The sequence below is a fragment of the Azolla caroliniana genome, unplaced genomic scaffold, assembly GCF_043228905.1.
Source record: "Azolla caroliniana isolate FFs.n. ecotype wild unplaced genomic scaffold, voAzoCaro1.0.p SCAF_7, whole genome shotgun sequence".
Taxonomy (NCBI): domain Eukaryota; kingdom Viridiplantae; phylum Streptophyta; class Polypodiopsida; order Salviniales; family Salviniaceae; genus Azolla; species Azolla caroliniana.
Window position 1 is genome coordinate 5,248,487 of NW_028230442.1, and position 144,179 is coordinate 5,392,665.

The 144,179-nt window shown below is 42.1% G+C and overlaps 7 protein-coding genes and 1 non-coding gene across 21 annotated transcripts; 4 read left to right on the top strand and 4 right to left on the bottom strand.

The window, feature by feature from the left end:
* The first annotated feature begins 7,989 nt into the window (after positions 1–7,989).
* Positions 7,990–14,628, top strand: PDE312 (Nucleic acid-binding, OB-fold-like protein). Of its 2 annotated transcripts, XM_087322394.1 has the most exons (13): positions 7,994–8,903; positions 9,840–9,899; positions 9,975–10,004; positions 10,100–10,173; positions 10,365–10,446; positions 10,648–10,721; positions 10,811–10,880; positions 10,959–11,054; positions 11,383–11,565; positions 11,680–11,730; positions 12,564–12,715; positions 13,868–14,258; positions 14,362–14,628. In XM_087322394.1, exons 1-13 carry the CDS (start codon positions 8,031–8,033, stop codon positions 14,389–14,391), a joined length of 2,166 nt encoding a protein of 721 aa, XP_087178520.1. In that variant the 5' UTR covers positions 7,994–8,030; the 3' UTR covers positions 14,392–14,628. The 2 variants fall into 2 exon arrangements, with proteins under 2 accessions (XP_087178519.1, XP_087178520.1); XM_087322393.1 differs by having other exon boundaries at positions 7,990–8,903; positions 10,811–11,054; positions 14,362–14,440.
* A 2,914-nt stretch (positions 14,629–17,542) lies between these two features.
* Positions 17,543–61,915, bottom strand: LOC147861663 (uncharacterized). 12 transcript variants are annotated; one of them, XM_087322449.1, is made up of 27 exons: positions 61,537–61,915; positions 59,770–60,261; positions 59,350–59,688; positions 58,783–59,109; positions 58,378–58,695; positions 50,763–51,095; positions 46,703–47,053; positions 45,367–45,702; positions 44,593–44,949; positions 43,416–43,730; positions 42,183–42,527; positions 41,193–41,522; positions 39,738–40,067; positions 39,263–39,643; positions 39,066–39,167; positions 38,844–38,954; positions 35,695–36,012; positions 34,319–34,627; positions 33,257–33,535; positions 32,888–33,012; positions 21,848–22,068; positions 21,414–21,653; positions 20,361–20,587; positions 19,367–19,602; positions 18,967–19,105; positions 18,721–18,869; positions 17,543–18,012 (listed from the first exon to the last, which is right to left on the bottom strand). In XM_087322449.1, exons 1-27 carry the CDS (start codon positions 61,643–61,645, stop codon positions 17,761–17,763), a joined length of 7,371 nt encoding a protein of 2,456 aa, XP_087178575.1. In that variant the 5' UTR covers positions 61,646–61,915; the 3' UTR covers positions 17,543–17,760. The 12 variants fall into 12 exon arrangements, with proteins under 12 accessions (XP_087178575.1, XP_087178574.1, XP_087178578.1 ...); XM_087322448.1 differs by having other exon boundaries at positions 38,844–39,167; XM_087322452.1 differs by lacking the exon at positions 50,763–51,095 and having other exon boundaries at positions 38,844–39,167.
* LOC147861664 (uncharacterized) lies at positions 25,052–26,956 on the bottom strand. The gene is made up of 2 exons (XM_087322977.1): positions 26,218–26,956; positions 25,052–26,138 (listed from the first exon to the last, which is right to left on the bottom strand). Exons 1-2 carry the CDS (start codon positions 26,721–26,723, stop codon positions 26,114–26,116), a joined length of 531 nt encoding a protein of 176 aa, XP_087179103.1. The 5' UTR covers positions 26,724–26,956; the 3' UTR covers positions 25,052–26,113.
* A 2,408-nt stretch (positions 61,916–64,323) lies between the features above and the next one.
* Positions 64,324–67,196, top strand: LOC147861665 (pentatricopeptide repeat-containing protein At3g09040, mitochondrial-like). The gene has a single exon (XM_087322420.1). It carries the CDS (start codon positions 64,527–64,529, stop codon positions 67,080–67,082), a length of 2,556 nt encoding a protein of 851 aa, XP_087178546.1. The 5' UTR covers positions 64,324–64,526; the 3' UTR covers positions 67,083–67,196.
* Positions 67,197–69,884: 2,688 nt separating this feature from the next.
* Positions 69,885–73,080, top strand: LOC147861666 (universal stress protein PHOS32-like). Of its 2 annotated transcripts, none has more exons than XM_087322031.1 (4): positions 69,885–70,140; positions 70,229–70,299; positions 70,909–71,027; positions 72,979–73,080. In XM_087322031.1, exons 1-4 carry the CDS (start codon positions 69,969–69,971, stop codon positions 73,046–73,048), a joined length of 432 nt encoding a protein of 143 aa, XP_087178157.1. In that variant the 5' UTR covers positions 69,885–69,968; the 3' UTR covers positions 73,049–73,080. The 2 variants fall into 2 exon arrangements, with proteins under 2 accessions (XP_087178157.1, XP_087178156.1); XM_087322030.1 differs by having other exon boundaries at positions 69,888–70,140; positions 70,229–70,338.
* A 1,271-nt stretch (positions 73,081–74,351) lies between these two features.
* On the bottom strand, positions 74,352–74,423 carry TRNAQ-UUG (transfer RNA glutamine (anticodon UUG)). The gene has a single exon. It is a non-coding gene; the product is annotated as a tRNA-Gln (tRNA).
* Positions 74,424–74,502: 79 nt separating this feature from the next.
* Positions 74,503–83,043, top strand: LPXA (bacterial transferase hexapeptide repeat-containing protein). Its single transcript, XM_087322854.1, has 9 exons — positions 74,503–74,670; positions 75,202–75,326; positions 80,171–80,279; positions 80,552–80,644; positions 80,761–80,877; positions 80,970–81,053; positions 81,636–81,740; positions 82,229–82,315; positions 82,619–83,043. Exons 1-9 carry the CDS (start codon positions 74,548–74,550, stop codon positions 82,736–82,738), a joined length of 963 nt encoding a protein of 320 aa, XP_087178980.1. The 5' UTR covers positions 74,503–74,547; the 3' UTR covers positions 82,739–83,043.
* Positions 83,044–87,203: 4,160 nt separating this feature from the next.
* On the bottom strand, positions 87,204–94,469 carry LOC147861669 (CDPK-related kinase 1-like). Its single transcript, XM_087322998.1, has 11 exons — positions 93,275–94,469; positions 91,991–92,121; positions 91,822–91,863; positions 91,617–91,725; positions 91,430–91,508; positions 90,151–90,447; positions 89,758–89,864; positions 89,491–89,598; positions 89,140–89,202; positions 88,363–88,530; positions 87,204–87,834 (listed from the first exon to the last, which is right to left on the bottom strand). The coding sequence occupies exons 1-11, from the start codon at positions 93,857–93,859 to the stop codon at positions 87,685–87,687; spliced, it is 1,839 nt and encodes a 612-aa protein (XP_087179124.1). The 5' UTR covers positions 93,860–94,469; the 3' UTR covers positions 87,204–87,684.
* Positions 94,470–144,179: the final 49,710 nt, after the last annotated feature.

A 144,179-nucleotide genomic window follows, 5' to 3' on the forward strand; every position in this document is an offset into this window, starting at 1 on the left:
GAAAACAGAGGTACAAAGAAAAATCCAACAATCTTTGTGGGTTATCAATCTATAACTAAATTTGTTTTTTTAAATATTATACTTAATTTAACGACGCAAAAATGTGTACTTGTCACAAGAAAACTTTAAATGTCATAAATAAATAAAGGATATAAATGTTAGCTTAAAATTTGAAAATTCACATAAGGAGTTTTGTTTTGTCTAAAAAAATATCCTCCATTGGTATTAAAGAAGTCAATATACAAAACAATCCACTATTACAATGAATATTGCAACATATTTAAGTAGAAAACTCTTGAACAATCATGAAGCTTCAACATATTTAAGTATATCAGTTGAAAGACTTTGGTGGTTATGAACTCTTGAGCAATTTTTCCCAAATTGAGCTTCTCTTCAATATCCACAACACCTTGTCTGTCACATTCTTTTGCAACTATGGCACTAGAATGAGGATCTTTTCCATTAGTTTCTACATTTAGTTTTGATCCTACTGCTTCAAGACTACCTATTGCTTCAAGACTATGTCACTGAAATGAGTGTCTTTTACAGTAGTTAACGTTGATGCGACAACTTCAAGACTTCTCTCAGGTTTTATGAATTTCTTGGAAATTCACATAAGTGGCGGGAACCCCAAGTTCCTTATGCGCAACGCTCGGCCACAACCGAGATTCTTTTCATACACAGAAAACGGGAAATAGAACACGGCACAAAGAGGGGAAAGATACACAGGAGGTTTACATGGAAAACCCCAAACTAGGGGAAAAACCACGGCAGCCCACGGGCTGCAAACTGTCACTATGTAAGAATGTACAAAACAGTGAGTTCACGGAGGCAACGACCTCGTGCTCACGAACTTCGCCACAGGCGGCGGTTACAACAGAGGCAACGACCTCGTCTCTCTCTCTCTCTCTGTACAGTTACGCACTCTCTCTTCTTCTTGCACCAACAAGAAAAAAATGACAACAACCACTAAAGTTTGCCCTAAGTCATATTTATCTAATATGACTTTTTGGCTATTTACAAATGTAGCCTCGATGGGCTCTTAGAAACATATTTATGAATATGTCTCTTCCTCCGATTCGCACCGGGTCTGCGTCATCCGGCTCTCCGTAGCCGGGTACTCCTCATCCGGTTCACACCGGGCCTGCACCATCCGGCTCTCCGTAGCCGGGTACTCCTCATCCGGTTCATACCGGGCCTGCACCATTTGGCTCTCTGTAGCCGAGTACTCCTCATTCGGTTCATACCGGGCCTGCACCATCCGGCTCTCCGTAGCCGGGTCCTCCTCATACGGTTTCGGCCTCGGCCGAGTTTGTTCATCCGGCACTGTTCTTCTCCCTTCCCATCCGGAGGGACCTGTCTCCCAACAATAAGGAGTTCCTTTTCTCTATGGCCCAAACTCCGAGAAATTTGATTTGGAGACCAAAGATAAAGTTGAACAATGGAGACTCGCAGAACAATGAAGATTGGGTAGCATTTTTTTCTTTAGCAAAATATTGTGATGCAATTTCTTTTTTAGCTAAAGTCGAAGAGTTTGGTGCATGTCCATAAGTACTTTGAAATGTTTATGTTAGTAACAAATGTTTTAGACGTATTAGTTTTCAATTCCTTAATATTGTTCCAATGGTTACTAAGTAGCTATAGTACATAACTTGTATAAAGTTGCTTCTTGATGACATTATTGTACAAATCTCATGATCATGTTGTTTCTCATGGAAATCATGTTTATTCTTGAAAAAGTATGAGTGATCCCTTATTGTAAAATGTCAACATTAAAGCGAGCCACAAATTTCTTAAAAAGACTTTATGTTTCTTTGTTCATTGTAAACACATATAATTGCAAATGTTTTAGGCGTTGACTTTATTTTAGAAAATAGAATGAAGTATTTAAGATGTTATGAATCATGTTTGCATTTTATTTATATATATGCACTTTTTGTTTGGGAGGTAGTTAATCTATATTCATACATAAAATATGTATGCTACTTCACCATACTTAACTTATGTGACAATCACATAACACGTAACTAGCGACAATGGTGACATAAGCATCGACACACTAGAGTAAATGATAGACTCGATAATGAATATTTGCCTTCAATGCCATTATATTTTGTTTTATATAGAGACGGGAAAGGAAGCTGGCTTCTTACCTCCATTGCGTTACATTAACTTCTCATTCTACTTAATTCTTCATGGCTCATGAATGAACTTGAAATTTAACATTGATGGTTGGATTCTTAAAAAGAAGTCTAATTACTATATTTCTATAAATGATTATTTACTACTATTTACTCTTCAATACATAATATAATTATGCAAATTTACATTATCTAATTCTCATTGTGGCATTTAATTATCTTCCATTGGACAACCAACACATTAATCCCACATTCATGAACTCAATCATTTAGATCCATCACTATCAAGGAGCCTCGTTTCTATTCGACCTCAGTTGCATAAATGTGAACAACAAGTGAATCTAGGGCTTGGACGGCCCTGAACTCGTTTTGGGAATCCTAGACGGTCAATGTCGTCCACTATTTATATCTAAAGAAAATGAAAATGAAAAAGTAGAGAAAATGAAAAAAAAATGAAAAGAGGAGAGAGAAAATGAAAAGGGGGGGGGAGAGAGAAGCAAAAACCGAAAACCACGCAGAAGAGGGGGTGGGAGAGAGAAAGAGAAAGAGATTTCAACATACAAAAAAGAAAAGAAAACAATTGAGAGAGAGGGGGAGGGATAGAGACAATGAGATTTCCACACAGAGAATTTGAATTTCCCCCAAAAAGTTCTCTCTGTTCTTTTTTTTTTTTGTTTTTTGAGTTTCTTTTTGTGTTTTCTACTTTTCATTTTTTCATTTTTAGTTTTCTTTTTATTTGTAATTGGACGGCCCTGATCGTCTTGGATTCCCGAAATGAGTTAGGGTTGTCTAAGCCCTAGATTCACCCATAGTTCACATTTATGAACCTGAGGTCGAATAGTGACTAGTTGTATAGTAGTATTACTATGAAGCATACATATAACTACACAATAATGGGGACAATAGTTTATGGTAGCTATTGTTGTGAAGTATACAAGTAATCACTCATAATGGAGTCTTCTAGGTTGCAGATGGGTCATTGAATATTGATAAATTAGTGGTGATAGCCAATCGATAATTGGCAATATGAAGTTGACATTAATGGTGACAAATATAGATGTAATACTTGAACTTCACAAGGCGATTTAAATGGTAAGGAACATCACCCAGTGGGTAAGCAACAAGTTGTTATTGACTATTTGTAATCCCTCCTTTTGCTCCATATTAAGTTACTCTGATAAGAAAAAAAAACTACAAGAAAACCGTAGTGGGGATGGGGAAGGGTGATGACTTTGTGTGGTCGTGTTGACAATGGGGTTGCCATAGGTTGCAGGGGACATGGTTGGTTTGCTAGATGTATAGGTGTTGGTGTGCGGATAAGGGGTGAGAAGACAATTGTACTAAAGGACACGTGGAGGAGATGGGAGACACAAGCCTTCTTTGCTTCATGCAGCTCATAGCTCTAGTTGAGCCTCTGAGGCAAAGTGGTCCCAATCAACAACTCAATACTAAAGGACGCGTGGAGGAGATGGGAGACACAAGCCTTGTTTGCTTCGTGCAGATCATAGCTCTAGTTGAAGAGCCTCAGAGGCAAACTGCACCCAATCAACAAGTCAATCTCCATATACTACAAAAACAAGGATGATGCATGTTTGGGGGATATGGCTTACTTCATAGGGAACAACCTTGCTTCCAAGTGGAACACAATCCCTATTGTAACCGTCGGACGTAATGTGTAAAATATGAAAAGTGTATTAGAAGCATTAAGGAAAGAGATGTAACAGTTCATGCGAGAAGTGTGACCGGCTGAACGCCTGTGTATATAAAGGGCAGAAATCCTTTGTAAGAGGTAGCATGTAATTTTTGAGCGTGAGGTTTTTTCTAATAGAATCTTATCTTCTTTGTTTGTGCAACCCGTGTTGTCTTGGGTAATCTTTGTGCTATTTGTAAGTGCGTCTCTGTAAGCATAGGGTAAGAGTTAGCGTAGTAGCGCACTCAGGTTCTCAGTCGTAGCCGTGAACCTTCACCCATAGATACGCATTATTACGCAACTAACAGCTTATGGCTCGCGCCTTGTGTGGCGTCATACCTTGCCACACAATCACCTTGAGGTCTATCTCGATGGACTAAAGATAGACAATGTTCCATATCGGTAACAATCCCTTCGTGGACATGTGGCCTAATTCACCTCATTTGCCTGTGGTATGCCTTCGCACAAGCTAATTAGAGGGATCAGAGTACTAAGGAGGCCTTTATTTTAAAGTCCATATGCAGATAAGATGAGAAACCAAAATGGGTTCCATGGGAATGATAAGAGCAAAGTGGGAGAAAGAGCGAGGGCAAGGGTGAAGAAGAATTTGTTGTGAAGGTAAGCGTGAGGAAGGAGGAATTGAGAGATTGTGGGAGTGAGGGTCATGTGGCCATACACACAAGGGTGGAGCTTGAACATAATAATTGTAGAAAAAATCCACTATAAAGTGATTATTGTGAGCATGGGAACCTTGTTTATATGCAAGAGGCATTAAAGATGTCTATGTGGGAAAGGGAACATAATTAGAGACATTGCATGACTAAATACCCTAACTCTAAGGGTAACATTAACTAATTAATTGTTTTATTTGAAAGGTATAGAAATAGGTACAACACGAACATGTGACAACCCTTACAATGCTTGCTATTCGAAGATCGACAATTGTATCCCCTGTTTGGGCATGTTGTTGGGGCTAGAGATATGTGATTTTGCCAATGGGATCAGGAGTGATGAGTTGGGTATAAGGTCCTCAAAGTATGACTTAAGTTGAAAGTTGTTTATCAATTGGGGCTTTGTGTGGTTATCCATTTAGTTGCACTAGAATGTCTTGTTGTTCTTCATGTTGACGACCAAATAAGGACCGGTTTACTGTATTCAAAATAATTCTATCATCAAACAAAATTGTGAATGGATGACAAGTACTAGATGGTTGGTGACAAAGTGAACCCGACAATGTTCTTGATGCCAATCAACATACACATTATGACATTGTTGGCAGAATTCACAATGCAACATGCCCTTGATTCCATCTTTGTTGTCATAGTCTCAGGCCACTGTGTGCATTCTCAATTGTAACATAATTTATCAATAAAATTCTTGAACATCAAGAGTCGCTGCTCAATTAGACACCTAGTACATAAAATGATTCAATTGATGATCCATAGGTCATACATACACATTTTTTACCTCCAAGAATGATAATATATATATATATATATATATATATATATATATATACATATCTATATATTTGATTGTCTACAAACTTTGTAATTGAATTCAATATCACCTATGTCGAATGTAAATATGGGACCACAAGCCCAAGTACAAAAGGAAGCATTTTCGTGCTACATCTCTTGGTCATCCCCCCTTAAGTTTCCATGCCTCATCTCTCATTTTACATATGGTATAATTTTTTCTTTTTTCTTTTTTTCCAAAAACATAACTCCTTGCATTAGTTATAAAACTTTACACTTGTGAATGTTATATACAAACCATTGAAGGGACTCGATAATTCCATCTTATGTGGAGGCCCGTTGATTCAAGAGCAGGAGAGGACGACCATTGTTGGATGATGACCATAACTTCACTCCAGATCTCATGCAATAATATCACCTGATGCACAAATTGATTGGAGAAGACTCGTTGTCTTTCTCCTCTATCAAATCTGCCTGTGATGCCATCATATTGGCTCTTTAGCGTGGCCATAACTTCACTCCATATCTCATGCAATAATATCACCTGATGCACAGTTTGATTGGAGAAGACTCGTTGTCTTTCTCCTTTATCAAACTTGCCCGTGATGCCATCATATTGGCTCTTTAGCGTGGCTACAACTTCACTCCATATCTCATGCAATAATATCATCCAATGCACAATTTGATTGGAGAAGACCCGCTTACAATGTTCTTTCCATATAGTCCATAGTGTTATTGGGTTGAGTAATTCCCTCATGACTTGATCTTTGGCATTGATGTGGGTTGAGCAAACATTGTTGGTGGTGGAAAATGAGATCTCTTGTGCCTTTATCACCAATGTCATCTCCTTAGATCTCATGTGCCTTTATCACTAATGTCATCCCCTCCACCTGATGTTCATAACTGTCAATCAGGGCTTGTCAAGATAACCAACATACATTCCCCCACTTGATTGTGCCTTGCACCTTGCACAGTTGCAATATTTGATCAACCCCCTCCATATTTGATGAATCCCTAGGAAGTCTCATCGAGTGTGTCAGATTGATTCTATTTCATCGAGTCACCCTATACAATTAGGAGTGTGAAGGATCATGCGTTGCCACGCTCCGCCTGGTAGTGAACTATGTATTAATAGCCATTGAAACATGGTAAATTGCCTAGAGTGGTGTGATTTCCATGATTGCTGCCAAAACTTGTAAATAGTCATAGGGGGAACATGAGATGTTTGTCATATATTTTTAATAGTCGGTTCTCTATCGGTTTGAGCACTTAGGATGTGGTGACCCAACCTGGTCGTGAATTGGAAGAAGGGGATGGCTTTACTTCCTTGCCCCACATATGGATCGTGACATATCCATTGTAAATGGTCCTAGTTGACCTTACGTAACCATGTGTTTTCATGAACACATAAACGACATTTTGGTTGTACTTTGACTGGGTCGGGATCTACAAGCCACTTACTACTTCTATACGCTAGCACTCAAATCACCATGCTCATTGTTGTTTTTGGATTGACTGCAACTCATGGCCTTGGATCTTATATGGTGTTTTCATACCTCTTGGAATCATGGAACCACCCTCCTCATTCCCTATCCACTTCTCCATTGCCTTCCTTGGATTATTAGCTTCCCCAAGTAATAGAGTGTTCACAATGTCAAATCTCATAGCCCATCTGCCCCTAATTCCATGTAATATATTGGCTTGATCCTATATTTGGAGCTATGTAATGGACACAAATATATTGGTTGGGTACTAGATATGCTCAATGCTCAAATAATTGTGGATTTTATTACCCTAATGCGATGACATATGAGCATAAGAGAACATGGAATGCTTGACCCTTATATTCTAAAAACATGCAACCAACACATGGCATCTCGAGAATCCAGAACAAACTTAAGTATGGGTATGGTTGCAATCCACAATGGCCATCCATTGGCTTCCTTTTTTTCCATTAAGGACTCCAATAACATTGTTGACGTTTGATTGTTGCCAAAGTTGCAAACCACCAAATGAAACATGGCATGGAGAAATCGAAATGGGTAAACATATATGGGGAGATCTAGACATGACATATGTTCGAGGGGAGGGTAGTGTTTGTGAGTGGGAAGTCTAGAGTGGAGCTATAACTATGGGGAGCGTTCCTAGGGCATGTTTTGCAGGTTGCCACTGTGGGCAGGGGGGGGGGAGGCGTCACAAGTGTCGATTGTTGCGAATCGTGCTCCTTTCCAGGGCAGAACTGAATGGTCCTTTTTTTTTTCTTCGAATGGATGACTCCGACGGAGAAGATTTGCCTGCCAAATGCTGCGAGCGAGCTTCGAGATTTCCCAGCAGACATAAGAGTCGAGACTCTCTCGAGGTTTCCGTCTCTCGCGCAACTCATTTTTAATGGGGATATATATATATATATATATATATATATATATATATCGCAACAAGGTTCTCTCAAACGGGCGAGATGGACAACGGATTGGATGGACGGGCAACGGACGAGAACTTTGAATGTACTCCCATTCATACATACATACTTGTTCCCCCCCTCCCCTTCTTCTTCTCTTCTTCTCTTCTTCTCTTCTTCTTCTTCTTCCTTGGGTTGAGTTAGGGCTACTTTTGTAAATTTCTCCAAATTGAAGCAAGGTAGAGCAGAGGTTTATCTCCCCCTCTGTTTCTCTGTTTCTCTGTCTCTGTCTCTGTCTCTGTTTCTGTCTCTTCTTTCTTGCTATGGAGTTCACTCTTCTTCACTCTTCTTGCTCTCTCCTTCATCATCACCATCACCATCACCATCACATCCCCCCTCTCCCTCCTCCTCCTCCTTCTTTGATCCCATTTCCTTTTCCTTTTCCTCTCCATCGTTCCTGTTCTTCATCTATGAGAGTATCCTTTGCTAGACAGAGTGCCCCCATCCCAAGAAGAGACATATCCGAGCTCACCGAATATGATGATGACGACGACGACGACGGCGAAGATGATCAGAAGGGAGAGAAAGTTGAAGATGAAGGCAAAGAAGGAAAGAGGTCTAGGTCAAGACGAAAGCAACGGCATTTCTCTACTGAAGCCGAAGCTAAAAGGCACCATTGGATCTCTCGAATGTGGGCACCATGGGAAGAAGCTCTCTCTCCTGAAGCTCAATTTGCAGTAGATGCACTTAATCTCAATCAAGGAGATGAACCCATTGTTCCCATGGACATGATGAATAGGTTAGAAGTGAATGAACCGATAATTCCTGATAATGATGATTATCTATCTGAAACGAATCAAGAAACAAGTGGAAAAAGGGATGGAAATAATGAAACAGGTGGTTTTGAAAAACGCCCTGAGGCCAGGGGGGGAGCCAGCATGGCTTTCTCTTTTATACCTCCTAGAGATTGGCCTCCCACTGGCTGGAAAGTGGATGCAGATGAACTCGCATTTATTCGAGGAATTCATTCCATTGTTGACAAAGATACTAGAACGTTTGATTCTTTGAATGTCTCAGGAGCAATTGATTTCTCAGAAGAGAATCGTGGCCAATTTTCTAGGTGGGATATGTTTGTAAAACAATATCTTGAGTGGGTCAATGCCAACAAATCTAAGCTCGATCAAGAAGCTGAGGAGGTAAGTGAAACTTTCCTTTCCCTTTTTATATTTAAAAATTTCATTAATCGTATTAATCTTCTTTAGAATATCCTCTGTGGAATGTATATCTCTGGATGCTATTTGTCCTTAGTGACACGTTGATAATATTGATGTCCAATAATCTGGCCTGTGATTCATATGTGGCTTTTTAGCAGTTTCTCCATGTTTTCTCCATGTTTTCTCCACACTTTTAAAACTCAAGATATGTTGGAATAAAAACCTTGAAATATTGGGATATATCTACTTATAAAATAAACTCAACAAAATTAGATGAAGGTTTATATAACCTTCTGGTAGAATTGATAAGATTTATGTATCATTGTTTTGCTTTTCAATCATCATAACACACTGGGTAGAACACAGCTGCCCCTCTCTTTGGAATATGATGTATGGAGTTTACGTTTACTCAAATTTTTGATATGCTATTGTGGTCAAGAATCTTTCAATGTTGCAATTCTGTTGGTATCCAAAGCTATCTTTGATGAGAAGCTCCATGCTTTCTTCTCATATGTTTTTTAATGCCTTAGGATGAATGATTAAGGCTTATTCTTGTTTTATCACTGATTATCTTACAATCACCAGTCTTTATTTGCTCTATGGATGTAATTTGTCTAGTCCATGTTGTTGTATGCTATTTCAGCATGTAGCTTTAATGAGATTCTTCATGCTTTTGTCTCACATTGTGAGTAGGTGCCTGAAATGTAGCCCAATGTTAAAAAGCAATGTGAGTTTGATCTAATATGATCTTGGAATATTCGAAATTTTAATGTCTACGTTTACATTTAAAACGATGAGGACCCTTCATACTTGCTTTGCATGTGGTTGTGCTTTCAAGATAAATGTAAAACAAGTTAGTTTTCCGGACATGTGCTGATAAAAATATTGGCAATTTTAAGGAGTTATTTGGCCTTATAGGTGGGTGATGAATACTATCCTGGAAGAAGAAGAATGGGGGAAGAGTATGTTGAAGGGATGGTAAGTTACACAACATTAACTTTGCACATCATGTGTTATCAGGTGTACTAACCTTCGTGACTTTTTCTGATGCAGTATGAGCTTCCGTTTATATATCCGGGACAAGTAATTCTCGTTATATGTTCCATATGTTTGCATTACTAAATTTTGGACTTTCATATTTCAAGAGGTTCATATTTTTCAATATGCTATGCTTACAGCATTATGTAGGAGAAGTTACAATGGTTCATTTATATGAAGGTGCATTTGTCAACTTTGGTGCAGTTCATGATGGGTGACTTCTTTGTCCTATATATTGGCCTTCTGATTAGTTTCTTTTGTGAAATCTTATAAAATTTTAGTTTGCATAAGGTGAGTTTGGAAACTAAATACTCTAGCTTGTTGAAGGTAGACAGTATGGATAAGATATAGTGTTGCATGATGTTGTGTCACACAATTATAAGCTTTTTTTGTATCTGATTGCAGCTGGGTGCCTATAAAGCGCAACGATTGGTTTTGGATCCGAGATCACATTAAAGTTGGCATGCGAGTTCATGTTGAAGTTATTGTAAGATTCTTATATTCTGCTCAACTTACCTCGTTCAAGTTTTAAACAGGTTGCAAATGAATCTTTATTTTTTCCATTAGGACTTTACTCTTCAAAACATATCCCTGTAAAACAATTAAGAAGTGTAGCATTGTTCGATTTCACCTGTTGAGTTTGTTCACTCTGTGATTAATAAGCAATCATAATATGTGTTTTATGTAGGCGAAAAGAGATCCTTATCGTTTCCGCTTTCCTGTACAATTGCGTTTTGTCAACCCAAATATTGATCACTTGATGTGAGATCCTATTCTCAAAGTGGCATGATCTTACAAGTTTAATGCATAACTCACTAGTTTAATTTTTTATCTGTGTCTTAAATATATAGATTCAATAGATTCAAGCATCCACCTATATTTGTTAGAGATAATGAAGAGGAGAACATGGATCTGATAACGGTAACAAACTCCTTTTCATTAACACCTGCTATATGCTTTCTTCTAGAAGGATGTTTTCAATGTTTGCTGATTTTGCAGCGAGAGGTCGGCAGGCCATTCTGGCCAAGAAGGAGACCAGAACCAGTAAATGGTAAAGAGGTGGTACCAAAGCGCAATCATCCGTTTTCTTTCAAAGTATGTATTCACTCTCTTTGCTGAAATGAGGGATATTCTAGATAGAAATCAGTTTTGGGTGCTGATGATCTGAATAGAAAACCCACAACATCTAATTTAGGCTATTTCTAAGAAAGATGAAACGATGATCTATGTTGCTTGAGATGGAGTACTCATGATGAAGCATGTGATTGCCGTATCCCTCAATCATTGAGTACTCATTAGGTTAATTCACAATCCATCATATAACCATGCAAATATTATGATCTATTCAACTAAATGTGTATGCATTGTTGGTTGTCCTATGGTTTTTGTGATGTGTAAAAGCAATTATTTGCATGCATCTCAGGTTTGGCAACTGCATATAGCTGAGCAGATGGTCTTAGATGATGAAGAGAACCGTGCAGCCGGGATAATAACACCCCCAGAAGAGCTCAATGAGGTGAATGAAGCTGAACGGGACTATATAGATGCTGACACGTTTTGGACGGAGGAAGTACTGGGGGACAAAACATTTGACTCGCTCATTCTGGTACAAAATCCCTAAAATATTCTTAATTTACACAATTGTATATAGAAATGATCTTTTTTTCTTACATATATACATACACATATTTTTCTTTGGTTCATGTTGTCATGTTAACAGACACAACAGGAATCAGAGCTGGACCTAGTTGAAGCTCGCAAAGAAAGGGAGGTATAAAACCAGACTTCTTTTGCTTAGTATTTGATACAAAGTTTTAACTTCTAAAAAGCTTGATTGTGTCTATGAAGCATTATTCTTCATCATGAAGGTCCGATGCACCCAGTAGGATAACTCTTACTGTCGGCAAATGCACATGATTGATCAAACTGGATTGGCTGTTATTCTGGAAATTTAAAAAGTGGTTTCATAAAGTATTTTCTTTGATTACTGTTATCGAGTTAAAATTTGATAATGACCATTATCAAATAAATATATGATAAATTATTGGAAATTTGACATTTAAATATATGTTATTCGATAATTTGATAAATTACTGGAACTTCGGCACTTAAATATATGTTATGGATGGCGTAAATTCCCTAACGTAGGCTACATATACATTAGCATCTTGGCTCGATTATCTTTATAGAAATTTCAATATTCATTAATATATGTTATTGATTGCCTAATTTCCTTCACGTAGGCTACATATATGTTAGCATCTTGGCTTGATTATCTGTATAGAAATTTCAATATTCATTGATAAAGTAGGTCAAGAGGTCTACATCTTTTATGGGCATGGTCTATATCTCAAGCATCGATTTCATATTCTGATCTCTTTTGCTCTCAAACGTTTTGATTTTACAAAAATATAAAAGATGGGGAGATGGTCCTATCTCAAGCATTGAGTTCGTATTCTAATCTCCTTCAATCTCAAACGTTTTGATCATACAAAAATTTAAAAGATGGGAAGAGCATTAAAGATTGTTTACTGACAATTGTACAACATTATGGTAGGTCTCTATTTTGTTGAGATTGATTTGTTATTGTTTGTTGCTGCAAAGGCTATAAATAAGGCAAGGAAAGAAGCAGAGTTAAAAGGAGAGTCATTCGAACAACCCAAATCTAGAAGAATTGCATACATTGAGCAGTTGGATGTTATGAACTGGCAGCGATATCTTGATGAACATGAAGCTGTCCAACGTGATAAAGTGAAGTAGGTTCAAGATTTTTTATATGCTTTTTATTGGGTCAATCTGAAATGCTATTCATCATCTTTGTTGTAGCATAATGTTTTGAACCACAATGAGATTGGTCGAAATGCAATGGTTAAGTTCTTTTAAACAATTAACATCCATAAAGTAAATGCACAGAATTGAGGTAAGTGACCACCATTCTGCCAATTTGACGTCTCAGTCTCCTCTTTGAGCATGGGCCATTGTTAGAGCCCTGGAAACAAGTTTTACAAACGGCTTTAATGGTGGAAATATTATTTCACTTGAAATTATATTAGTTTTAGATGCATTACCCATTACATGGATATGGATTAGTTTTAGATGCAGTACACATTATTCCCACTTCACTTAAATCTAAGAGATATCTGTTGTTATCGAATCCCCTCTACTCGTGAGGATATAGATGCCATTGAAATATCAGAATTCCTTAGATTATGGTTGCAAGGGGTTTTCTCTAAGATTTATTCTTGTAAGGGTTTTCTTGGTTAGAGCCATGGAAACATTTTGTGAACTGCTTGAATGGTGGGAATGTTATTTACATGGAATTGTATTAGTTTAGGTGCACTATCCATTACATGGATATGGATTGCTTTAGATGCAGTATATATTACTCCCACTTGAGAGATATCTGTTGTTATTGCACTCCCCTCCATTCAAGGGGATATAGATGCCATCCAAATTTCAAAATTCCTTAGATTTGTGTTTCCAAGGGTTTTTCACTAACAGAGATGACATGTACGGTGTAGCTCAGATGGTAGGTTGTCTGTCAGAGACCATGCATTCAACCCTACATTCCGGAGTGGCATCTAGTAAATTAGTGCATATATTGAGATTTGAACCCGAGCACGTTAGTAAAAACTTGACTTACCACTAAGGTATAGCCCCAATATGAGGGAAATAAAGAGATGACACTCATGAGTTTGATCTTGGAGGCTTTCATTCCTGAAGGTTAAACTAGGTCTAGGTTATTTACAATATTATACCCTGATGATAATTCATCCTTAGGATTTACAACCGTCTTACAGAGTATCTGGATTTACTTATTGTGTTTAATAGTGGTAGGTGCGGCTGTGTTCCTTTTTAATCAAATCTAATACAATTTTCGTAACCCATGAATTGATGTTCATCGTCAGTCGCCTAGAATTCGGAATGCCGTTGGAAGAGCCTGGTAAATATGCAGATGATAGTTTCTTTGGGGAGAACAAGTATAATCCTAGAGAGAAGAGATGGAGGCATGATTATGTTGGAGATACTTCAAAATCCAAAGATGATTCTAAACGAGGGAAGGTACCTAATGTTGAAGAGGATGATAAGATTGAGGATGATGATGGAAACCGTACCAACTCTGTAGGAAGAAAACCGTTGAAGATGGAGGAGGCCTCTGCAACAAGTGATCTCAAAGATATGGATGCATTTCCGATTGAGTCAAACAAAAATGGGGAGGTGAACGGCAACGGTGATAAGATGGTCAATGGAACTGAATCTTCAAAGATAATGGATATGAATGGATTATTTAATCCTACGGTAAATCTCTCATGCAGAAAGTAGGAAAAGCACAATTGAGCTTCCTGTATTATATATTTTTTAATATAAATATTTTGCATTTGATTTTTGGAAATGTATGCAGGAGGAAGAGCAAGCAGATGATGTAGAATGAGAAGCTACAAAATGGAGAGCCTTATTTTCACTCAACACAATGTGGATTTGTAAGTTAACACCATTAGTTTGTTGTATATGGAACACCAAAGTCAAATTTAGTTTTCCATCCACATGCATATTTGTATATTTAAAAAAATCCTTTAATATGTCAATTCTCTGAGGCAGGAAATGGCCTCAACCCAAATATCACAAAAATGAGCTACTTTTGAATCTAAAAAAATCAAATGTGATGTGTCATCTTGATGTAAACATTACCTTGCTGATGCTTGGATGATAGAAAAAAGAAGATTAAGCTATGTTGATCCTTTGTCCAAGCTGTGTTCAAGCTTTTTGTTATATGGGAGATTTGTTCCTATATCCTCGGTAGTGATATTTTTCCTCATCTGATCGAATCTATTGGAATTGTACAAGACAAAGGAATCAATCAAGAAAGATTTAGTGTCACAAGTACATCTCACGTATTGCATATACATATGCATGTCAAGTGTACATGTAGGAAGATTGGCAGATTCGTCTATTGTCAGTTTGATGAGAGGGGAGTCTACAGGGAAACATGTTAAATTGATTTCAGGTCCGCAAAATGGAGAAATAGTAAAATGGCTGTAAGGTAACCAAATTGTATAAAAGTCTGTGCCATGCACGGTTTGGGAGCCAAGCCCCAGCATTAATGATACAGCTTAGGTAATAATGCAACTCATTTTTAGATAATAACACTGTTTGGTAGACATGAGTAGTGTTATTACCTAAAACAGATATGAATGATAGAAATAAAGTATTTGCTCATGTAAGGAGTTGATGGGAACAACTGATGAAGTGAATGTGAAGAATTGCCATCATGGCCTTTTGAACATAGGAGGCTTATGTTACACAAAATTAAGAAGATTGAAATCTATAGTAAATATTTGTATTAGAACTATGCGCATACATATCAGAATAGGAAACGCCCAATCTGTGCACCCATATCAGAATAGTGACTCCAATTGTGCTACCCACAACCTCTGACAAACCATTGGGGGACCACAGTTTTTCTACTATTGTGTCATAGAGTGCATAGATTCTGCATTGCTTATCTAGGACAAGGGGCTTTTAGCTGTTGCATTAGCGGAGAGCATAGGACACAACATCGAAGGCATTTCAAAAATCTACGAAGCAACAATGAATCCTCTTATTATGGGCTTTGCCCTCCTTGATAAGGGCTTAGAGGTTCAATATGTGATCCAAAGTTGACTCTAGGATCAACTCATATAGTTTGGCCCAGTAATGACCAATCATGATTATTCTATAGTTGCTTGACACCATGGGCTCTCCACTCTTGAGCACGGGGAAAACCTTCACACATAACTCTATTAAACATGTGTGCTAGCAATGATGTCAATGGCATAGATAAAGTGCTCACCTACGAATTCATCATGATCGAGGGCCTTCCCACATTGTAACTGATAATGGCATTTCTTACATTTTGCGGAATAAAAAAAAGTGTATTCAGGTGGGCGTGAGCCATAGGGATGGGGGAATGGGGCTTCCAGGAATATATCCTATTGTACTTTGAATATTCATAAGACACCTGAGCTGATGTCAATTGTGTGGTAGGTTGCTTCGTTAAAAAATTTCTATGCTCTTTTGCAGTTATTGTCCTAGGGATAAGCGATACACATGCTCTTCAAATTTAGGTAAATGCAATGTCTTATTCTTCCTCATGATGCATTGCAAGGTTTCTCTTGCTTGTTTGTGTGTATAGAAACCCCGAGTTACTTTACTTTGCAAACATCTCCTTTATCATGGCATTCTTCAACATACCAACTATTTTGTATGGCTACCAATTTTGGGTGCATTGCCCGTTGTGTGGGCAAAGGCATTTGTGGCTGCTTTATGCAATGGCTTTGACAATCCTTGTGTAACTTCATCTAGGGGTATGAAAGGATCCAACCAACATGCCATTATATACTCCACAATTATCTCTTGAGTAAATTGGTATTTAGCCTGCCCACTTACCTTCTTAATATATGCATTCCTTTTCTTGTCCTTTTTCTAAATTGAATGTATTTATTCACTAGTCCTTTTTCTAAATAAACTTTGATACCTATTAATTCAACCTTATTTGAGGATATTTCATATGTTAGATATACGGATATATTTTAAGGGGTCAAAATGCCCTATAAGACCAAACAAGAGATTGCATCTTGAAATGTCGTCTCATCTTTGAAAACAACAAACCAAAACAAATCGACCCGAAGCATTAATTCAACCTTATTTGAGGATATTTCATCCTTTATATACACGAATATATTTTAAGGGGTCAAAATGCCCTATAAGACCAAACAAGAGATTGCATCTTGAAGTGTCGTCTCATCTTTGAAAACAACAAACCAAAACAAATTGACCTGAAGCATTATTGGTTCTCATATATCCATTACCTTGCATTGTAGGGTAACCCTTAGTTAAAGGAGCAATGATATCTTCTCTTTCTTATTTCATAAAAAATACTATAGTGGCAAACATGTTATTTAAATTCCACTCAACGATACAATTGGAAGTTTCTTTTTGCTAGAGGTGCATATGCATATATTCCACCCTCAATCTCTAACTAATATGAAGAGTTTGCAACAGCCTTACCACATTATGTAATGCCTATGATAGATGTATGCCCCAAGTAAGAGGCCACATGATGAATCCATCCTCCCAACATGTGTAAAAAGCATGGCTTATAGAGGACATCTTCCTACCATGAGATGTGGGGTGGATTATGTTCCTTCGTTATCCAATTTGATAACATTTGTTGAAATCAATCTATTCTTTAATACTTTGGTTTCATTTCAAATGGGGACAACCAATATAATGGGCTTCTACTAATCAAACATAAGCTGAACAAGAATTTCAAAATACTCTCAGCCCTAGATTCAATGAAATTTATGATAAGTTTTGGATGTAATGGATGTGGTTGGAACAGAAGAAATCCATTGAAGTCTTAGCAAGGATGAAGAGACAAAAAATACAACACTCTTGATGTTGGTATCAGACACAATTGAAGTAGAGAAAATCAGTTAGTACTTTATATGCTTGAACTGTTATATAGATCTTTAAAACCCAGAAGACTTAGCCAAGATAAAGAGAGAGAAAACATACTCTCTCCATATTCTTGTGAGATATGGTTAAAATTAAGAAAATCAATTAGTACATAAAGCTTGAACTATATTACTTCTTTGGTTGTTTTGACAACCAAAATGTGTCATATTCAGAAGGAAAGTAATATAAATTGAATTTTTATGAATCATCGATCAAGAAGATGTTTTTCCTAGCTGTATTCCCAACTATGCTTCCTTTATTTTCGTTTGTCATATTCAGAAGGAAAGTAATATAAATTGAATTTTTATGAATCATCAATCAAGAAGATGTTTTTCCTAGCTGTATTCCCAACTATGCTTCCTTTATTTTCGTTTGAGTATTGATACTCCCCTGAATTGTGTCTGTCAAGTGTCACCGCTTCGTCAAACAAAGAATCCTCTTGCAATACTACAGGTGCTTCAAATATATTTTCCATATGAAAGTCTGCATTTTGGGGTGCCAAAGTGTCATCAAAATCTTCCTTTACATCATCTTTTGACCACATTGGATTGAATACCTGCATGAAATGAGTGTAAGAAACATGTGTGAAATTGTTTTGGATACCATGCTAATTTTCCAAGTCATCATCTAATGAATCACATTAATCACATTTCAAGTCATCTCTGAGGAATACAATGTGGTTTGGTTTGGCAACAACAGAGTTGAAGGCCTTGAGCTTGTGATAGTCACCAGGCTCAATTATGATTTTGAGACAATGACCCTGAACCTGTGATGGTTCATCATACAAGTTTTGCATAGGTTATAGATTGTGTCATGGTCATGGCTTATGGATTGTGGATGATGTATTTTATTAATAAGGTTTGGATAAATATTTACACATCCTGCCTCAAACAATATCGATGAATAATCATATCTTATGAATTGCGCATGTTATCCTCTCAATTGTTGATATATAGTAAGTGGAACTAATATATCTAGTAGCTTACTTCGTGATATTTAGACTAAACCGGGAACATATTCTAACCAAATCTACCTAATCCTAGTTAGTCATATGATCAGTTCTATTTAGATTCTATCATGCAAACTGTCATTGAAAGTATTCTAGAAATGTTAGGGACTATTGCACTCTTCAAGCAACAATAATACAAGTGATAATGAACTCTAAAACAACAATAGTTTAAAGTGATTTGTGGTGGGTTTTAGTTAAGATTTTACTTGTTGCCAAGTAGCTAATTAATAAAGTTTCATATGTAGGAGTACTTACTCTAGTCTTTTTCAACATGTCGTCCTCAGATAATGTTCCATCATCATAATCATATGATAGACTTCTTCTATATCGAATAATCAAAATTGTCACATATAGCATGAAAACTAATGGACATGTTAAACCTGATGCAATCTTTGCCCTTACATCTACAAGGCAAAATAAACTTCAAATAGTTGCATATACTTGAGCAAGAAGCATCCTTTATGTTAAAGAATAATTCAGGTTTTAGTTGAATATACACACCTGGAGGAATATACTCGAAATTGATTAAGATACGTTCAACATCTTGGAGAGGATTAGTATTGTTTGAAGTGCAATCTTCCATACATCCGAAATTCCCCAAATCATTTACGATAATTGTGAGCAATACAGTTCTTAGGCCCTATGTGAAAACATCCATTACAAGGAAATGTAAATGACATGCTTATTACAGCAACAAACTCTCTATTTACATTTGAAACGTCAGAAGAGTGGAGAAAGGAATTGTTTGTGAAACTATTTTGTTTGTCTCGGTACCTAAGCAACTAGACATTCAATGGGTCCTATTTCTTCCATAGTAACATGTTTTTGATACAATAAATACTATCCTACATGCTTGAATCCAAATAAATGCTTAAAAAGAGATTACTATTGACTAACAAACCTTTGGGTTTGTTATAATAACATGAAGTGACTTCAGAGCATCATTGCATGATTGAATAGTATCTTGGAACTCAATCTTATGACCAGTTATAATTCTCTTGTTCTCTCTTAGCTTAGTTTCACTTGGATTAATCCATTCATTTGAATCTTCACTCAGAGAAGTTGGACGTAGAGAGATTTTCAAACTTTGGGAGCTGACTTCAATTGATATTTTCAACTGTAATTCTTTTGTAGTTCCTGCAAAACAGGGGTGTACATTTGATGGTGTACATGTTTGAATAATGTTAAGGATAAAATTAGGGAAGCCAACATATAAACAGTGAAATACTAAATAAATGTAAAAAATAAAAGGGTGAACTTAAATCATGGAAAAGCACGCATTACAAATATAAAAGATACTACTATTATTAGGAACTTCCATAATGAGGTCCAAACTAACAAGTATAATTACAATGAAATGAACCAAAATCATAAGATCCTTCGGCTACAAACATTTAAAGATTGTGAATATGATAATGAAATATTCCTGTGTATATAATGCTGAAAACCTAATACACGTGGACAAGAATTGCCAGCAGTGCATAGCCCCCACAAAACAATGAGGAACTTTTTACACGGTAGATTTCTAAGCATCACCATCTGAGATTGTGGAGGGTATATTGTTAGCTCTACAAGTTTCAAGCATACGTAGGAAATGTGAAAAATATGTGAAATTGAATGTGGCCAATTTGAACACATGTAGCAAGGAAAGAGGTGTGAACCTTAAGCATACTACAAATAGTGATAAAGAGATCATTAACAAGTTAAACTATTTTAAAATTAAATTTGGAATTAAAGAATTAATAATGATGGTTATACATGGTGCATTAATAATAAACTAATGTGGTTAAGCTAAGAGCTCATATATTACCCTGATGTGAATATGCATCTATTAATATTGCACTTAACAGCATACGGAATCCATATTTGGAAATAACACATGAATAAAAGCATACCTCGAACATCTCTTTCATCAGGATCACCCACAGCTATACTAGTTATAGGAATTTCATTATGTGTCTTCCAATAGGTTGCATTAAAGAAGAGAATATTGGATGATATGTTAATGAATGGTGGATTGTTCTTAGCTTGTAGCAGGACTAAGATACTTGCTTTTGAACCTTCCTGCTTTGTATTGAACATTTGCATGCTAATGTTGTCATTTCCATTGAAAAGTGGTTCCCTAGAAATAGCATAATGTAAAAGGTTATTTATGCCAAGAACAGAAGGTTCAAATTTTAATGTAACCTTCACTGTAGTATGTCCTGGTCTTCACATGAAAAAAAGTAGTATTAAAATATACTCTAATCATCTAAAAATCTGTCTAAACTGTTGATGTTTCTGCAATACCAATTAATGATGGTGATCACAAACGTATCTGCCATAATATTTGGAAAGATGGTTCTAAAATACCGAATGAGTTAGAAAGTTAGTTCTAAAATACCGCAGATGGTGTCTCTACAGTGTTGGAAAATACACATGGACGTCCAGAAAATTTGGACAAGGATATTTGCTCATAATGGCATTCCCTTTCAAAATTTCATCAAAATCTCATAGGATGGCAATTTCTGTGAGAAAATGGTTGCCAGTCATTACATATAATGTCTTGAGAGGTGGTTACTATTTACTTCAGAGAGGAAGTCTCAACTATCGTCCAATCTACCACATAGAAAGATCCTGAGGATGTAGTATTGTACATTGAATCTCCTCCAACAATCGAATGTTTGTGTTGGTCATTGCCCAACATTTAAATATTACTCAAAGGAACAAGTTTTTGAATGTTAGATCTTGACAGGACCATGCGAGATAATCGCATGCTTCAGAATGATAAGACTCCCATTTTCAGTCTATCAGTGAACTATAAATAAGGTTACTATCAGACCTTATGTGTAAGTGATTTCAGAAAAAATAAAATATCAATATGTATACCCATAAAACATCATGGAGGATTACAAAAACTGAAACACAAAAAAGTCTCATATCGAATCTGATTTAAAGTAAAATCTTACCCTATATAACGCAATGCTTGAACAGCAGCGCTAACAAGGGTAAAAGATCCTGTGAATACGAGTGATGACTTTGAAGAGTTTGACATAGACTCTTCTTGATTATCAAATGAAAGAACTTGGACACCTTGCCATAGTTGTGGTAAATCTGGAGCAAAGTAGATGTGTCCATGTTTGGCCTGGACCTCAATTTCAAGGGTCTCATCGATATTGGGGCTTATAATTTCCAAGCCTTTGATGCCCCTGCAATCCATATCCATATACATTAATTGTAATTATTTGAAAATGATGCTGCCAATGTAATTATTTTGAAAATACACAATCAGCCATAAAAATAACTCTAGCCCCTGAAAAATGATTGAGCAAATGAAATGATATTCCAATAAGACAATCATCCTACAAGAATAAAACTATTATAATAACCATGAATTGCCTACCTCTGGCTTGGAATCGACTGATCCTCCAATCCTATTAACACTTGAGGATTAGATACAAACTGTGGAACATATGCAAACACAGTAATGCTAACATCTCCATAGGCTATTTGATTCTTGAAGTCCATAATAGTATATATGAGGTTATCAATTCCCGTGAAGTTTACTTGGGGAGTATAAACCAAAGAGCTTCCAACCACTTCGGCTTTTCCATAAAATGGGCCCTGTTTCACAGAATTATGGGGTCAAGCACAATGCATCACAAATACTAGAACGAATTAGGGCATTACCAGATACTTTATTTTCTTGAATATGAATATAGCCTGAGTTCATATTATCCCATCAAACTGCTATCAGTGAGAGGTTGAAAAATGGACGAATCTTTTGGTGGGATGTTCAAGTTCACTGATCCAAACTATTCAGTTTGGAAGTCTAAAATGAGGGACATGCTAGTGTGTAAAGATCTGTGGTTGCCGGTGCAATATGGCAAGGACAGACCTGACAAGATAGATGCCCTCACTTGGGAATCCATGCATCTAAATGTAGCCGCATACATACTTCAATGATGAGACCGAAGTAGATGTATTGTGGAAGAAGATAGGAGGTATGTTTGAGACAAACAACACTTTGAATAGAGTTTCCGTCTTTAGGAAGATAGTGAGGTTGAGATATCAGGATGGCTCAAGCATGGCTGAGCACCTAAATGCCTTTCAAGGGTTGATTAATAAAACCATCTCTCTAGAAATACCTCTAGCTGATGAGGTATTAGTCTTGCTGTTGCTAGGCTCTCTTCCAGACAACTGGGAGACACTTGTGGTGACTTTAGGTAACTCAACACCTCAAGGCAAACAACTGACCCTAGACATGTTGAAGCCGAGTTTGCTGAATGAAGAAGCTCGATGAAAGGACAAAGAGTCCAACTTTGACCATAAGGACTTAATCATAGAAAGTGACTCTAGTAGAGGAAGGGGCAAGTAGAAAGGTCCCCAAAACAGGGACAAGTCCAGATCTAGGTCGACGTCCAAAGGAAGGCTCTTCCAGAAGAACCAGGGCACTTCCAGAAGAACTACCGACACTATAGAAAGGACAAAGGGGGAGCTAAGGGTGTTGAGCCGAAAAAGATTTTGGACAACAAGAACACCTTAGACATTGCTGTGAGTGAGGAGGACATGTTGTTCGTTAGTGAACAGAATTGTGTAAACCTTGCATATGGTGAGTCCACTTGGGCAGTTGACTCAGGTGCATCATTCCATCTGACTCCCAAGAGAGAATGTTGCTCATCCTACATAGCTGGAGACTACGGATATGTGAAGATGGGAAATAAGCATGCTTGCAAAATCGTTGGAATTGGTAATGTGTGTTTGCTGACATCTACAGGTTGCAGAATGTATGCCATGTTCCGGATATCAGACTGAATCTGATATCAGCCAGATGGCTAGACGATGAAGGATATAATGGTAGTTTTTAGAGGGGCATGTGAAAATTCTGCAAAGGTAATCTGATAGTGGCTCATGCCCAAAAGCAAAATACACTTACGTGATGCATGCACAACTGTGCCGGAATGAGGCAAATGTAGCAACCGAAACAGCCGGTGAGTTTTGGCACAAGAGGCTCAGCCATATGAGTCAAAGGCGAATGCAGATGCTGGCTGAAAAGGAACTCCTGCCGGAGGTAAGAAATATGCATCTAGATAAATGTATTGTCTTCCTGGCCAACCAGCAAAACAGGGTTGCCTTTCACCCTAGGCCTCCGATGAGGAGGAAAGTTGCTTTGGAATTGGTGCACACAAATGTATGTTATGTTGATGCAAAGTCACATGCTGGTGCACAATACTTTGTAACGTTTATAAATGATTACAGCCGAAAGTTGTGGGCTTTTGACCAAGTGCTGTCCGTCTTCAAGCAATTCCAAGCAAGAGCAAAAAGGGAGTCTGGACAAAAGTTGACAGCTGTCCACACAGACAATGGGGGCGAGTACAGAGGGCAGCTAGAGGAGTACTGCCGATGCGAGGTGATTAAAATTGAGTATGCAAAACCCAAAACTCTTGAGCTAAATGGTATGGCCGAAAGGATGAATAGAACAATCATGGAAAAGGTCCGATGTATGCAGTCACATGCCAAGCTTGGAAAGACCTATTGGGCTGAGGCGTTGATGAAGGCTATTTACATTATAAACAAGTCTCCCTCAGTGCCACTTGATGGTGATGTCCCACAGAGGACATGGACAGGAAAAGATGTGTCCTACCGAAGATGTACATATGTCTAGCATATGTACATGTGGCAAAGGACCAAAGATCAAAATTGGACAGCAAGTTCCGACCATGTATATTCTTGGGGTACTGTGAGGACTAATTTGGCTATAGATTATGGGACCTAATACACAAGAAGGTCATCAGGAGCTGGGACATAGTCTTTATGGAGGATAAGACCATTGTTGACTGGGAAATGCAAAGACCAGGGTCATCCCACCAGCCGACCGACATATGGAAGCCAGCTGAAGCAGCCGAATCTGGATTGACTCATACAAGCTGAACAGAATACCAGCCGATCGACAACTGGCAGCCGGCTGATGAGTATTGGGAGCCGGCTCATGTACATATTGAGCTGGCCGGCAGAAGGCAGCTGGCTGATGCACTGGAGGTGGCCGCCTCCGATGAAGCTGAATCAGATCCAGATGAAGGGCCGCCTATGGCAATTGAGCCAGAGCCAGCCTTTGATAGAAGAAGGTACCCCCTAAGGAGGAGAGCCCCTTGCCAATATCCAACCAGAGAGTATGTGTTGCTGACTGATGAAGGGGAGCCGGAATGCTTTGAGAAAGCAATGATTGATGCCCACAGAAAGGAGTGGTATTATGCCATGCAAGACAAAATGGATTCCTTGCATGAGACCCACACATATGAGCTGACTGAGCTGCTGAAAGGAAAAAAGGTACAGAGAAATAAGTGGGTACACAAATTGAAACTTAAAGAGAACAGAAATCCACCTAGATACAAAGCCCGCATTGAGGTGAAGGGTTTCCAGCATAAAAAAGGTGTAGATTTCGATGCAATATTTGCTTTAGTGGTTAAGATGACATCCATTAGAACTGTGCTAAACATTGCAGCCAACATGAACTTGGAGATAGAGTAGGTGGATGTCAAGATTGCTTTCTTGCATGGTGATCTAGAAGAAGAGATCTACATGCAACAACCTGAAGGATTTGAAGAAAGAAAGAAAGAAAGATATATTAACGTCTTTTAAGAGGCCAAAATGGCCTATAAGACCGAGTAAGAGATTACATCTTAAATGTTTTCTCGTCTTTGAGAACAAATCAAAATAAAGTAAATATTACACAGTAAATATAAAAGTAAATAAGATGAAAAGAAAAGAGACGAGAGAATCTGGTTTTTGGCACATGCGAGATTCTCAAGTTAGGTGTATTGTAGCTTTTGTCTCCGAAAGATCTCTATCATAGGTCAATCCAGAATGGAAATGTCTCCGAAGCGAGGGAAGCACCTACGATGGCGGGAGATAATGGCTTTTATTTGTCGATGACAAGGGTGTCGAGGTCGTGGTCCATGGCGCTGGGGCCTACGTGCACGGCAAATTGCCATTGCCCGATCAATCGTAACCCCTTTGTTATATCCTGGTCTGGATCCCATTTCTGTATCCTGGGGTTGACTTCTAGCATTAGGAGTGATGGAGCTAAAGAAAGTTGTGATTGTTCTTTGTGGATGAGCTTGTGTGGCTGTATTCTTCAACAACTTTTCCCGATGTCTCTTGAGCTCGAGCAAGAAAAGTCCTAGGCATCTTTGGTCCTCATATTCCATTACCTTGCGTAGTGGGCCAAAGCCTTGTTTAAAGAGGCAATGGTATCTCCCTTTGATTTCATAAAAGACACCACAATGACAAACATAGTGTTCTTCAGATTCCACTCCTTGATGACACAATTGGCAAATTCTCTCTTCTAGAGGTAGTCGTGTATATCTGCCCACCTCAATCTGTAGCTGATGTGATGAGGTTCGCAGCTACCCTATCACACTACGCAGCGCATAGGATACATGTATGTCCATATAAGGTGGCCTTATGACAAATCCATCCTCCGATGTATGTAAGAAGTGTGTCTTATAGTGGGCCATCTTTGTACCAAGTGCTATTTTGGGGCTGATCCATGTTATCTTGTTTTCTAAGTTAATAATATCAGTTTGGATCACTCTATTCTTTTCCACTTTGGTCATATTGAGATGGGGACAATCCAAGCTATATTGGAACGGGGGTAGTGCATTTATACTCATGCCATGTGACTCGAACCATTGCTGCATTTCAGCATACCAACAGTGAGTGTCTCCATTTTCAGCCAATTGTCTTGATGACATAATTGCCAACCTTGGGTACCTTCGTTTAGGGAGCTCCCAAAGACGTTGGATAAATGTCACTGATCGGAACAATGCCTCGGTTATTATAGGTGCTGCTCCCATCTCTGCCCGGATTATATCGTGGGGCACCGATGCTTTGCTCCTTATCATGCGAGCAATCATTGACACTAAAGGTCTCTCTAAATCTTTCCAATGATTTGCCTTGTTAAGACTCGGTTCCCATGTCTCTACTCCATAGAGAAGAGTTGGTGTGACAAGTGTATCAAATAACCACAGCTTAGTCCGTGGCTCTTGGAACTGCAAATGTGCACATTGTCTTTCGAGAGCACCCAGGGCTGCATATCCACAAGAAAGTCGGGCACAAGCGGCCTCTTGTAAGGAGAACCTAGGTCCTGTAAATGTTATTCCTAGGTATGTGTAGGAGCGTGTGTATTCCACCTTTTCCTCTCCCAAGAAGAATTCTGGTTCTGATCTTGTTACCCATGCTTGGGTGGTGTTAAACACCATCACTTTAGTTTTATTCATGTTGATTGACAAACCTTTGTCCGTACAAAATAGTTTTAAGGCATTTAGATGTCTTTGTAGTCCCTCCGGAGAGTCAGAGATCAGCACAATATCATCAGCATATAGTAATATCTGTATAGCTATACCTGCTAGGTGTGCTCCGGAACCACCAAATCTCTCTATGTACTGTGATACCTCATCTATATAGAGACCGAAGAGTGTGGGGGATAGTGGGCATCCTTGCTTCACGCCAATTGTGCTGGCCACCGCCTCTGACAATCCCTTAGGAGTGCATAGATACCCCATTGCATATCTATAGGAACACCAATGGCCTCTAGCCACTGCATAAGCCGAGCACGTGGCACAGTGTCAAAGGCTTTTCGAAAATCCACAAAGCAGCAATAAATCCTCTTATTGTGGGCTCTGCCCTCCTCAATAAGGGCCCGGAGGGTGAATATGTGATCCAAAGTTGTGAAACCCTTCCGAAAGCCTGCCTGTCCAATTGAACGGCAGCCATTTTGCTCTGCCCATATACTCAATTCTGATTCCAGAATCGAGCCATATAGTTTAGCCAAGTAATGGCCAATCATGATTGTCCTATAGTTGCTTGGCATCATGGGGTCTCCACTCTTAAGGATTGGCACAATGGTATGCTGAGTCCATCTAGTAGGAAAACCTTCGCACATGGCTCTATTAAAGATGCGTGCTAGCAATGGGAGCAAGGTGTCACGGGCATAGATAAAGTGTTCACCCACCAAGCCATCATGATCTTGGGCCTTCCCGAATTGTAGCCTATCAATGGCATTTCTTACATTTTGTGGTGTAAAGAAGGTTGATTCATGTGGGCGTGAGGCATTCGGGTGGGGAAGAGGAGGTTGCCCCGGGGTATCATCTAGGACCTTTGCATATTCGTGCCACACCTGAGGTGAGGTCAGTTGTGTGGTGGGTTGCCTCTCATTAAACATTTTCCATGCTCTTTTACTCTCTCGTCCTAGAAACAAGCGATACAAATGATCTTCAAATTTAGCCAAATACAATCTCTTCTTCCTCCTTACGAGGCGTTGGAAGGTTGCTCTCGCTTGGTTGTATGTATAAGTTATATCACGTTGCAAGCATCTCCTTGTATCACGACATTCATCATCATACCAACTATTTTGTATTACTCTACTGAGTTTGGGGGGGTTAGCCGTTGTGTGAGGGAAGGCTTTTGTGGCTGCTTTATGCAATGATTTGGATAAACCTTGGGTAAGTTCTTCAAGGGGTGCAAAAGGATCCAAATCTAGCATGCCATTGTATACACCACAACTATAGACATCAATTGTCTCGCGAGTGAATAGATACCTAGCCAGCCCACTCTCCTTAGCATATACATTGTGCATCCATCCTTTACCTCAAAGCGTAGATATGCATGATCAGCTGCCAAGCCAATAGGTCTTCCCGATATAGTGAACACTTTTATTTCAGGTATAAGAGATGGAGATCCCATTAGATAATCGACTGTGCTTGAGCCCCCTTTTGGGTTCCAACATGTCAAAGCATCTGATCCAGGCCATTGTGACAAGCCATTATATATCACAAGTCCATGCGCGCTTCCCAAGGCTAGAAAGTGTTTTCCATATTCAGTTATAGCACTCATATCTTGAGCTTTTCTCTTTAGACCAACCTCTTCCACCATAACTTCTCCATAGACAGCCTCGTCAGTGTTAAATATAGTTGTTTGTTCATCCTTGGTTCGTGCATTAAAATCTCCTAATAGTATTATATCCCCCATAGTAGCAAATCTTATGATATCATCATATAGTGGTAGATATGGTGATTCACCTAGAGGTGCAAACCTTGAATAGGCAGGTGGAAAGTAGCAAATTGCAATATATAGCTCCCTAAGATCCCCTCTTTTTATGCATATCCACATGTAGCGTGCATCCACATCCTTATGTACAACATGCACTCTACCATGGAGCTCCTCTTTGTATAGCATAGCCACTCCTCCCGAACCTCTAGTGCTTCCTTGTGTCCGAGGTTGGGGGCGACATATTGACTCCTATCTGTATCCTTGGACCTCGGGGAGTTTGCTAGCCATACATTGGTGAGTCTCTATATACATAGCAATATCTGTGTTTTTCAATGTATCTTCAAAATATCCGACATCTGTCCGTAGAGAGCCGTTGCAATTCTATATGGTCATGCGTAGGGTCTCATAGGCCATATATCGTCATGCGGTTCTCTTCTCTGTAATAATGACCTTGCCGTCTCTATATACGGCCCATTTACCTTCCTTTCTTGCATCAAGCACTCGTGGCATGTTTTCTTTGCGGTGTGCCACTTGGGCTGGAGTGAGATCGTCATCTAAGTATATCTTTTCACCCTTGAGTGCCTTTCGTTTAGAGAGGAAAGCTTTTTTCTTGTCAATATCCATGAAGCGGATGATAAGGGCTTTAGCTCTAGACTCATCTCTTCCCACTCTCCACGCCGAAGAAAATGGAATATCCGATGCTCCAATCTTGGTTGCGAGATTCTTGGCATCTTCTTGTGGACTTCCCTTTTCGGCCCAACCAACCACTCGTACATGCAATGCACGAGCTTTCCTCTTTGCTTCTTCTTCTAAAGTAGCATTCATCATTGCCATCCTATCCATGGATGTTCCTTTTTGCTTTTTTACTACCTCTATCCAAGGAGCATTTGCTTTAATTTTGTTTTGGGCGTGCTCGGCTTGAGCTTTGGCATCTTTGGCGATGTTTGCCCATGTTTGCATTTCCTTCGTGACATTGGCTTTCACTGTAGAGATGCATCTTTCCACTGCTTCTTGTCCTTTTTCGAAATCCACTTTTATAGCTCCTAACTCAACCTTACTTGAGGATATTTCATCCTTAAGGTATTGTGTCATGTCATCCTTGAGCTCTAAGTGTGATTTCTCCACATGGCTTATAATGTCTTTCCGCATCTCTTCTAATAACTCAGCCTTGATAGAGGCGTACAATTCTTATTTCTGTTTCTCTATCTCCTTTTTCATTTCTTCCTTTAGTGCTATTTCGATATCTTCTCTAATACGGTTGATCTCTTGCGCAATCAAATGGCGTAAAAGATCATGTTTCCCATTTTCGACATCGAATGGAATGTCGGATGGGGCTTGCGTTCTAGGTTCCTTATGCGCCCTTCTGACACTATTCAGGTCCCGTCCTTTTCGTCTATGATAACTTCTTGTGGTCTTCAATAGATCTAGACCCTCGTCATGCGTGTTAAGATCCATCTTTTCAGTGTTTGTCCCTTCGGACTCCATGGTGTGTTGAGGGCAAAAAGAATGGAAGTTACTACGGGGCAGAAAGAATACAGGAACAGAGTTGGCAGAAGATACAGGAAATCAGATTAGGAAGAGAACGCACAAGATCAGGCATTGCAGAAAACACAGAGGACAGACATTTCAGAAAAGACAGACAGAGCCAAAACCCTAAACGCAAAGCATAAACCCTACAGAAAGAAAGAAAGAAAGAAAGAAAGATATATTAATGTTTTTTTAGAGGCCAAAATGGCCTATAAGACCGAATAAGAGAAAGAGAGCAGAAGGAAAAGAAAACCTGGTATGCCGGTTGAGAAAGAGCTTGTATGGGCTGAAGCAAGCTCCCCGGCAATGATATAAAAGTTCGAATCCTTCAAGGTAGATCATGGATTCCACAAAACACAAGCCGGCCATTGTGTTTTTGTGAAGAGATATGATAGAAGAGATTTTATGATTCTCCTATTATATGCTGACGACATGCTTGTTGACGAATAGGATGTAAAGAAGATTGCAAGTTTGGAAAAGGCTTTGAGTAAGTCCTTTGCAATGAAAGATTTAGGTCCAGCAAAGCAGATATTGGGGATGCACATAGTTCGAGACAAGACAAAGAACATGTTATGGCTGTCATAGGAAAAGTACATGACAAAGGTGCCCCAAAGATTCAACATGCAGAATGCCAAGCCAATCAGCTCGACATTGCCAACAATTGTAAGCTGAATGCAATCAATGTATAAAGACCAAAAAGGATAAAGCTGAGACGAGGAAGATACCATATGTCTCAAATGTGGGAAGCCCGATGTATGCTATGGTGTGTACCAGGCCAGACATTGCATACGCTGTTGGAACTATAAGAAAGTACATGAGCAATCCCGGAAAGGAACATTGGGCTACAATAACGTGGGTACTCAGATACCTGAGAGGCACCTTGAGTGTTTGCCTCAGATACGGCTTAGGGAAACCTGTGCTTGAAGGGTGTACAGACTTTGATATGACGACTGATGCTGATTCCAGCCGATCTACATCTGGGTGACCTATGTAGGGGGGACCGTATCATGGCAAAATCTAGGTTGCAAAAGTCTATGGCTTTGTCAACCATAGAAGTTGAGTACATGGCGGCTGTAGAAGCCAATATGGAACTAATATGGATGAGAGATTTCATGAGTGAGTTAGGATTGAGGCAAGATCAGTTCCTACTTCACTGTGATGATCAAAGTGTGATCCACCTTGCTAAGAATGCTACCTACCACTCTCGAACAAAACATATCCAGAGGAGATATCATTGGTTACGAGAAAGTGTGATCCACCTTGCTAAGAATGCTACCTCCCACTCTCGAACAAAACATATCCAGAGGAGATATCATTGGTAACGAGAGAGAATAGAAGAAAAGGAATTTACCCTTGTAAAGATCCATACAAATGATAATGGATCAAATATGCTGACGAAAGTTTTGTCTATGGATCAAATAGGCATGGTCGACTCTCCCATACAAGAGTGAAGGGGGAGTTTATTATGAAATGTTGTCCCTCCTTATGGGAGAAGAGCCGATTCGACTAGAGATCGATTCGGCTAAGAGCCGGCCGAGTATATGTGCCGGCCTGAGAGCCAGATAAAGGATTGAGAACCGACTATCTAGTTGAGGGCCAGCTAAGAGTTGGCTATCTGGCTAAGGACAAAAATGTAAATACATACACACACACACACACACACACACACACACACACACACACACACATGTATGTATAACCCTAGGCGTGTGAATCAGTGAGACAGAGATACATAATAGAGTAGAACTGAATAGAATAAGTGTGAGAGTGAGAGTGAGAACGATACAGTGAAAAAGGAGTGTGGACAGTGGTGTTAATCTGTCTGCTGAGACAAAGGCCTGTTCAAGGTTGTGGCCTTGACGGAACTGCCCTTTCCCTAGTCGGCTAGGAAAGCTGAGAATATATTTTGTACACACTTTGATAGTGATTTTGTTCTGGAGACAGTGGGGTCCCGTGGTTTTTTCCGATTAGGGTTTCCACATTAAATCTCTGTGCATTGTTTTTCTTGCCTTGTTGTTTTTCATTCCTGTTTGCTAGTCGGCTGAGTCTGAGTCCATATTATCCCGTGATTAATTACCACAGAGGTTGATTGATAGATAATGACCCCTCTGAACACAACCAACAACTTTTATTCTACCACAAGCAACTATAACCAACACATTATGATTCCTATACCTTGCATAATGAAAGAAAATTAAACTCAGGCAATCCAACTGAGGCGGACAATTGGAACAAGGCGGATATAATGGACAGGAGATAGAAGGGGCATCTGGCACATATCACAGTGCTAAAATGACATTTCCTGAAACGGTCATATGACATGAGCTGGTACCAATTTGTACAACATAATACCCACACTGACTAACAGAAATCAAAATTTGATTGGAGATATAACTCTCTGTCACCCTCCAGGCACTGGCCAAAATGAGCTCAACAAAGTTCTTCTGCCTTACTCCCTATCCTTCACCACATCAATGCCTCCCATCTGCCAATTCTGCTTGCCCTCGAGCCTGCCTCACCCCTTATCTTCTGGTAGGGCGGTAAATCTCTTTAATACAGTCAACATATTTTCATTCTATGTGCCTTTGCAGAGGTTTTGCAGCAAGTAGATGTTCAGTATGTTGCGTTTCTGCAATAAGTGTTAAAGCTATATAATGTGCTTTACTTTCTATGCCAGCTTCTAAGATCATAATAACAAAACTTTCATTTACTATTCGATCATGTATCTTTTAACATACAAATGTTCTAGGTTGGGTTATATACTTTGTTCATTCCATCAATTTCTTTATGAGGAAAGAACCTAAATAAGAAGAGCTTAATCAAAACCCCCTTAGTCACGTTCTAGGGGTAGAGTACAAGAGGATACCTTGCATACTCCTCCTAACTTCGGCGAGCCATATGAAACATAATCGTTTAATAAAGGATTGAATGAGACAAACTTGTTAATCCAAGACCAAACTTCATCCTTCATGGCAATCGGTTTATTCGAAACTGCCAACCATAATACAATTTAGGTAAGAGTTTCCATAATGGGTGTACACTAACAGAGCAAGCTGATAATAGAATGAGAGTATCAACAAAAAGAAAGCACCAGATTATAGAGACGAGGTGCATTTACACGGAGATAAAGTTTTCTTCCACATTCATCAATGTTTTATGAAAGACCCCAACTAGGTTCTGTCATCAATAAAAATCCAAAAACAGATCGGGACTGCAAATAATGCATACCACTTACCATAAAAGGAAAGATCAAAGTTGAAGGTTGACTTCCCTTGATACAGGATAAGTTGAACAGCCAGCCGAACATCAGTGGCAACATCGATATATGGAGTCTCACATTTTAGCGTCTCTTGTGATGTATTGAAGCTTCCTAAACGTGTCTCAATGTCACCAAAATTACAAGAGAAAGATATTATTTGCATCAGATTTTCCCCATATAAAGTTATTGTTGTATGTTCTTTTGCAGGTAGAAGCGTAGGTATCACATGGCTGATTGAGACCGCTTCAGTACTACCTATTAAAAAAATAGTAAACATTTTATATGCAAGAAAATTTAAGAAGTTCATGTAGCATTTTGTTTCTCTCTTCTTTTCCAAGGATATCACATTATTTAAATGTGCAAATTACACAAAATACACAACTAGCATGAAACCTGGACCAGAGTAAAAGCACTTTAGAACCAACAAAAATGTGGGAAATAATAGGCATCACAGGAGGCCCTAAAATTGGCAGTGTAGTGAGGTTTACCACCATTAGGTTATGGAAATCATGTTTGCTGAGATTTGATGGCATAATTTCAGGAAAAACAAACACAGGGCAAGATTCAGAGAAATTATAATAAATGGGGTAGGAGACGTTGGAAATCAGAAATGTTGTTTACCTGTTTCGCACATTGTATTCCCAAGGTAGAGAGGTATAGAGCTCAATTTTCACATAGGAGACACTCAATCAAAAGGGTAGCTGGCTCTAAGCAGCTGTCTTTTTCATTGAGGAGCTTCGACCTCTCAAAGAGAACAGTACTATTCTAGACAGAGTTTGCAAATGTTGTGGATACTCTTAGGGAATTAACATGATATTTTTGTCTTCCTTCCTTTCTCCTCAAGGCACCTAGTGTCATAAGATTGTTGAAAACTTCGTACAAGCAACACAGAAAACTCTAATCATTTAAGGAAATACGAAGTTCCCAGCCTCTAACCTTTGTTTTAAATATGCGAGATTACATTATAAGGAGCCAAATGATAATATAACAAGAAAACAGAACAAAACAAGTTCCGATTCACAATGTGCATCATTATACCTTTCAAAACAACAAATTGATTTTGGCCAAAAATGTTGATGCCTTTATATGTTATGTTTATATTGTAAGTTCCATCTGTTTCCAACCGGAAAGGAAACAAATATTTTCCATTATCCCCATCAAACGGGACCCCTGAATATATAAAAGAAGCCTTTGTGTTTATCAAGTCAACAGCAAACCCCTCTCCACCAGAAGTTCGATTATTTCCAAAAGAATCTTTAGCTTGAATGGTAAAAACTCCAGAAGTTCCAATTAGTACCCTGTCACTTGTACTGATGGTATACGTGCATTTCAATGGATCTACATCATCTGCCAGAATTTAAACAATCTCAACCTTAAAAAATATTCAAAGCATACATTTGTTAGAAATATTGAGAATCGATTAGATAGGTATATGAAAACAAAACTTCTATTACATATGAGAGTAGCTAACAATGGTAGTTCACCCATGCACTCACACTTTAGAGCTTAGATGGGGACTGATGATCAATCCAACCATTGCGTAAGAAAGTGGATTATATTCTATGTTTGGTCTGAGTATAACATTAAATGTGCAAGTCAGTTAATAGTAGTGGAGATATTCCTTTTTTGTCAACTGACTTGACATTTAATATGACCCAAGTCCCTAGATACAGGCTAGTGCTAGATAGTACTTATCTTGAAGTCAATGACACATACTTCAAGACTAAGTACATCGTAACTTGCCCACAAAATATTCTAGTTGATTTGATTAGCCTATTTCACTCTTTCCTATTACCTATTTCACTCTTTCCTAAATCCATTGTGTCCTACCACATCTACGGTTTCCTAGATTAACACCTTATCGACCCATATGGTCAAGTTGCACACTAGCCGCTCCTCATTTGGGGCGCTATCACAGAACGTGCACTCTAAGAGCACATATGGGGATAGATTTACAACTTGGGGCTGATCATTGATTATATCTAACAACTGCACAGAAATGTACAATCATATTATTATATTATAGACATGTCAATACATTAAAAGAGTGACAAACATGTAGATAATCTAGGGGGAGCATCATGTTTACCCTCCATGTAATAAGGTCAAAAATCACATAAAAGCAAAGAACCACCTAAAATAAATCAGTTCATCTAATTCGTATCATGTTCCATGATCATCTGGCAGCAGTTGAAATTACATGGAAAACAAAAGAAACTTCAAATTTTCATTAACACGGATTTTAATTCTAAAATTAGCATCATCTTACAATATTTTCATGCAAAAAATATATTATTCTTCAAAGACAGTATTGGAAAGCATATATTCTAGATTTCTCATACAATCTTATTAGATTAGTAAGGACTGTGATCGCTTTCCTGAATATTATTATTATTATATAAACCAATGCTTACTTGGTAGCACATTGATCACCATTGACTTTGTCATGATAGATTGTCCACCGTATTTTATAGAAAAATTATAGTTTCCTACTGTGTTCTGAGACAGATTAACACCGTATATGCCATTTCCAATGTAGGATAGATTGAAAACTTCTATTTTTGATCCAATGACATCAACCATAAAATGGGCATCTTGTATTCCCAAGTCTGTACCATTTACTGTATTTCCCAGCTTGTCTCTAGCTTCAACTTCGATACTTATTGCACCTCCTACCTTAACGTTACTTAAATCTGAAGTGTTTATTATACAATGTTGTGGAGAAATTGGACCTGCATGTCTTCCACAAATCCACAAATCCATATTACTTTACAAAAAGTAAAAACAGAATCTTTCTTGATCACTGTACACACCATTTTTCAATTGTTCAAGACATCACTTGTTTCTTTATATCTTTCTTGTTCACTATATCTTGTTTCACATATACCAATCAACACAATGCAAGATAAATAATGTTATTATGGCACCAACTATGATAATAAACAAATGAATGAGTTTTCAAACAATCAAATTCACCTAGAGAGCCTCATTCAAAAGTTCATCCTTCTGATGGAGCCCTCGCCGTGGTCATCAAGGAGAGGGGATGGGGGCCCAATACAGAATGAAGAGAAAACTTGGAGGAAAGCAAGGGATGGTAAGAGGATAAAGAAGAAAGAAAGATATATTAACGTCTTCTAAGAGGCCATAATAGCCTATAAGACAAACAAGAGATTAAATCTTGAGAACAATAAACCAAGGAATCATGTTAACTATCAAGTATAACATTCTCAAATCAAATAGATTGTAATTTTTGTTTTCGAAATATCTCGAACATACATCCAATTTGATAATGTCAGTTCCGATCACTCTATTTTTTCCAGTTTGGTCATGTTCAAATGGGGCAGGCAATCCAAACTAAATTGGAATGGAAGTGGTGCATTTATACTTTTGCCACATGACTCAAACTGTTATGTTTCAGCATACCAACAATTATAAAAAACGATACAAAGCTTTCAAATTGTTATGTAATAGTACACAGGTGTGCAACTTTATTTAGGCATGTATCTTCTAGGTAGGTTTCAGGTAATTGCAGAAAGTGAGCTAAATAAATAAAAACACTGGAAACTGGGGTGTCATAATTGCAAAAAATATCAATAAATAAAATTTTAGCTTGGAAACTGAAGGTTGATCGTTACTTTTCCACCAGGACAAAAAATCCTCACGCTCAGAGCCAAAGCTCAACTACATCTGCATGTGAGGCTTTAAATGTTGTAGGGCATTCAGACCATTGAGGGAGTACATAGTTTGTACTTGGCATTATCATCCTGCACACGCCAAGGGTATATGGATTACAGCACTCAAATTCATCTACATGAGTATATGAACCTCCAGAATCCAGAGCACATGAATGCCACATTACATATGAATGATCACTAGACAGCCAGCCTATGGCAAGAAATCCAGTAGGCAGACACGCTGTCGTGATGTTGTGTGTCCAATGGGAGAAATTGTGAAATAGTGTGTGGTTCCACGCACATTACACAAACAATTATAAATATGAAAATTAGCCTAGGGTCTAGTGGCATTCGAGTGCATATAGAGGGGTGCAAGCAAGATCTGAACCTTGCACCTCCAAGTACTACCAAGTATTTTAAATGTTTTGTATTTCTTTTCATATTCAAAAGGCATAGGAAACAACCGTACAAAACCGTCTGCACAAAACCATGTTCCAAGCCCATGGTTTTGTGCATGCCACAAGAAAAACCGTGTGCCCAAAAATCATGGGTTCAAGCCCATGGTTTTGTGCATGTTAGAACCATGGATAGACCTATAAAAACCCTTGTAAGTCTTGTGTAAGGGGGGGGCTCAATATGTGATATCACCATCACCACCACCATCAATACAATACTCTCATTTATCTTTTTTCAAATTAATAATTTTCTCTCAAGTGGACATTGTCCTCCTCAACTCAAATATCCACATCATTGTCTTTTAACTTCGCGAACGTCCTCCTCAGTCCGAGACCCCGGTGGTCCCGCTCAAGTGGCACATGCACGCGAGCATTTTCGCAACACTAGACTTCCCCCCAGAGTAAGTGTGCCAATTGCACGCTAAGGTGGCAGAACATAGGTAAAGATATCATATCCCATTCATGGACATCCAAATGTGAATTATTAACCATAAAGAGATGGTAGACAGATGTGACTGAGTCATTATTCAGTCTCTGAGGGAAACAGGAGAGCCTCCAAGGACCATAAGACTCTATATTGAAGATAACCAAACTCTACACTCTACACAAATGTGGCAGAGTCCTTGTTCATACTCTATGAGGGAAGCAGGAGAGACTTCAAGGAATTTAAGTCTGTTTCATGACTGCATATGGAAACGAATGAATGGGCATTGACTGTTCTGGAGAGGATTCTTTGTGACCTCGTATATACTCTTTTAGGAAAATAGGAGGACAGCGTCCAGCCAGGGCCTTCATCTCCCTTCTGGACGAGGATCCTTTTGTGTATAGTTACCTGTCATAATTATACCGCAACCACGTAATACAGGTTGGTTTTTCATTGAGCCTCCTATCAGGATAATCCCATGACTATTTATTATGCCTCTTGGAGGCTGGATAATACAAATAACTGGCATTAACATACTGAGCATGAGAAAATCTACCATAATGCCCATCTTCATTGGTTCAATGACTGTGAATAGGTTTGATACCCTGAAACTCTTTATTATGGAGAAAGGCGAAGATTGCCAAGGAATTTCATCAAATACATTAGACCAATGCTCACTGCTTTTCTCTTAGACATCACCTTATTCCACTTACTTGATGGGATGGTTGAGGGATTACCTATAGCTGATCTCCTCATGGTCTATGAGACTGGTTGTTGGCTGACAAGGAGTTAGAAAAGACATCTCAATCTAAGTAACACTAAACGTACTTTCATGTGTTTTGACATTTCACAACCTATCATCTGATCATATAATTCAAGAATATCTGCACAATGCATGTGCTACATATATTCATTTAATATCAGTTGTGAACGCTCGTGTCTGTGGACCTGGTTGATAATAATATTCCTATGCACTAGCAAAAAATGTGAGCTATTGATAAGAGCTATACCAGGTACAACCTCGATAACGTAGAAACTTCCATTGATGTGAGATCCATAAGCAGTGATTTCCACCTTGTAAGTGCCAGTTGTTTTGATGCTGAAGTTAGCAAAATATAGTCCTTGACTTGCATTATAAATTTCGGTATTCACAGATTTAGGGAGAGCAATCCCAACTGGTAATGGCGTAACTGAGAAGTTCACTGCTTGGGTTGTGTATGATACACTATTACCTTGTGGATCTTGTGCCATGACATACACATATATTATCTCTCCTGCAATAACTATGTTTGAGGGCTTGAAAGTTGCTGTGCAGAACCTTGCTTGGATCCAGCCTGCGTACAGTTTCAACAATAGCAACAGACTTCCATTGGTAAGAAATCAAATGCTCATACATTATATAAACAGTGGACTTATGAGAAGTAGCAACCTTCCCCAACAGCAATATTCGATGGACTTGTTTCAAGTGTCGATCCATTAAAAGAAATAGAAATATAATAAAGCCCAGCAATATCTGGCCTATATGCAGCTCGATAACCACCTCCAAAATGTGGTTTGAAGTCATCAATTCTTACAGTGCTTTCAGTTACATTCGAGCTAAGCAATGTATTAGTTATTGGAATAATATTGTAGGCCTCCATTCCTATATTGATTCCGTCAAATACATCCAAACTAAGTGATATATTACTTACGGGAATGATATTGTTATATACATCTCGAATGTACACTATAACATCGTTCCAAAAGTTGATTGATGCTAATGGAGACAATCCTTCCCCTACAATCTCAGTATTAACAGCTGCAGGGGAGCCTGTTGGATGCAGGAAATCAGCAATAGGATTATTTTACTTCAGATGTATATAATTCAGCAGATGTGGTTTAAGAATAGTTGTCAATATATGTACCTGGAATGCAGGAGAATAGATACGGAGAACCTGCTATATCTAATGATGCATTTCCAATATACAAGCTGAAATTTCCAGTTACTTTCAATGTGATATTCACAAGCATGTACTCGGTCTTGTTCTTGAACAAGGGCTTCAAAAACTCACCAGACATTGTGACAGGCAGCTTGGAATCACTTTCCACAACCTTAACCATGAAAGGATAGGGATCATACACAGCATTTCCATAGATATCACTTTGTCTGATCACTAAGGATATATCAGTCCCAACTTCAAATGTATTTATTCCTGTCATCCATTTACCTCTACAGTGCTTCATACTGATCGAACCTAAACGAAAAATATCAGAACATAATCATAATGATGACATTTCAGACTGCACACTGCACAATAGAAAATTAATTGAACGACAGCAGAGTGGATGATACATTAATATCTCTACTTTTGGTATGGTTTCACATAGATTAGCTACCATTATAGATGCAAAGGAGCTCCAGCCCTAATGACAAAGTACAAGCGGTTCATAGAGACATAGGGCACAGCACATGTGGATTTATCATGCAGAAATGGACTTAAAAGTGTATATAAGTTCCCACTTTCTATCAGTGCAAGTACAGTTACTCTATGGCAGTAAATGTTCCTCTACACCACTATCACGCACTTTCTTTGACATCATTCCAAGCTAAACATGATGGGATACTAATTTTAGACTTCTACATCTTCCAAATTCCATGACTTGACGACCTTCACAACTGAGAAAGATATATTTCATATTTATAGACTTTAGAACACATGATAAGCATTCACAACGAAAACTCCTTCAATATATGCAAACCTTGTAATTTCCTGTTATCAATCATCTTAAAAAATGCCCAATTATACCCATGTAGTGTTCATCATTGTAGACCTTGTACCTTCAGGTTCTCAATCGTCATATTTCTACAGCACATTCGTTTGCAGCAAGCTAACATGTGCACGGCACCTCCATTAACTCCAGAGAAATCTTGTGCACCGGTTCCCCCACGATGTTGTCAGTGGTAGTTGCCCTCTCAGATAGCCACACAACACATTACATTGCCAAGGAGGGAGTTGTATCTAAGAAAGGAAATGCATCACCTTGTGCTACACATGAATGGCTTGTTCCTGTATGGGCACAAGTCACAGGTGTTGTATATATTGTGGTTTAAATGATTTAGATTTCCATCAAGCTCAGTCATTTTGCTTGATTTTCTAGTGGAAGCAAAGTTTTTTGTTTTGCTACTTTTGTCCTCTACATTTGGTGTGCTTGCTTTCTACAGTAGTTGCTGCTTTTATGGTCGCTAGTTTTGTTTCAGCATTAAGTATTAACCCATTGTGTAAGGCAATCTCTTCTGTGATTGTGAGTTTGAATCTATGCTTTTTTTATAGTAATTAATACAGAACTGTATCTTTCAGCATAAGAAATGTAATACACACCTTGCTTAACAGTAAATTTGAAAGGTGAACCCGTCAACCTCTTTTTTACCACATTCTGCACTGACAGCAGAAATGTTCCACTTTTGTGAAGTGAAAACCGTAATAATTGAGATCCCATGCTTTCTGTTACCATTTTCTCAATGCTCATATCAGGAGTTCGCACGACAGAGTTATCCCTCACGAAGGCCTGGAATTTTAGTGGGTTGAAGTTGTAGGTCGTAACTGATACATCCTGTGTACAATATATAAGAAATTTTGCAGTTTCTCCAACCAAAAAAGAATGAACTCCATCCTGCCACTCTCCAGAGCATTCTGGCAGTGCCACTAGTCCTATTTTTTTCACATTAAACATCAGTCAAGATTGGATCTTAGCAGCCAATACAATAGCCAGATATTGTGACTAATAGAAAATTTTCATACTCAAAACTAGAAACTTGGTAATGACAGTATATGGAGTAATAAAATCGACATACATTTCATCATAAATAAGAAGGTAATATCTGCCTCTAAGCTTAAAAACGCATCGTTTAGTACCGATTGCTTCCATCTATTTTAACTATATTTAGTCTCTAAATATCCATCTGCCACCATCCTCTAATCAGTGAATATATGCCCACTTTGTGTCTATGTATGTATTTTTCCTCCTTAGAGAAAGTCTAAAATTGTTGCACCAAACCAAAGATGAGGTTAAACACAGTTTTTTAACTAATTACAGACCTTCTAAGAAGAGCATAGCACATGCCGCATTCCATTGTGATGAAGTAAGAGGGGAGGGATATTCTGAGGCATCTTATCTCTATTTCTGACGCAATAGATATGGGCAGAGATTTATGCTTCACAACTTGTCATACAATAATGAAAGGTATCTCGTGTCTTTGCAAAAGAAAAAAATGTTATATTCACTTTATATTTTTAAATGGGATAGGTTATTCACAAATTTGGTTTGAAATTTGGAGCACGTCATATTCAGAACAAAAAGCTTAATATTACCATGGGAACAGGTGAATGGAAATGGAGACCCATAAATGTTTTCTCCTTCACTTTCAATTTGAAGCAAATGGCTTCCTTCTTCCCATATTTGAAAGATAAGAACTTGATTTTTTGTTGGACTATCACCCAATAGCTGGAGAGACATGACTGAGGTAAAAATAGGTTGTCTATCACTTTCTTTCAACACTTGTGCCGTAAAAGGAACTGCGTCGGATGCGTTTCTAGAGAATACCCCATTTCCATACATATCTCGCTGAGTGATAATAAACCTTGCTAATTTTCCTGCCTCCACATTTACAATATTGTTCTCCCACTTTCCTGTGCAATTAACAGCTGATGCAGCACCTATAAAAATGTGAAGAATCTGATATCAAGGGATGAAGCACTCACACATTTAGTATATTGCAAATGCTCTAAATCTGAAAAAAAACATTCAGTAAAACATATATTTTTGTTTTGTTTTGCGAGCAAGAATCAGGAGAACTTTATGTACCCATTCTCGATCAAACTTAGAAGTTCAGACTAGAAACCAAGAAGTAGATCAGCCCACCTCTCACACCCCAGAAACCCTCCAACTCAAAATGCAGACAGTTTTGTCGCTAAGCTTAAGCATTTGCTTAACTTCTTTGGAAAGAATCCCCAAGTCTCTTCCTCTTCGTCTCTTCCTAAGGCAGTTGTTATATGCTGCAAATCAGATCTAAAGATCTACTTATGGCACAATTGAAGGAAATGCACATCACAAAGGATCTACCAACGAATCCAGAGATAGCATCACTGCCCAGTGACAATCAACAGTACAGCAGAATGAGACCAATCAATAAAAAATCTATAAGAACATGTATTGACAGCCATAACTTTTATTGAAACTTGTTGTACTAATAATGTTCTTGCACTCTCCCCTCAAGTTTGAGGGATCACATGGACACATGTACATGTCCCAGAAGGACAAATGCCTCTGACTGTTGACATCACAATTCACCCTTTTTAAAAAGAGGGATAATGAATCTGGTCAGTACCCAGCTCAAAGGCTTTTTTGTTTAAAATGTTTCATTATTACTCGGTTGTCTTCTACCTTCAAGGAAGCATAAGTTTTGCATTATTAAAAGATATCCAAGAAAGAATGGCGTAGATTGTCTATATTCTCTGCCTTATCACCAACTGGCATAAACAACATTAAATCTAATTTATCGTTGCCAAGTTCAAAAGAAAATAACCATTTTCTCATATTTTTACCTGGATTCACTGTCATGTAGTGGGCTTCACCAACTTGTACCCCTAACCACCTTGTCATAATGACATAAGCTCCGGCAATAATGGGCATATATGTAACATTGAAGACTCCACGACTGTTAGGAACAGCGGTTATATTTGGTTTTATTTGTATCATTTTGTTAAATTCTAATATTTCAACATTCAATGAGCCTAAATGCGATCCTTTTGGTGCGCCTTTGTCATCACGAAGTGTCATTACATAGTACGTAGGCTTGCCACTTGCTGAAACATCAAGTCCAGGACCCTCGAATGTACTTAAAGAGCTGCTAACAGGTCCTGTTAAAACATCAAACTGCAAATTAAAAACATGAGAAAGAGAACATTTCAAGGACAGATAAATCTAGAAACATTTCACAATGTTCTTAATTTATAAAGTATGCATATCTACTCCATTATTCCCAAACCTGCATCAGTAATACTTTATTCTACACCTGCCCTATCCATGACAAACCCATTCGCTAACATCTTAAATTTTCAATAATAACTTATGCTGCATATATCTCATCAATATACTATGATGTAAATTACATTGCAAATCTCCCATTGATAACTGCAAAGCAATGATTGCTCGATACTCAACTCTTGAGAGCACCATAGAAAAAGTAGCAACACCACAATATGTTTTCTTGTCTATGAGAACAAAAAACAAAGTACGACTAATATATGGTACTGAAGAATCTACCAATCTAAGAACTTGATTCTAAACTTAGATAGACTGAAACTTCTGTCTTGAGAAAATATCCAAGATGGAAAGATCTCTGAAGCAAGGGGAGCACATTCAGTGCCAGGTGATAATGACCTTTAATTGTACAGAAAGACAGACAGATACATTAACTTCTTTTAAAGGCCAAAATGGCCTATCAGACTGAAAGAGAGATTATATCTCATAATGTTATCTCATCTTAGTGAACAAAAACCAAAGAAATATATGCAAATTAAAATAACTACCTAAGGTACCAGAGAATCTTATCAGCTATGCACTTATCATTCTGAACTTAGATGGACTGAAACTTCTGCCTTCGAGAGATCTCCAGCATGAGAAAATGAAACCAATACCTGCCCCTTGCAATATGATTCCATATAATGCATCATTTACTATGTTCTATTAGATTGTTACATATTCAATTCCCACATATACCTTCAACAACATTAAATGGATATGGAGATCCGTATATGCTTTGATTTCCACTTTTTATCTCAAGGCGATATTGGCCAAGATTATATAGTAATACTGGAAAGGTGAGCAGCTGGCCACATAGAATATCATCACTTTTCCCAACGAGTGCCTTAAATTCTAGACCTGATACATACGCTTTCTCAATACCCATAATTCGCGCGTGAAACACCGACTGCTTTTCTCCTCTTGATATATTCCTGCAGAGCACATTACCAAATGCATCCCGTTCTTTTATAATAAATTCTGCCAGTGATCCTTCCTCAACAGTCTGTGTGTTATTCTGCCACTGTCCTGAACAATTCTTGATAGCAACAGGACCTATAGGGATTATCATAAAAAACAAGTTTTACTGGACTATATTGTTTGTGTCAATACAAGACTGCAAAATTTTTAATTTATTAACTACGTCACGGGCATCCTATTTCAAGAATATGGCAAATTAAAATGAGATTTCCTATGGATGGAATAAGGTAGTCAATAATGGATAAGTTGGACAAATACAAAATGGATAGAAAAATGAAAGGATGAAACCTACCTCAGAAATTTGTCAGAATAGTAATTGCAGGTCTAAATGATGTACTTTGCTAAAATGACTTTTTCACAAACTCATCCAGAGTACCAATTGCCTTCTTAAATGTGATTTGCTTTTATATTTAATTGCTCAACTATGAGCATATGCATGCCAACATAAAACGGAGACTGAAATATTAATGATCTTAACCTTAATTTCTCTACCTGGAACTACAGAAAATAAATATGGCGAGGCACTGATGGATGCTCCATATATGTCTGTAATTGAAAGCTGGAAGTTTCCAGACTGTTTAGTGAGAAATGAAAGTCTTACAGCATTCTCCTCAATCCCAGTGAGTATGTTAGCATCAATTAAATTCATCGTCTCAGAAGTAAGCGTTCGATAAATTGTAACATGCAACATCATCAGCTCATTTTGTGTTACAATCACAGAGTTATTGAAACGATCCTTCAAGAAAAGCTTTGCTACAACTTGATCACCAGCAACATATGAACTGTTACTACGCCAAGAAAAAGCACAAGCACCTGGCATAATTAAATCTGCAAGATAAAAGAACTCAGAAATCGCATTGAGTACAGATAGGTTTACATGTATAGACACTGTGGGTCTGTATGCAGACTTTAACGATGCAGATAATGTCAAAACACAGAATTCACAAGTGCACAGGAATATCTGAACCTGATCAAGAGATGTCAAAAAGCATTTGCCATAATCATACTTGAAATTAAGAACCTGGCATTTTGTTGCCATGCAGATATGAATATAAGCAAATAATTGAGGTCCATTAATACAGACAAAAGATGGACCTATGCGAGAAAGTTTTTATAGAGACATTGAAAGCAAAATCATCAGTAGGTCAATAAACAAGAAGCATGAGTAATGTATCAAATGAGAGAACCTATGGGTGCACAATACTACCATCTTATCATAATGCTGAGTGCTTAAAATCAACACGAAAAGTTGCTCCAGCAAGCCTTAGTAGAAGTTCATTATCCCCAACCTGTTAGTTTAGCTTATTCTCCAAGAATAGACCACAAAAAACGATTATCCGCAGCCTGTGTCAATAAAAACATCAGATTCTACCGTGGCTTATTCTTCAGGAACAGGACTAGAGGCTACAATTCTGATTGCCATGTTTTAGTCATGACAAAGATTGATTGCATATCTCATCCATAAATGCAGAGAGTTGTACTTCTCACGTGTAGCAAATGCAAAGCCCCTTTAACCCTCATTGAACTCAGACAAATAGGCAGAACATTTCTAGCATATTATATAATAGATTTCAAACCTGTGAACTATGGTATAGACAATAAAAGCTACTGAACTATTCTTCTAATACAATTGGCCATAGCGCCTGAATTTACATTATAGATACCAGTATTGTGATTTCAACCAGGTAGCATATCTGTAAATATTGACTAGTATATAAGTCATGTTTATTGTATGTATAGGCATAATCGAAGAAATCGAAGAGGGAGATGATAATGAAAGCAAAAAACTTATCAAATTACTTCTTCCAAAATGATGCAATAAAATTACCAGGATTCACTTTGAAAAAAAATGGTGAGTTCCCCAAAGCCATCATTTTCCCTGATGAAGAAGCTAGGATATGGAGGTAATACTCTCCTGCAGTAGTGATATTTAAATAGATGTTTACAACTCCTAATGCAGACATAGTAACTATTTTCATGTCAATATTGTTTAGTCCGATAATTGAGTCTTTAGACAGGCTAATATTAGCCATCATGGAGATTGTCTCTTCGCTGCCTGTTGCCATGCTGACATTATTTCCAAAAGAATCCATGTATATCACAGTAAATTGTGCTAAAGATCCTGCCTTTACAGTTTTTGAAACCCAATAGCCAATACACGCTGAGATAGTTAAGGCACCTACAACCATATTTAATCGGTGTTAAAAATAGAAGTAATGTATGCTTATGAGATATTTAAAGCGACTAAACCCATAATATTTAATGTTAACACAATACTTTCAGTGTGTGCTATAAGTTTGGGCACGTGTGAATGATTGAATACTAGTCTACAAAGCCATCTAAATGTATGTCAAGGAGATGCAAAAAACTGAAAGTAGCATGCTCGAAAGTCTGTAAAAGTTGGGATGGAAACTCTTTGTGAAGCCAGAAAGACTGTCCAAGTTGTTGAACTTACATTCTGCAGAGATTCCATAAACGTTATTTATTAGAGAGCTCAAACCATTCCCACTATACTCTAAAACTTCTTGACAAAGAAAAAAATAAAGATATTTTAATGTCTTTTGAGATGCGAAAATGGCCTATAAGACCAAACAAGAGATTACATTTTAAAATGGTGTCTTGTCTTTGAGAATGGTAAAGCTAAATAAATGTAAACTACATAAAAAGTAAAGAAAAATGTGTCAAAAGAATCTCATTAAGATGCATTTACATATTTTAAGAGGCCAAAATGGCCTATCAGACAAAACATGAGATTATACATCTCTAAACGTTTTCTTTGAGAACAAACCTAAATAAATAAATACAACTAAACACACAGTACCAAATAGTTTCATAAGCAAAGCCCTTAGAATTCTGAGCTTAGATAGACTTACATTTCTGCCTTCAAAAGATCTTTATGATGGCCTGATCCAAGATGTAAGCATCTCCAAACAGGGCAAGCATCTTAGTACATGGTGATAATGGCCTTTATCTTTTGATGGCCTAGGTAATGTTTGTGGTCCTAATGACCAAGTCCTGAATGCATGACAAACTGCTAGCGCCCAATCTATTTCAACCCCTTTCAAGGTTCATTGTTGAGAGCCCACTTGTGTAGCCGTTGATTGACTTATAGAATGAGAAGGAGATGAAGCTAAAGAAAGTTGTGATCATTCTTTGTTGACGAGCTGTTGTTGTATTGTCGGCCTTCAACAACTTCTCTCTATGTCCCTTGGATTCTAGCAAGAGCAGTCCCAAGCACCATTCATATTTGCATTCCATCACCTTGCATAGGTAGTTAAGCATTGTTTGGAGATGCAATGGTATATGTTATAGGCATCACCATTGGGACCAATTTTAAATGCTAATTTCAATGGTTTAAGGGCAGGATGAGTGGGAAGCCAGATATTCTAGGACTTGGAACAAACCCATGAGGACTTGTGCCACATGGGAGTAGGTCCCAAATGAGAGTACAAGACTTGTGCCAAATGAGAGTATAGGATGTTGGGGTAAAGGCCCTAAATGACCCCCTTATAGTGTGTACATGTGTATAGGCCTATTTATAAAGGACAAAAGTCACTAACCACTTTTTCGTTATTTTTGGGCCAAGTTCAGTGTGAACTTGGCCAACCCTAAATGGGTCATATAAACCATAAGTTAAAAACTTTTGGATCTCACTTCAAAGGTGATCTCCTCCAAATACTTCTCTCTCTCTATCTTTTCTACCATAGCTCCACTATTGCATCTAAAGGGCCTATACTAGGGTGAATCCTGAGTATTCCTTAGCCCAATTGACATCATTCCTAACCCTTACAACTAGTATCAGATCAGATTTAGGGTTTCTGAACTTCTGCACAGTTGTTGTACAGCAAAGAACAGGTGTTCAGACCTCTTTATTGTGAGCTATGGTGTCATCCTCCTCAGATGTGAAGAATCTTTTTGAGATTCAACAATTTGAGGGAACAGGTTTCAACTTGTGGAAGGAAAGAATGCAAGGAATTCTTTTTTTGAAGGATTGTGAGAGGTTGTTGGAGGCAGAAAAACCAGAGAACATGTCAGAAGATGCATGGCCGATTTTAAACAAAAAGGTTGTCATATATATTATGATGGTTGTTTCTGATGAGATCTTGGTAGATCTCAAAAGGTTGGTATCTGCTTCTTAAATATGGGCAAAGCTAAAGGCTAACAGTACACCTAATGCGAAAGCTTGTTGGCATGCAATTAGATGAGTCCAAGAGTGCAGTTGAACACTTGTCCTTGTTTACAGATACCTTATCACAGCTGCAGGACTCAGGAATCGCACCTTTTGATGATAAGCTCAAAGCCATTTTCCTGCTAATGACACTACCTGACTCATGGGAGACATTGGTAGTCTCATTGTCTAATAGCCCCAACTTAACCATTGATGGTGTTAGGGGCTCCATACTCAATGGAATCAAGAGAAAAGCAAGTGGAGAAGGTAGCAGCTCAGCCAACATGGTTAGAGGTAGGACAAATAAGAGAAGTAACTATGCACATAGGAACAAAAGTAAAAGCCAAGAAAGGGGAAATAGCAACAAAGTTAAAAGCAATGACGTAACATGCTATCAGTGTGGCAAGAAAGGCCACATGAAACCTGATTGCCGCTATTACAAAGCAGAACTTGAAAGAAAAAAGATTACAGTTAGCATATATGTTCTTCAATAGTGCGTAGTGAGTTGTGGTACCACTCAATAGTGCATAGTGAGCAAAAGCTTTTTTGAAGAGACAATTGTATCTCCCTCTTATTTCATAAAAAACCGCACTATGGTAACATAGTGTTCTTCTGGTTCCACCCCCAATATTATAGTTAGCATATATGTTCTTCAATAGATTTGCACATATAACAGAACTCATGAGATAGGTGTGATCCATATGAGAAGACCTTATAATAAATCATTAATGCCAACATGTGTAGAAGAAACATGTTTTAACATCTTTTAAGAGAAAAAATAAATGAGACTGAATGAGAGATTAAATCTTCAAATGGTGTCCAAAATAAATATAAGTAAATTTGAGGAGCTACCTAAGGTACTAGAGAATCTTGTTAGCTAAGCACTTCACATTCTAAACATAGATGGATTGAAACTTCTAGCTTCGAAAGATCTCCAACAATTATCAATCCTACATGGGGAGGCCTCCAAAGCGAGGGAAGAACTTTCAATGTAGGGTAATAATGGCCTTCATTTATCGATGACAAGGATGACAATATCATAGTCCATATGGGCAAGGCCTATGCACCCAACAAATTGTAAGCCTAGATGGACTGGAACTTTTGCCTTTGAAAGATTTCCAGCATAGCCTTATTCAAGATGGAGAAGTCTCTGAAGCGCACAAAGCATCATCATTGTTGGGTGTAATGGCCTTCATTTGACGATAACAAGTGTGACAAGCATTGTAGTTCAGATGGACATGACCTACATGCCTAAACGTCATCTTTACAAAGTAATATTAACTTTGCTTTCTCCATACAAGCGTGGGCTGCCTGCTCTATAAAGACATGGAATATTCCTTTTTCTCCATGCTTTCCCACTCTTGAAAGAGGCAAATTTTCATAGGAGGTGGTGTTGTGTCTTCTATCTTCTAGAAGCATTTAGAGATTACAACATGATCTTCCAAAACTATGAGTTATTTCGACCTGTAAGATATGTTTTGATGACAAAATATCTTTGACCTGAAAAAGGTTGAAATCTCAATAGGAAATTATGATTGTCTATCTACAGTAGCTCACTGAAAAAATATGATTCTTTGTCCATCCATGAAGGTTATTCCATTTTGTGCATAAGACAGGATCTCTAGCATACTGGTGTTTCACTTAGATTCTATTTTTAAAACAAAGAACGTACTTTCAAAAACTCTTATTATTCCTCTTTGATTTGCTGTTATAGGCATACCAGCTTTGATTCTGATAGGAAATGGAGATCCAGATATATTTTCCGCTGTGCTACCAATCTCAAGGTAGGAATTTCCAGCCCTTGATAAAATAATAGTCAGGAACTGTAAACCCAGTTTTGCATCATAGGATGCTGAAACCTGAGGCACTACAAAACTACGTCCTCCCTTAGTAATTTGAAAAGCTGTCACACGAAAATTATACTTGGTTTCAGAGGAAAATGTATTTCCATAAACATCCTTCTGCTGCACCGTCAACGATATTGGAGAACCAGCAATTGCATTCATGAAATCGGTATGACTAATTACTGTGCTACGAGCCACCGAAAATGGACCTGTCCAATGTAAAGCTTTAGAATGTCATAACACTCTTACTTTTTGTGCAGATATATAGCAGCGTCTGAAAAAACACTAGTTAACGACTAAGAGGCTGTATGTTAATCTGCATAACATTGCATAATGAAAATTTACCACTTGCTCTTTTCTGCTGAACTGACAAAGCAATGCAAAACAAAATATTCTTTCAATTCACAAATTTACTTATGGATAAAATCTTATGAACTGGAATGTAAGCATGCTAGAATTTTGTATGAAAACAACACTGGCTGCTGAGAAATCCAACAACTGAAGCCCTTACGCTTTGTTGGGAATAAAGGGCCATCGTGCCTTTTATTAGTGCACGAGTGTGAACGCACTCGTAGCACACTTTTGAGTTGTATATACATAATATCTAAAAACCAAAAAAGGGGTACACTCTTTTGTACCCAAGACAGCGTGCATCTCTCTCTCTCACTCAGACTCTCTCCCTCTCTGTTTTTGACCTAAACCCTAATCCTCGTGCTGCCTTCAAACTAGTATCAGAGCCAAGGTTTAGGATTTTATGCAGAGAAAAGTTTAGGGTTTTCTGCAGGCAGAGTTTAAGGTTTTCTGCAGAGCAGAGTTTAGGGTTTTCTGCAGAGCAGAGATTAGGGTTTTCTGCATAGCAGAGATTAGGGTTTCTGCAGAGCAGGTCACGTTTTCTGCAGTGCAGGTTTGGTCCTCCATTTGGGCTAAAATCATGACTAACAGCAGTGAAAGTAGCCACCTTATGCACATCAAGAAGCTTGAGGGTGCACATAACTTTGCGGTTTGGAAAAAGCAGTGCTACAACATCTTGCTGCAAAAGAAGCATGCAAAGCCTATAAAAGTCAAAGGGGTAAAGCCTATAGATATGGATGAAGATGATTGGCAAGAGTTGAATGAGCTTGCACGCTCGACTATTGAGTTGTCGATTTCTGATGCCTTGCTTTTTAATATCGAAGGTTTGGACTCCGCCTATTCTATATGGATTAGACTAGAGGAACTGTATGCCCAAAAGACGGCAGCTAGCAAATTTTATTGGCTTAAGAAACTTATGGATTTGCGTATGACAAAGGGCACACCCATGTCAACTCACCTGAGTGAGTTCAATTCCATTTTCAGCTAGTTGATTGCCTTGAAATTCATCATTGATGATGAGTTTAAGGCTACGTTTTTACTTTGCACCTTGCCAGAAAGTTGGGATACTTTCAGGACTACTATGAGTAATTCAAATGCGATGCTTCTTTACGCCGATGTAGAGAGTTCTCTACTCATGGAAGAGATGAGTTGGCAAAATAATGCATCCAATAAGTCCTCTAGTGCGTTGCATATGAGGGGTAGGTCACAACAAAGAGGCAAATCTGATAGTTATGGCCGTAGTAAATCACGTGGTAAAGATGTAGAATGCCATCACTGTGGCAAAAAGGGTCACTTTAAACGTGATTGTTTCAAATGGAAGAAAGAGAAAGGAAAGGGCAAGAAGATAGATGATTTCATAGAAGAAAAGAGAGACATTCAACCGAGGAAAGGCAATACTAAAAGTGAAGAGGTAAATGTAGTCACTCATGATAGTGATAATGGAAATGATGTACTCTTTGTTTCATCATGCCATAGAGAACATGCTTTACTTGCAGATACGGATGGTGACATGCACACTTGGATACTCGATTCCGGTGCTTCTTTTCACATCACCCCTCATCGTGAGTGGTTTTCAGATTACATAGGGGGTCGACATGGTGTTGTCCATCTTGGGGACAACTATGCATGTGAAATTGCAGGTATTGGCACTGTGCAATTACAGTTTCAGCATGGTTCTGCTTTCACACTTCAGCATGTATGGCATGTACCTCAGCTCAAGAAGAGCTTGATTAGCACAGGACAGCTAGATGATGATGGATTTCACACAACCTTTGGTGATGGGAAATGGAAGATTTGTAAGGGATCTAGAGTTATTGCCAAGGGTAGTAAAAGTGATACTTTGTATCCTCTCCATGTATCTAGTGTGAGTGACCATGTTGTTGCCATAACCGAGCAGCCTAGTGTTTCTTTGTGGCATGGCCGGTTGGGACACATGAGTGAAATTAGTATGAAAGTACTTTCTCGTTTGAGTTACTTGCCGTGTCTTCGTTATGCTGATTTTGAACATTGTGATCATTGCATTTATGGCAAACATGTACAAACATCTCATAAAAAGCCTCTTTCGCTGAAGTCGTCCCCGCTTGAGTTAGTACATTCAGATGTATGTGAGATGCCAGGGCTATCATTAGGGGGAAAGAAATACTTAGTCACGTTAGTCCATGATGCTACACGGAAGGCATGGGTTTACCCTATTCGTAGCAAGGATGAAGTGCTCGACCAATTTCGAACATTTTTGGCATTAGTTGAGAATCAAATTGATAAGACACGTAAGTGTCTTCGCTCTGACAATGGTGGGGAATATGTGTCCAAGGTTTTTCAAGCATTTTGTGACAGCAAAGGGATAAAGAGGGAACTCACTGCCCCTTATAATACACCCCAAAATGGAGTTGCAGGGCGTATGAATCGGACTATTCAAGATAAGGTCCGTACTATGCTGTCTCATGCTGCGTTACCCCATGGTTTTTGGGCAGAGGCTGTTATGACAGCTGTTCACTTGATTAATCGGTCACCTAACAGGTCTTTGGGAGGGGGAATACCCCAAGAAGTGTGGCCGGGCAAGCCACCTTCATATGCTCACTTGAGAGTGTTTGGCTGTGAGGCTTTTGTGCACATTCGTAAAGAACAACGCAACAAACTTGAGCCAAAGTCCTGCAAATGTATTTTCCTAGGATACGGTGACAAGGGTGAAATGGGGTATAGATTGTGGGATCCCGAGAAAAGAAAAATAGTACGCAGCAATGATGTTATCTTCCGGGAAAATCGCATGCATAAACAACCCGAAAAGACTGAGGAAGTACATAGGGTTGTATTCCGAGAAGAAATACCTTTAAGACAGGAAAATGTGCCCGCTGTACAGCAGCAAACACCTGCTGTAAAATTACCTGCAAATGCAGAAAATGAGGTTGGAAATGATCATCCAGTCTTTGCCAATAATGATGAGCCACCAAATGTGCAGGAACAGCTAGAACAGCAAGCTGTGAATGCTGATTTGCAGGCTGAAATGCCTGGACTGCAAATTGAAAATGATGATTTGCAGGCTCAACAGCTACCAAACAATGAGCATTGGGTTAGGAGATCATCTAGAGTTACTAGACAGCCTGACAGATTTGTTCCTGATGCAAACAATGTGGCTGATTATGTCATGGTAACTGATTGTGGCGAACCGACTTGCTTCAAGGAAGCAATGGACAGACAGGACAATAAGAAATGGTATAAAGCCATGTTGTCAGAGATGGAATCTCTTGAGAAAAATGATACTTGGGATTTGGTGCAATTGCCTAAAGGGCAGAAAACACTTCCATGCAAATGGATTTATAAAATGAAGGTCATTTCTGATTCCTCGCCAACGTACAAAGCAAGATTGGTTGCAAAAGGATACAAGCAGGAATATGGAGTTGATTTTGATGAGATCTTCTCGCCTGTAGTCAAGATGACTACATTAAGAATCATTTTGGGCTTAGTTGCAGCTGAAGATATGGAGCTCATACAGATGGATGTGAAGACCGCCTTTTTACATGGCGATCTGCATGAAGACATATATATGCAACAGCCTGAAGGTTTTGTCACTAAAGGCAAAGAGAAGATGGTTTGTAAGCTCAAAAGGAGTTTGTATGGGTTGAAACAAGCACCAAGAGAATGGTATCATAAATTTGATGCATTTATGCAGTCTCAAGGTTTTCGTAGAAGTCAAGTGGACCATTGCTTGTACACCAAGAAGGCAGGAGATGGCAGCCTGATTATCTTGGTTTTGTATGTTGATGATATGTTGATTGTTGGCAAGGATGGTCATGCCTTGAATTCATTGAAGCAAAGCCTTCATGGCAGCTTTGATATCAAGGATCTTGGTGATGCAAATCACATCCTTGGCATGCGAATACTCCGAAACCGATTGAAAGGGGCACTCTTTCTATCTCAGCAGGAGTATATCTCTAAGGTTTTGTAGCGTTTCAATATGGAGGGGGGGAAAACAATTGGGGTTCCATTGCCTCCATATTTGAAACTCAGTGCAGAAGACAGCCCTACATCTGATGATGAGAAGGCTGAAATGGCTAAGGTTCCATATGCTTCTGCCGTTGGCAGTTTGATATATGCGATGGTTGCTACACGCCCTGATATTGCCTTTGCAGTGGGAGTGGTTAGTAGGTATATGGCAAATCCCGGCAAAAAGCATTGGGAAGCGGTAAAAGGTATTATGAGATACCTCAAAGGCACAAAGGACTTGTGTATTTGCTTTGGAAAGCAAAAGGCATCTGTCGTTGGTTTTACGGATGCGGACTATGCTGGTCACGTAGACTGCAGGAAGTCTACTTCTGGTTATGTGTTTACTTTCACAGGAGGAGCGGTCTCTTGGATCTCCAGACTACAGAAGTTTGTCTACTACAGAGGCAGAGTATGTTGCTGCCACTGAGGCATGCAAAGAAGCTTTATGGCTTTCATATCTAGTGAGAGATCTTGGCATTACAGAGTTACCTATTCTTCATTGTGACAGCCAGAGTGCTATCATGCTAGCTCGAAATCTCGTCTTTCATGCAAAGACGAAGCACATAGAGGTGAAGTATCACTTCATCAGAGATGTACTTGACAGCAAGAACATTGAGCTTGTCAAAGTACATACAAATAATAATCCTGCAGATCTTCTCACGAAGGGTCTTCCAGCTGAGCGATTTGCTCATTGCCGACAGATGATGGGAGTTGGATAGATGTATGTATGCAGTTCAGCTTTGTACATACTTGGACTTAGCTGACTTTTTTTTTGTTTTTTTTTTCTCACGGCACATTGCCTTTAGGTGGGAGGTTGTTGGGAATAAAGGGCCATCGTGCCTTTTATTAGTGCACGAGTGTGAACGCACTCGTAGCACACTTTTCAGTTGTATATACATAATATCTAAAAACCAAAAAAGAGGTACACTCTTTTGTACCCAAGACGGCGTGCATCTCTCTCTCTCACTCAGACTCTCTCCCTCTCTGTTTTTGACCTAAACCCTAATCCTCGTGCTGCCTTCACGCTTTGGGTCCCAGTTATGGTACCAACGCCTGCCTGACCCAGCTGTTTCTAAAGAGGTGAATGTTGATAATACAAATATCCATGAAGATGTGGATATTACTTTCAGAAGACCCTCATATGATACAACTCCTGATGGACAGGTGCAGTTCTTATTCCTCAGTTGATTAGTTTGCATAAACATTTGCAACTACAAAATGAAATTGTCCATATCATACGACAAAAATGTACTCGCTCACAATTATAGCATATCAAGTTGTGATCTGAGCTGTGTCATGTATCCATCAGAATATGGCAATTAGAGTATCCATTTCTACCATCCAAAAAACCTGGAAGAATTCCTTTAACAAAACCCAGACTATCTACATTACGCTTTTACCTATGCAAATGCAGTTCATAAATTGTTTGCTCTCTTGGTGATCATGTTTAACAGAATTGGCATGCGTTCTTGAATAAACATCAGTTCAAGCTGTTCTGATTCTCAGATCATTCCATCATAAGCATTTCAGTGATCATTTAAAATGCACAAGTGAAATGGGACCTGACATTTATTACTGTTTTCACACATTTTGGGTCTTTTTGCCATTTTGTGCATGGTCATGTATATATTTTTGGAAGAGAAGGAATACTGTGTGAGAAAAAATGACAAAAAGCTACTTTTTGCACGATACGTTTCTAAATGAATGATGCTCAATGAATTGTAGTTAAGATATGTTTTGAAACTTCCAAGTAATTTCCAATAACTAAGTAATGATCCAAAGGACATAACCTCAGAAGGTCACCTCAGATACAAGGAGATGATACCAGCACAGAGAAAGAATGAAAGAATTGTTAGCATCTTTTAAGAGGCCAAAATGGCCTACAAGATGAACAAGATATTACATCTTCAAATGTCGTCTCATTTTTTAGAACAATAAACCAAACTAAATTAGCTAGGTAAAAAAGTAAATAGAAACAGAATAAACTGTGACAAAGGAATTGTCATCTACACATGTGAGATTCACAAGTCAAATATATTGTAAATTTCGTCTTCGATAGATCTCTAGCATTGGTCAATCCAAAATGGAGAGGTTTCTAAAACGAGGGAAGCACCTACCATGCTGTGAGATAATGGCCTTTATTTGTCAACGACAAGGGTAGTGAGATCGTGGTTCGTGAGACTAGGGCCTACGTGCAAGACAAGTTTCTATTGCCCAATTTACTGTAACATTTTGCAATGTCTTAATCAGGAGCCCATTGAAGTAGCCCTTGATTGACTTGTAGCATGAGTTCAAGTGATGGGCTAAAGAGAGAAAGAAAAATATATTAAAATCTTTTAAGAGGCCAAAACGGCCTATATGACCAAACAAGAGATTGCATCTTAAGTGTTGTCTCACCTTTGAGAACCACAAACCAAAATAAATGTTAGTAAGTAAAAAAAAGTAAATAAGATAAAAAGTGACTAAAGAAAGTTGTGATTGTTCTTCATTAATGACATTGTGTGGTTGTATCGTTGTCCTTCAACAACTTCTCACTATGTCTCTTGAGTTCTAGCAAGAAAAGCCCCCAATAGCATTGGTCCTCATATTCCATTACCTTGTGTAGTGAGCCCAAGCCTTGTTTAAAGAGCCAATGGTATTTCTCTCATCTCATAAAAAACAATACAAAGACAAACATAGTGCTCTCCACAAAATTGGCAAATTCTTTCTACTAGAAGTATTTGTGCATATCTACCATCCTCAATATCTAATTGATGTGAAGAAGTTTGCAGCTGCCCCATCACACAGCACAGTGCATAGGACAGATGTATGTCCATATAAGAGAGACTGATGATGAATCCATTGTCTAATGTGTCAGAAGTGTGTATTATAGTGGGCCATCTTCCTACTAAGAGACGTTGCGGGGCTGATCCACGTTATTTTGTTTTCCAAGTCGATAAGATCAGTTTGGATTACTATTCTTTTCCACTTTGATTATGTTTAGAGAGAAAATTAGATCTTATCTTATCCCTCCACAGACAACAGGTTCCTTGATTCATCCTCAAAATTTATTGTTTTACTTTATTTTCTTTTAACTTTACACATTCAGCATAGACACCATATATATATAGCAATAAAAACCTGAATAATATCAAGAATCACTAAATAAAATTAACATACCTGGCAGCACGGTAAAATAAAATGGAGAATTTGATATATATTCTCGTCTATAACCGACACTCATAGAATATTTTCCAGACAAAGTGGGATAAAAGGAAATTGCTTGATATCCTGTTGATGTTTCCCCACCTTTAACTATTGTTGGAGATGTAAATTCCCTGTCAAATAATCTAATAGTTACTGAAAACTCCACATAACTCAGTCTTTTGAGAAGGTTCTGAGAAGGATCAAATAATGTGATATTCAAGATAACCACAGAACCTGCCTTGAGTATATCCGGTGTTAGCCTGCCTACACAATGAGGAATCGATACTTGTCCTGAATAAATGACAAGTTATTAATAATATTCATGAAGATCTGAATGTATTCCACATAAGATATCTAATGAAGGATCTAAGTGTTTACCAACAAAAACATCATATGCAAAAGGTGATCCTGGCACATAAAATGTATTGTTTCCAATAAAAACATAGTGACGCCCTGCCTTAGCAGTCCTAAATTCAATAAGGACAAATCCAGGTTCAGCTTCATTCTGTGCATTTAATTGTGGATGCAAGTCCATATTCCCAGCTTCATCATAAATTCTGATTGAATACAGCAAGGAATTTGAAGTTCCTAATGGTGAGTTGAACTTATCAACAACTTTCAGTCTAAACTTAGCTATGGTGCCCGAAATAAATGTATGTTTATCGTCCACCCAATTTCCTTGGCACAGAGGTAGGTATAATGAGCCTGAAATAAATCAATTTTCCAGATGTCACGGGTGACAGAAAGAAAGATGCTTCATACAAAATATTGTGAGGTTGAAAAACCTTGCCAAATCATGTTGGAGGAAAGAAAACTTAGTTGATGACTGATATACAGAACAATTAGGTCTCCAAGAATGAGCATGCTTTTTAATATAGACTATTCTCTTTAGAAAATGGATATTATAAAGAAAACATGATGTTCGGGCAATTGATATAAACGAACCAGTAATGACAGTAAATGTTAGTGAAGAACGACCAAAAATCTTTCCGTTGCTAGAAATGTATACTTTTTGAGGTCCAAGTTGATCTGCCACAAACGTCAGATTATGGTATCCATTGCGGTCAATAAAGACATCAAAGTTAGGATAAGTTGTTGCATTTTTTCCAAGATTTACAACTGTCACATTCCATGGATAGCTAAGGTCTGTTCTTCCAGTCTTTTCTGAAACAACATTGCCAAACTGATCACGAGGTGACACACAGAGCCTTATCCTATCCCCTGGGTAATATATATTCGACGTGTCAGCCCAAAAAATTGAAGACGCGTCTGGATCTACCTCACCTACATGCAAACTTCATTATATGTTTTTGAAACTTTTTGCATATTTGGATATTAAAAGAAATTTTGAACCATGATTATTACCTGCGGCAACCATAATGGTTGCCCCTAAGCCTATCATAGCAAACAAGTCAGCTGAAGAGCCAAGATCATTAGGCTTTGTGCTATCGAAGACTACGACACGCAAAAGATACTGATAAACATTGCTTGCATATCTGTTCTTGATCACACATGAAACTGGGTATGACCCACGTACCAAAGCAGTAGGGGTGCTCCCAATGCTGCAACTAGAGCCAGGTGCCCTAACATGAATGTCTGATAGTAACCATATACCAACTTGAATCCTGTCCGGAGAAAATGGGCCCTTGTACATACTGCAAGATTTGCAATTTGGACTTGTATCACAAACAAGCTCTCGGCCATAGTAAGTCTTGCAACTAGGATTATCACAGTCAACAATATAAGGTTGCAGGAAAAAATTGAAAGGCTTTCCCTCAATAACTGTAACTCTCCTTCCTTTCAGACTTATCTTCGTGCAATCTTTGCTTAGCATGTACGCAGATTCCACCAGTGTAGCTGTAATATATAGCAAATTTGATGAAAATTTCATAAAGTTGACGGGCAAACGAGGTGGGAAACAAATAAGTCTATAAATAATATTTTATTTTAAACTCAAAAATTACCAATACCACTTTCTTACATGATTCCTACGAGCACTATGTAGTGGGATATTTGTACATCCTAGAGGGTGGATCCATTTAAGTAATGAATTGGGCATGGAAACTGTATATGTGTAGACCATAACTTTCCTGACTACTATATTGCAGATGACCATAAGGCCACCTTAATGCCTTATCTCTAAACTTAATTTGAGAACTAATTTCAAGTCAATGTGTAAAGTCTTGCCATCCCAGCTCGTTTAGCCACCGTATTATGCCATAGAGCAGTGAGATGAGAACGACTATTACCTATCTGTAAGGCTAGGTGATTGTAAGGCCTCCCAAATCCCCATGCCCCTTTATTTGACTTCTGACTTCATAATTTTGTGTGTGTAACTAACAACTAGGAATAGAGTGTTGTCAACTTCGCCCTTTTAAACACCATATAGTAGCAAACTAGTAGGGATTTGGGAAGCTAAAATTGGTTTGTGGAACTTCCAGTGAGCCGTGTAACACCAACTGCACCACCAATCTAGCTAAAATTGCATAGCAATGAAACACGTAGAAGTTCTGTTAAACTCCATACCCTTTCACTGCAGTTTTCTATTATGCATGCATGAAAATGAATCCCATGCCATGTTATAAGAAAATTCTCCCAAAATTTTGCAAGACCAAAGTATGGGGCAAAATCCAAATGGAATATATGTGTATACAAAACCTGCCGAATTCCCATATAAATTTTTGGTATATTGTCTCAAATTTCTGCTTGAAAAGGAGAAATATATAGATTTTTTCGCTGCTGATTTCATATACAAATATTTTGTGGGACATTTTCTCACAATTTCGGTATTATTTTATGCCCCAAAAGAGTAAAAAAAATATTATCCTGCTAATGGAGAAAGAACAAATGTAGGGATGAAATATTTGAAAAAAATACAGGAATCTGTTTCAGCTGAATTCCTTCTGCGAGCTTGCATATTTTGTCACAATTTTTCCTAGTATTTCGCGAGTGGTTAAAAGGAAAAAATCATCAAGTGGGAAAGAAAATTATAGAGATATAGAGATAGATAGATGGATATAGTATTTTGTGAAGAAAAATCATCCCGGCAATAAAGAAAGGGGGAAAAAACAAATTTTCCTGCGAAAACCTGACCAGAAAAACTAGCCCGTGCATTGTATGAGAAACCATTACCTGAAAGGAGAGATTGAAGTAAGAGGATGATGACATGAGACAAAGGAGCTTTGTAGTCATAATGTGAGAACTTTCCTCCTCTTTGCTTTTTCGAACTCCTTACATCCATATCCCTCCACCGTGTCTCCACTTTCTTCTGACTTCATCTTACTTTCATCCAAAACTCTCTCTCTCTCTCTCTCTCTCTCTCTCTCTCTCTGTCTTATAGTTCGATTCAATTCATGGCTAGGGTTCGTCCATCAAGAGATCACGCCTGATTCACTCTGATAAGCTGATGAGAAATGGAGATTGATCGATCAAATCGTCGACGATGCTTCCTTCTGCATGTCTGTGGAGACTAGGGTTAGGAATGCGGGGGTGGTGAGGCCGTTATGAGACACAGTGACACATCTTCTCTCTCTTCTTCTTCTTCTTCGTCTTCTTCTTCGTGGTCTAGGACTGTCGGTTTCACACCTGCTCCCTACAGAATGTATTGATTTTGGTCGTTCCGTCTGTCCGGACACACTCGCCACACAAAGAGATCAGTACATCTTCCTTCAGTTTAGGCTTAACCGGTTTGGTTTGGACAAGGACAAACCGGTTACGCCGAAACCGAACCGTTGCTGATTCCTCTCTAATATTACACACACGCCCGCGACAAGGAAACGATTTAGACTAACCGGTTTGGCCAAACTGGTTAAGTCTAAACCGATTTAGCCAAGCCAATTAAGCCTTAAACTACTTGGTAACCGGTCCGGCAATCTCAAACCGGTTAAGGAAGCTCAAGCCAAAACTGAACCGAACTGAACCGCCAAACCGTTTAATAATTGTTTGATGTTTCAATTTAGGCTTGAGTCGAGTCGTTGTCGATTCCTAATTAGAGTGTATTTTGATATAACCAATGATCAACCCTCAAGTTGTCAATTTATCCCTGCATGTATTATTAGAGTGCACATTTTGTGATAGTGCCCCAAATGAGGAGTAGATATGTATTGTGGAACCTGAACATATGGGTCGATAAGGTGTTAATGTAAGAAACCATAGATGAGTAGAATGAGAATGTATTTAGGAAAGATGGGAGTAGGGTAATAGGATTGACTAGGTTGGTCAACTAGAAGAATACTATGTGGACAAGTTAAAATGTACTTAGCCTTGAAGTATGTGCCATTGACTTTAAGATAAGCAATATCTAGCATTAGCTTGTATCAAGAGACTTGCACATTTAATGAGACACTAAGACCAAACAAACAATATACATAGTTCACACACACTATTTGTCTATCTCTTACACAATGGTTGTGAGTCGTGACTATTATCTATCCCCAGTAATTTTGTAATTGACCAATCCAGACTCCAGATCCCATCGAAACCCATCAAAGCTCTAAGGTGTGAGCACATGGGTAGATTACCATTATGAGCTACTCTCATATGTGGTAGAAAGTTTGTTTTTCAAACATACATCATTGTGATTGTAAATATGTGTGCCTATCTAATCGTTTCTCGATCTTTCTAGCGATATACTTATCTATCCCCACTAATTTTGTAATAGATCAATCCAAATCCCATCAAAGCTCGTCCAAGCTCTAAGGTGTGAGCACATGGGTGGATTACCGTTGTGAGCTACTCTCATATGCAACAAAAAGTTTGTTTTTCAAGCATATGTCTCTATGATTGTAACTATATAAGCCTATCCAATTGATTCTCAATCTTTATGGTAATATACGCGATACGCATTGTTGTGCGCCTCCTCTCCATCATGATTGGATATTGAACCCTATAAAAGGTTGTAGAGTTGTGAGGGAAGAGAAAGGAATAGAGCAAGGATTGTGAAGAGAGAGACAATAGCAAATTTGTGAAGGAGCCATGTTTCATGTTAGCAATGTGTGAGGTTTTAACATTGTCGCGAGGTCTTCTATCAACATTGGAGTTGACAACATGACACATGATGATTTAATGGAGTAAGATGTAAAACTTGGTATAGAAAGACACAAGAGTCAAGACAAGTCGAGTAGTTGAGAGAGAGCAATGAGTTTGAGTAAATTTAAACTTAACGAGGTTTCAAATGTGGCTCGACAAGTAGAAATTTCGTAGAACCACAAAATGCTACTTCACGAGAGAGCATATGTGAAAAAACGTTGTCCCAACGCACGTGCTCATACCATGGGTCAATATTAGTCTTGGTTTTTAGTTTATTGTTGATTTTCATTACATTGGTTCATATATATATATATATATATATATATATATATATATATATATATATCAATCAAAGTATAACGAATGAGTGTTAGCTCAAGTTTTCATTATTATACAAAACAGCTTCCATGAGGCGCTATACGAGTGTTCGAGCCATGTCCTGAGCATGCAACATTTTGTTAACTAATGATTTGCCTTTCCTTTTCTTCATGTTCTCCCCGCCCCCCCCCCCCCCAAAAAAAAATAATGAAAATGCAGGGGCATTTAGGGAAGTCAACAAAAACCCAGATTCGAGAGTCTTTTTCATGGAGAGAATAACATCAAATAGAGCAGAACAATGGTAAACAAGAGAGAGCAGGAAAATAAACAGATCAAGATCCGGTTGCCATCATCTCATCATTAGGATCGTTCAATGATTGTGCCTTGTAGAGGGATGTAAAACAGAGCAAAATCATATGGCTTTCTATACAATTGTTTTAAGGATCATGTTGTGCCTTGTAGAGGGATGTAAAACAGAGCAAAATCATATGGCTTTCTATACAATTGTTTTAAGGATCATGTTGTGCCTTGTAGAGGGATGTAAAACAGAGAAAAACCATATGGCTCTCTATAAAATTGTTTAAGGATCATGTGAAGTAAAAGTATGGAAAACAGAGCAGATTGCTAGTGAATTTCTAGACGATTGTTCTAGGTTTCTGCTGACCAGAAGAATGGAGAACGGAGCAAAATCCAATGACCATCATCAGTTAGAATTGCTTAAGGATGCCAAGTAGAAGAATGGCAAAGAATAAGAGTAAAAAACAGAAATACATCCCATGGTTTTTATAGAATTGCTTAAAGATTGTGGTAAGAAGAAAGACCTATGCAAAGGGATTAGAATCCACCAAGAAATTCTCAAAAGAGGATTACTTCAACAATGCCCTCATATCGGAAACACTCTTATAAGCATGTATGCGAAATGTGGGGCACTTTCAAAAGCTCGAAATGTACTCAATGAGCTTCCTAATCGGAATATAATCTCTTGGAATGCATTAATCTCAGGTTATACCCAACAAAAACAAGGTATTGAAGCCATTCGTTGCTTCAAAATCATGCATAATGATGGGCTGTCTCCCAATGAAGTCACTTATATTTGCATTTTGAAGGCTTGTGGCAACATAGGGGCAATTGAGGAGGGTAGAAGAATTCACGAAGAGGTTGTGTGTAAAGGTTTGGTTTGTAAACATATCATGTTAGGAAGTGCATTGGTGGATATGTATGCAAAATGTGGTTTTCTTGTGAAAGCACAACAGGTTCTGGATGAGCTTCCTATTCGGAATGTAGTATCTTGGTCTTCACTCATTGCCGGATATGTCCAGCATGGTCTTGGTAATGATGCAATAGATTGTTTCCAAAGGATGCAAAATGAGGGTCTTTCTCCAGATGCCATCACTTTTACTTGCATCTTAAAAGCATGTGGGAGCACTAGGGCAGTTGAAAAGGGTAGGCAAATACATGATGAAATTAGTAGCCGAGGTTTTTTGCATGATGATGTTGTGATTGGTAATGCTTTGGTTGATATGTATTCTAAATGTGGCTTGGTCAAGAAAGCACAACAAGTGCTTAGTGAACTTCATGTTCGGGATGTAGTCTCTTGGAATACATTGATTGGAGGATATGCTCATGAAGGGAAATTTAATGAAGCTATGGATTGTTTCCAACGGATGCAAAATGAGGGCTTCTCTCCAAACAGTATAACCTTCATTAGCATCTTGAAGGCTTGTGTGAGTAATCGGGCAATTGAGAAGGGAATACTAATGCATGGTGAGATTATCAATAGGGGTTTCTTATATAAAGATGTTCTTCTGGGCAATGCTTTAGTAGATATGTACGCAAAGTGTGGCCTCCTTCAAAAAGCTGAACAAGTGCTGGATGGACTCATTGAATGTGATATAGTCTCTTGGAATGCGCTTCTGGCTGGGTATGTTGAGCAAGGAGAGGGTGAGGGTGCATTTAACTGTTTCCAAAGGATGCAAAGCAAGGGTTTCTTTCCAGATGAAGTCTCCTTCCTTTGCTTATTGAAGGCTTGTGGTGACAAAAAGGAGGTTGAGAAAGGCCAACAAATTCATGACGAGCTAAAAAGTAGGGGCTTGCTTCATAAGAACATCATGCTTGGTACTGCCTTGGTAGAAATGTATGCTAAATGTGGTATGCTAGCCGTAGCAAAAGAGATATTGTATAATCTTCCTGTTCGAGATGTGGTCTCATGGTCGGCATTGATCATAGGCTGTATCCAACTAGGACATGGTGATAAAGCAATAGAATATTATGAACAAATGCAAAGCGAGGGTTTCTCTCCAGATGCGATCACATTTGCCTGCATTTTGCAAGCTTGCGGTAGTGTCAATGCGATTGAGAAGGGTAAACAAATTCATGATGAGATTGTTAATAGAAACTTGTTGGGTCATGACATTGTGCTTGCAAACGCTTTGGTCGATATGTATGTCAAATTTGGCATTCTTCCAAAAGCACAGGAAGTGTTTGATGGTCTTCTTATTCGGAATGTGGTCACTTGGAATGCACTAATTTCAGGTTATGCTCAGGAGGGGCATAGTCAAGAAGCTTTCAAATGTTTCCAAAAGATGAAAAGGGAAGGTGTTTCTCCAGATGCAGTCACATATATATGTATTCTAAAAGCTTGTGGTGGCTCTGGGATGATTGAGAAGGGTGAACAAATCCATGATGAAATTGTTGATAGAGGCTTGTTGCATGAAAACGTAGTGCTTACCACTGCTCTGGTGGATCTATATGCGAAATGTGGTGCACTTGAGAAGGCACAAGAAGTGCTCGAAAGCCTCGTTTCTCAAGATGTAGTCTCTTGGAATGCATTAATATCTGGGTATGCCCAGTGGGGCAAAGGCATCGATGCAGTAAAATGTTTCCAAAAGATGGAAAGTATGGGTACTAGACCAGATGCCATAACCTTCCTTTCTCTATTGAATGCATGTAGTCGATCAGGGCTTTTTGAAGAAGCTCAATCATATTTTGAAGATATGAGTAAAAAATATGACATTAAACCAACCATAGAACATCGTTCTTGCATGGTAGATGTTTTTGGACACATGGGCTACCTGGATAAGGCCATGTGTGAAATTGAGAAGATGCTGCCTTCGGATTCATGTACTGTGGCTTGGCGTACACTATTGGATGCTTGTAGAAAATGGGGCAATGTGGACATTGGGAAATTAGCTTTTGACCAAGTAGTAAAACTCGATAGTTGCGATGCTTCAGCTTATGTTCTTATGGCAAATATTTATGCAGCAGCCAACATGAATGAGGAGTCACGGAAAGTTGAAGCCATGAGAATGAAAAAAATGCCAACTTGGGTTTGATGGCATGAATGAGAATGTGCATTCATTTTGTGTTGAACACTCAAAACACACAAAGAAAAGAGACTCTTAGTAAAACTTAAAGCTTTTTTCCTTAGACTTTCTAATGAAGGTTGTGTTTGTGGTACAAAGATGATATTAGTGTCAGCCGAAGGGTGTCACTCAAAGCTTTTTTCCTTCGGAGTGTGGACGTAGTGTAAGGCACACCCTTTGTATTTGACACTATGTGGACGTAGTGTCAGGCCAAGTTTTTGCATCACTCACAGTAAGGCTAGGTTGAGACTAAGTGGCTGCACATTGTCCTCAATGTATTTGGGACATATTATTCATTGGCGATAGCAAAAATGGAATGGACAAGTTTTCATCTGGTGGACAAAGTACAGAGCTAGCATTCATGTTCTGGATATATGCCATGTGGGCAAGTACAACTTGTGCCCCATCATATTCTCTATGATAACCTCTTGCCGTGGATAGAGAGTAATGTGACTTCTTTTCTCAACGATAATAATGGGTGGCTGTTTGAACCGGCCCCTAGGTATCAGGGATAGTAAAGCACACATTTGGCAAGTTTTCGAGTTGCGATGAACTATTTCTACCTAAATGTGGCTATTAGAAATATAGAAACTCTGACCCATCAACCCGTCAAACAAGTAAAGATGCGTGGAGAAAGTGAGAAGAAATGCTTTATTGGCAAAATGCTTTCCCTTATATTTGGAGATGCAATGATGCTATAATTTATGTTTGGAGAGAATTGAGGGTGCATTGGGTTTGTGAGTTGGTAATATCTATACGAAAGACTACTATTTGTAAGGCTGTCAAGAACTGGCCAAGTTAAGTACACATTTGGCAAATATTGTCAAATGGGCAAAAACCTGTGAAAGTATTTATTGCAAATATGGATAGTCTGGGGGAGTTGACCTAGTGGTTAGGCCCTTGCCAAGTAAGCGTAAAAAATTCAGAACTCATGAGTTCCATTCTCACTACATAGTACTTCTTATCTCAAGTTACAAAATGTTCCTCGATTGTAAAAGAAAAGATCGGGCCCTGCTTGCAGTTCTCCAACGCTTTGTGGCTCCCTCTGCCTGGATCTCCCCTTGAATATCTGGCATAAGTTGTATAGTTTTTAATGTTGGAGGGTTCCATTACTGAGAGGATTGAGTGCCATTGTCGGTTTGGCATTTGCTTGGCAAGGTTCAACTTTTTGACGTGTATGAATAGATTGCATCATTCTTCTGCTGTGCTACCTGGTGGTTATCATTCAGGGCTGAACGTGAATGCATTTGTTCAAGTGTGATCACGAATAATGGTATATCGTGCAACACAATTGACATGCTTTATTTTCGTTTCGCTTGGAAGCCTTTATATTGAGAGCGATGATTGGAATCTCACCCCTAGACACCACCTTAACCAGGTGAGGACTAACAATTGGTGCTCGCTTCCGCATGTGGTCTGATTGCTCATAAGATTTTCGGACTATATCTTCGAGATTTGGCAGATCATTTGAGGTAGTCAATTGACACCTCGAAGGTGTGAGTATTTCCTCAATGTAAATAGGTTGAGTGGACAAGCCCAAAATGAAGGTCAGTTTTATCTTTTTGATGCATCAAGCATCAGACAACATAATGCAAAAATGTGTGATGCCTAAGCTTGATGATTGGTATGGAGTTAATGTACATAATCCTGAAAGTTGAAGGGAATACCAAAACATCGCCACATTAGGGGTGTTGTTGCAATAGCTTAAGCAATCAAGCTAATTTTCCATTTGAATTTTATTTTGGATGGATGAAATTAAACAAGTCTGCACAAAATTCTAGTATTTCTCGTATAGGTACATGGCTTTCAAAAAGAAGGCTCTTCATTGCAATAAAATTTCCCATATTTTTTTATTGCTTAAAGTTTATCAAGGTTAGTACTTGTTTTCCACCCAATCAAACTAACTCATTGCTAAATACATGAGCAATATATCCATTCTTGTTAAAATCCTTATTAGTCTGGAAATTTATCTTAGTGACGATTTCTTGATAATAATTTCAGTAACTCTATTGTTATGTTGTCAAAGAAGGGTAGATTTATCATTTCTATACTTAGTTTATTTGTGTACCTTTCAACACAAAAGTATATTCAAATTCTCTTCCAAAGTTCAAGGGTTTATTAGCAACGTTTGGTGAAATAATGAAACATAAGAGTCATTTGGGGGGAGGGTTGGGTATTTTGGAGTTCTTACTTATATTTGGGCATATAGACATGCATGAATACAAAATAAATATCCAACTATATGTGCATGTTATCAATAAATCAACACCATTCATGAGAAGGCCAAGGATCGACTTGGCCGGAATCATTAAAGGGGAAATGTTAGTTGCCATTCATCGAGATTATTATTATTATGTTAAACAACTTTAATAACTATTTGTCCATCGCTTAGGCTTGTTTTAATTTGTTTGTGGCTACGTGGATGTATTTGGTATACTTCAAAACATTTGAGTCCATCACTTTAAGGATACTTTACACCATCGCTCATGTAGAATACTTTTTTGCTCATTCTTGTCTACTTGTTTATTCTTTGAGTGATATATACTCACGCATGCACATATAGGTTCCATATTGAAGGTAAGGCAAGGACTACGTCTACTATATTCTTGAGGCATGTACACTCAAAGATGCACATACAATTGTTATAGGAAAAGTCATAATAGATTTGTTCTAGATTTTTTCGTCCTATTCACTGCCATTCAAACTTGCACATGTGCATAGTGATGGTAATGGGATATGTATGGTTCACATATGAATGCATTCATTTCGCGCTTCATAAGGACACTCTATAAAGAGGAATGTTGAAGCCATGGAACAAGAGCATCATAAATAATAGGTAAACTAGGGAGACGAAGTATGAGAAATGTTGGGGTAGCTATTGATTTCTCACCGAATAGCAAAAATGCTTTGCATTGGGCTATAGAAAACTTAATTAGAGATGGTGATAGTGTAATTATCATAATAGTGCAACCAAAGGGTGTTGAGCCAGCCATCCATTTGAAGACTTTATGGGTAGATCGCGGTTCACGTAAGTAATATGCTAAATTGTTGCTTTATATTTTTGTAGATACATATCATGTTTCCAAATCAGTTGATTATAGATTTTGTATCCACAGCACTTATTCCATTTGCTGAGTTCAAAGATCCAAAGACTCAAAAGGACTATGCAATTACTATAGACAACCAAGTCATTACGCACCTTGATAATCTCAATCTCCACAAGGATGTAAGATGTGACTTAAGACTCAAATAAGTTTTGTTTTGGGCAAGCAATCTGCTATTAGATACAAAGTTGTGTATATTACATATTCGTGAGAAATCATAAACATTTAGCTTTTACAAACCATGGTTCACCCTAGCATACAAAAGGGTGAAGAGAGATTATCCATATACATGGCACATGGATACAACATTCAAAATTAAATAAACCAATAGGAACAATAAATATGTATATGGAAAATGAAATGTATCCCCGATTCCCTTAATATATTTGAGCAAAATTTTGCACTTGATGTGTATAAGGGCTACACTTCATACATAGGTGTCATCATGTTTAGCACGTGTGTGTGTGGGGTGTTTGCATGCATGACATTAGACAGTAAACAATGACCAACAAAGTTGAAAGTGATTTATCACCCAATTTATGTTATTCGAGTTTTATAGATTTTTAGACTTGACAACCAAGCTAGAACAAGTTTTTTTAGCATATAGAACTTGCACACATTAGTGTGTCGTCATTATCATTTTGTTTCTCTATAAGCAATCATTTTCTAAAGGTAATTTGTCTTTTTATAAGGTGATCATTCACGTGAAAATTTATTGGGGTGATCCATCTGAAAAGATATGTGAAGCAACAAACAAAATACCTCTACATACCTTAGTAATGGGTAGTAGAGGACAAGGAACTATTAAAAGGTAAACGTCTAAGTAGACTATTCATGTATAATCCCACGTGCCTTGGATTTTTTAATGGAGGAATATGGGTAGACTCAAGATTTTGTCTCAATATGATCATCAATAATATCTTTAATCCATGTGTCAACATTCTCATGTGTCATTTCATATAAGAGTTAAATAGCTAATTAGGCACATTGTCTATGATTTTGTCTCAATAGCAGGACACTCGATTAAGTATAAAATCAATGTCTTCACTCATGAGTCGTGATTGATTACATATTCAAACATTTACCTTATCATAGTTCTAGCATTTAGATATACAAACATGGTGATGTAGTGATCAAGATTTTGCTTTGCAACATTTATTTGACATGTTTTCTAAAAAATATATAAAGACTGAATTTTCGATATAAAGATTGAAAACAATAGCATTGTGCTTATAAGTAACAATCGGCAACGGTTCGGTTCGGTTCGGTTCGGTTTGAGAGGGTCCAAACCGAACCGGTTTGGAACCGAACCATTAAAAAATGTTGAAACCTGAACCGAACCGAACCGAACCGCGAAACCTTTAAACCGAACCGTTAAACATTTTTCAAACCGTTAAACCATTAAACCGTAAAAACCGCGGTTTCGTGGTTCGGTTTCGGTTTTCAACATAGGTCAAATTTATTTTATTTTATTTTTAAATTTATAATATTTCACTATTTAGAATTTTTAAAATTTTTAAGATGTTCCTAAAATGTGAGAATAAGAGTAAAAATGAAAAGATTGTTTAAAAACAATTTTTAAAATTTTTTAGAATTTTTTTCAAAATTTTTAAAAAATAAAAAAAAATAAAAAATAAAAACCGTTTAAACCGCGGTTTTTGACTGCTGAAACCAAACCGAAACCGAACCGAACCGTTAAAAAAAACCTAAACTTGAACCGAACCGAACCGAACCGTTGAAACCGTTAAGCCGTTAAACCGCGGTTTCGCGGTTCAGTTCGGTTCAAACCGAACCGTTGCCGATTGTTACTTATAAGGGAATGCTAACAAATAAATAATGAATAAACAAGAGATTTGAATATATTTTGTTGAATGCGATGCCTCTCTTTAAGCACGACAAGAGAATAGAAACATATGAGTACTAAGTATGACCACATGTGAGATATGTTATTGTTACGTATAACTCATTTCACTCAATGATTTGGGAAAGAGATTCTTTAGACTTCGAAAGGTATTATGAATACCCGCCCAAAAAGACCTCTGCAATCTTTAAGATATAAACACATAACACATATTCTATATGTGTATCAAGGAAAGGCATACCTCGCAAATTTTAGTTTTACTTTGGGAATTAGTTCTTAAATATATGAAGGTGCCAAATTTTTATAGTTGTTACGCATACAACCATAACTGATCGTGAGATAGGTTTTCTGTAGTTTGTCCTAATCTTATAATGAGTATGTGCCGGTTAATTATGAAAGGAACGAGGATATGAATTGTAATATTCATTTCTACGGTGTGGGACCACTATTAAGTGTGTTATCAATAGACCACTTCAAATAAAGCAATCAAGTGTGAACACACTAGGACCTAGGGTTTTTGCATATATAAGGAGGCTACTTCTAGCTACCTTCCTATCAAGGAGGCTTGACTTGTGTTGAGACAATGATAATGTGGCTATGGCTCTTGTTAGCTAAGCACATGCGATCCTTGCAGAATCCAAGGTACGACTCGCATCAATCCTCAATGGTATGGGACATTAGGTTCGTGTTTGTCTCATGCCATCGTTAGTGATCGGGTGGTTTGGCACCCTTCTTTTATTTCTTGGTCAATAAATTCTTTATGTTTTGCTTAATTAATTAGTGGACTCTAACGATTGTGGATTAAACCTTGTGAGGGAGTACTACAATGACACTTCAATATATGGTTCAAGGATGTTTCGTGAAAACTTTAATGACCTTATACATGTTTTGTCAATTGCAGAGTTCTTCTCGGAAGCGTGAGCAATTATGTTGTCCATCATGCTCCGTGCCCAGTCATTGTTGTGAAGTAGCAAATTTATGGCCAAAACACCCTTATTAAGACCAATATCTAAAAAAAATTTGTTGTTAGACTTTTTATGGCGAAATTTCTATGGTCTTTTTGTAGTTCCTACGTTTCTACTTTTATTGTAGTTTATATACAATAAATGTGTATTTTGCCTTAATGTCCATTACATAGGTAATGCCATATAAGTGGTTCCTATTTGGTATATATGATGAATGTGTATGGCCTTGGGGGTTCTTATGTGAGGATCTTTTTGTATTTCAAGGCACACAATTTTTTTCTTCGTTACCTTTACCTATAAAGATTGCCTAGGATCGTTTGGCATGACTTTACAACATTGATTGTAATATTAGACTACTTTGTATATTGCCTTTGGCCACTTTACTTTTAATACCAATGGAGGATGTTTTTTCATGAAAAAAAAGACACAAATTTTTTTGCCAAGTTGTTTGGACAATGAAACAATTTCCATGACATGAACAAATCTTTTATATGTTCACTTCCACGTCTTCTTATGGTCATGGGCGTTCCCATCGGGGAACAAATTCCTCAACGTAAAAGAATCTTTACCATCATAAGATATAAAGATTTAATTCACGGTTAATCACATATTCAGAAAAACACGTGGACCATAAAAGAATAGCCACAAAAGAACAAAAGCATGCACGCCATGAGAAGTAGTTGACAGAATGGAAGCTTAAATTTCTCGTACGATCCAATACGAAAATTGCAAAGTTCTTTGGAAACAAGGCAAGGGGCAGAATTCCGATGGTCAAGTGTATAATCGGATCGTAAACAATCCAATGCGATAACCACCAACAATACAAAAATCAAACATAGGAAAACAATGCAAGTGCGTCTCGCATTGCCACACCATAATATACGAAACCAACATACAACTGTTGGTTACGGTTTATACACGTACATTGTCACACATCACATGAAGACATGGAAGTACCACCATACCTTGCTAGTATAAACATACATGCACATGCACATGCACACACACACACACATATAAATATATATAGCTCACTAGGATAAGCATACAACATACACATATAAATATATATAGCTTTAGCTTGCTAGGATAAGCATACATATATACACATGCACACACATATAAATATATATAGTTTGCTAGGGTATGCATATAGATATAATCATATATATACATACATATGCACACACACATATATAGTACATATATATATATGCAAATCTTCAAAAGAGAAGAGGCAAAAAAATGAAAAGCGAAAAAATGAGGAATACTACTAGTAAGATAAATTTATTGGTAATTCAACAGATTCAGGTCCCGCCGGGATTCGAACCCAGGTTATTGGATTCAAAGTCCAATGTGCTAACCACTACACTACGGAACCATTGATATTAAATAGTTCCAATATAATATTATCCATACTTAATCCATTCTTGTTTCTTAAACCGCAAAATCGACACAGCCTTATAAATCTTGAATGGAAGAATCCGCATAAGGTCCAACCCAATATGGTGTTTCGAAGAGAGATTCGCTGTGCCATGTCAAGGAATCTGCAGACAAGAATAGGTTACTTCTTTAGTACCTCCATTCATCCTTCAGCCATAATACACAAAGACGCTTCCATCTCTGAGGTAAGAAAACAGAGAAAATCCCGCCCTTTTAATGTTGATTGATTGTGTGTGTGTGTGTGTGTGTGTATCTTCTTTGAGGGTTTAATTTTCCTTTGGTTAAAACCCCGAGCTTAGTCTATATGATCATTTTGTGCTTCTCTTCCTGGGTTCAACGTGTCTCTTTTTCTTTCTTGGTTCATTGTTTTGGTTTTTACTCTTATTTTCATTGTTTATTTTATTTTTCTGGGTTCACCTTTTTTCTTCCAGTTAATGGTTTTTGGTTTTGAAATTTATTGGGTCAAATTTATGGGCGCTATTAAAAATTTTGGTTCAATATTTAAGTTTTAGTCTTTTTGTTGGGCTTTAATTCTTTATGGACCTTTATCTTTTTGGTTTAGTTTTCTTTGTTTAAATCTTTCTTGATTCCAATATTTTTGGGTTGATTTATTTCTCTTGAATGAATGCTATTGAGTTAAAAATTCCTTGGTTTAAATGTCTTATTGTTTTTGTTCTTTGCTTTGGATTTTAATTGATCTCGTTTTGATTTTTCAGGATGTAACTATTGGACCTTTTTGCACAGTTGGGTCTCAAGTGAAATTGGGGAAAGGCTGTGTATTGCATCAGAATAGCCACATTCATGGCAGAAGTGAGTTGGGCGAAAAATGCATCCTCTACAAGTAAGGGTGTTGGTGTTTGGAAATGGTTTCAAATTCATAAGAAGTTCTTTGAGATGTATTTTCTAATGTGAAACAAAAGAATCCACTCTCTCCTTCATGTTTCCTACAATGTTTTTGACATTCTTAGCTTATTTAGGTAACTTGGATCAACATATCTAGCTAGTTGCAACAAAGGGCAAAGGGGGCCATCAATCAGGAGGTAGAAGAGGAAACGTCAATCACCATTTTTATGGTTTCTTAGGGAAAAAAAACTCTGAAATACCCGAGTTTTTCTTCATGTACCCAAATGCCCCTAGGTTTCATTATTTCTTCAGATGCCTCTAAGATTTTGTTATTTCCTTGATTGGTCCAAATTTCCATAATTTTTTGTTATATCCCCAAAAGCCCTTGAAAATCCCCTCCTTGGTTCAATTATGAGTTTTGTTTAAGCAATCATATAGTCAAATTATATGTATTATCAGGAATTATATGGTCACGGACATTTGGGGGGAATAACAAGATTTTAGGGGCAATTGGGGAAAATAAAGAAAACAAAAGTAATATTTTAGATTCTTGTTAATAATTAGGTAATTAACTATGGGTTAATTGGTGTCTAATTATGTAAGTAGTTGATCACGTATGTGATTATGCAGCGGAAGATTATGTGATATGTGTGTGTATTTGTGTGAGAGAAGGAGAGAGAGGAAGTTACACTTATGAACAATAAGATGCACAGGGGATGATTAACAAGAGTGTAGCTAGATAACCTTTTTCTATATTAATAAACATTATCAAATATAAGAATACCCAGAATGAGTTATATATAGATCTCATGTGCAAGGGTGCACATGTGTGAGGAGAATATAGGTGTACTGGGAGTGGAGGATCTAGAATGTATCCCACTTAAGTACAAGGTCCTATTTAAGGCTCTAAGGTAAACAAACAAACTAGATTCTATCTAGGTAACTACTAAGTTACGTGGTTAACTAAATGGCTAAACTTAATTGAGCTTGATATCTCAACATGCCCCCTCAAGCTCAAGTGTGAGGCGTCCGGCGTTGTCCGGCTTTCGGTGTCGGCATTTCCATGGCAGTTTTGGTTCCTCCCGCTCAAGCCTATGACGAAGGCTTGTAGTGGTAAATGACTGAAGGCCGAATGCTTGCATCTCGTCAACCATGGCTTCCATCGCTTAGGGGTCATGAGCCACTTCTGTAAAGCTTTTGAGCTCTTGTTCGGCCCCCACCTTCATCGTGAAGGCATAATGATGGGCCATATACTTGTTGTAGCTGAACCGAGTGATTGGGTTCTTCTCTCAAGATGAGTGTTAGAGTTTTTTGTTTGTCAACGTGAGCGCTTTCTTTACTCCAAGTGTCTGCATAATGGGTACACCAAACTCACTATCTAATGAGTGAACCGACACATCCAAATCACTTTCTCGGGATGATCAACTTCATACTTGGGCATCTTACCTTTGCCTTTGTCCGATCCGGCCCATGGTCGAGATGTGCTTGGAATGCTTGAGGGCTCGTGTGGTCCAGTTAGCTCGGTAGAGCTTGGATTGTCCTTTGGTAAAGGACTTGGCCGAATATCATCATCCGAGTTGACGTCCAACTCTTCCTCAGTCGGACCGGATGGAGTTGAATAGGGTTCATACCATGATGTTGATTCGTCGAAAACTACGTCCCGACTCACCTGAACCGCTTGGGTCGAAGGGTTGAAGCACTTGTATCACTTTTTCTCGGATGAGTATCCTACGAGGATACATTTCTCTGACTTCACGTTGAGCTTCTGTTGTTTTTTGTTCGGGATGCGTACATCCGCAATGCTTTTGAACACTTTGAGGTGCGAAAGGATTGACTTCCTTCCAACAAAGATTCTCGTATGGAGTTAGCTCATGTACTCCATTAGTGGTGCACCGATTCATGAGATAGACGGTTGTGGATGCCACTTCGGCCCAATAGAAATTCGGCATGTGCTTCTCATGCATCATGGCGCGTGCTACCTCAAGTATGTGCCAATTCTTTCTTTCGGCTACTCCATTTTGTTGGGCTGTGTGTTGGCACAAAAATTCTCTCTGAATGCCTTCACCTTGGAGGTAGGAGATGAATTCGTTGGAGAAGTACTCCTTGCCTCCATCTGATCATAGGCATCGAATGTGTCGACCGGTTTCTTTTTCGAATTGGCTCTTGAGCTTTTGGAAGTGTGAGAGCGCTTCACTCTTCTTCTTCATCGGGAAGATCCACGTGTAGCGGGAGTAATCGTCGATGAAGGTGACGTAATATCGACATCCGTCGATCGTCGACGTTTGAGCCAGTTCCCATACATCTGAGTGGATTATGTCAAGGAGGCCTAGGTTACGTAGCTCTCCTTTGGGAATGGGAGTCGATGTTTGCCGAGTTGACATGCTTCACACACTCGGTCGACTCGTTTCAAATCAAAGGCCAGAAGTCCGATGACGACTCCCTTTGATTGCATCACTCGAAACCGTTGGAGATTGATGTGGCCGATTCTCTTGTGCCACAACTCGATGTTTGTCTCGGTTTTGAGACCTTTGGCATACATGGCCGATTTTACCTCGTCCGAATCGAGAATAAACATTCGGCCTTCTTTTCTTCCTCTAGCTATGAGTCGGCCATTCTTTTCTATAAAGCATCCTCCTTCGTTGAAACGGACTTGCATGCCTTGCTCCACGATTTGGCCAACTGAGACCAAATTCTTTGTTATTGTAGGAATGCGCAAGACATTTTTGATGCAATTGTTTTTGCCGTCTTTGTTGAATGGAACATTGCCAATGTGTCGAATGGGATGTGTGGTGTCGTCTCTCGTCTCTATGTAGCTAGGCTGATCCAGCGCTCTTAAGTCACGAAACCATTCTTGGTGTGACGTCATATGATTTGAGGCGTCGTAGTCAACGAACCACACGTCTTCTGAATTGGAGGTGCTAGTGGAGTCAGATGCCGACATAGAGTTAGCCTTATGTCGCATGACGAACAATCCACCGTAGTCTTCAAATTCGGAGTTGGTGGCGTAGTTTGTGAGTTGCCGGCTTGTGGAACTGACTTGCTTCTTTTCTTTCAACACTTCTCTTCGCGGTGGCCAATCTTCTCACAATAGTTGTAGGTAAGCGGCATGGTTTGCTGACCTTGTTCGGCATGGAAGCTCCCCCTTCTTTAGAAGGTTCCTCGATGGTTTCCGTCTTCTTGTCGAAGGTTTGAGTTCCCTTGGTGAGATGGGCCGGATTGAAATCTTCTACCGCCGTGACCTCGTCCTCGGCCACCATCTAAATTCGAGAAGAACATTTGGCCTTCCGACGTGTTACTCTTGGTTCGGACGTGGTTCTCTTCAACCGACAACATTGATTGAAGGTCGAAGAACGAAGGAGGATTTCCTCTCGCTAAGATTGCTGTCCTTATTGGTTCGAACCGTTGTGCGAGGCCGCCAAGCACACTTCCACCATTTCGTCCTCTTCAATGTTTATGTTGATAGAGCTAAGTGAGTCGTAGATGCTCTTGATCTTGACGGTGTAGTTTGACACAGACATATCCTTTTGTCGTATGTTGTTCAACTCTTGCCGGAGTTGAAGCTTGTGGGCGGTTGTGTTGGTGGTGAAGGTTTTCTTCAAGTTTTCCCACGCTTCTTTAGACGTCTCGGCGTCTCGAATGTGGCTAAGCATGTGATCATGGACACATGCTGCCAAACAATACATTATCCGACTTGCTCCTTGCTCCCATGTTGGGTAGTTAGCGTTTGTGATGTCGGGTTTGTTTTTGAGTGCACCATTGATGTAGCTCCAATACCCTTGGCCGACTAGGTATTGGTTCATCTTTTACTCCCAAGATGAAAAATTAGTCCAGTCTAGAGCTACCCATTTGTGTGTTAATGTTGATGTAGTGTCTTCCTTTTTGGCTTTTCTTCCTTTGGTCATGCACACATGCTATGTAGCAACAATAAAGTAGCGGATAGCCGGATTTGTCGTCGGCGTATCGAACACACAATCACAATGAATCGGGTGGGGTTAGTAGATATGCTAAACCACACGCTCTGATACCAGGTTAATAATTAGGTAATTAACTATGGGTTAATTAGTGGCTAATTATGTAAGTAGTTGATCACATATGTGATTAGGCAATGGAAGATTATGTGATGTGTGTGTGTGTGTGAGAGAAGGAGAGAGAGGAAGTTACACTTATGAACAACAAGACGCATGGGGGATGATTAACAAGAGTGTAGCTAGATAACCTTTCTCTATATTAATAACTATTATCAAATACAAAAATACCCACAATGAGTTATATATAAATCTCATGTGCAAGGGTGCACATGTGTGAGGAGAATATAGGTACAAAGGTGTAAGTCCTATATTAAATGTACTTGGGAGTGGAGGATCTAGAATGTGTCCCACTTAAGTACAAGGTCCTATTTAAGGCTTTAAGGTAAACAAACAAACTAGATTCTATCTAGGTAACTACTAAGTTACGTGGCTAACTAAATGGCTAAACTTAGTTGAGCTTGATATCTCAACAATTCTTAAATGTGATTTGCGTAGGTGTGCAAAAATGAGGTTCATTATGTAGCCCTTAAATTTGTGAGGTGTCCTAGTCCACAATGTGGGATTTGGTAAAGAGAAAAATTATGACACTTTTCTTTTTTATATAAAATTAGCCACAAGAATGCTCCATACCAATACATATGTAATGTGGGAATCATGTTGGACCAAAACATACTTTTTTTCTGGTGTTCTTGACCTTCTCAGTATTGTTTAGAAAACTTACTCTTGTGTGAGAGATAGTCCAAAACGTATTGCATTTTCCATTTACTTTGTTTCTTATTTATTTTGATCATGTTTCTATTTTGGTGGGGAACAGTGGTGCTATAGTGGGTTCCGACTTGCCAGGATGTACTGTAATAGGCAACGAGAATTCAATCGGTCACTATGCTGTTGTTGGTGTTAGATGCCAAGACTTGAAGTACAAGGTGTATAAAAGGTCCTTTGATGTCATCTAGCCTCCTCATTATTTTATTAAACATTCAAAGCATTTTCATTTTGTATTGTTTCTTGATAAAATCTCTTGCACTATTAATGGTGGTGCTTGTGTCATGTTGTGTTCTGTGGAAAAATATGCACAAAAAATTACGAGCAAAATTCGTTCTTTGTCGACTGTTCTAAAATGTGTCAAATTAGTAACTATTTGATTGTGGTGAAACCAATAAGAGAAAATTTGAACATAACATGGAAAAAGGTGCAGGACGGAGATGATTGCTATCTGTATATAGGTGATAACAATGATATCCGTGAATACGTGAGCATCCATTTATCTTCCAAATGCAATGATCAAACGGTATATGTCTCCTCACATTTCCTTATAGCTCTAAAAGAAAAAAACAAAAACTCCCAATAAAATATGATATCTTAAAAATGATGATGAACTGTAGAATTTTAGTGATTTGCGCACAGATAATCGGGAATGGAAACCTTATCATGGGGTCATGCCACATTGCTCATGATTGCAAACTTGGTAACAACAACATTTTGGCTAATGGTACTTTATTAGGCGGTCACGTAGTATTAAAGGTAATCATAACGGAAAACCATCCACATCTTGTATATGGAAATCCATATAGACTTCGAAAAAAGAAAAGCTTATCTTTGATGTTGATGATTAGGATCATGTTCACACTGGAGGAGGTGTAGCTGTCCATCAGCGATGTCATATCGATTCATATGCCTTCATATCTGGAGGATCAATGGTGCTAATTTTTATCATCATCTTCTGCTTGCTAGTTATCTGTTTTATTTGGGAGAATTACTTATAATACCACTGTAGTTATTGGGATTTACTAATAAAGCCATCCTGTGTTTCTGAAAATGACTGCATCACCATTCCCTTTTCACAAAGCTATTAATGAAATCAAAATATGGTTAAAAGCATCATGACATCATTTCAAGACTAATTTATAACGAAATTAGCATAATCGAACACATATTAATGCACAATGACTTGCATTAAAGACATAATTAAGAACAAAGTTAACCACTAATTTATCAAGCAATTGTGGATGGATTGGTGGTAAAATATGCTAATCAAATTATTAAATATTTGTTGTGAGGAGCATATATTGATTGGTACTTAATTATTGCTAATTGATTGTGATTATCTTTCTGAAAGAAAACGGTGATTTGGTAAATCTTAAATCTGGATTCTATTTTGGAAATTTTGATAATTATAACAGTGATATATTGGTAAATTTTGCCCTTATGTGCGTAGAAATGTGTTTGTGCAATGGGAAATTTTATTATTTTGGAAAATCAAAGGAATTGTGGACTTTTAGATTACTCGGGATGTTCCCTTGTATATGATGGTGTCTGGAGTTCGAGCTGAACTTTGTGGACTCAACTTGGAAGGATTGAGAAGGCAAGGGTTCTCTCCTGAAGAGGTAAAGCTGCTTTTTCCAGAAGAGTAGAAAAAAACATAAGAGAGATTATTGATAACAAGAAAAGGAGTTACCATACATACTATTGAAGAGAAAAGGAAGATTAACAAACTATCGAAGTCTTATGTAATGAGTAACTAACTACTCTTTGTATGTATATATGTATGTATGTATAGTTGGATGTCTATATGCATGTAATATAAGTCTGGATGCATGTTATGCATTTACATAACGTATGCATGGTATGTATTTATGTTACATATATTTGTATGGATTCACTTTTGTTTGTTCTTGATAAATAGAGGACATGAATGCTTGTACATGTTGTATTATATGCAGGTATTGGCATTGAATAGACATATACACATCTGGATCTATCAATATGTGTATATATATAGTGATTAGTTCTTTCATCAGCTGATTTTCCTTGTTGTCAAACCTGCATTATGCATTTTTTAATGTTAATTTCATCTTGTTGATGTTCTTCTCAGATGAGAAGCATTAAGAATGCTTACCGGAAGCTTTTCATGAGCACCGATCCAGAAGTGGGAAGTCTCGATGAAAGATTAATGAAAATGGTATGAAGTCTGTGTATGTTCAATTTTGAAAGGCCTAATCCCTTGGCCAAATACCCAATATTTTCATTATTTCCCCAAATGCCCCTAACTTTTCATTGTTTTTATGAATGCCCTTGGTCACTCACTACCTTTGAGCAAATTATATAATGCAATTCATGCACGTTTTTCTTTATTAACTGGGCTATTTCAGCAATTATATGGTCAATTCATCACTTTTTTCTTCTTATTGGGTGTTAACCAACAGGGGTATATCAGAGTTTTTTATTATTATCTGGAAGATACTAACAACATTTATCCTCTTAGGAGTCATGTGAGGAAATGATGGAAGTTGATGCAGTTGTCCGTCTGCTAAGCTCAATTAGAAGTTGTTTCAATGAAAACAGAAGAGGATTGTGCAAGTTTGGGCGTTGGAAATCCAAGTAATGACAATAGGGAAATGCTGCTTTGTGATGGATTTTGAAGCTAGTTCAATTATTGTGATTGTTTTGGCGTGGATTGATGTGGCACACACGCTATATGGCAAAAAGCATTGTTTGCAATCAATGGAGTTATGTGTAATGTTATACAATGTTTGGATTGCTAGGATTGCCCACATGATTGAATTCAATGATGGTGTCAAGATTGTATTCATCAGAATACTAAGGACAATATCTTGCTGAGGACATGTTCAAGATGTATCATGAAAGTTTCTCAATTTGGTTTGTTATGAAATGCATCAATATTTGACATGATTTTAGCGACATAATGCGTAGATATCCAATCCATGAGATGCTATTGTGGAGTGGAAATTGAGGCTTGGAAATCACTCAAGTATATTTCATTTGTAAAATTGCCCAAAAGTCAAAACCTCGAATGATCTCTCTCATCAATGTTGTTCCTCTTTCAATATTGTTACGTAACAACAATACCTGGTTTGCAATATAACGTTGGCCTTTTTGTATGACCAGAGTGATGTATGCTTATTGCTTTTGGTCTCACAATTGTCAACAAATGTAAAGCATGGCCCAATCTTGAAGGCCATTGGCTCATTAAAATTTAGGTTCTTTGTATCCTTGGAATGAAAGAAACCATTTCTTGAAAAGTATGCATATGAAATAAAACATTGCTTGTTGAGGAAATCAATGACAAGACACTTGATGGTTCACAATGGAAGGTGGTAAAAGATGTGAGGTGCTTGCATGTCAACCCAAGTAGTGGGTTGCTATCTTATGGATACTTTTGGCCATATTTGGTATTCATCGACGATTTTCAAGGACAAATGTGATATGCATGGTGCTAGTGTAATTCATTTCATTCTTCTGCCACCAAATCTTCATGCTCCTTGACATGGTAAAGGACTATTATGAGTTGTACACACATTGAGGGATTGACTTGGTTGAGTCAAAACATAGTTCATCTTGCTCATACACAACTATGGTATTTTAATGGTTATGTCCTAGCTAATTGGATGATTAAATATTGGCTTATGAAGTTGTTTCTTACTGCAATTTACTTGATCATTGAACCTCTAATAGAAGTCTCACAACAACATACAAGACAATATGAACAAAGACATGATGGGAATCACGTAAGAGAAACCTCAATTTGATCTTGGAAATATTTCCTTACAACTATGTACTTTAAAACTAAATGAACGATAGTGTAATGGCAAACTTTATGCACTATATTTTGGGAACTTTTAGATTGTTAGTTTAATAAGTCTGGTGCAATTGCACATGATTTTGTGCTCCTAAAATATTCTTTACAAAGTTTAGTTTGGACTTTGCCTTCATATATATAATCTTCCTTCATTCACATTTCTCCTTGTTTCATAGTCTTATAAAATGTCTTAGTCAGAGATCATGCATGCCATATGGTTTCTTCCTAAAAGTCGACTTTCTGATGTAACTTTCCACAACTTAATGCGGTGAAAATGGCAAAATACATGGTAAAGCAGATTGTGTGATCCATATAGAAACCTATAACAGAAAAGAACACATCATATACATTTTGTGCTTTAAAAAGTATCAACCATTATATTTCAAGCTCGAATTGGCGAGCTATTATAAAATTGTTGCTTTATAAGCAATTAACTATAGAAGCTTGTGGATGGAATTCAAATTTCTCTCTTGGTTCCTTTTTAACAAATGTTAAAGAAAAGGCGACCCCAAGAAATTGAGCATGCAATTGCTAGTTTTCAATATATTCATTTTCACTTGGAGATCATCCCCTTATCGTGTCTTAGATTAGTCAAGAGTATATTCCATGTCCGTGTTTTATTAACTTAAACTTTCACAAGGTTACTAGACAAAAACACATCTGGTGATTATGAAAATAAGCAAGCATATTGTTAAAAGTTTCTAATACATATATCAATATTTTTTTACTCCCTTTCCCCTTCATTACTTACATATAGATAAACATAGATTGAGAAACCCAAAAAAGAAACCTACGAATCCTGGGCAAACGAAAAATTTGATTTAGATATGAAAGACTAGGGTGTGGGTATGTTATCGGGAACATGCACATTCCATATGAACAATTATTCTTGGATGTGAATACGTGTCATGAGAGTCTGAGACAATAGAGGCTAAACCAAATACTTGATAACGGAAATCGATATATCAAGGGAATATTAAAATTTCATTATATGTTTGATTAGGAAGAATTTGCAAGTCATTATCTACAGCCCTTGAGATGTATATTTAGTTTTTCGACATAATGATCATGCATACCACTTTGGTTTAGAATATCGCAAACTAATGGGTGCGATTGACTTTTACAATTGAACACATCTAAGTTTCCCTTTATTTCCTCCAAATTGGCCCTACTCAATTGAGAATATAGGCTGATAAAGTAGATTACATAATTTAATTCTTCTAGAGAGGGGTCCAACTGACGACATGTAGAAAAAAGGAAACGTGGGGAGTGTATGGGGATATAACAAAAAAATCAAAGAACTATAATGAAAACATTTACTTATTTGAGTCATAAAAAATAAAAAGGTCAGTTTGCAAACATATATGGCAATGAATGTGGTTCGAGATTTGATAGTCATGGGTTGAAGAACATATCTTGCAATGCACTTGCTCTAAGATATCATATTCATGTTCACAACTTCTTCATTGTAACTAATATATCTTCGTCATGATTTCCTTTTAAGAAAACATTGAGACCGTTTTGACACACATTTAATGGGACATTAAATTCCATGCTATTCATATTGGTTCATGGGATTTCCAATTAATGTATTAGCAAGGTTACTTCTTCACCCACTAGATAAGATTGGAGCGAATGATTTTATTGCATAAAACTCGCATTTAAAGTTTGTATATCAAGTAAAACTTTGAAAGAAACTAGCACAGTTCGTGAAATGATGATACATGTGATCTACTAAGCACATGTTAACATTTTTGTCTTACAATTGTAGAACAAGATAGTAGGCTGAAGGGAACACCTATCATGTTCGTTTTAGCATTTCCCAAGGAAAGAAATGCTCTTGCAATTCAACCCCCTAGTTGTTGTTACAGAACATAACATTATCAATGAATACAAATTCGTTGGATAGAGATGGAACTTATTATGTAGGAGAGAACCTAACTTCAATGCTCCATACAAGGATATAAAAGTGTATAAGCCTTTCTACATATGTATTGTCAATTATATGCCCATCGATAGAAACTCATGTGTGAGACTGTGTTTATTCATTAACCATATATTGTAATTTTAACAAGTGTAAATTTAAATATTTTTCGCACATGGCTTGATAAGGTTGTCATTCTAACAACTTAATGAGATTGCCCATAGGCAAACTATAAATTAAAAATAATTCTTTTTAGGTGGCATCATAATGCATTCAAACATTCTTGTCAAGAGAAGATTTTTGGCAACAAACTGTCTTATCTTAGGTCGATATGGATATATCGAAACACAAGAAGTTATAAGAAATGTGGCTACGAACCACAATGTTTGAGGTTCAAATCCCTCGTCGCCCACAAGATACCAATCATCCCCGAAGTGTCCCTATGGTAGAATTTTGTGGATCATTATAGCTAATTGCAAAAATTTCCACCTCCATTCAATGAGGCATCCATGTATTATACAAACCTCCGAAATAGAGTACATTGAACACTAATAAGAAAATTTAGATCTGGAGTAAGAGGAATATAAACACTCGTAATGAGAGAACTCCACTAAAATCTACTCATGGACTTGGTCATTGGCATATATGATTGTTTTGTATATAGCATTAAATATCATATGATGCATCTATCATAGAATTCGATCGACGAGAAGGAAATAGTTACATGACTCAAATCCAAATTCAAAAAACACAAAGAATATATACACCATCTTAATGAATGTGGCATGGGCAACTTTGTCTTTAAACAAGGATGAGCTACAAAGAACATGCACAAAGCCAAAACCACAATGTTTGTGAACAAACTTATAGGAAGATATGAGCATGAGAATCACATGTAAGGTACTATTGCATTATAAAGAGAATCCAAGAATAAGATCAACACATACCAATCTACCAACTTCCTGGGAAATTGGTAGGTAACTTTTGACACAGCCCGAAACTTTTAACACATTTATTCTTGAGTTTCAATAATTTTGTTAAAGAACTTGTTTGAGATCTTTTGTTTTGTCTCAACTCGGGTATCTTCCTAGAATCTAATTATCACTCCAATTAAATACAATGAAATTTTCTACAGCAAGATGAGGTTCAATAACATTTTCTGTATGTTTAATACTCAAACCAATGTCATGTTTTCGGCATGTAAATAAGGAGTGGAAAGTTATAGAGATCCTTTAAACACTTTGACAATATTATATTACTAGAACTCACAAGCACTTCTAGACAAGCTCTTAGACAAGATGGAAAAAGAAAACCTTTGAACTTGAATCAAGCAAACATTAGTTATGTACATGTTTTACTATGGTAAAGAAGATTTACATTATTGATACCCATCTGTAGTTACCCATGGGAAAATGCCCCAATGGAATGAATTGTTATGGTCTACAAGCACAAAAATTAATCGAAGAAATGAAAATGCCACCCATATGTTTCAAAGTAACATCAAATGATGTCATGTAGAACCCTCTTTTTTTTATCATTATGATATGCTTTCTTCCTTCCTTTTTAATGAGTGTTCGAGCCCACCTATCTCGTAAAAAAGATAGACAGAGGTTTTACCATAATTCTACACTAGACTTCGGGATGGGTCTTTTTCTACAATTTAATGCATTTTGTGTGCCAAAGGTCTTCAAAAGATAAAGGAAGAAAAAAAGCAATTTGATTTTGCCCAATGTTGAATAACCAAAAGACTTCATATATGTATACCTTTCAAATTGATAGAAAAACAGAAAAACACACACACAAAGGGCTACTTCACGTTACGGGCTTTTGGACCATTTCTGGGTGGCATTCCCCGTATGAGATAAGTAAACCCCGCTAAGCTTAACTTCCCATCATTATGTCTAATCCAATCATGTAGAACAACATGTGTTGGAACAGTAGGTGGGATGCCCAGCTCCTGCATCGAGAAAATGTATCCAATCTTAGCAAAACAAAAAAACAAAGCTCTTCTAAGAAAGCACATAAAAACAAAAAAACACAATTCTTAACAAAAGCAGAAAAATCAACTCATATATTATTGACAAAAAAAAAAAACTATAGATCGGCTAGGCTGCTCTCCTATTAGGAGGCCACAGATCAGGCGGCTCAAATCCGTTCTTGCACCAAGAAAGAAAACAAAGAGTAACAAACACAAATTATCCTCTAATAATTTTAACTTCTGGTCTTTTTTAGGATACCCTCTCAGTTTTCCAAAATTACCAAAATGTCTCTTGTTCCTAGCTGGTGGTCTCAAAATGGACGGGTGATTTGATCATTTAAAACATAAAAACAGAGGGGTAGGGCAGGTATTCTGGTCATATTTAAAAAAGAAGTGATGTCATGAAAAATGGAAATACATATATAGGGGTATATATGGAAATTTTTTCCAAACAAAAATAAACATAAACAATGGATTGGAGCTCCCCCTGCTTTAGTTATGACTTACTTTCGCGAGGTCTTCAACAATCACAACCCGATTGTCTTCTTGATCAAAGATCTGATATGCAGCCTGCGCCTGTCTCTCCCAACTATTTTCTGGCCCCTCCAATTGAGCAATATTCATTGCGGCGGCACAGAACTCTTCAAAATCCATCTTGAATGGGCGTGCATCCATCTGTAATGATTTGAAGGTTTTCATATATTTTTTTATAAACCAATATTTAACATCATCAAAAACAAATGTCCACATTTTATTACTTTATAATGGCATATTAAAATTGTTGAAGAAAATATTCTACAAGTTTTTATGATTAGATCCAAGAGTAACACCGTCAAAAATCCGCATGTTTTGCTTAACCAATTATTAATTTAAGTCAACAGCCTCAAAGAAAAATTCCACATGCGTTTTTTTATCAATATATTGATTCACAGTAGCATTGTCAAAGAACATTTCTATATGTCATTATCAATAGACACAATTGAGACATTGTTGGGAAATCCACATGTTTTATCAACTTATAGATCCAATCTTAACATTGTTGAAGAAATTTTCCACATTTTTTTCTCAACTTTTAGACCCAAATTGTGACGTTGTTAAAATAATCCATCCACATGTTTTTGTCAATAGATCCATATGACATAGTTCAATCTTGATGATTTGGTGAAATTCTGATACATTTTTACAAATAGATCAATATGAAATAAGCAGAATAGTAGAGAAAATCCACATTGTTTTTTGTTTTCTAATCAAAAGATCCATATAAAATTCACACAAAATACATACCACTGCAATCATATCAAACATCCGGGATTCTTTCAGAGCATCAGTCTCAAGGTTGGTTAATGCCTATTATAAGGAAATAACAACACAAGATTTATTAGATGTAGTTTGCTGCAACAAAAATTCATGGGTTCTTGCAATATTATAATTGTAAGAGTCGTCATTCTGAATTCAAATCTGTTTTCATTTGTTTCTACAAAGAATACATAATATTTTTATTATAGCCAAGTCAATAATTTAATTAGATAGATTATTGTTTATTCCTCCATCAATCTGTCTTCTGGGTTTTCTAAAGGTTCCTTCATCAATTTGTTCGCATCACATTTTTGGCTTTGAAGTTTCATTTTCACTCACAGATTTGAAGTTTTCCAACGTTATTTGACCATTTCTGTTTGGTTTTAAGTGTTTGAATTGAGCTCGTAAATAGAATAGATCATCTTCCGATAAAGTCTTTGCCAGTGCCTGATGCTTGTTAAAAAAGAAGAACATCAAACAAGTTAAAATGAAATATCAATCCTCACAAATGAGCCAACATGAAATTACAAACGAAAAAAATACTAAATGAATGGATGAACCAACATTAAGATTAATTTTAACTGATATTTTGAAACTTCTATTTACCTTCAATGCTGCCCTCCTCAATAAAGTGGACCTGAGGTAGAACTTGACTAGTTTGTACATCATGATATCAAGTGGAATGTTTCGCTGCCCTCGTATCCATGGATGAGCTGATAATATCAAGGAGAATGCAAACACATTAAGCTCTAGAAAAACGTGAAGGAAAAAAAATATATAAATACCTCTCCCCAAATTGGAATATTTTACCAAAATATCAGTAACTTTTCAAAAAATGACCAAAAAACAGCTCTCAATTACAAAGTTCACTAAGCATATCTGGATAAATATGTCCAGCAAGTTTGGGGATATTTTGGTGTTTTGTCAACATTTGAACAATATCAGCTTCAGGACAAAAATGCAAACCAATAATAGGGTTCATAAAGAAAGACAATGTACCCAATGCTTGGGCAGCAGTCAATCTTTTATGGCGATCTTTATTCAAAAGGCGCTTCACAAAGTCCTTGGCTTCTGCTGAAATAGAAGGCCATGGTTCCTCATCAAAATTGGGAGCAGTTTTAAGCACCGACTTGAAAATGCCTGATTCTGTCCGTGCCCAAAATGGCCGGCTACCACAGAGTAGAATGTATGTTATCACACCAACACTCCACACATCTGCTTCCATACTATATGATCGATGAAGAACCTCCGGCGCAACATAATATGCACTTCCAACTATATCATTGAGCCTCTCATCTGTCACAAAGAGAGTAATTTATTTATTAGCATAACCAAACAACTCCACCACATTGGGGGGAGACAAATATCTCACCACTAATCAATGGGGAGGTGAGTCATCCAGATGTACAAAAGAAGAGCGAGTGTGGGTGGCAGAAGACACAAGGTAAATCACTTCAAAACGTACCTCATGGGTTCTCTCAAGCTAGAATGACATTAATATATTCATGGGCCTTTCTAGCCAGGATGGCATTAATATCCTCTATAGCAAGTTAGTACCTATAGAGTGCAAAGAGTGTCCGATCTCAAAGGGGTGTAGCTTTCTTGATGTTGCGGTGTCATTTTGATCTTCTCAAGATGTTCATATAACATTTCATTTCATTTCCATCCTATCATAAACAGGTGCCTAATAAGAGAATTCCTCAGTGGCATATAATGAGCAGCTCATCCAATATTGATGCAGAGGTCTTTGAGTCCTAGGATTCTAAGTGAAGAAGCATCTTCACTTTCACCGCATATTCAATCTAACTGCTAGTGGTTTTTTCAAGCTTTTTATAATAGACAAAACTTAAAAGGGGTTGCCTTAGGATCCATTTGTTTTTTAATCTTCTTCGCATTCTCTTTGCAAGTAACAGGAATACATGCCATATTTTAAAGAGGCTCGAATGCTTAATTTTTCAGTATCTTACAGAATCATTGCCAAACAAATGCACAATTCACCTCGCCTTATGAAGAAATGGGTGATATAAATATTGTCAACTAGGTGCTACAAGATCCTTTTGAAGAGGCCAAGTTTATATAGTCTTCTTTTTTTCGATCATCTGGTCAACAGCTATTACAAGCTTTGTATCTAATAAAAGGGCTACCCTTAGAGTTGGGTCTTCTTTGCATTATCTTTATAAGCAGAGAAAAAAATACCAAGCACTCCAAGAGAAAATTAACATTTCACAAGAAGATTCTCATGAGACATAAAAACATGCAAAATAAAATTCACATTCACCTGGTCTTACGAAATCAGATAGCCCAAAATCAATTGCCTTAAGTTGTGAATCTTCGTCTTGTGTGGAGAATAGAAAATTCTGTTGGTAGCATCATACATACACATAGATTAACCACATCTTAATTCAAGGCTTCGTGTTGAAATTTGCATTGGTCTAAATTGTGAAATTTCCCATTTTAGAATATACCTCAGGCTTTAGATCACGATGCACTACGCCTTGAAGGTGACAAAATGACACAATGCTAAGAATTTGCACTGTTACCAGTTTTGCATCTTCTTCAGAATATTTTCCACCCCTGACAAAATGAAGATAAAAAGTGTGCAGTCAATAAGGCACACACAATAAAGAGAAATGTGAAGTGAAACTTTCCTAATGGACCATCCTCTCGTACCTTGATAATATACGATCTAATAGCTCACCACCTTCACATAACCTGCAACAAAGGAAAAAGAAACAGATGATGTTCTCAACTTTAAAAAGTCTTGAGATGCTTAATAAGTCTTGAAATCATCAGATGTAATAATATTCTTTTCAGAGGGCATTGTTTACAGAGGGCTTACTCCATGACTATGTACACATTTGTGTTATCCTCACAAGCATCATAGAACTTCACGAGATTAGGATGCCCAGATAATGCCTTCAATATTTTGACCTCTCGTTTGACATCCTCGATTGATATTGCAGTGGTCATCTGAAACAATCAGCAAAATCTCTTACAGACAGCATTTTTTGCTAAATTGATGGACCTGAAATGCTTCATGAATTGCACCAATCAATTTATATAGAATTAGATTAAGCCATGCATATGGTTATCATATCTTAATTATCTTGACATATCCCAACTCAAGCTACTCAATTACAGGTCAGTGTGCATTCCCGTCATTTGAGGAAATCAGAAAACATTTTTGAAATGCATTTATTTGCAATATCAGCAAGCCTGCAAAGGAACACTATCTATAACTAGAAGTGTGATCATTCAATGCATGGGATAATATAAGAAGTTATGCAGATGATCAGACATGATATCGGTTATCATATCTTAATTATCTAAACACACCCACAATTCAAGCTACTAAATTACATGTCATTCATAAGTTTAAACTCCGCTTGTTTGAGGCAAGAGGTCAAACGATATTGATTGTGAAATATCGGGACACTACCTATGTCTTCAAAGGGCAATCATTCTGAAAGGGACATTCATAGAAAGAAATTCATTCTGTGATTCTCCTCTTATGAAACAGGAACTCTAGAAAAGACTATTCAAAAGCCAATAATCTGAAGGTTTCAACAACAGGTTTTTAACAATCGGTATTTCAATGAAAAGTATCTTCTCTGCCCATCTTGAGGCCCCACTCTCAATTTTTAATTATGATGCAAAAACAATGTCCTGAAGCTTATATCCAAGTGGTGATAATATCAAGCTTATATAACAAGGAATGTCTTTGCCTATTGAAGCTTTGCACCAAAAAAATCCATTATCATAAAAAACCAATGCCCATTAGTCTTGTTTCTTGCAAACAGGATTACTTTAAGATTCCAATGACAAAAGAGGTTTATCATAAGCATTTTTTGCGCTTGAATGGGAAATTTGAAATCCCCAATCTTTTCCACTGTGATGGAAAATCGAAGCTCAGAAGTCTTGTTCCTTTCAATTAAGGTTTGTTGAGATTTTGAGATTCCAATGACAATAAGAGGTTTATGAGAAGAATCTTCTATCTTTGTGTTTTGAAACCCCAAATCTTTTATTGTGATGGAACATCAATGCCCAAAATGCTCGATTCGGGTTAAGTTCTGAGATTCCAATTATTAAAAATAAGACTAATGAGAGTGAGGGAGGGACTGACCTTTGCTTTGGAGATAACCTTGACAGCAACAGAGAGACCTTTGTACTCGCCCTTCTTAATTTTAGCCCGGCATGTGTGGCCAAAATGACCTCTTCCAATCTCATCTCCAAGCTCGTACTTCGCATCAAACCTCTTGTAGTAACCAAAGCTCTTATCTAAGGGCTTATCGATTTCTTGACCTTCGGGGATAGAATCACTTTTAGGCCGACTAAACCGCTTGGCGAGGGCGGCTTGGATGTGCTTAGCTGGGGATGGGGGGGGAAATGGCCTCTTAACGGCGGGAGAAGCAACAGCCGAAGAGGAAGTTGAGCAAAACGGAGAGGTTGTCGAAGCTCGGAATGGCGACCGGAATGGCGATGTCCAAGTGGATGGAGAAGATGGAATGAGTGCCCTCCATGGAGACTTGGGTGGCAATGATGAGCCCCCCCCTGCTCCTCTTGAATTTGAATTTGCTGCTGACGATTGTGTGTATTCTGTTTCTAAATTAGGATTAGGAATGGGGTTAGTGTATCCACCAGAGGGTTGTTCTAGCCTGTTTTGCTCCTCCTGAACTGATGATAGGTTCTTCCCGTAGCAGATACCCATTGCATCTCAGAGAGAGATCCAGCCCTGCGTTTGTGTATCTGTCATAAAAACAGATATGTATTTCTTTGTTGTGTGGAATTGTGAGGGAAGGATGGCGATAAGGGTAATTTATGGTTGCATCGTTAGGGTTTCTGAAGACCTAACAACGTCTTTTATGGTTTCTGAGGACCCAATATGGTTTTTTAGCGTTTCTAAGAAGTCAATTAGGGTTTCCGAGGACTTAATAAGCGTATGTGAGGTCGGCCCTGGAAGGTTTTCTAGGGCTCCTGCGCACCTAATGGGGGTTCCTGAGGACCCAACAATGCTTTCGTGAGCTTCTGAGGACACAAAATTGTAAGGTCCCCAGAACCCAACAAGCTTTTCTAGGGTTCCTGATGACCTAATTAAGAATTCTGGGAGCCCAATTAGGGTTCCTGATACGGTTTCTTAGGTCCACTGTTAGGGTTTCTGAGAGCCCAACAAGGTTTTTGAGAGGGGGGAGGATTCTAAAGGCCCATTAAGGCAAAAGGTGCGTTTTTCAGGGCAGAACCCATCAACAATATGGCGCGATGGATCCGGACTGTTGAGAGAGAGAGAGAGAGAGAGAGAGAGAATGGGGGAGGGGGAGGTTATGGGCTCTTCTGCTTCCTCCTGCTTCAAAAGGAGGAGAAAGAAAAACAAAAAGGCACAGAAAGAAAAATGGAAGCAGAAGGAGAAGAAAGGAATTGAGTCTCTCTGTTTCTCTCTCTCTGTTTCTCTCTGTGTCTCTGTGTTTAATGGTGAAACTTGCGTGACTAGGCTACCCCAGAAAGCAGGAGGAGGAAGAGGAGGAGGAGGAGGAACCCTCTTTCTTCTTTGTCTACATTTACTATTGAAGGTAGTGGCTCTCTGGTCAACCTCCAATTTCTGAAGCCATACATATATATATGTATACAGTATATGTATATGTATATGTATATGTATATGTTATATGTATATGTATATGTATATGTATATGTATATGTATATGTATATGTATATGTATATGTATATGTATATGTATATGTATATGTATATGTATATGTCTATGTATATGTGTATGTGTATATGTCTATGTCTATGTCTATGTCTATGTGTATGTGTATGTATATGTCTATGTGTATGTATATATGTGTATGTCTATGTCTATGTCTATGTGTATGTATATATGTGTATGTGTATGTGTATGTGTATGTGTATGTGTATGTGTATGTGTATGTGTATGTGTATGTGTATGTGTATGTGTATGTGTATGTGTATGTGTATGTGTATGTGTATGTGTATGTGTATGTGTATGTGTATGTGTAAGTGTATATATGTGTATGTGTATGTGTATGTGTATGTGTATGTGTATGTGTATGTGTATGTGTATGTGTATGTGTATGTGTATGTGTATGTGTAAGTGTATATATGTATATATGTATATATGTATATATGTATGTATGTGTATGTGTATGTGTATGTGTATATATGTATGTGTATATATGTATGTGTATATATGTATATATGTATTTATGTGTATATGTACCACTTCGCCTCCTCCTCCTCCTCTCACTCGCCCTGAGTTTTGAGACCCCGCTTGTCCTTCCTCTTCACCTCCGGCCTCTTTGTGTGCCTGTCATCACCTCTCTTCCACACCGAATGTGTTGTCACATTGGAATCGTTTCCCTCTCATCCATGGCCCCCACTCTTCGGGCATCCTAATTATGTATAGCCTTTTTCGAACTCCATGACGTGTTGGCCTCGACTCCCATATATCAGTGTCCTTGTGGACAGACGCTCTAAAGCCGAATTTCCCCTCCCCTTTTGGTTCGGATATGGGAGGCTTCACTTCATTTTTTGGCGCATGGTGCTCTTTCAAACACCTGCCTCATGTAGTGACTAGGCAACAAGTTGAACCACCACACTTGGTGGCCTTCCATCCATGGATGGACAAAGTGATTCGACAATTTGGGGTGACCATGCAAAAGGTCAACACCCACATCATGTGGCCCTTCATCTGTGAATGGACAAGTGGAGTCCATTCTCGAGGGTTTGCGTGCATGGCTTTATTGTCGGCGTGATCTCATCTCTTAAACCATAACTGGACAAGTTTTCTTCCCCTCCCCCCTTGCCCAACTCTATTTTTAACTCTCGTCAATATGTTGTTTGGACCAGTCTTGGAGAGAACTATGCTCTCAATCTCCATGTCCTTGACTAAGGTTCTTGACTTGTCAAATGACAATGTTTACAAAATGACCAAATCATATAGATTGTCGACTAAATTTGTACAATGTTCTCATCTTCACTCATATTTCAAAATGGCTCGATAATGGAAAGGGAACTTGGTTGATTAGTAAGAATTCTTCAAGGACCTTTGTAAAAACTCGTATATAAATCTCACAAGTGAAATAAGCCTCAAATGAACGAACGTAAACAAGCCCTCTCGCTCTCTCTCTCTCTCATTCACCCAATGTGAATAGGTTCCACTTTGGTTGCTTGTGACATGTTTGATGTTTGAGGATGATAATAAAACCTCGCTATCTCTCATAGATGTATAAATATCACATTCTCTCTTTGTAATTGTTGCCTTGGTTATACCATGGCATCATGGTCAAAACTTTGAGAGAACCCAAGTTTGATCATTGCCTTGCTTGACCATGTCCCATAGATCGTATGTAGTCTTTTGAGGATATTTATAAATAAATAAAAACCTATCTATATTGTGGTGTGCATACCACAATATGTATATATTTTTGTAGCTATACTATATTGTAATATTACGAAATTATACAAAGCATGATGCTCTTTCATTTAAACGTAAAAATCGTCACACTCAATGGACTTCACAATGTCATAACTTACACAATGACATTTTGAAGGGATAAAGAACCATTGCTTGTAAGAGAGAGACATCAATTGCCAAACTAGTCTACATTACTTGTAACCCACATATATTTAATGAATCCATGAATGTCAAATCTCACATATATTTTAAGTCAAACACACCAACCCCACCCTATACTCAAGCATATAAGTGACCTTAAGAAAATACATGAGCCACATTTGCCTAAGCCCTTTCTGTGGAGAGAGGAAGACAAAATATCATCCACCCCCCCACCATATCTGTTCCAATTGTCTCCCCATATTGTATTTGATATCCCCTTGATGTCAATAATCTACCTATCTGATGACAAGTTCTCACTCACCATTCGATGATGACTCATCTAAATTTGGGAGGTTTGGTTGAGCCTCAAGTTATTAGGTAATGGGCGCCGCATGTTCCATTCCTAGGACGAATAACACTTGGTGTGGAAACGAGCTAGAGTTTTTGAGGTTGTCATTCCATGACGTTCCACCATGAATGTGGATATGTTCATTCTTAGACAACATATAACTATGGATCCATTTCACCCAGTTGCCAAATTGGTGGGCTTTCAAATGCCAATGCACAAATGAAGTCCATCCCCTTCACAAAAATATGGCTGTGTGAGGCATGGTTCCACACATTCCCCAAGGTGGCCATTCCCATGTCCAACATTTCCATTTTAAGTTAGAATGCTAGGGATGTTATATTTGATGAAAGCTAGTGCCTAGTGAGATTCAAATGTTGTGCATCTTTATGCGAATAATAGAAATTTCCAAGGTCTACGAAATAGGGTCAAAAGATTTACCATAAAATTCTTGTTGTTAATTTGTCATTTCGTGATTAGAGTTGGTAATTGAATTCTAGTTGTCCACATGTCAATAGAAGTTTGTGTAGTAAATTTGTGGTGGTCAATGGCGGAATCCTCCTCCAATACCCATTAAATAGATTCTCTCTTAGTGCTGGCTCTTTGTTAGCCACCATTCCTAAAGAATTTCCTCAAGGATATTGAGACTTTGAACTATTCTCACATATATCTATATCCCAACCTTGGGGATCATGTTATTGTCTACCTTTGTGAAGTTTCCATTCACTTGGTCACATACCATTGGTGTGGATTGTGGTCATTTCACTCAATCTTCTCCTTCCCTAGGCATTTGTGGTACGTTCAACTTCATGTTCATTTTCCAAGTTGAGCACATCCTTATGCATCATTTTTACATGTTGGTGTTGTTGGCATTTTGGCAACTCTTTAACAACTAGTGTTATGCATGGTTATTCGGTAACTACGGGTGTGATATGAGAAATGAATGACAACGAGTCTACTAATGCAAATTATAAGTTTAGTCAAGAGAAGAAACCTACTACATCATAGTTGTTTACACAATTATTTTGGTCATTTGATATTCTAATAGTCTTGTTCTATACACTTCTTAGTTTCGTAGCACATATTAGACAAAGGTCGTGTTATTAACACCTAAACTAATGTCAATAGTCGTGATAACGTAGATATGAAAGTTATGCATGAACATAACACTCACAAGTTCCCTCTAAACTATTAATACACCTTCTATAAATGGACAATACTTGTTTACTTAGCAATATAAATGGATACCAAACCTTTCCGTATTGGAGGATGTAGTGTCCAATGAAGGTTTGTCCCACGGAACAAGTGGGAGGAAATCCAACTATCAAGCCCCAATGTGGATTTTGAAGAATATTTAGAATACTCTCATGTATCGATGTTTTAAAAAAACCTATTGAAATTCACTGAATTCTTGTATCAATATTCCTCATTCCACAGATTTCCCATCGTCTCATTATATACACAGAGTGTTTGAGTATCAAACTTTATTACAATGCTCCATCTTCAATCACATTCAAGTTAGCTTTCCTCATATTTTCATCTCTCTACTCCCATTTCTCTCTACCACGACATGCTTTGTCAATTACAAAATTCATTACTAAAATTCTTAAGCATTGAGAGACATCAATAATCTTCTATGTGAAAATGTTTCATTTTGGGGCGAGGGTCATATTTGATAACTGAGGGCAAATAGTAAACTATTGCTATTTATGTTTTTCTTTCTATCGTTGGGACTGTACCCTAGTTATAAGCTATCAACTTTACTAACCTACGCCTCGGAGTTCAAATCTCACTAGATTTAATTATGACACTAGAGAATAGGGTTTCAATGTATGTTGTATTTGCCCTTCCATGAACAATCTTATGATTTGAGCTTCATTTCTCTCTCTCTCTCTCTCTCTCTCTCTCTCTCTCACACACACACACACACACACACACACACACACACAAGATGTTTCAATAGTAGACAACGTGAAAAAGAAGCACCATTATCATAACATCAAAGACATTGCATTTGGTGCAAGTGTCATGCGAGACATATCTGTCAGATGTGTTGTGGCACTAAGTGACAAACATGCCCCCTTCTTTTGGTTCCAAAAGTCAAGAAGATTGCAAAGAGAACACCTATTATAAGAGTCATTTCTAGGAAATCATGTGGATTACCTTTACATGTGAATTGTTATAATTTTATATTAGGAAGCCTATTCGCATGAAGTAAAGTTTGGAAGCATAACATGATTAGTTGAAGACAACACGAATCTAATAATGGTATTTCCATGCGGAGAGTAAATGAATATTAATGTGCTTTTTATGTTTTGTTTTTAAAGCCTCTTTATTTGATTTATTTTTTGCTTATTGTTGAATTCAACCTTCTACGATTGTAAATTCATGTTCTTTCCTTGAGTAAAAAACTCCTCCATTGCCCTCTTCCATTTTTCCTTACAATGCAAACTTCCTTTCAAGACTTACTGACAATATGATACAAAGTTGGAAAAACTTATTTAGTATCATTATTGATCTCGATATTTAGAATTTTAACTTGTATTAACATGATATATATACTATATGAGTAAAGGAAAATATGCAATTGAAGTTGTAGCTTATCTTTGCATGGTTTAGACAAAAGTAGCCTAAAAATATGAGGTCTTAGCTTTGTGTTGTGTAGACCAATCATTTATTGGGAATTGATGGGAGGTTGAGCAAAAGAGGCATTGATGAGTTAGAGAGGTGTTATAAAGTCAAACTTTGACTTTAATGCGTGTTTTAACCAACACACGAATGGAATGATTTCTCTGATTCGTAGCAAACGTGTCCATGTTAAGAAGATAGATATGGACATATTATCTGAATGTACATGTATCACATCTTCAGTCTATGATCAATCCCTTATTTATATATTCTTTCATACATGGATCCCTTTTGTCTTAATAACTATGCATACATAAACATGTGAAAGCAACCCATGTACAAAGGTGAATGGATTTTATGACTTATTTATATTTATGCTATTGAATTGGCCAAACATTTAAAGAAATGCATTGAAGATGTAAGATATTGAAGCTATTTTGAAGATTTCAGAGTAAATTCTTAATCATTTTAGAAATCCATTTATGATGACTTCATAACTGGACCCAATAATCCAATATACATTCATCCCCCCATTCCCTAGCTTTTTACACATGTAGATATACAAACCTGATTGTCATGTTGGGAATGCCGCAATCCTAAAAGTGTTTCCCCATGACTATTTTTTTGTTGTAAAATAAACATGAAACAACTTCTATGAAGTATGACCATGCCCAAGCAATACAATTTGCCAAAATTCTACGACATGACTAAATGCTTACAACAAACATTACATCAGTTTGTTTCTGACATGAATCTAAAATATTTTAGGGTTTGTGTTGTAGTGTAACTAATGAATCTCAAAACATATCAATGTCATTTGGGACAATTTGGCTAAGAGAGTTTGCGGATAACAATTGTGAACCTTGTGGAATGTTCTTCAAATGACTAATAGGAAAAATAGGACAAACCATACTACTCAAAGGTAGATCTAACTTGTTTTAAGAATGGATGATGGACCACAATATCGTGATGACAATTTACTAGCTTAGTCTTGAGACTTTAAAAATACGTAGGAACTCTGAGATAAAATGTTTTCACCTTCATCAAATAGTTCTCATCGACCTACTTTTTATGTTCATTTTGGGCACATTATATACTGTGTTATGCAATATCCAATGCATTACAATGATAAAAATTAGAGATTTTTTTTCTTATCCAATCCAAATGTTATTGGTGATTTAGGTTGAAAACCCACACTAATTCAAACTTTGAGTTGGGAAATTGACAATGGTTATAATAAATTGTACATGCGAAAGTTACACAAATGTTGGTGCATATGGACATACAATTTATGTTTCCATGGATGTTTCATGATTGAAATATTGTGACACTCCCAAAGGTTATCACACTTAGTGTTGTTCATGTCCATAGTGACACAACCTCCCTTTATGAAGTAAATAGCAAATACCCATTCCCAATGGTAAAATTGTTCTCGTGTATTTAATCACAAATAATCAAGAAAGAATGAAGTGTGGAAATGTTATTCACACGACCTCAATGTAAGTGAGTTCCTAGAAAGAGTGTAACAAGAATTAGACACATTGCTTTTTCATTGAAGGAGAGATCATTCTGATGGCCTTATTTACTTTGGGTTTTACAAAAGTAAGCATTTTCTAGAAGGGGTAAGGCAACACCTCTCTAGCCATTTTCCAATACTTCGTTTTGGAAAGAACTTTAGATATTTGGTTTTGTTCCTAGAGTTGCCTCATAGTGTATCCAAATTTTCATTTGTGGTGATATTTTGGGGATTATGAAAATATTGAATATAATGTAACCACACAATCTTCAACCAACTTGTTGTAATTGAATTCTTCTTCTGCAAACGGTCTCTTGTGACAATCATTGCATGATTGTCTCCCATTCCACAACTTCCAAATATTCTCTAAGTGCATTAAAGCACAACATTATGCAATAATATTTTTTGCGCATTTTTAGTTCACAAATTTCTCAGTGATAAGTTCACAAATTTCTCAGTGATAATATAGAGTGCTACTAAAAGAAGGAAGCAGACATTGCTAATCACAATCAACTACTCATTTATAAACAAGAGATGAACTTGATGTATGTTATGAAAATGCAAGGAAGCATCCCCAATAGTTGACAAGTGATGTGCATATGACACTTGCTTACGAGTGCCAAGAAGCACACCACAAACCCAATAGTTGGATGGTCATGCACAAACTATGATGTTCATGAATAATTGACATCTTCTCAATATTGGACATTACAATATTCCACTTAGCCAACCTCCACTTCAAATAGCTTTAAGGGTCTTACAAAGAAGTCAATAACCTATTTTGAGAAAACGAAGGGAGAGGTTTTGGGAGATGTAATGTCTGAGGAAAAAACCCTCACCCCTAAGGCATTGAACTCACATTTATTGAAGAAGAGAAGGTTTGATACATGGCGTAATTTAGTACATTATTCCATTGGCTCAAGGTGTTTGCATTGAGTGCACATCTTGTATTAGTGGACATCTGTTTCTACATTGATATTGTTAGCCGAGGGATTTGAACCATCGTATATCTTATTGATGGAGAGTTGGGGGAGAGTGGTTGTCAAGTACTCCTGTGGGCTAACCTCCCTTGCCCTAACCTAGTGAGCACCCACTTATCCACACCAAGACAACTCTAATCAAGAGGTTAACTAGTGCTTTGTGTAAAGGCTTATTAAGTGATTACATGTGGAAGTATTAGCCACACCTCAATTAAGCAGAGAAATCGAGACAAACATACAAAATGAGGAGTGATTAGGGTTTGGCTAAGTAGGGTTGACAATAGGCCGTATTGGTGCGTAAACCAGAAGGCCGTTAGAAAGATATTCCTCATAAGGAATAATTTTGGGAGTAAGTGTGGCGGCTCATTTATGAGCGGTCAAGTACTGTCAGTACTTGTGTCAGCCCTATTGTCAGGGCTTGTATAAAAGGTGCTTGTTGAGCACTGTGTATGTACAGATTGAGTATTATTTTGAATTGAGTTTTCTGTGTGTTTTCTCTCTCTCTCTCTCTGTCTCTCCCGCGTACTGTGTATATTCAAGCTCTCCATTAAACCTGCGTATTTTCTGTGTTCGGTTTTCTATTGCTTCTGCACATAATCTTTTTCGACTTTGTATAATCTGTAACTCTTATTTATTTTTTAGCTCTTTGAATCTTAAGTCTTCAAGTCCCCATTGTAAGCAAGCTAGATATCTCTCTCTCTCTCTCTCTCTCTTCTGAATTAGTGACAATAGGGCTGACACAAGTACTAACAGTACTTGACCGTTCATAAATGAGCCTCCACACTTACTCCCAAAATTATTCCTTACGAGGAATATCTTTCTAACGGCCTTCTGGTTTACACACCGATACGGCCATGTTATGCATACTGATTTACGCACCCAATCTACACATTGGGTTACACACCGTATTACGCACGAATGTTGAGCTTGTCTCTCAACACTCCCCCTCAAGCTCAACTTGAGGTTCCACCTGCTCCGCCGGATCTACGCTCCGGTTCCTTCTGGCTTCACGCCTCACTCGCGCTCCTCGACTCGTTCGATTCCGCGCGCCTCGACCCTTCCGGTCGGCTTGTCTACTTACATGGCCCTTCTCAACTTCCTTGCTGTTGTGGTGTTGGCACCTCTTCTACTACCTTCTCTTCCTCTTGGCCCTTGGCTGATTCAGCGTATCTGAATCAAACATCCGAACCGACTCGGCTTCCTCCGATCGGTTTTCGCTCTCGTCCGAGTTGGCTGTCTCCAACTCGTCTTCAGTCTTCTCGCCCTTGATGGCTTCATCTCCCCCATGCTTGGCTGGCTTTGGCTCTTTCTTCCGGCTGCTCCCCTTATGTCCGCTTTCAGACTCTTCTGCGGATCCGAAATCAAATTCGTCATCCGACTCGGCATCACGGTCTTTTCCGCTCCTTTCCTGCTCCCTTCCTTGCTCATCCGGGACGTCTCGCCCCCTCAAGTTCGGCACGTCAAGGTGACGCAACCCAAGCGCACCCGAGAATTGCCGCAACTTGTCCAGACCAAGAGGCTTGGTGAAGATGTCGGCGTTCTGCCGATCCGTCGGAACATACTGAAGTTCGACTTCACCGGAGAGGACATGCTCATGGATGAAATGGTAGTGCACCTCAATGTGCTTAGTTCGGGCGTGGAAGACAGGGTTCTTTGCTAGCTGGATGCTGCTGAGGTTGTCGCAGTAGATTGTCGTTGGATCGGATACCACAGATCCTTAAGTATCCACTTCAACCATATGGCTTCGCATGTCGCGACAACCGCTCCTCTATACTCGGCTTTGGTGCTCGACAACGCAACTGTCGGCTGCTTCTTGCTACTCCACGCGATCGCGGCACTCCCAAGAGAGAACGTGAAACCGGACGTGGATCGGTGATTGGCGGCGTTTCCGACCCAATCAACATTGGTGTAATCGACCAACTGTGCGGTAGTATCGGTCCGATATAGTAGCCCTCGGTCCTTAGTGCCATTGACATACCGGAGTATGCGTTGTGCACCCTGAAGGTGCTCCTCGATCGGTCGCGCCATGAACTAACTAATCACCCCGACCGGGTAGCTGAGATCTGGTCGGGTGATGGTCAAGTATATAAGGCTTCCGACTATCTATCGAAACCTCGTCGGGTCACATACCTTTCCGGAATCGGGGCGAAGCTTGACGGTTCTATCCAGAGGAGTTGAGACAGACTTACAGTCGGCCATCCCGAATTTGAAGAGCATACTCAACACGTAATGCCGTTGGCTGATCAGTATGCCTTCGGGGGTGCGGATCACTTCGATCCTAAGGAAGTAATGAAGGTCCCCCAGGTCCTTCATGTCAAATGATGCCACGAGCTGGAGCTTTACACGGTCAATTTCACCAAGGTCGGCACCGGTGATGACCAAGTCATCGACATAAAGTAAAATACTAATCGGCCCGAGTTGACCTTTCCGGATGAACAGTGAGGAGTCCGATTTTGACGTCGCAAAGACCATCCGACGCAATCGTTGCGTGATCTTCGCGTTCCAGGCACGCGGGGCTTGCTTTAGTTCGTAAAGGGACTTCTTCAATCGGCACACCGCCGAAGTGTTCGTTTCGGAGTGAAATCCGGGGGGCTATACCATGTACACTTGTTCCTCAAGCTCACCTTGCAGGAATGAATTCTTTACATCCATTTGATGTAAGTGCCACCCCTTTGCCGCAGCTATTGCGAGCAAAACACGGACGATTTTCATCTTTGCGACTGGCGCAAACGTCTCATCATAGTTGATGCCGTGTTTCTGTGTGTAGCCTTTAGCTACTAACCGGGCCTTGTATCGGTTGACGGAGCCGTCAGTGTTGTACTTGACCTTGTACACCCACCTACATCCGATCAGCTTCACACCTTTCGGTGTGTCAACCAGGTCCCAGGTTTCATTCTCTGCTAATGCGCACATCTCTTCCTCCATTGTGGCACGCCAATTTGCGTCCTTCGCCACTTCTGCGTAGCTCTCTCGCTCACGCACTTCCGCTACACGGGTCATGTACGCATAGTGATGCGCCATGTACTCGTTGTATCCGAACCGCACAACAAGGTTCTTCTGGCGGGTAGATTGATGTAATTGTTCATTAGCCGATGTTGAGGCTTTCTTAGCCGACGCAGACTTCGCTCTCGAAGACCCGTCATCACTTCCCTCGGAGTCGGACTCGCGTCAATCCGACTCGTTCCTATCCGTGCCGTAATCCGACACCTTGTTCTTCCCTTTTTCCTTGCATGTAAGCCGTCTCCTTGGCTTCCTGCGCGGGGAATGCACTGCCGAGTCTCCACTACTCGCCGACTCTTCATCGGACTGGTCGAACCGACTCAGTCGTCCATCCAGTCCGCTTAACCGAAACGAAATTGGACTCTCTTCGCGGGTCCCAATTTCAAGCTCATTCGAAGGCATCTCGGCCTCGCTGACCTCATTATCAGAACTCGGATTAGAGGTGAACTCTGGAGTCGAAGGCAAGTACTAGGACACAGACTCGTTAAACACAACGTCGCGGTTCACGTGCACTTGTTTGGTGCGAGGGTTATAACACTTATAACCCTTCTGCTCATCCGAATAGCCGACCAAGATACACTTCTCGGCTTTCGCGTCCAGCTTCGTTTGCTTCTCCTTCGGTATATGCACATACGCAATGCTATCGAAAACTCTTAAGTGTCGCAGATTCGGCTTCGTTCGAAGTATAGCTCATGCACCGACACTTTTTCTCCGATCCTATTCTGGATGTATACCGCGGTTCATACTGCCTCGGCCCAATAGAACTTGGGCAAGCTCTTCTCCTCCAGCATTGCCCGTGCCACTTCTACAATTGACCGGTTCTTCCTCTTGGCCACGCTGTTTTGCTCTGGCGTGTATCTACAACTGAATTCGCACCAAATTCCCATATGTTGCAGATAGCCATTGAATTGACCGGAAAAGTACTCTTTTCCATCATTCGACCGCATGCACTTGATCTTTCTTCCTGTTTCCCTTTCAATGAAACTTTTGAGGTCTCGGAAATAGTTGAAGACTTCACTCTTCTTCTCAATGAGGTAGATCCACGTGTGCCGCGTATAGTCGTCGATGAAGGAGATGAAATATCGACTCCCGCCAGGACTAATGTTCTGTGCCGGCCCCCATACATCGGAATGTATCAAGTCGAGCTTGTTCTGACTTCGGTTACGCTCGTTGGGGAAAGGAAGTTGGTGTTGCTTCCCTAGCTGGCAGGCTTCACAAATTTGTGCCTTCTGGCCACTAAATTTGGGCAATCCGAACACCACCTGTTTCGATTGCAGGTCCTGAAGCCGTTGATAGTTAACGTGGCCTATCCGCTTGTGCCATAAGTCGATATCTGACTCGACTTTTTGTCCTTTCGCGAACATTGTGATACCACCGTCACTAGAGTCGAGGATAAACATCCTCTTGTCTCTAGGCCCTTGCGCAATAACTTGGCCTTCTTCCTCAATGAAGCACCCAAGATGCGTGAACTGGACTTGCATCCCCTGGTCGACGATCTGATTAACCGACACCAGATTCTTCGTGATTGTTGGGACGTGTAACATGTTCATAAGTTTCCCTTTTTGCCCGACATGGCTTAAGGGAACTTCACTGACATTCGCGATCAGATGCGGAGTGTCGTCTCCGGTTGTGACTACTCTCGGTTGCATCGGTTTCTCAAGGTATGAGAACCACTCCTTGTGGCGCGTTGTCATGAAGATTTTCGTCCACGAGCGGAAACCCGAGCAACGAGAGCCAAAGAGCGATGTGCAACGTTGCACACGTACATAATGTATTTGTAATAATAATAGGGGAAAAGGGTATGGTGTTAGAAATGCCCCGTAAGATCCCTAAGGTATAAAGGCGATGTGGTCTTGTGCGCACATCCACGCGCGAGAGAGAGAGAGGTACTATGTGGTACATAGGTACCTAGTTGTTTGTGAGGAGGTGGGAGTTAAGGGGCCATCAATCTCACCCTCCCCAAATCAAGGCAAATATCCCCTTTGAATGAAAGGGGATATTTTAGTCTCGTTTTTGTAAACGGTCTTCCCTCCTTGTGCTATAAAATGAGAGGGAAGGCACCATTGTGGGGTTGCCTATTTTGAGTGTGCGAGGTATACCACATAGGTCGAGTGTTAGGGTTAGGGTTAGGGATTTGAGTAGTCGTTTGGTGCGGCCTATGCGGCCACCATTTTGTAATCGTTCATTTCGTTTTAATACATCCTGTTGTTCATCTTGTCTCCATCTTCCTCTTGTTCGATCTAGTCTCTTGTTCATTCTTCTTCTTCTTGAGCAAAGCTTCCATTCCGTGTCCGATTCCTTCTCCTCTACTCCTTAGTCCAAGACCCCCGTGGTCCCGCCCTTCTCCACGCACGCGCATAGCAACGCGACAACGTCATGTGGTTTGATGCGCCGGAGTCGACGTACCACACCTCGTCCAACTTCGGGGTGATCTTCTTCATCGAGTTTCTTCGTGTCTCGTCACGAAGACTGACCCTTTTCCGGGTCCTTCGGCGTAGTGCGATCACTGCCGATTTCCTTAGTTGTTCTATCCGGAGCCTGATCCAGACCTCGTTCTCTCCGAATCGGCACTCTTTTTCCAGCACTCGCTCTCCCTATGGCCTTTCTTGCCACAGTACTAGCATTCCGCGACGGATTTTCCTTGCCGGTTCTCGTCGCCTCGACTCCCCCTGTTTTCGGAGGGTCCGGAATTGCTGTCGGCATCACTTCGGTCCTGCTCTTGTCGGCCACTACCATTGCGAGCCGACCTGCCTCGTCCACCACACCCACGGGGTCGATCCGCCTCCATGTATAGCATTCGGATGTCAGTGGGTGCACTTGTTGACGCACCGACGTGGTTCTCCTCTACAAGGAGCATCGACTGTAAGTCGAAAAATGACGGCATATTCTCCCTCGTACAGACCGCCGTTCGGAAAGCTCCAAACTTAGACGCTAACCCGCCAAGACAAACCTGCACCATGTCATCCTCAACGTTCACGTTGACAGAGGCGAGTGAGTCACAAATTTCTTTAATCTTGGTGGTGTAGTCAGCCACCGACATATCTCGTTGTCGTACATTGCTCAACTCTTGCCTGAGTTGAAGCTTCCTAGCTGTAGTGCTTGCAGCGAAGACCTTTTTCAGATTTCCCCAAGCTTCTTTGGGCATCTTGGCATCTCAGATATGGCTCAACAGCTGGTCTCCGACACTGGACGCAAAGCAGTACATCACTTTGCTTGCCGCTTGTTCCCACACAGGGAAGTCCTTGTGTGTCGCATCAGGTGTTGTGTCGTTAGCTCTGTCGACATAGCTCTAGTGACCATGCCCAAGCAGGTACTGGTGCATCTTGTAAGACCAAGATGCGTAGTTGGTTCTATCGAGCTTCTCCACCGGGAGCGAGCTAGCCATTCCTCTGTCCATTTTGCTTTTACATGTTCTTCTTGGTTGGTTTCCTTTTCAAGCCATGTTGGCTGCAGAGGTTCTCAACCCTTGCGCTCTGATACCATGAAAAAGATTATGTGCGGAAGCAATAGAAAACCGAACACAGAAAATACGCAGGTTTAATGGAGAGCTTGAATATACACAGTACGCAGGAGAGACAGAGAGAGAGAACACACAGAAAACTCAATTCAAAATAATACTCAATCTGCTGACACAAGTACTGACAGTACTTGACTGCTCATAAATGAGCCTCGACACTTACTCCCAAAATTATTCCTTACGAGGAATATCTTTCTAACGACCTTCCGGTTTACGCACTGATACGACCATGTTATGCATACCGATTTACGTACCCAGTCTACGCACTGGGTTACGCATTGTATTATGCACGAATGTTGAGCTTGTCTCTCAACAAAAGTTATCGGACATATCGGTTTTGTTCGAATTGGCAAAATCCGAGAACAAAAGGCCGAGCCGACTGGGGTTGGAAGAACTAAAGCCGAGCTTCGAACTATCGATGTCGATTGTCCGAGAATGTCCTGAATGTCCGACTCAATCCGGACAGATTCTTCTCTACGCTCATCTGATGCCAAAGGGATCAGAATCGATCCGCCAAAAGACACTTCGTTATCCCATCTATGACATTATTGGCTGTAGGTATCTTCTCGAGGCCGATTTTCCCTGAAATGATGCAGTCCCGAACAAAGTGATACCGAGCGTCGATATGCTTGGAGGCGTTGAGATGAACTAGATTTTTCGATAGAGCAACACCCTAACTGTTGCTGAGTCGGAGTCGACTTGTTGAAATGTGAGCGCCAGTCGATTGAGCTATAAAGCCTCTTTCGCTGCATCGAACGTGGCTACGTATTCGACCTCGGTTGTTGATGTGGCAATGCACTCCTGAAATTTCGATTTCCATGAGATTGCTCCATTGCCGAATTTGAAATAGTATCTAGTTGTCGATTTTCGACAGTCCACGCAGCCGACAAAGTCTGAGTAGGTATAGCTGACTATGCCTGAAGTATCATTCGGGCCGAATAGGATGCTTGACGTATCATTCGGCACAAAAACTATGATAGACTTTTGTGCCCACAAGGTATCTGAACACATGCTTAATTGCATTCCAACGGTCGACCAAGATTGTGCATAAATGTCAAAGTTAACGTGCGGAAGCGTTAGACAGGACCTGCTCAGTCGGATAGCAACAGAGAATAAGATGAAGGTTTAATGGTGAAGCTTAATACACAGAGAGTATACACAGGAGAGACAGAGAGAGCAGAACGTAAACTTTGATTCAAAATAACTCTAAAACTCTGTACATAGAATGTGCTTAGAGAGCACTTTTTACTAGTCCATAAAGGATTGATAGAAGTACTGACAGATACTTCAATACTCCTATGTGCAACTGACACTAACTACGAGACAATGATTACCTAGTAGTCTAGGCTACTACTAGGCTTCCGGTTCCCGCTCGAATCCGGCTCAGGCTTATTCAGCCGATCCGGATCCAGTTGAGCTTGCTCGCTCAACACTCCCCCTCAAGCTCAACTTGAGGTCGGATCGTGGTGTCAGTGTCAGTGGTAACCATTTCTTCTACCCGGCTCCTTCTGGCATCGCTCTGCCTTGCTCGCGCTCCTCGTCCGGTCTGGTCTTGTTTGCCGCGACCCTCCTCGGTCAGCTTGTCTGCTCACCAGGCCCATTTCAACTCCCTCGTTGCTGCGACTCTGGCGCTTGTCGACCCATCGGTTCCTTTGTTTTGGCATCGACTTCCCCTGTGTCTGTGTCCGCTTGGCCTTTAGTTGATCCGACTCCTTTGAATCTGTTGAGCAAGCAAGCTCAACCAGATCCGGATTGGCTGAATAAGCTTGAGCCGGATCGGCATCCGGAAGGATGAGCCGGATCGGTATCCCGATGGTATTCGGAAACAACCAGCCGGATCGGAGAGCTGGATTCGAGCCGGAACTGAAAGCCTAGTAGTAGCCTAGACTAATAGGTAATCATTGTCTCGTAGTTAGTTCAGTCGCGCGTGTGAGCATTGAAGTACCTATTAGTACTTCTATCAGTCCTTTATGGACTTGTATAAATAGTGTTGTTTAGCATGTTGTATGCACAAAGTTTTAGAGTTAATTTTTTGAATATAGGTTTATGTTCTGCTCTCTTTTTCTCCTCTGTGGTTTAAGCTTTTCCATTAAACCTTCATCTCATTTTCTGTTGCTATCCGGCTGAGCAAGTTCTGTCTAACGCTTCCGCACATTAACATTCACATGGTATCAGAGCGCGAGGGTTGAGAACCTCTGCAGGCGACATTTGCTTTTGTAGACGAACCCTAGAACCTAGTAACAACAAAGAGAGAGAAGATATGGAAAGAGGAATGGCGAGTTCACTTCCAATAGAGAAGCTCGACCAGAGCAACTATGCATCCTGGTCATATAAAATGCACCAGTACTTGTTGGGGCATGGATATTGGAGTTTCGTGGAAGGAACAAATGAAGTAGCACCGGAGTCGTCACACAAAGACTTCTCGGTATGGGAGTAAGGAGCGAGTCGGGTACTATACTGTCTCACGTCCGGTGTGCATGATCAAATGCTCAGCTACATCAAGGATGCAAAGACACCGAAGGAGGCCTAGGAAAATCTATGGAAGATTTTCGCCGCAAGTACCATAGCTCGTAAGAGCTGAACAACATCCGGCAAAGAGATATGTCGGTTACAGACTACACCCCCAAGATAAAGGAGATTTGCGACGCACTCAGGTCCATCAATGTGACGGTGGATGAAGACGAGACGGTACAAATCTGCTTCGGTGGTCTAGCGCAAAGGTACGGGCCAATCCGGACAGCGATTTGCACCTAGGAGAAACCACCGTCCTTCTTCGACTTGCAATCGATGTTGATAATCGAAGAAAACCACGCGAGTGGGTCAAGGACCACTCAATCGGACGGTCGGATGCTGTACACGGAGACAAATCGGCCCCATGAACGTGGTGGACGAGGTGGGTCGGCACACAATGGAGGCGGCTGACAAGAGCAGGACTGGAGGCACAGAGGTTGCGTCGACAGCAGTTCCGGACCCTCCACAAGCAGGGGGAGTCAAAGCGACGTCGGGAACCGACAAGGAAAGGCCGACACGGTGTCGGGGTTGCTACGCCCTTGCGCGCAGAAAGGAGGAGGGACCACGGGGGTCTTGGACCGAAGAGCAAGAGAGAGAGAGACCCGATTACACAGAACCGAAGATCGCACAGGGACACGGCCCAACAAACAGAGATCACAAACAAACGCCGACGCAGATGGACGCAACAACGAAGATATGTACTTATGAAAGCAAGAAAATAACAGACCAAAGTATTACAACCCACGGTAGGGCACGAAATAGATACTAACGAAAGCGAAGAGGGCGGCGAACAGATGCCGACCCCTGTATGTCGCGACGCACGGAAAGGGGGAAACAGGTCGGAGGTGCTGCAGGATGCACTCGGGGCGTTCCACGGAACAGCGCAAGCCTCCTCGAAACCTGCACAGGTACGCGATGGAGCAGAAGACAACGAAAGCAGGAGTGAGAGAGGAGCTCCGAAAACGGTTCGGCAGCACTTCGTCCTCTCTCCGCGAGATACCCCACTTCTATTCTTCCTCTTCCTTTTATATCCCGTCAAGAGGCCGTTTGGCATTAACTGCATACCAACCGAATCTACCCACCTAGGATCCTCGTATGTACTTCTTGGCGCGCGTGTGTGTAGAGCCGTTTCCCACGCCTTGTTCCTCCGATTCCTCTCGTGGGCGGTTTTCTTCACGACATCCGCCCCCACCTAACCGCGCATCCACCGGTATGCGCCCAATTAAGTTGGCACGGAGAAAACCGGCCCGTCTTTACTCTTCGCCTGCCGGCCCTTCCTCGGCCTCGGATCGGTCGTCGCTGCTGTCCAGGAGAATCGGGTCGGGTTCGTCGTCGTGCCGCTTCTTGAAAGCTTTGATCCTCTTCCCGGCCACGGGTATCGCTATTCTCGTACCGTCGAGTTCCGCCAGATGATACGTCCCGTTGTCGTTGGCGCTCTGTACCGTGTACGGCCCGAACCATCTCTGTGCGAACTTCCGCGTTGCTCGGTGCTGGTTGTCGAGGCTGCTGTCGTAGACGAGCACCCAGTCACCTTCGTCGATTTTCTTCGGTCGTAGCCGGTGCGTTCGGTCGAACCGGGCTTTGTTCTTTGTCCTCGCCACCCGGAGCTTCTCCGTAGCCAGTGCCACGTCCTCCGGTCTCCGCTCGAGCTGTCGTATACGCGCGGCCAACAACTCCTCCCGGCTCATCTCGTCCCTCCAGTCGACCGTTGCCCACGAGGAGATCGTCCGTTCAATCGGCATGATCGGCTTCTGGCCGAACATGAGCTCTGTCGGCATGTACCCGGTTACCGAACTGTGCGTGGTCCGGTCTGCCCACAAGGCATAAGGTAGGAGCCGCGGCCAGTCACCGATTCGGCCTCCGCATGCCCGAACCAACGCCTTGACGATCGGTCCGTGCCCGCGCTCCACCTTTCCATTCGCCTCCGGATTGTACGCAGTGGTGAGCGAGAGCTTGACCCCCAGCCGGTCGAACAGCTCCGCGGCTTCTTCGGCGTCCAACTCCCCTCGGTCAGCCACGATCTTCCCGACGCACCCGTACCGGCATATCACGTCCTCGATTAGGAACCGACACACGGCCGCGGTCGTCTTGTTCTGAAGGGCTCGGCCTTCCACCTGGTTCGTCAGGTCTTCCCGCGCTAGGACCAGATACCGCATCTGTCCTACCCCCATTGGCATCGTCACCAGATCTACCATCCATTTGAAGTGGATAGTCGGAGGGTACGTAGGGCGAAGCCCGTCCCGGTGTCGGACTATCGAGTGCATCTGACAACTCTCGCAAGTTGACACGAACCGATGCACGTCCCGGTACAATCCCGGCCACCAGTACTTCCCCTTCAGCTTCTCAAACGTCGCCCACGTTCCACGGTGTCCAGCCCAAGGGCTGTCGTGGTGGGCCGCCAGTAGCTCCTCCTGTTCTTCCTTCATCGCCACCACCCGGAGCGGGACGCCGTTCCTCTTCTTCGGGTGCTTCCACAAATGCCCATCTCGGAGAAAGAATCGGTATGCTTTCTTCCGGATCCGGTTGGCCTCGTCCTTCGTCCATGACGCATCGGGCGTCATTGCCTTCAAAAACCCGCCGATCTGCAGCCACTCCCCGTCGTACTTGCTCGCGTCGAACTCGTTAAGCGTCGGAGTGCTCATCCCGTCGGTCGTTATGTACGCCGCCTCGAAGAAATCCACGCCGACTTCTTCGTCTTCCGAAACCATGCCGCCCTCGTCGTCGAACCTCGCCCTCGAAAGCATGTCGGCCATGGCGTTGTCTTTCCCGGAAATGTGTCGTATTTCCGGGTCCAGGGACTTGATGTACGCTATCCACTTGAGCATTGCCAGGTCCGGAGTCGCGCATCCGGAAACCATACCGAGAATCGGCAGGCAATCCGTCTCGATGATCACTTCTGTCCCTATCAGGTAATCTTTGTCGGCCTTAACCGCCGAAACAATACCCCAGAGTTCGCGTTTAACCTGGGCGTATCCTCGCTGCCGTTCACTGAGGACTTTCGCGCCGAATCGGATCGGAAACCGATTGCCGTCCTCGTCTTCCTGGTTCACGACCCATCCGATCCCGGTCGGACTGGTATCCACCGTTATGAATACCGGGGTACCCTTCCCGTATACCGCCTTTCGGAGTGCCGTTGCCGCTGCAAGGGCCTCTTTCAGCTTCCGAACCGATTCCGCGTGCTCGTCCAGCCATTCGAACCTTCGCCCCTTTTTCAGCAACCCGTACAGTGGCTCCGCGACGTGTGCGTAATGCGGGATCCATATGTGGTAGAACGCGCATGCCCCCAGGAATCTCCGTACTTCCGTGACCGAGCTGCAGTCGGGCTTCATCGCGGAGATGGCTTCTACCTTTGCCGGAGACGGTTTCCGGCCATATGGCCCGCACAGGTGTCCGACCACCATGATTTCTGACTGCCCGAAGGCCGACTTCTCCCCGGAGAAGGTGAGTCTCGCATCCTCTAGCCTTTGCAGCACCTTCTCGCAGTCGTCGATGTGCGTCGCTACGAATCGCCGGCATCCGTCCGGCCCGATCGTCTCGTCCCTTTCTTCCACCGGGCATCCCTTGATCGGAATGTCGTCCAGAAACGGCATGGTGATGTCCGGGATACAGTCCCTCAGAACCTTGTTCATCGCATTCACCATGTGGGCCACCGAGTTGGTCCCTCCTTGCGGCAGTGTACACATCCGAACTAGGCCGAGGGGAGTTCGCATCGTCGTAATGTCTCTGCTCTCCACGGCTAGCTGGAACTGGTCGTACCCTGAGTATAGATCCCCGACCGAGTAAATTGACCTTCCGGCGAAGGCCTCCGCGAACTCGTCTATGGTCGGTCCGATCCCTGCGTTCCGAATGGTCACTCGATTGACCGGCTGCAGGTCCTGGATGAAGCGCAACGAACCGTTTTTCTTCGGTACGGTAAACCATCGATTCGAATATGGGGCGCTCGACGGCTCGAGAATTCCCATATCAACTTTCTGCCTCAGCAGCTCCATCAACTTCGGGATGTGAGCTCTCGGAACCGGGATTGGCTTGAGATTCCATGGTACATGCGGTACCGTGAATATCACCATTGGCTCCACGATCGTCGGGTCAACGCACCCGATTTCCTCCGGCGAGAATGCGAAGGCTTTCCCGTGCCTTCCGAGCATTCTCCGAAACCGGTCTTCCTCCGCCGGCAGTAGGAACCCGCCCCCACCTATTTTGAGCTCTCGGAGCGTCTCGTCGGTGAAGGTGTGCCCTATGCAGGCCGGATCTCGTAGACTAGGGTCCGATGCAACCCCTTTGATTCTCGACGCGCTGTCCTCCAGTAAGGGTGCCGCGACTGGCCTTACCTTCCGGTCCACAGTCTTGTACTTGGTGCTTACGCGGGCCGTCCGAACTGACTCGAGTCCTCGACCGAAGTCCGCGATGACTCCGTACATCTCCTCGGAACACACCGGTATCGTCCGGTCTTCGTTAAGGCCTTCTTCGACCACCTTTCCCAGCGTCCCCAAGGTGTCGTCGAATGAGACCGCCTCCACGGCTCCGCTGATTTCCTCGTCAGGGCCGAGAACTCCGCACGCTCGAAGTCTCCCCTCCGCCTTTGTCTTCTCTCGGCCGCCGATGCCGACTATCGTACACGCTCCGCTGTCGGAGAAGCAAAATACCCTACTTGTCGTACACGGTTTTATCGTACAAATGTGAGGTTTTCCCGGAGCATCCGGACTGTCGCGGCCCCACGCCTTGGCAGTCCTCTCTAAAAATCCTCTCGGTTGTCGGAACCGAGGGAGTCGCGGTTACGCTCGTGGTTCGGCCTAACCGTCAAAAACTGGACCGAATGGCGCCCGTCCTGGCTCTTGACCCGCGCATAGGCCGAACCGTTGTCCAGCACCTTGGTCTCCATTCGAGCCGCCGTGATGTACGGCTCTCCCAGTATGACGGGGTGCGATGACGACTCCTGCACGAAGAAGTGCTGGTCTATCTCGACATCGCCAATCTTGACCCGTACATTCGGGCAGGCCCCGTGAAGTTCCTCGGTGGCGCGCGTCGCCGCCCTTATCTTCCATCCGTGCTTGGTGTTGATCGGCCATTTGCCCTTCTTATAGAAGTCCATGGACATCAGGTTGATTTCCGATCCGTGGTCCACCAAAGCTACTACCGGTTCCTGGACATCGCCGATCTTTACCGGGGTCTCCGTGGTCGCTCGGGCCCAGTGTGGCCGCGAATAGTGGCTTCCCGCCCACTCGTCTTCCAGCGCCATGTCGTCCAGGTGCGTCGTCCGCACTTCCACCGGTCTCTCCGGTTCTGTCTCCGTTGACAGCCTCTTCCGTTTCACCAAGTCCACAATGGAGTCGTGGAACTCCTTCTTGGCGATTCCCAGCACCTCCCGTAGCGACAGCTCCACCTTGCTGTCGAGGATCCGTTCCTCCAGGACCTTTCGTAAGTCCGTGGTTCTTTCTATCTCCGTCCCCAGACGGTACCCGCCCTTCTGGGGTTTATCTCGCGTACCGGCCCCGCCGGCTTCGTCCCGTCGTGGCCCGGACCGGGTCTCGTATCGTTGTGAGGGCCCGGTCGTCCCGGGTTTCCCCACCCGCTTCTCTTCTACCAGAGCCTCGTAGTTCCGGCAAGCGGCTTCCACGAAGCCCGTCTTTTCCTCGACCGGGTCGCTCCACCCGGTCATCTCCCGTACCCGTTTCTCCGCACGGTCCGATTCCTCCCTTTTAAGCCCTGCACCGGCAAGGCCTTCCAGCATCGTCGGCCAGAATCCGGCTTTGCTTTCCCCCCGGGCCTCGCCGCCCCCGACTCGAATGCCGGCTGACGCCGAGTAGTGGACGGTTTCCGCATGTCGGGCCGCCGCCTCTTCCATCAACCTCCTCATTCCGCCTCGCCCGTCGTTTCGGTTTAGGGCTCTTCTCGTGTCGCTGGCGTGAACCCGTCCTTCCCACAGGTACACCACCCTGTTCCTCAGCGCCTCCGCGAAGTCGCCGCAGTCCTTCCGAATGTGGCCGACTTCATCGCACCACATGCACCTGTTTCCTGCCGCCGGCCGCCGGTCACGAGCCGGTTCGCCTCCTTCCCTTCGGGCCTGCGCGATTTGGAGGTCCTTTATCGCCTTCGTCAATTCCTCCAGCGCCGCTCCTCCGGTTGAGCCTCTGACTACGCCGGTCGAAGCCGAACCGGTTTCCAACCACTCCCGGGTCTCTTCCATGCGCACCTGCGGCGCTGGTTCGAGCTTCCTTGCAGCGACCGAGCCCGACCCGGTCGCCCCGTTATCCGCCCATTCTCGCCGTTTGTCGAAACGGCCACAGACCTTCCTGACAGCCGCCCAGTCGGTAGTGAGCCCGTCTTCGGTCTCCAGCAAGAAGCCCACTTGCTCCCGATCCCGCTCGTCGACCGACTTGACAAACAGCAAGACCCGGCTCGTGTCCAGGATGGTTCTGTCGAGCGCCGAAAGGCGCGCAAAGTTTTCCTCGAACTCCCGGAGGAGCGCCGACGCGTTTCTTCCCTTCCCCGGGGACTCCACCTATTCCATGAACCTTCGCTTCGAAAGCCGGAGCGCGTCGTCCAGCCCGTATTTCTCTAGGAGCCGACCTTCGAACTCCTCCCAGGTACGGCTCTCCGTCCGCACCTCGAGCACCTCCGCATGGATGCTCGGCATCGCCACTCGGGGAAATCCGGCAAGACGCCTTTCTTCCGGAATGTCCCGCATCAGCATCTCTGCACCGTAGGACGCCAAATACTTCGTGGCATCTTTCCCATCGAACCGGCCGATCGTGCCGACGACCGCCTCAATAGCTCTGTCGAGGGCACCGGTGCTCTCGCGCGCGTTTACAATCCGATCCACGGCCGAAGCCATGGCCTCTGCGAGATCCGACCCCCTCATTTCCTGCTCTTCTGCCGCCTCTTTCACGTCGGGTTCACCAAGATGTCGGGGTTGCTACGCCCTTGCGCGCAGAAAGGAGGAGGGACCACGGGGGTCTTGGACCGAAGAGCAAGAGAGAGAGAGACCCGATTACACAGAACCGAAGATCGCACAGGGACACGGCCCAACAAACAGAGATCACAAACAAACGCCGACGCAGATGGACGCAACAACGAAGATATGTACTTATGAAAGCAAGAAAATAACAGACCAAAGTATTACAACCCACGGTAGGGCACGAAATAGATACTAACGAAAGCGAAGAGGGCGGCGAACAGATGCCGACCCCTGTATGTCGCGACGCACGGAAAGGGGGAAACAGGTCGGAGGTGCTGCAGGACGCACTCGGGGCGTTCCACGGAACAGCGCAAGCCTCCTCGAAACCTGCACAGGTACGCGATGGAGCAGAAGACAACGAAAGCAGGAGTGAGAGAGGAGCTCCGAAAACGGTTCGGCAGCACTTCGTCCTCTCTCCGCGAGATACCCCACTTCTATTCTTCCTCTTCCTTTTATATCCCGTCAAGAGGCCGTTTGGCATTAACTGCATACCAACCGAATCTACCCACCTAGGATCCTCGTATGTACTTCTTGGCGCGCGTGTGTGTAGAGCCGTTTCCCACGCCTTGTTCCTCCGATTCCTCTCGTGGGCGGTTTTCTTCACGACAACGAAATGTTGATACTGTGGCAAAAAGGGCCACAGGGAAAGCGAGTGCTGGAAGAAGCGCGCCGATTTAAACAAATCCAGATCCGGAAAAATTGGTCGGGAGAACTAGCAAAGCTCGAACTACGCGGAAGGATCCGAAACTGGGAAAACCGGTAAAGGGCTAGCCTTCGTGATGATGCACAAGGCTAACTCGATGAAGAAGACTACTTATGGATCAGAGGAAGTATGGTACGTTGATTCCGGAGCGTCCAACCACATGACGAGCCATGAAGAGTGGTTCTCTTTTACGGAGAAACCGAAACAACCGAGGATTGTCGAAACCGGAGACGACACCCCTCACCTGATTGTGCATGTCGAAGAAGTCCCTTTAAGCCATGTCAGACAAAAGGGGAAGCTGATGAACATACTACACGTTCTGACTATCACAAAGAACCTGGTGTCAGTTGGGCAAATCGTCGACCGGGGGATGCAGGTGCGGTTTACGCACCTAGGGTGCTTCATTGAGGAAGAGGGCCGGATAATTGCGCAAGGGAGTAGAGACGGGAGGATGTTCATCCTCAACACTAATGATGTCGGCACCGCTATGTTTGCAAAAGGGCAGAAGATTGAATCAGACATCGACCTGTGGAACAAGCGGATAGGCCACGTCAAATATTGGAGGCTTCAAGACCTGCAATCGAAACAACTCGTTTTCGGTTTGCGAAATTTAGCGGCCGGAAGGCTGAAATTTGTGAAGCTTGCCAACTCGAGAAGCAACACCGGCTTCCATTCCCCACCGATCAAAACCGGAGCCATAACAAGCTCAATTTAATTCATTCAGATGTATGGGGACCGACACAAAACGTTAGTCTTGGCGGGAGTCGGTATTTCGTCTCCTTCATCGACGACTACAGTTGGCACACGTGGATCTACCTCATCGAGAGGAAGAGCGAAGTCTTCGAGTGTTTTCGGAACTTTCAAAGCTTGGTTGAATGGGAAACAGAGAGGCAGATCAAGTGCCTGTGGTCGGATGGTGGGAAAGAATTATTTTCCGGCCAATTCAACACTTATCTACAGCAGAACAGAATTCGGAGAGAATTCAGCTGCAGGTACACACCGGAGCAAAATGGTCTGGCTGAAAGGAAGAATCAATCGATTGTCCACGCGGCAAGGGCAATGCTGGAGGAGAAGAGCAAGGCCCATTTCTACTGGGCTAAGGCGGTCTGGATGGCCGTTTACATCCAAAACTGGATTAGTGACAAGGTGTCAGCACATGAGATGTATTTCGGGCGAAAGCCGAATTTGAGACGCTTTCGGATATTCGGTAGCATAGCATATGTGCATGTACCGGATGAGAAGCGAAGGAAGCTAGATCTGAAGTCGAAGAACTGCATTCTAGTCGGTTACTCGCATGAGCGAAAGGGGTATAAGTGCTATAACCCTGGACTAAGCAGGTCCGAGTAAGCCGAGATGTCGAGTTTGATGAGATGACATCATGGTACTGCTTACCGACTCCAACTCTCGACGAAGACCCAATTCCGGAAGATGAGGCTAGTGAGCCCGAGGAGGTCCAAGTAGAAGATGAAGACTTCGGCACTCTAGAAGAGAATCCAATCTCATTCTGGCTAAGTGGACCGAATGAGCGGCTGAGTCGGGATGAGGAACCGGCGAGTAGTGGAGACTCTTCAGTGCTCTCCCCGCGCAAGGAACTGAGGAGACGGTTCACGCGCAAAGAGAAGGGGAAGAAGAAGATGCCGGAATACGAAACCGGCAACGTTGAGTTGGATCGGAGCGAATCCGACTCCAGAAAGGATGAAGGCGGATCTTCAGGAACGAAGTCCGACCTGGCCAAGAAGGGCCCCAAACCAGGTAATACCAAGTTACGCTGGTCTTCCTGCCTGAACACCGGCGTTACACGGTACGGGTACAATGAGTACATGGCGCATCATTATGCATTCATGACTAAGGTGGCGGAAGTGCGTGAGCCGGAGAGCTACGCAGAAGCGGCAAAGGACACAAATTGGTGTGCCGCTATGGAGGAAGAAATGTTGGCACTAGATGCCAATGACACATGGGACCTCGTTGACCCTCCCCGACATTGTAAACCGATCGGTTGCAAATGGGTGTACAAGGTAAAGTACAATGTCGACGGTTTGGTTAACCGGTACAAGGCCCGATTAGTGGTGAAGGGATACGCACAGACTCACAGAATCGACTACAACGAGACCTTCGCCCCGGTAGCGAAGATGACGACGATTCGTGTGGTATTGGTGGTCGCTGCGGCAAGGAGGTGGAATCTTCACCAGATGGACGTGAAGAATGTGTTTCTTCAAGGTGACCTTGAAGAACGGGTCTATATGATCCAACCTCCCGGTTTTCAGTCAGAGATGAACAAGTCGGTGGTGTGCTGGCTCAAGAAGTCGCTTTACGGTCTGAAACAAGCCCCCCCGAGCTTGAAATGCGAAGATCATGCACCGGTTACGTAAGATGGGGTTTGTGACCTCAAAATCCAACTCGTTGTTGTTTGTCCGGCAAGGTCTGGACGGTCCGGTTTGCATCCTACTTTATGTTGATGATTTAGTCATCACCGGACCTGAACTCAATGAAATCGGCCGAGTAAAGTCCCAGCTATCGGACTCATTTGAAATGAAGGACCTGGGGGACCTTCATTATTTTCTTGGGATCGAGGTGATCCGAACCCTCGACGGTATATTGTTCTCACAACAACACTATGTGTTGAATATGCTGTACAAGTTCGGTATGACGGAGTACCGACTTGTCTCCACACCCTGGACCAGAACCAGAAGCTCTGTCCCAACTCAAGACCGGCTTGTGATGAGAAATGGTTTCGACAAATCGTCGAAAGCCTGATATACTTGACAATCACTCGACCCGACCTCAGTTACCCGGTCGGAGTGATCAACCATTTCATGTAGAAGCTGACTGTCGAGCACCCTCATTGCGCACACCAGATACTCCGGTATGTGAGCGGCACGAAGGACCGGGGACTGTTATACCAGGATGGTATAACTGAAGAACTAGTCGGATATACAGATGCCGACTGGGCCGGTGATGCATCGGATCGCCGATCCACACCCGGTTACATGTTTTCTCTAGGTAGCGTGGGTGTTACGTTGTCGTGAAGAAAACCGGCCATAGGCGGAATCGAAGAAAAAGGTGCATGAACCGGCTCTTACACGGGTGGACGCGAGGATTGATATATTGTACATAATTCGTAATTAGGGCGACTGGTGTAAATACTAGGTAGTGCACATTTATTAGGGGATTTTGTGTGTATCTTTGTTGACAAGGACAGGGAATAAAGCTGTTTGGCTAAGGAAAAGGGGGCACCCCCTTTTGGGGAACTATTTAAGGAGGGAGAGAAGGAAGGAACAGGGATCGCGCGTTAAGGAGGACGAAGTGCTGCAGGACCGAGAGCCTAACTCTCTCTCCTGCTCCGACCGTCATTCTCTGTGGGTATGGGGGAGTTCAACGCCTCTGCTTCGTGGGTAGCCCATGCGCTGCCAGCAGAGGCTTTTCCTTCTGCGTTTCTCTGGGTCCAGTGTGTTCCGTCTGTGTGCGTGAGTAGGGTCCCCGTGTCGGGTCCGTCGCCGCCTTGCCGGTTGTAACCGTCGGAGTTATTGTAATCTCTTGTTATTGTAATCGAGTGTTCCGTTCTTTATATCTCCTTCTCGCTTCTGCGTGTCTGTGAATCTCTCTCTCTCTCGCTCCTCGGTCCAAGACCCCCGTGGTCCCGCCCTTCTACGCGCATGCGTGTAACAACGCAACATAGTTGGTGAACCCGACGTGAAAGGGCGGCAAAGGAGTTGAAAGATGAGGGGATCGGAGCTAGCAGAGGCAATGGCGGTAGCCGTCGACCGGCTGGTAAGCACTCGTGAGGGGACGGGTACCCTCGACAGAGCCATTGAATCGATTGTCGACTCTATAGGCCGGTTCGGAGGGAAAGACGCCACAAGTTATTTGGAGGCTTACCGGGCCGAAATGATCATGAGGGATATCTCGGTGGACAGGCGGTTGTCCGGATTCCCTCGGGTGGCGACACTAGGCATCCACGCGGAGGTGCTCGAGGGGCTGGCCGGATGCCAGACTTGGGAGGAGTTTGAGCTGCAACTCCTCGAGAAGTACGGGTTTGACGACTCGCTTCAGCTGTCGAGGCGGGACTTCATGACGTCGGTGGAAAGCCCCGGAAAGGGGAGGAACACGTCGGTGCTCCTCCAGGAGTTCGAAAAACGGTTCGCGCGGCTGTCGACGCTGGACCGGACGGTGCTCGAAACGAGTCGAGTACTACTGTTTGTCAAGTCGGTGGACGCGCTCGACAGTGAAAAGGTGGGTCCCCTATTGGAAACGGACGAAGGGCTCACGGCAGACTGGGCCGTCGTAAAACGGGTCTGCAGCCATTTCGACAAACGACGCGATTGGAGCAACGGGAGCTCGTCAGGGTCAGGGCCGGTCCCAGGGAGCAGGCTCGAGGAGCCGGTATCGATGCGGGCTGGTAGGAAGGAAGAGACCCGAATCTGGCCAGAGTTGGGGTCGGCATCGAAGGACGTGGTCAGAGGTCCATCCGGAGGAGCGACTCTGGAGGAATTGACGCAGATGGTGCGCGACCTGCAGATCGCATAGGCCCGGAGAGACAACGACGAACAACCTTGCGACCGGAGGCCACCCGCTGGGTAGCGGTGCATGTGGTGTGACGCGATCGGTCACATTCGGAAGGATTGCGCGGATTTCGCCGATGCGCTAAGGGCCAACGTGGTGTACCTCTGGGACGGGCGTGTGCACGCGAGCGAGACCCAGAGAGCCCTAGAGCTAAATACGGGGCGTGGCGGAATGAAGAGGTTGATGGAAGAGGCCGCGACACGACACGTTGAAGCCGTTAACTACTCACTGTCGGCGGGAATTCGGGTCGGGGGTGATGAGACCCGGAAGGCGAAGGACTTCGGATTCTGGCCGCTAGTGCTAGAAGGCCTCTCCGGAGTTCGGCTGAAGAAGGAAGAGGCGGACCGCGCGGAACAACGGGTCCAGGAGGTCACCGATTGGGACGATCCGGTTGAAGAGAAAACGGGCTTCGTAAAAGCCGCTTGCCAGAACTACGAGGTTTTGGTGGAAGACAAACGGGCAGGAAAGGCCGGAGGGGTTGGTCCCCCGCAGAGGTACGAGACTCGGTTCGGACCGAAACCGACCGGTGTTGGCAACCCAGGCGCGCCGGACGGAAAGAAGCAGGTGGGGTTTCGGTTGAGCACCGAAATCGAGAGAGCAACGGACCTACGGAAGGTCCTGGAAGAGCGGATCCTCGACAGTAAGGTGGAGCTGTCGTTGCGGGAGGTGCTGGAAATCGCCAAGAGGGAGTTCCACAACTCCATCGTAGACTTGGTGAAGTGGAAGAGGCTCTCGACGGAGCCAGAATCGGAGAAGCCGGTGGAGGTGCGGACTACGCACTTAGAAGACGCGGCCCTAGAAGATGAGTTGGCGGAAAGCCACTACACGAAGCCGCATTGGGCCAGGGCAACTACGGAAACCCCTGTGAGGATCAACGATGTTCCGGAACCGGTGGTGGCCTTGGTAGACCATGGATCCGAAATCAACCTTATGTCCATGGATTTCTACAAGAGGGGTAAATGGCCGATCAACACCAAGCATGGGTGGAAGATATGCGCGGCGATGCGTGCTACGGAGGAGCTGCATGGTGCGTGCTCGAATATACGCGTAAAGGTCGGTGACGTCGAGATAGATCAACATTTCTTCGTGCAGGAAACATCCTCGCACCCAGTGATTCTCGGCGAACCATACATTACGGCAGCACGCATGGAGACGAAGGTGTTGGACAACGGTGTAGCGTACGCGTGCGTCAAGAGCCAGGACGGTCGACATTCCGTCCAATTCATGACCATACGTCCGGACCATGAGAGGAATCGCGAGACTCTCGGCGGTGACAGCCGAGGGGATTTTTAGAAAGGGCTATTAAGGCGGGGGGCCGTGGTAGTCCGGACGTACCAGAAGAACCCCACACGTGTACAGTAGATAGGAAGTTTTGGTTCTCCGAAAACGGAGGTTGTACTATAACCGACGTCAGCGGCCGGGAGAGGAAGCGAGCGGAGGAGTGGCTCAGGGGATGCAGAGTCCTCTTCCCTGACGAAGACATTAGCGGCGCCGTGGAGGCGGTCTCTTTTGACGACACCTTGGGCGAGCTGCGAAAGGTGATCGGTGAAGACCTTAGAGAAGACCGGACCGTTCCGGTAGGGTCAATGGGAATGTACGAAGTCATCGCGGACTTCGGGGAAAGGATCGGGTCGGATCCGCGTGGATACAAAGTACAAGACTATGGACCGGAAGGTGAGGCCAATCGCGGCACCCTTGCCGGAGGGCAGTGAGGAGCGGATAAAAGGGGTCGCGTCGGACCCAAGTTTACGGAATCCGGCTGGCATAGGGCACCGATTCACCAACATAACGCTACGGGAGCTCAAGGTCGGTGGGGGCGGCTTTCTACTGCTAGCGGAGGAGGACCAGTTTCAGAGAATGCTCGGGAGGCACGGGAAGGCTTTCGCATTCTCACCGGAGGAGATCGGGTGCGTAGACCCGATAGTTGTTGAACCGATGGTGATCTTCACGGTACCGCATGTACCGTGGAATCTCAAGCCGATTCCAATGTTGAGAGCTCATATCCCGAAGTTGATGGAGCTCCTGAAGCAAAAGGTGGAGATGGGCATCCTCGAACCGTCGAGTGCCCCGTATTCGAATCGGTGGTTTACGGTGCCGAAGAAGAACGGCACGCTACGCTTCATTCAGGACCTGCAACCGGTCAACAAGGTGACCATCCGTAATGCAAGAATCGAACCGACCATAGACGAGTTCGTGGAGGCCTTCGCTAGAAGGTCGATCTATTCTGTCGGTGATCTGTACTCGGGGTACGATCAGTTCCAACTAGTCGTGGAGAGCAGAGACATTACGACGATACAGACTCCTCTCGGCCTAGTGCGGATGTGTACCCTGCCACAAGGAGGGATGAACTCAGTGGCTCACATGGTGAACGCGATGAACAAAGTGCTCAGGGATTGTATCCCGGACATCACCATGCCATTCTTAGACGACATCCCAATCAGGGGATGCCCGGTGGAGAAAAAGGACGAGGCAATCGGGCCGGACGGATGTCGCAATCTCGTGGCGTCCCACATCGATGACTGCGAGAAGGTGCTGCAGAGACTAGAAGGCGCGAGGCTCACCTTCTCCGGGGAAAAGTCGGCCTTCGGGCAATCACAGATCATGGTTGTCGGGCACCTATGCGGACCATACGGTCGGAAACCGTCGCCGGCCAAGGTGGAAGCCATCTCCGCGATGAAGCATGACTGCAATTCGGTCACGGAGGTCCGCAGATTCTTGGGAGCATGCGCGTTCTACCACATCTGGATCCCACACTACGCACATGTCACGGAACCCCTCTACGGACTATTGAAAAAGGGGTGTAGCTTTGAGTGGAGGACGGAGCACACGGAGTCGGTACGGAGACTAAAGGAGGCGCTTAGGTAGCGCTGACTCTTCGTAAAGCGGTTTACGGCAAGGATGTTCCCATCTGCGTGACAGTGGACACTAGCCCGATCGGGATCGGGTGGGTAATCAGTCAGGAGGACAAGGACGACGTACGATTCCTGATCCGGTTCGGGGCGAAGGTATTGAGCGAGCGGTAACGAGGATACGCCCAAGTTAAGCGCGAGCTTTGGGGTGTTGTTTCGGCAGTCAAGGCCGACAAGGATTATCTGATCGGGACAGAGGTGATCATCAAGACGGACTGCCTGCCGATACTCGGCATGGTTTCCGGATGCGCGACGCCGGACCTAGTAATGCTTTGGTGGATAGCATACATTAAGTCCCTGAACCCGGAGATACGGCACATCACCGGAAAGGATAACGCCATGGTCGACATGCTTTCAAGAGCAAGGTTCAACGATGAAGACGGCATGGTTTCGGATGACGAAGAAGTTGGCGAGGACTTCTTCGGGTCGGTTAACGTAGCAACGAGGGAAAGGGACACTCCGACGCTTAACGAATTTGACGAAAACAGGTACGACAGGGAGTGGCTCCAGATCGGGAGGTTCCTACGGACGATGACGCCGGACGTAACATGGACGAGAGAAGAGGCGATCCGGGTACGGAAGAAGGCGTACCGATTCTTCCTGCGGGACAAGTGCATATGGAGGCACCCAAAGAAGAGAAATGACATCCCGCTCCGAGTAGCGACAAAGAAAGAAGAATAGGAGGAACTACTCGCGGCATTTCACGAGAGTCCCTGGGCCGGGCACCGCGGAACGTGGGCCACGTTTGAGAAGCTGAAGGAGAAGTACTGGTGGCCGGGGCTGTACCATGACGTGCATTGGTTCGTAACGACTTGCGAAAGTTGTCAGATGCACTCCGTAGTCCGACACCGGGACGAGCTACACCCGACCTACCCGCCTACGGTCCATTTCAAGTGGATGGTGGACTTGGTGACGATGCCGATGGGGGTAGGACAGATGCGATACCTGGTGCTTGCACGGGAAGACTTAACGAACCAGGTGGAAGGCCGTGCACTGCAAAGCAAGACAACCGCGGCGGTATGCCGGTTCCTGATCGAAGAAGTAGTGTGTCGGTACGAGTGCGTCGGGAGGATCGTGGCGGACCGGGGAGAGCTGGATGCGCGGGAGGTTGAGGAGCTGTTCGACCGGCTAGGCGTCAAACTCTCCCTCACTACGGCGTACAATCTGGAGGTGAATGGAAAGGTGGAACGTGGGCACGGGCCGATCGTAAAGGCGTTGGTGTGTGCATGCGGAGGGCAGGTCGGGAATTGGCCGCGACTCCTTCCTTACGCACTATGGGCAGACCGAACTACGCACAGTTCGGTGACAGGGTTTATGCCGGCAGAGCTGATGTACGGACAGAAGCCGATCATGCCGGTGGAACGAACGGTTTCTTCTTGGGCGGCGGTAGATTGGAAGGACGAAATGAGCTGGGAAGAGTTGCTGGCGGCGCGGATTCGGCAACTCGAGTGGAGGCCGGAGGACGTGATATAGGCGAAGGAAAAGCTGCAAGCGGCAAGGGAGTGGAACAAGACCCAGTTCAACCGGACGCACCGGTTGCGACAAAAGAAGATCGAGGAAGGCGATTAGGTCTTGGTATACGACAATAGCCTCGACAATCAGCACAAGGCGGTGCGAAAGTTCGCTAGGAGATGGTTCGGGCCCTACACGGTGATGAGTGCGAACGACAACGACACGTACCACCTCGCGGAACTCGACGACGGTACACGGTTAGCGGTGCCGGTGGCTGGGAAGCGGATCAAAGAGTTCAAGAAGCGGTTCGAAGATGAGCCGGAGCCGGCGAGCGAGAGTAACGACGACGATCAGTTCGGGTCCGGCGAAGGATCGGAGAACGACGAGTGAAGCCGGTTTTCTTCGGTGTCTACCCGTCTCTGGCGCATGCCGGTGGATGCGCGGTTTGGTGGGGGTGGATGTCGTGAAGAAAACCGGCCATAGGCGGAATCGAAGAAAAAGGCGCAGGGACCGGCTCTCACACGGGTGGACGCGAGGATTGATATATTGTACATAATTCGTAATTAGGGCGACTGGTGTAAATACTAGGTAATGCACATTTATTAGGGGATTTTGTGCGTATCTCTGTCGACAGGGACATGGAATAAAGTTGTTTGGCTAAGGAAAAGGGGGCACCCCCTTTCGGGGAAATATTTAAGGAGGGAGAGAAGGAAGGAACAGGGATCGCGCGTTAAGGAGGACGAAGTGCTGCAGGACCGAGAGCCTAACTCTCTCTCCTGCTCCGACCGTCATTCTCTGTGGGTACGGGGGAGTTCGACGCCTCTGCTTCGTGGGTAGCCCGTGCGCTGCTAGTAGAGGCTTTTCCTTCTGCGTTTCTCTGGGTCCAGTGTGTTCCGTCTGTGTGCGTGAGTAGGGTCCCCGTGTCGGGTCCGTCGCCGCCTTGCCGGTTGTAACCGTCGGAGTTATTGTAATCTCTTGTTATTGTAATCTCTTGTTATTTTAATCGAGTGTTCCGTTCTATATCTCTCCTTCTTGCTTCTGCGTGTCTGTGAATCTCACACACACTCTCTCTCTCTCTCGCTCCTCGGTCCAAGACCCCCGTGGTCTCGCCCTTCTACGCGCACGCGCGTAACAACGCGACAACGTGGAGCAACAAAAAGCAACCAACAATCGCTCTGTCAAGCACTGAGGCTGAATACCGAGGTGCTACCAATGCCACCTATGAAGCCATCTAGTTTCGGCGACTGCTGCAAGACCTGCGGTTTGAGGTCCCAACTCCGATCCTGCTCTATTGTGACAACATGAGCAGCATTCAGCTCACCAAGAACCCCGTGTTCCATGCTCAGATGAAGCACATAGAAGTCCACTATCACTTTGTGCGTGAGCGGGTTTTGAGCGGTGAAGTAGAACTTTGGTATGTTTAGACGGATCGACAAATTGCCAATATCTTCACCAAACCGCTTGGATCGGACAAATTACAACACTTCACCGAAATGTTTGGTGTTCAACATCTCGACGTGCCACACTTGAGGGGGAGAAAAGGAAAGGGAATGGATGGCACCGGACAAGGAATCGGAGAGGAAGAAAGAACCAACAAAGGGGGAGACAAGAGGAAAAAGGAAGCTAAGCCGACGAAAGGAGTCGGCACATCTGAAAATGTCAGAACAAGCGGCATCGACAACAGAGTCAAGAAGGACAGAGCCGACCGGAAGAGAAAGGCCAAGACCCGGATGTGGTCCGGTGTGGTGAAGTGCCTGAAACTGGAAGACGAGTTGGAGAACACCGACTCGGACAAGAGTTGGAACGAATCGAAGGAAACCAATTCGGTTCAAGATTCGGATAACCCGGATCAACTAAAGGCCAAGCAGAAATGGACGCAACAGAAGTCGAACAACACGAAGGAACCGACGGGTCGACAAGTGCCGGAGTCGCAACAACGAGGGAGTTGAAATGGGCCTGTTGAGCAGATAAGCTGACCGAGGAGGTCGAGGTGTGCAGAACCAGAAGGGTCGCGGCAAACAAGACCGGACCGGACGAGGAACGTGAGCGAGGCGGAGCAATGCTAGAAGGAGCTGGGTAGAAGAACCGGCTGCCATAGACACTAACACCACGATCCGAACTCATGTTGAGCTTGAGGGGGAGTGTTGAGCAAGCAAGCTCAACTAGATCCGGATCGGCTGAATAAGCCTGAGCCGGATTGGTATCCGAAAACAACCGGCCGAATCGGGGAGCCGGATCAGAGAGTTGGATTTGAGCAGGAATCAGAAGCCTAGTAGTAGCCTAGACTACCAGGTAATCATTGTCTCACAGTTAGTTCAGTCGCACGTGTGAGCATTAAAGTACCTGTTAGTACTTTTGTCAGTCCTTTATGGACTTGTATAAATAGTGTTGTTTAGCATTTTGTATGCACAGAGTTTTAGAGTTAATTTTTTGAATATAGTTTTATGTTCTGCTCTCTCTGTCTCCTCTGTGTTTTAAGCTTTTCCATTAAACCTTCATCTCATTTTCTGTTGCTATCCGGCTGAGCCGGTTCTGTCTGACGCTTCCGCACATTAACATTCACAGAATCCAACTATTGAAGTGAATCAGCTGTCTCCGATTCGTTCCAGCCCTTGTCTGAATCAGTCGCTCCCGATTCGTTCCGGCTCTTATCCGAATCGGTCGCTCCCGATTCGTTCCGGCTCTTATCCGAATCGGTCGCTCCCGATTCGTTCCGGCTCTTGTCCGAGTTGATGTTCTCCAAATCGTCTTTCGGTTTCAGGCCCTTCACCACATCAGACCATTTCTAGGTCTTGGCCTTCTCCTTCCGGTTGGGTTTGTTTTACTTGACTCTGCCGCCGCTGCCGCTCGTTCCGACTTGTTCGGATGTGCCGACTTCCTTTGTCGACTCGGCTTCCTTTTTCCTCTTGTCTCCCCGTTTGTTGGTTCTTCCTTTTCCGGTTCCTTGTCAAGTGCCGTCAGTAGTTTCTTTGCCTTCGCCCATTATGGCACTGGTTTCACTAGTTTCTTCGCCTTTCAAGTGCGGCATGTCGAGATGCTGAACACCAAGCATTTCGGTGAAGTGCTGCAACTTGTCCGATCCGAGCGGTTTGGTGAAAATGTCGGCAACCTGCCAATCTGTCGGAACATACCGAAGCACGACTTCACCGCTCAGGACCCCGCTCACGAACAAAGTGATATTGCACTTCTATATGCTTTGTCTGAGCATGGAACATAGGGTTCTTGGCGAGCTATATGCTCCTCATGTTGTTACAGTAGATTAGGATCGGGATCGGCACCTCGATCCGAAGATCTCGCAACAGTGGCCAAAGCTAGATGGCTTCACAGGTGGCATTGGTAGTGCCCCGATATTCAACCTCAATGCTCGACAGAGCCACTGTTGGCTGCTTTTTGGTGCTCCACGCAATAACTGCGCTACCAAGGGAAAACATGTAGCCGGAGGTGGATCGGCGATCCGATGCATCACCAGCCTAGTTAGCATCTGTGTAGCCGACTAGCTTGTCAATTATACCATGCCAGTATAACAGTCCCCGGTCCTTTATGCCGCTCACATACCGTAATATTCGATGTGCGCACTGAAGGTGCTCCACGGTTGGCTTCTGCATGAATTGGATGATCACACCGACCGGATAACTAATGTCGGGTAGGGTGATTGTCAAGTAGATAAGGCTTCTGACTATTTTCGGAACCGTTTCTCATCGTAGGCTGGTTCGGAGTTGGGATAGAGCTTCTGGTTCCGGTCTAGGGGTGTGGAGATAGGTCGGCATTCCGTTATGCTGAACTTGTACAACATATTCAACACATAGTGTTATTGCGAGAGCAATATGTAGTCGGGGGTTCAGATCACCTCGATCCCAAGGAAATAATGAAGGTCCCCTAGGTCCTTCATCTCAAATGCGTCTAAGAGTTGGGCCTTGACACGACCGATTTCATTAAGTCTGTGTTCGGTGATGACTAAATCATCTACGTAAAGTAAGATACAAACCGGACCATCCAGACCCTGCGAGATGAACAACGATGAGTCAGATTTAGAGGTCACAAACCCCATCTTACGTAATCGGTGTGTGATTTTTGCATTCCAAGCTCAGGGGGCTTGTTTCAGACTCTAAAACGACTTCTTAAGCCGGCACACCGCCGACTTGTTCATCTCTGACTGAAAACCGGGAGGTTGGATCATATAGACCTGTTCTTCAAGGTTACCTTGAAGAAATGCATTCTTCACATCCATGTGGTGAAGATGCCACCTCCTTGCCGCAACAACCGCCAGTACCACACGAACCGTCATCATCTTCGCTATCGGAGCGAAGGTCTCGTTGTAGTCGATTCTGTGAGTCTGTGCGTATCCCTTCGCCACTAATCGGGCCTTGTACCGGTTAACCAAACCGTCGACATTGTACTTTACCTTGTACACCCATTTGCAATCGATCGGTTTACAGTGTCGGGGAGGGTCAATGAGGTCCCATGTGTCGTTGGCATCGAGTGCCCACATTTCTTCTTCCATAGCGGCATGCCAATTTGTGTCCTTGGCCGTTTCTGGGTAGCTCTCCGGCTCACGCACTTCTGCCACTTTGGTCATGTACGCATAGTGATGCGCCATGTACTCATTGTACCTGTACTACGTAATGGGGTTCTTCTAGCGGGAAGACCGGCATAACTTGTCATCACCTGATTTGAGGCCCTTCTTGGCCGGTTCGGACTTCGTTCTCGAAGATCCGCCTTTATCCTCTCCGGAGTTGGATTTGCTCCGATTCGACTCAACGTTTCCGGTTTCGTATTCCGACATCTTCTTCTTCCCCTTCTCTTTGCGCATGAACCGTCTCCTCGGTTTCTTGCGTGGGGAGAGCACGATAGAGTCTCCAGTACTCGCCGGTTCTTCATCCGATTGGTCACTTTGACCTAGTCGCTCGTTCGGTCCACTCAACCGAAACGATTCCGAACTCTCTTCTAGAGTCTCAAGCTCGTCATCTTCTATCTGAACCGGTTCAGGCTCATTGACCTCATCCTCTAGGATTGGGTCGGAGTCGGAAGTCGGAGTCGGTAGAGAGTACCACGATGCCGTCTCGTCGAACTCAACATCTCGGCTTACTCGGACTTGTTTCGTCCGGGGGTTATAACACTTATACCCCTTCTGCTCATGTGAGTAACCGACTAGGATGCATTTCTCCGACTTCGGATCCAGCTTCCTCCGCTTCTCGTCTGGTACATGCACATATGCTATGCTACCGAATATCCGAAGGTGCCTCAAATTCGGCTTCTGTGCGAAATACAACTCATGTGCTGACACCTTGTCTCCAATCCGGTTTTGGATGTAGACGGTCGTCCGGACTGCCTCATCCCAGTAGAATTGGGGCATGCTTTTCTCCTCCAGCATTGCCCTTGCCACGTCAACAATCGACCGGTTCTTCCTTTCGGCCACACTGTTTTGCTCCGGTGTGTATCTGGAGTTGAATTCTCTTCGAATTCTGTTCTGCTGCAAATAACTGTTGAATTGGCCGGAAAAGTATTCTTTTCCGCCATCCGACCGTAGGCACTTGATCTTCCTCTCCGTTTCCCTTTCGACTAAGCTTTGAAGGTTCCAGAAATAGTCGAAGACTTCGCTTTTCTTCTCGATGAGGTAGATCTACGTGTGCCGGTTGTAGTCGTTAATGAAGGAGAAGAAATACCGACTCCCGCCAAGATTAATGTTTTGTGTTGGTCCGCATACATCCGAATGGATTAAATTGAGCTTGTTATGGCTCCGGTTTCGTTCGGTGGGGAATGGAAGCCGGTGTTGTTTCCCGAGTTGGCAGACTTCACAAACTTGGGCTTTCCAGCCATTGAATTTCGGCAAACCGAACACAACCTGTTTTGATTGCAGGTCCTAAAGCCTCCGATAATTGACGTGGCCGATCCTCTTGTGCCAGAGATCGATGTCCGATTCAATGTCCTTTGGCAAACATGGCGGTGTCGACGTCATTAGTGTTGAGGAATAACATCCTCCCTTCTCTGCGCCCTGCGCGATTTTCGGCCTTCTTCCTCGATGAAGCACCCGAGGTGTGTAAACCGCACATGCATCCCTTGGTCGACGATTCGTCCAATTGACACCAGGTTCTTTGTGATAGTCGGAACATGTAGTACGTTGTCGCGTTGTTACATGCGTGCATGTAGAAGGGGCGGGACCACCGGGGTCTCAGACTAGGGAGTAGAGGAGAAAGAATAAGACACAAAATGGAAGCTTAGCTCAAGAGGAGGTGAGAAAGAATAAAGACAATAACGTAAAATAGACGGGCAAGATGCTCAACAAGTTAGCTTAAGGAAACACAAACGCTTTACAATGGTGGCCGCCATGGCCTCACCAAACGACTATATGAAAAACCCTAAAGGAAAACCCAAGAAGAAAACCCTAACCAAAACCCTAAAACCGAATAGGAAACACTCGACCTAAGTGGTATGGCTCTCTCCCTAAAAATAGGCAACCCCTCATAAGTGACCCCTCCCTTCCTTTTATAGCCCAAGGAGGGAGGGACCTTACAATGTGGGATAGAATTTCCCCTCTTATTTCTATACACCATTTCCTAGTATACATGTGCACATGGTGCACACCATCGATTTGCCTATTCCACCCCGGTTTCCGCCTATGGACGAAAATCTTCACGACAACGTTCATCACCTTCCCTTTTTGTCCGACATGGCTTAAAGGGACTTCTCTGACATGCACAAGCGGGTGAGGGGTGTCGTCTCCGGTTTCAACAATTCCCCGTTGTTTCGGTTTTTCCAAAAAGGAGAACCACTCTTCATGGCTCGTCATGTGGTTGGACGCTTCGGAATCAACGTACCATACTTCCTCCGATTTGGAAGTAGTCTTCTTCATTGAGTTAGCTTTGTGCTTCATCACGAAGGCTGGCCCTTTACTGGTGTTCCCATTTTTGGATCCTTCTGATCCTTCTGCGTAGTGCGAGCTTTGCCGGATCCGGATTTGTCCAAATTGGCGCGCTTCTTCCAGCACTTGCTTTCCTTGTGGCCCTTTTGCCACAATACTAGCATTCCGTTTCGGCTTTTCCTTGCCGGCTTCTGGTGCCGCTTTGACTCCCCCTATTTGTGGAGGGTTTGGAACTATTGTCGGCACTACCTCTATGCCTTCGGTCCTGCTCTTGTCGGATGCCTCCATTGCATGCCGACCCACTCGTCCTCCATGTCCACGGGCCCGATCCAACTCCATGTATAGCATCCGGTTGTCCGATTGAGTGGTCCTCGATCCACTCGCGTGGTTTTCTTCAACCATTAACATTGATTGTAAGTTGAAGAAGGACGGTGGCTTCTCCTGGGTGTAGATCGCTCTCCGGATTGGTCCGTACCTTTGTGCTAGACCACCGAGGCTGATTTGAACCATCTCGTCTTCGTCCACTGTCACATTGATGGACCCGAGCGCGTCACAAATCTCCTTTATCTTGGTGGTGTAGTCCGTAACCGACATGTCTCTTTGCCGGATGTTGTTTAGCTCTTGCCTGAGCTGCCACTTACGGGTTGTGGTACTCGCGACAAAAATCTTCCTCAGATTTCCCCAGGCCTCCTTCAGCGTTTTTGCATCCTTTATGTAGTCGAGCATCAGGTCGTGCACATAGAACGCAAGGCAATACAATACTCGGCTTGCTCCTTGCTCCCATACCGGGAAGTCATTGTGTGTCGGCAACGACGCTATCTTGTTTGTTCGTTCCACGAAGCTTCAATATCCGTGTCCCAGCAGGTATTGGTGCATCTTGTATGACCAGGATGCGTAGTTGCTCCGGTCGAGCTTCTCTGTTGGAAGTGAACTCGCCATACCTTTGTCCATACCTTTTTCTATTTGTTGTTACTGGTTATTAAGTTTTGTCTACGAAAGCAATTATCGGTTGTAGAGGTTCTCAACCCTCGTGCTTTGATACCGTGTCAAAGTTAACCTGCGGAAGCATTAGACAGGACCTGCTCAGCCGGATAGCAACAGAGAATAAGATGAAGGTTTAATGGTGATTCACTTAATACATAGAGAGTATACACAGGAGAGACAGAGAGAGCAGAATGTAAACGTTGATTCAAAATAACTCTAAAACTCTGTACATAGAATGTGCTTAGAGAGCACTTTTAAACAAGTCCATAAAGGACTGATAGATACTTCAATACTCCTACGTGCGATTGACACTAACTACGAGACAATGATTACCTAGTAGTCTTAGCTACTACTAGTCTTATTCAGCCGATCCGGATCCGGTTGAGCTTGCTCGCTCAACAATAAATCTACTGACGACTCCGACAACGTGAGCAATGTCAAGCCATGTTGCGACCATCGCGTACACCAAGGAGTTGACTGTCGGTGCATATGGTACCGACTTCTTATCTTCCCCCTCCGGACAAGCTGTCTCAACGTACTAGTCTTATTCAACCTATCCGGATCCGGTTGAGCTTGCTCTCTCAACAATAAATCTACTGACGACTCCGAGAACGTGAGCAATGTCAGGCCATGTCGTGACCATCGCGTACATCAAGGAGTTGACTGTCGGTGCATATGGTACTGACTTCTTATCTTCCCCGTCCGGACAGGTAGTCTCGTTGAGACAGCCGAAGATTGATTGAGAGCGGGTTTGAAGCAAATTTGGCCGATTGCATGTTGAAGTGTTCTAGGACACGACCGATATAGTCGGATTGAGATAGAAATAGTTGCCGTTGATTTCGATTCCGACTTATCTTCATCCCGAGAATGTGTCTTGCCGGACCGAGGTCCTTGATGGCAAACTTCAACTGCAGTTGCCGAACAAGTTCGACGAGCTCACCGGCATGCCGGCCGGAGAGTAGCATGTCGTCCATGTATATGATGAAGAAGATGGGTGACCCATCTTGAGTTGCTTTGGTGAAGAGGCAGTGGTCGTCATCGTTCTTTGAGAAGCCGATTGATTGGATGAAGTCGTCAGACTTGTTATACCACTGTCTTGATGCCTGTTTTAGGCCATATAGATTCTTCCTGAGTCGGAAGACTAGATGTTCCTGGCCGGAGGCCACAAAGCCTTTCGGCCGCTCCATATCAATTTCCTCCTCTAGGTCACCATGGAGGAATGCCGTTTTTTATCTAGCTAAATTAGTTCCAAGTTCTCGGCTGCCACTATGCCAAGCATAAAACGAAGGGTCGTCATTTTCACCACTGGTGAAAAGATCTCGTCAAAGTCGATGCCATATTCTTGTGGAAAGCCCTTTGCTACTAGTTAGGCCTTGAATTTTGGGGTGGACGAATCAGACGTCTCTTTTAATCTATAGACCCACTTGCATGGAAGAGCATGTCGATTCTTCGGTAATTCGTCCAGCTCCCAAGTCTTGTTTGCCCGAATGGAGTTCATTTCCGACTCCATCGCTAGATGCCATGTGGCTTAATCGGCTGATACCGATGCTTTTTTGTATGACATCGGTTCGCCGACATCTGTAAAGAAGATTCTAGGAGATTACCTCTCCGGGGGTTGTGATAGTCGCTCCAATCTTCGAGGTATGACTAGACGAGTCGCGTCGGGTGTCGGAGTCTGTTGGTTCAAAGCCAAATCATTCGGTGCCGAGTCGGTGCTAGAGGATTCGGCTACCCATGAAGCCGACCTCGTGTTATGGGTTGGCCCATCATGAAGAGCTGGCACATATGAGAAGGTTTCCCTTCGGACTTCAATAGGCCTTTTGGCTGTCTTGTGCATAGCCGACTCATTGAACACTATGTCCGAACTTCGAACAATTTGTTTGTGCTTGGGGTCCTGGAGTCGGTATCTGAACTCGTCGTCTAGTCCATAGCCAAGGAAAATACATTTCCTGGACCTCGGTTCTAATTTTCGGCGCTTGTCTTTTGTTATGAGGGCGTACGCCTTGCATCCGAAAATTCTTAGCTTGTCGTAATTCAGCTTCCTGCCGGTCCATAATTCCTGAGGTACTTGAAGTCCTAGAGGCCGCCTCAACGACATATTGATTATTTGTATTGCAATAAGTAGGGCCTCTGCCCAGAAGCCATCCGACAGTCCGGAGTGTTGGAGCGTGGATACTATCCGTTCTTGAATTGTCAGATTCATTTGTTTGACAATTCCATTTTGCTCCACACTATAGGGCGTCGTATATTCACGTCGAATGCCGCGCTGTCAGCAAAGTGTGACGAATTCTTCAGACTTGAACTCTCCCCTATTGTCAGTTCGAAGGCATTTCAGCTTTCGATCAGACTGGTTCTCTACCATGGCAAGCCATTCATGGAAGATCGAGAACACTCGATCTTTGGTTCTTGCTGGGTAAGCCCACACTTTCTTGGTTGAGTCATCAATGAAATTGACGAAGTAGGAGGTGCCACCAAGGGATTGATGTGGAATTGGACCATAGACGTCCGGATGGACTAGATCAAGTGGACTTCATTCTCTCAGTGATGCCGTCGGTTGTGAGGCTACGGCTTGCTTGCCATATTGACAATGCTCACAGAACTAGTGATCCGAGAAGGGGAGTTTGGGGATATATCCGGCTCTAGATAAATGCGTGATGCCGGCCTTGCTGAGGTGTTCGAGTTGTCCATGCCATAATGATGACATAGGAATATCAACCAGGAACAAGTCACCCTACCCTCTCTGAGTGTGACATATAGCGGGTACAGAGAATGTACTTTCGGTCCTCGAGCAAGTAGGAGGTTCCCTCCTATGGAATGTCCACCCTCTTGATGAGAAGCTGGCACGGTGTGGCGTTGTTACGCGCGTGCGTATAGAAAGGAGGGACCACGGGGGTCCTGGACTAGGGAGTGACGGAGCACAGGAAGTCGTGCTTCACCCTCTTCGGGGCACCCCAGGAGCACACCGGAAGCAACCGACCGAGAGAGATAAAGAGAGGGAGACAGAGAGGGAGCGCGCGCTTGACACCGACTCACGCACACACACACACACACACATCGACCCGACTCACGCCCTTATGTGCAGGAAACGCAGGAAAGGGGAAGCACCCGACACCAACAGAGACACGAGTATACACAGACAGACGCAAAAGTATGTATTACAAGGGAAAGAATACAACCCCGGCTTCGAGCCGGACCAAGCTAGGGTAGGTTACAACAGCAGTTTGTAGCCAAGCCGCCGTCTGGGGAGCTCTCGGGCTCGTCACGCAGAGCAGGGTCTTGCACAGGAGACCGAGCGGGAACAACCCTCCACAGTCCACCCACACCGCAAAGAAGAGGAAGAAGAAGTAGAAGAACTAACCCTAAATCTAACGGTATACCCTCTAACACAAAATGGGCAACCCCTCTACAAGGGACCATCCCTTCCTTTTATAGAACAAGGAGAGGGATGCGTTACAATGTGGGATAAATCCTGATTTACATGGGATTCTTCATCCCGACTTGACTCTTATTATTCACACAATTACATGAGTGTGAGTGCACATGGTGCACCCCGCCGATGTAGCCAATATTTCCCGGTTTCTGCCTCTGGACGAAATTCTTCACGACATCCGCCCCCACCTAACCGCATGTCCACTGGTACGTGCCAAATCCGGTGAAGGGTGAGAGATTTCGGCCGGTGAGAAACCGGTCTTCCGTAATCCGCATCCCGGCTCGCTGTCGGTTTGAATCGTCGGCTGCGATTCTCCCTTCACGCTTACCTCTCCGTAGGCTTGTTCGACCCGTCGATGGGTCCTTCGCCGTGATCTCCGTAGTACGCGTACTTCCGCTGGGCCTTGTTCAGCCGTATGCACGCTCCGTTCTCCGCCGTACATCCGTTGCCCTTCGCTTGAGGAACGCCCGTTGTGGCCCGCCTGGCCTCCGTCGACCATTCATGTCGTCCTGATCGTCGTCCCACATTGTTCCCCGCCGCATTCGTCCCCTTGCTGCCACCTTCCTTCTCCTTGGTCTTACGTCGCTACGTCAGCTCGGACCGCCAAGGCCTTCGGAACTGTCTGGAGGTTCCTTCTCCGGTCTTCTACGCACGACCTCCGAACCGGGCGACCCATTCTTCACGCTCACCTTTCCGGTCCGGCACCTCCGTGTGCCGTCTTCCGCTTCCTTTGTTCGGCGCCACCTGTGCCGAACACCGTCCCGTAGTCACGCTTCGATCCGGCCCGCGATGGCCCCTTGCGAGACTCTTGTTCTGCTTCGTTTCTTTGCTTGCCGAAATTCAGGGTATCTTTGTTTGAGTCCCTCCCGGATTTTCCTCGTGTCTTCCGCGTAGTCGGGTCTCGTTTCCCGCCGCCACCAACCTCTCTTGGTCTCATGTTACCACGTTGGCTGAACAACCAGAGTCTCTGGTTTGGTGTGGGGATCCCATAGGACTGGACTTCCTTATGCCCACTCACCTTGTCGGAAGGTTTGAGATGGTTCGTAGCCGCCTTGCCGACCTGATACCTTCTTTCTCTGCTTCCGTCGTCCGATCACGTTCACCTGCCGCCACCGATCTCCCCTATAGGACTCACGCCGGCACTCGGGCTGACCGCCGGATCGGTGTGAGGATCTTCGTGGGACCTCGGTTTGCCCGCCCTTGTCCCCCCGCCGCCACCGTCAGTATCTTGATCTTACGCCGACCGCGCTGTTGACTGCCGAAGTCTCTAGATCCGGTGTGAAGGATCCTCCTTGGGCTCCTCGTATCCTTGACCCTTATCCCGGGTCTTTCTTCTTTCGCAAGTCGAGAGGGTGGCTTGCTCCACACCCTCTCCCATGGTACCGACGTACCGTGTTCCCGGCCTCTTCGTAGGCCTGCTCTCTTCCTCCCTCCCGGAATGGTTATCTGGGAGTCCGCTCCGCCCGGTTCTCGTCCGGGTCCGTTCGTCATTCCCCGGATTGCCGGGTCCCGTTTTCCTGTCGCCACCGACCTCTCCTATAGGACTCACGCCGGCACTCGGGCTGACCGCCGGATTGGTGTGAAGATCTCATGGGACCGGTCTTTGTTCTCCTCTTCATCCCCGTACTTCTCCGTAACTCGTCGCCGCTCTCCTTGCTGCATTCCCGCCTCCATCTTCCATCTCTTTCGGTCTTACGTTGCCCCGTCGGCCGAACAACCGTAGTCTCCGGATAGGATGTGGCGTAACCGATTTCGCAACGTCTTTCGGCAACTCGTCTGGGCCACCGCCCCCTTTAGTGGTGTCAGTGGATAGCATCTGTTTTGTGATCAATCAAGCCCCACCTGAGCTTGATTCTCCAATGTTCGGAGTTTCGGCTCCGATGCCGATCTTGCCAGACTCTTTCCGAACCTCTGATCACCCTCCTTCCAATTCTCGACCTTCGCCTGGTCGGTCTTTCTCCCCATGTAAAAGAGGGCGGCTCGTCCCGCACCCTCTCCCGTATCGGCACCTTTATGCTGAATCCGGCCCCGATCGAACAATCCACGACTGGATTACGCTCCACCCGTATCGGAGCGTCGCGTGGTTCGGTTCCCGGTCGGGTCGTTCCTTGGTCAAGAGGGCGTTTTGTTCCGCACCCTCTCCCGTGGTACCGTGGTACCGACCTTCCGTCATCGCGTGGGGCAAGTCCGTCTCCTCAGTCTCGGCTTGCGACCTTGATCTTTCCTCTTCCTCGAGCATCGCCTCGAGAGCTGCGTACGCCTTCGCAATCCTGGCCCCAACGCTGACCCTTGCCGACTCTCTTTGTTGTTCGGCCTCTTCTCGCTGTGATGGCATGCCGTCACGCGCCTTCCTCTTAGCCTTCTCGGCTCGCTCATTGTCTAGCCGTTGGCACACCCTTCCGACCTTCGACCAGTCCTCCGTAAGCCCATTCGCTCCGTCATCATCTTCGAGCTCAATCCCGATGGCGTCCCGTTCCGCTCGGTCGATCGACCTGACGAACAATAGAACTTTGTCCACCCCCACCAAACCTTGTTCCCGCTCCGGGAGCCGAGCAAGCCGTCGCTCAAACTCCCGGAACGCCTTCGTTGCGCCCCGGTGGGTCTTTGCCGATGCTACCCACTGGTCGAAGTCGTGCCGTCCCCGGCTCTTCCGCCGTCCTCCATATGCCTGCAGGAGCGCCTCTTCAAAGGCCTCCCACGAACTATGAGCTAGCCCGAGCTCCTTCACTTCCGCGTGCATACGGACGGCGACAGCCCGACAGAAGAACTCCAGCCTCAACGCTTCGTCCACGTCTCGCTCCTCCATTTCCGTGTTGTAGGCTTCCAAGAAAGATGGGACTTCGTCCCCGTTGAAACGGCCGACTCTTTCGACCACTCGCTCAACCGCTTGTTGCGCTGCTTCTCGCCTCATCACCACTCGTGCCGACTCCAACACCACTTCGGCCACCATCTCCGCGAGGTCATCATCTTCTGGCTCCATCCTCCCTTGCCGCCTTTCACGTCGGGTTCACCAAATATGTCGCGTTGTTATGCGCGTGCGTGTAGAAAGGTGGGACCACGGGGGTCCTGGACTAGGGAGTGACGGAGCGTAGGAAGTCGTGCTTCACCCTCTTCGGGGCACCCCAGGAGCACACCGGAAGCAACCGACCGAGAGAGACAAAGAGATGGAGACAGAGAGGGAGCGCGCGCTTGACACCGACTCACGCACACACACACACACACACACACCGACCCGACTCACGCCCTTATGTGCAGGAACACAGGAAAGGGGAAGCACCCGACACCAATAGAGACACGAGTATACACAGACAGACGCAAAAGTATGTATTACAAGGGAAAGATTACAACCCTAACTTCGAGTCGGACCAAGCTAGGGTAGGTTACAACAACAGTCTGCAGCCAAGCCGCCGTCCGGGGAGCTCTCGAGCTCGTCACGCAGAGCGGGGTCTTGCACAAGAGACCGAGCGGGAACAACCCTCCACAGTCCACCCACACCGTGAAGAAGAGGAAGAAGAAGTAGAAGAACTAACCCTAAATCTAACGGTATACCCTCTAACACAAGACACAAAAGTATGTATTACAAGGGAAAGATTACAACCATCGCGTACATCAAGGAGTTGACTGTCGGTGCATATGGTACTGACTTCTTATCTTCCCCGTCCGGACAGGTAGTCTCGTTGAGACAGCCGAAGATTGATTGAGAGCGGGTTTGAAGCAAATTTGGCCGATTGCATGTTGAAGTGTTCTAGGACACGACCGATATAGTCGGATTGAGATAGAAATAGTTGCCGTTGATTTCGATTCCGACTTATCTTCATCCCGAGAATGTGTCTTGCCGGACCGAGGTCCTTGATGGCAAACTTCAACTGCAGTTGCCGAACAAGTTCGACGAGCTCACCGGCATGCCGGCCGGAGAGTAGCATGTCGTCCATGTATATGATGAAGAAGATGGGTGACCCATCTTGAGTTGCTTTGGTGAAGAGGCAGTGGTCGTCATCGTTCTTTGAGAAGCCGATTGATTGGATGAAGTCGTCAGACTTGTTATACCACTGTCTTGATGCCTGTTTTAGGCCATATAGATTCTTCCTGAGTCGGAAGACTAGATGTTCCTGGCCGGAGGCCACAAAGCCTTTCGGCCGCTCCATATCAATTTCCTCCTCTAGGTCACCATGGAGGAATGCCGTTTTTTATCTAGCTAAATTAGTTCCAAGTTCTCGGCTGCCACTATGCCAAGCATAAAACGAAGGGTCGTCATTTTCACCACTGGTGAAAAGATCTCGTCAAAGTCGATGCCATATTCTTGTGGAAAGCCCTTTGCTACTAGTTAGGCCTTGAATTTTGGGGTGGACGAATCAGACGTCTCTTTTAATCTATAGACCCACTTGCATGGAAGAGCATGTCGATTCTTCGGTAATTCGTCCAGCTCCCAAGTCTTGTTTGCCCGAATGGAGTTCATTTCCGACTCCATCGCTAGATGCCATGTGGCTTAATCGGCTGATACCGATGCTTTTTTGTATGACATCGGTTCGCCGACATCTGTAAAGAAGATTCTAGGAGATTACCTCTCCGGGGGTTGTGATAGTCGCTCCAATCTTCGAGGTATGACTAGACGAGTCGCGTCGGGTGTCGGAGTCTGTTGGTTCAAAGCCAAATCATTCGGTGCCGAGTCGGTGCTAGAGGATTCGGCTACCCATGAAGCCGACCTCGTGTTATGGGTTGGCCCATCATGAAGAGCTGGCACATATGAGAAGGTTTCCCTTCGGACTTCAATAGGCCTTTTGGCTGTCTTGTGCATAGCCGACTCATTGAACACTATGTCCGAACTTCGAACAATTTGTTTGTGCTTGGGGTCCTGGAGTCGGTATCTGAACTCGTCGTCTAGTCCATAGCCAAGGAAAATACATTTCCTGGACCTCGGTTCTAATTTTCGGCGCTTGTCTTTTGTTATGAGGGCGTACGCCTTGCATCCGAAAATTCTTAGCTTGTCGTAATTCAGCTTCCTGCCGGTCCATAATTCCTGAGGTACTTGAAGTCCTAGAGGCCGCCTCAACGACATATTGATTATTTGTATTGCAATAAGTAGGGCCTCTGCCCAGAAGCCATCCGA

Bases quoted from the DNA above. Each gene is read 5' to 3' on its own strand.
- PDE312 (XM_087322393.1), top strand. From the start codon at position 8,031: ATGGAGTTCACTCTTCTTCACTCTTCTTGCTCTCTCCTTCATCATCAC. The intron at 8,904-9,839 runs GTAAGTGAAACT...TTGGCCTTATAG, and splicing joins TCGATCAAGAAGCTGAGGAG to GTGGGTGATGAATACTATCC. The intron at 10,722-10,810 runs GTGAGATCCTAT...TTAAATATATAG, and splicing joins CCAAATATTGATCACTTGAT to ATTCAATAGATTCAAGCATC.
- LOC147861664 (XM_087322977.1), bottom strand. From the start codon at position 26,723: ATGAATAAAACTAAAGTGATGGTGTTTAACACCACCCAAGCATGGGTA. The intron at 26,139-26,217 runs GTACCCAAGGTT...GCTGAAATGCAG, and splicing joins TGGGAGCTCCCTAAACGAAG to CAATGGTTCGAGTCACATGG.
- LOC147861663 (XM_087322448.1), bottom strand. From the start codon at position 61,645: ATGGATGTAAGGAGTTCGAAAAAGCAAAGAGGAGGAAAGTTCTCACAT. The intron at 59,689-59,769 runs GTAATAATCATG...GTTTGCATGTAG, and splicing joins AACCATTATGGTTGCCGCAG to GTGAGGTAGATCCAGACGCG. The intron at 33,536-34,318 runs GTATAATGATGC...TTTTTTTAATAG, and splicing joins TCAATTTGTTGTTTTGAAAG to GTAGTACTGAAGCGGTCTCA.
- LOC147861665 (XM_087322420.1), top strand. From the start codon at position 64,527: ATGGTTTTTATAGAATTGCTTAAAGATTGTGGTAAGAAGAAAGACCTA.
- LOC147861666 (XM_087322030.1), top strand. From the start codon at position 69,969: ATGAGAAATGTTGGGGTAGCTATTGATTTCTCACCGAATAGCAAAAAT. The intron at 70,141-70,228 runs GTAAGTAATATG...TTGTATCCACAG, and splicing joins ATGGGTAGATCGCGGTTCAC to CACTTATTCCATTTGCTGAG. The intron at 71,028-72,978 runs GTAAACGTCTAA...TGTCAATTGCAG, and splicing joins GGACAAGGAACTATTAAAAG to AGTTCTTCTCGGAAGCGTGA.
- LPXA (XM_087322854.1), top strand. From the start codon at position 74,548: ATGGTGTTTCGAAGAGAGATTCGCTGTGCCATGTCAAGGAATCTGCAG. The intron at 80,645-80,760 runs GTATATGTCTCC...ATTTGCGCACAG, and splicing joins CCAAATGCAATGATCAAACG to ATAATCGGGAATGGAAACCT. The intron at 81,741-82,228 runs GTAAAGCTGCTT...TGTTCTTCTCAG, and splicing joins AAGGGTTCTCTCCTGAAGAG to ATGAGAAGCATTAAGAATGC.
- LOC147861669 (XM_087322998.1), bottom strand. From the start codon at position 93,859: ATGGGTATCTGCTACGGGAAGAACCTATCATCAGTTCAGGAGGAGCAA. The intron at 92,122-93,274 runs GTCAGTCCCTCC...TGATTGTTTCAG, and splicing joins AGGTTATCTCCAAAGCAAAG to ATGACCACTGCAATATCAAT. The intron at 91,509-91,616 runs GTATATTCTAAA...TGCTACCAACAG, and splicing joins ATCGTGATCTAAAGCCTGAG to AATTTTCTATTCTCCACACA.